At 52.8% G+C, this 120,247-nt stretch overlaps 4 protein-coding genes across 9 annotated transcripts; all 4 read left to right on the plus strand.

Moving 5' to 3' along the window:
* The first annotated feature begins 4,296 nt into the window (after positions 1-4,296).
* Positions 4,297-22,210, plus strand: PRR35 (proline rich 35). Its single transcript, XM_051780389.1, has 3 exons — positions 4,297-5,057; positions 15,643-17,348; positions 18,374-22,210. Exons 2-3 carry the CDS (start codon positions 15,733-15,735, stop codon positions 19,305-19,307), a joined length of 2,550 nt encoding a protein of 849 aa, XP_051636349.1. The 5' UTR covers positions 4,297-5,057; positions 15,643-15,732; the 3' UTR covers positions 19,308-22,210.
* A 9,954-nt stretch (positions 22,211-32,164) lies between these two features.
* On the plus strand, positions 32,165-32,798 carry NHLRC4 (NHL repeat containing 4). The gene has a single exon (XM_051777036.1). It carries the CDS (start codon positions 32,259-32,261, stop codon positions 32,796-32,798), a length of 540 nt encoding a protein of 179 aa, XP_051632996.1. The 5' UTR covers positions 32,165-32,258.
* Positions 32,799-35,014: 2,216 nt separating this feature from the next.
* Positions 35,015-74,957, plus strand: PIGQ (phosphatidylinositol glycan anchor biosynthesis class Q). Of its 5 annotated transcripts, none has more exons than XM_051780918.1 (11): positions 35,015-35,244; positions 39,533-40,224; positions 45,450-45,581; positions 47,010-47,130; positions 53,577-53,703; positions 54,835-54,988; positions 57,597-57,708; positions 59,539-59,619; positions 60,590-60,704; positions 64,963-65,024; positions 69,388-74,957. In XM_051780918.1, the coding sequence occupies exons 2-11, from the start codon at positions 39,560-39,562 to the stop codon at positions 69,538-69,540; spliced, it is 1,722 nt and encodes a 573-aa protein (XP_051636878.1). In that variant the 5' UTR covers positions 35,015-35,244; positions 39,533-39,559; the 3' UTR covers positions 69,541-74,957. The 5 variants fall into 5 exon arrangements, with proteins under 5 accessions (XP_051636878.1, XP_051636869.1, XP_051636860.1 ...); XM_051780894.1 differs by lacking the exon at positions 35,015-35,244 and adding an exon at positions 37,329-38,273 and having other exon boundaries at positions 45,486-45,581; XM_051780886.1 differs by lacking the exon at positions 35,015-35,244 and adding an exon at positions 37,331-38,273.
* Positions 74,958-78,080: 3,123 nt separating this feature from the next.
* RAB40C (RAB40C, member RAS oncogene family) lies at positions 78,081-117,123 on the plus strand. 2 transcript variants are annotated; one of them, XR_007903577.1, is made up of 7 exons: positions 78,081-78,390; positions 97,924-97,984; positions 101,602-101,662; positions 111,367-111,444; positions 112,132-112,354; positions 114,134-115,716; positions 115,828-117,123. XR_007903577.1 is itself a non-coding variant. In XM_051781681.1 (6 exons), the coding sequence occupies exons 1-6, from the start codon at positions 78,249-78,251 to the stop codon at positions 114,412-114,414; spliced, it is 846 nt and encodes a 281-aa protein (XP_051637641.1). In that variant the 5' UTR covers positions 78,081-78,248; the 3' UTR covers positions 114,415-117,123. The 2 variants fall into 2 exon arrangements, 1 of the variants encoding a protein (XP_051637641.1); XM_051781681.1 differs by having other exon boundaries at positions 114,134-117,123.
* Positions 117,124-120,247: the final 3,124 nt, after the last annotated feature.

Genomic DNA, 120,247 nt, shown 5'->3' on the forward strand with positions numbered 1-120,247 from the left:
GTTTTTCCTGGGAAAGGAGGGTAAATCTGATGGCACCATCGGGATCAGGCAGAGCACGAAGAGCTGTCAGGGGCTCAGGAAGTGCCCTGCCCTTGGCTTGGAGCACAGGAAGTAGAGGAGAGGACACCTCACCCCCTCAGTTCCAGGAAGAGGACAGCTGATGGACCTTTGAAAACTCTTCCTGGTGGCAAATGCTCTCAGATTTGTGCCACTGAAATGAGGACAGTGCAAGCCCTCTCCAGCTTTTTTGAGCCCCCTGTGTAGTGCTAAGCCCCCAGAACCCCATTTGTGAGCAGGGCACTGAGCTGCTCCCCCCGTGCACTTGAACCAAGCAAGTCTCAGCCAAATCAGGCAAAGGAGTGGCCAAAAGGGTACCTCTGGGTGCCCCCATCCCAGTGTCACTGGTAAGGCAGGAGGTCCCCAATGCTGTACATGAGTGCCCAGCCAGAGGGAGAAGTAAAGATGTCAGAGATTTTTTCTCCCTTATGGGATCAGATTATCCCTGTCTTCCTCTGCTTTTCTTGTCAGTGTTTTCTCCTCTCCCATCCTTCCCGAATTTCGAATCTGGGACAAATTTCAGGGCAAGCTGAATTTCAGCCAAGATGAAGCCTAAAATCAGCACTTCCTGTTCTCCCAGACCCTGGGCTGATTTCAGTCAGCAGTGCTGGTTTTGGTGAGGGGGACATCAAGAGTATGAAGCATCCACTCCAGCGCCACCCCTTGATGTTCCCACCTCAATGAGCACCATCTGCAAAGAGTTTTACCCCTGCAGTGCCTTATTCTGCTCCAGGGTTTCTTGGTGACACCTACAGCCCCCACACAGAGTGAAGACACTGCCTGTAAGGGACCACCAGCCCTGCTGGGACCAGACCAAGCACAGATCCAGAGCTGAGAGCAGGACCCCTGTCCCTGCTCTCCTGACAGCACCAGGTCTTTTTGGACCTAGAAATGCCTCAACTTGCTCTTTTTGGTCTGGGAGGTGGATTGGCTTGCTCACTTTAGTGTTTGGTTGCCCACCTTGGTCCTGGCCGCCCATCCTGGTACTTGGGCTGTGTCTGTGTTTGCATCAGGCTTCGAATCGTTGTTGCTTGCAATTATCATAATTTCTTATCAGAGGTGTGGGGCTGGTGGGTGGGTTGATGGGCAGAGAGGGCAGAGCTGTTGGTGTTCCATAGATCCTCCTTATGGTCCTGCAGAGCTTGGGAGGAGCATCCTTTGGATCTGGGGAGAAAAGGGACCGACTCCATTTCTCGTGTGCCGTAAGGAGCAAGAGCAAGCCCGGATGGAGCGAGTCATGGACGGGGCAGGGATTGCAGAGGCATCACATCACTCTGTGGCACAGGCTCCTCTTCGGCATCCAGGGTGATTTCCTGGGCACAACATCAGCCACCCCACCCCAAATCCGGGGCAGGCACCGAGCCCGGCACCGGGAGCGCCGGGCAGGGCTGGCAGAGGCAGCAGGGCTGGCACAGCTGTGTGGCTTTCAGAGATACTTGATCGATAGCTCCTTCCTCCCGCTCCCCCCGCTCCCCCAGTCCCCACATGCATTTTTCATGCGAACCCCTCCTGGGCAAAGGCTGTCTGCGCAGGAAAAGAAACTGAAAAAAACGCAAAACACAACAAACCGCAACCAAAACCTACTTTTGTTTCTCTGGCCCCCGGAGATTTTTGTAGTTTAAGGGCCAATCTATAGATTCAGGCTGGGAATATCTTTGCTCTACGAACAAAGAGGGATGAAAAAGCTCCCCAGGGCTTTTCTTAACCCTCTTCATTTGGCCCAGAGTAGGAAAAGGTTCTGTACAGCGAGGGGTCTAATGGTGCAACACCGTCCGGGCAAACTGGGGAGACTGGAAAGGGGAGCTGGGCTCCTCTGCAGCTCTTCCTGGGCTCACAGCCCTCCCGGGATATGCTGGGATGATGTGCAATGGGGGTGTCCCCCTGGGTTCAAAGGGTCTCCAGGGCTCCTCATATGGCTGCAAGTCAACCCATGCCTGTGAGGCTGGGTCCAGGGTGATCCCAGGCCACAGCAGCTGGTAAGGCTGGTGGATCCTTGGGCAGGTCCTGCCTGGCCCCCCACGGAGAGCTCAGATGAAGGTTTGGGTATTTCCCAGAATGAGCAAAAAATCTGCACGGTTTGGGCAAAGGGCAGTTTTCAGGGTGAATTCTTTTTTTTCTCTCCTGTTGTCTGTGAGGGGTGCTCCCTTTTTGCTCCTTGTTTTTGGGTGGCACCAGTAAGACGGAGTGGCATCCCACAGCCCCTGTTGTGCCAGGGCTCCTGTGACTCTCCCTCCCATCACCGGTTCCAGCCCTGCCTGTGCAGGGATGCCAAGAGCACCGGGCAGCTGCCTGCGGGGATGTGTGTGCTGAGGGACCGATCCCAGGTGAGGGCTCAGCGCTTCCCGAGATTCCTCCAGACCCACGCTTCCCACTGCATCCCTGGCACCCCACTCTGGGCACTGCTTCAGCCCCGTTACCTTGGGAGCACGCCAGTGCCCGTCACAACCGGGGCCAGACCCATCTCCTGCGGGTTTTGCAGCAAGATTTCCGCTGCGTCCCCAAATTCCCCCCATTTCCCTGGGAAGCTGATGGCTCCCACGGCTCCGCAGCAGCTTCTCTGGTCCATAACGAGCCCGGGCGGCGTCGGCAGAGTACGGGCAGGCACGGAGCATCCCCCCGCAGCCCTCCTACCCCCCCGGGCCGAGACACCGGAGCCGCACCGAGACGGCGTGTCCGGGGTCCAGGGACGGGAGCGCTCCCCCGCTCCGCCGGCGAAAGGGCACGGGCCAGAAATAGAAGGGGGAGGAGAACGCCGTGACCTTTCCAGCAGCCGGTGACGAATAAAACTTTCCGGCTACCTGTAGGAAGGCGCAGGGCAGGCTCCGTTATCGGCTCATCAAAGGACGACGTCCCCTGCGAGCAGGACAGGCAGAGCCGCCGCGCCCGTGGGGGTTCCTGGAATGAACCTGCCGGTGCCTGGATCCGGCGAGTGTGCGTCCCCACACACGCGGGAGGCTCCAGCCGCGGCCGGGAGCTCTCAGGGTGCTCCCGGAGCTGAGCAGGGAGGGAGGGGAGGATGGCAGTTGCCACCAGCACAGGCAGGAGGGCAGAGAGAGCCACCTCTCTGCTAACAGGCTCCCGGGGGTGATTTGGGCTGCTCCCCTTGGGACAGGGCAGGACGGGATGGGACCTACCGTGCACAGCGCGGGGGGGGGTCGGATCCAAGACACCCCTAAAGACCCACTTTGGCCGGGGTCCCCCTGTGCCCCCGTGCACCCGGGGACACCCAGAGGCAGCAGGGAGTGGGATGCGGCAGCCATCCGGGGGGACCAGGGTGCAGACTGTCCCTATCGGGCTCAGAAAAATGCCCCCAAGCCCCATGGCAGCAGACCCAAGGAGAAATCTGCGTGGAGGCTGCCCCCATCCGCTCCTCTTCCTCCCTCCGGGATGCGGTGGCATCCACTCGATGGAGCGAGGCAGCCGTGCTCCCCCCTCCCCAGTTGTCCCCCTGCTCGCTGACCCGGGCGGGGGGCGCTGGCAGGCGGCTCCCCCGGCCCCCCCTCGCAGATGGCGTGGGCAGCCAGCACAGGTGGCCCTGTGCCACGGCAGATTGGGCCCGGCTGCCTGCGGAGTGCCCGGGCAGCGCTGCGCCCCTGCCGCGGCTCGGGGACAGCAGCAGAGCCACGGCCCCCCCGTGCAGGGGGTGCACAGCCAAGGGGGTCCCCGCACTGCCGTGCCTGGTGCTGGATCCGGCTCTTCAGCACTGGCACCAGAGCCCTGTAAAATAATAAACCAAGGACGGGTGACAGGGAGCTGGTGGCTCAACACGAGGGGGGACACGGGGTCCCCTCACTTGGCCCCGAAGAGATGAGCTGAGCCAGAACATCAGGCGGGTTTGGGAGGGTCCTGTTTTAAGGGATTGCATTAAACAATGCCGTGCAGGGTTAGTACGATGCAGATGTCTGGGCTGGTCCAGCATCCTGAGAGGAGATTCTCAGGATACAGCTCCCCCCGGTCCTTCCAGCCAGAGCCAACACCCGGGGGGCGGGGGGGGGGTGTGCCAGGTACCCCAGCTGGGTGGTGTGAGACTCACTTCTAGGAGAAAAGGACCTGCAAGGGGACAAGGGGAGGCCTCTCTTCGCCGCGATGGTGCTCAGCCCCACACGGGGATTCCAGAGCACGAGCTCCAGGGTGGACACTGCATCAGGAAGATGGCACCAGCTCCAGGATGGGCGCAGAGTGGGGATGATGGTGGGACAGTCCCAGCTCGAGGGGACCCGTCCTGTGACACAAGGGGGGATCTTGAGCTGGAGATGTGGCACAGAAGCTGTCAGGGCAAGGGTGGTGGCTGGAGCAGGTAAATCATTAATGCCGGAGAAAACCAGGCTGGCATCCTGCCCATCACTCGTCGACAGGAAAAGTTGATGTTGGAAGGAGAATTTTCACGTCTAGTCTGCCCCTCCCTCCTCTGCCTCCCCCCCTAGGGACAGGGGGCTGGAGCAGAGAGCCGGCCCGGAGCCACGCACGCACCCAGCCCCAAACCAGCCTCTTGCCGAGCACGTTCGCTTCCAGCCCAGCTGGTTTTGCTCCCAGCCTGCTCCGTCTGTGCACATTAAAGTTTTTTCTAGGTCTGAACTGCTTTTGGCAAGCCAGGCTCCTGTTGGTCCTCACCACCCTCCCCATGGCTGCTCCCCCCGATCCTTTCCCCGTCTGGCTCCCGCTCCCCCTCCCCGGTCGAAGCCCTGCCAGGGACATGGCAAATCAGCGCGAAGCCTGCGGGGCAAATCGGTACAAATGAGACCAAGCAAGAGGGTGGGGAGGGACGGCGAGGGGGGGGATGACTCTTGGGTTGGCGCTTCTGTTGCCGAGTTTGATGTTTCCTGCAAACAACCCTGTAAATGCTCAGGAGCGGCTTCGGACATCACCTGGCCCCTGCCTCGGCGGGTTTTGGGGGCGCTGGGTCCCGGGAGGGGGGACAGCCCTCACCCCGCTCCCACAGCCTCCCCGCAGCCTCCCGGCCCTGAGCAGGGACCCAGCCGGGACGGAAAAGGGACCGAGCTGTAAGTCCTGACATTTCAATCTGTTTTGGGGAGAGATGGGGTGGGCGGAGGGTGGAAGGTGTTGGAGGCAGCACAGGGGTCCCACTGCGGGTCAGGGCAGGAAACAAAACCCACCAAGGACTTGGAGGGGAAAACATTCCCCCTGTTACAAGCTGCCTTCTCCTGTCAGTTTTGCACTCTCCCAGATAGATTCCCAGGCATCTGGTAGTGCCAGGGAAGCCCAGTGCCACACCGAGCTCGGCCAGGAGCGGGAGCTGGTCCCCGGACAGGGGATGTGCGAACCCACTGGGTGCAGGGAGGTGGCTGTTCCCAAGGGATGCTCTTTGATCCTGCTCTCCTGTTTCTTTGCAAGCCGTGTAACTCCTGCTTATTAAAGGCACTCGGCACCGGGGAGGTCATATGGGGCCTTTCTGCTTGGGTTGCTCTCCTAATGACATGTCCGACTGCCTTCGTGAGTCCCTGACAATAGAAAGTTTGTGGAGGATTTTGGATGCTTTCCCCACGGCCGTGTGATGGGTGGCAGAGGTCTGACTGTTCTTCCCACTGAAAAATGAAATGATACGTCGGGAAAAGGGAACCAGCCTGAGAGGACATGGAGGACAGGTTAATTTAAACATATTTACCTCTTCTTGTTTGTGTAATAATCAAGATCAATGGTTTTCTGCAGGTTTGGAGTTATGATGAGTGTTTGTAATCGTAAAAAAGAAATATAAACGAGGTGAAGTTGAAATTTAACAGTAGTACAGTATTATCCATATTATCCATAATTTTTTCTTCCTCTAAATCCTTCTTAATGGAAGTGAAAACTAAACTGAGCCCATGAATTTTCAGAGGAAGTGAGTTATTGAAATGCCTAGTGGTGTCAATTAGAAATATACTTCCTCATGCCAAAGGATGCCTGTTTGTAGGAATTTTGGTAATTAAATCAAAAGGTCACATAACAAGGAACAGTTCACAGCAGTCAGATGCTTCTTACAAAAAGAGGCAAGGAAATCAGGTCAGTAAGGCCCAGCTGTGTATCCAGGTGGTGGCAAACTCTGGGACTGGGATGCGGACAGGTTTTGGGCACCCTCTGGGTGTTGCCTGCATCGTTTCATGGAGCTGCCCTGCTCTCACCCCTCCTCCAAGGGGAGGATTTGGGTTCCCCTCCGTGAAAATTCGCGATGGGAGGTTGTGAATGTGTCATCCCACATTGGTCTTCTCACCCTTTCCTGGAGCCTCCAAGGAATTTCAGAGTCCTGCCCATCCTAGAGGCAGTGGGACGGGGCCCTCCGTTTGAAGGGGGGATGCAGAAATACCCCCCTTCCTGCACAGGCATCTCGGGAACTGTCACAGCATCTCCCCCCGGCTCCTCCGGCGCTGCCGACACCCGGCAATTGCAGGGACGCGGCCGCTCCACACGGTCCTGCGGCACAGCACAGGTTAACGAGCTGCATTCCCGCTTCATGCTCCAGCTAATAACATCCCTGCCTCGTCCCAGTGGCTTTGCCTCGGGCCGTTGTTACTCCTCCTGGTCATCCCTTGGCCAGTGCAGACCTTGCTGGGCGATTTGGTGGCCAAGTGCTACCTGCCCGCTCGGCGTCTCCGCCTCCGGAGTCAGCGCCGTCCCTCGGCTCCCGTCCCGTGCTGCAGCCCGGGCATTGCTCTTCCTGAGGGAGCGAAGGAGCTGGAAGCACAGGGAGGAGGCTACCGCGCCAAAAACCCAACTGAACACCATTCCTGAGGGGCAGGCAGAGAGGTGCCTGCTGCCCACAGCATCACAAACGCTCCTGCCCAAGAATAAATATGCATTTGGAGACTAAATATGTGTTTTGGAGAGAAATCTGCCTGCAAAGCCGCTGCAAAATGACGTGATGTGCTGGCTGGTGTGCTCAGGGTCCCCACAGAGCAGCCTCTTCCCAGGGCTGTGTCCCTCCTGATTCCCTCCTCTCTGCTGGGATTGTGGCATCCCCTAGGAACAAAACAAGTTTCTCTCCTGAAGGGTTTGTGGGTGTCCCTGCCTGCTGGCCCCAAGCCAGAGTATCCCATCCCTGCGAGAGGGCCTCTGCCTGCCTCTGCTCCTCCACCTTCCCTGGAGTCCTTCCCAACCAGCTCTTCTGCTCTGCAATTTCCCTGATGTTCCCAAGCTCTCCCAGCCAGTGTTGAACCATTTCCCCTTTAGTTTTTTAGTGTGTCGAGTTGCTTGTGGTCACCTAAGGATGGGGAGGGAGAAGCAGGGAACATTCCTAACTGGAACCATTTTGAAATGGGTTTTACAATGGGCTGGATTTCATGGATGTGGTCACCAAACTTGTGCCAAATTGGCACATCAAGCCTCTCCGTTTTTTTAGTAGCTTTTACTTTAAATATACTTAGTCCTTTGCAGGTGGCAGTTCTTTGGTGGCTGGTCAGACCTTGTCATGATTTAAATGTCTCCCTTGTGGCTCCATCCTAAAATTGCTGGCTGAATTCAGAGCTGAGAGCTGACAGGCAGGAGCAGGGATAAGCTCATGTCCTCCTGGGTGAGGGCACAGCATTGCCACAGCCCCCCTTTTTCTCTGGGGGTGGTTGAAATCACAGCTCCATCTTAGCCATGTTTTGGCTAAGAAGATACCTCTCCTCTAACAGGAGAGGGAGGGGGGTCTATGGGGATTGCCTTGAGAGCCAGGATCCTGACCAAGAAAAAGAAGGGATGTACTGTGTGTGCACCAAGGTCTGTTCCCTGTGACCTGTGATCCCCTTTCCTGCCCTCCCCTGCCCACCTGGGCTGGCAGGAGGGTCCAAAAGGACACAGGGAAGAAATAAGTGTGTCTGCAAATGGGGCCATGTCCAAAGAATGCGCCAAGGAAGGGTCTTTGGCTGAATGGGGCAATGCCAAATGAGGGCTGGGTGGCTGCAACCAGTGATGCTTTGTTTGGGAAGCCCTTGGAGACACTGACAAGCTCAGAAAGTCCCCAGAGGGCCATCTGTGGGACAATCAAGCAATCCCTGGGCACTGCTGGCTCCAGCCCAGGCTCTGCTGAGATGTGCAGAGGTTCCTGCAGGGAACAGCTCCTGGCTTGAGGTGTACCATGGCACATGTGGCTCAGACACATTAGGGAGCACCTAGAGTGGGCCAGACATGTCTCTGGGACAGCTGTGAGTCCTCCTCGAAGTCCTTTCCATCTTCAGCAATGGTGAGAAGGTGTCAGGGTGAATTTACTGGTGTCAGAGTAGCCTGACTGCTGTACAGAGATGACTCACTGCCTGGGCAGGGGGGGACAGAGGGATGCTGTGTAAGTGACCTCAGCAGGGCCCTGGACAAGGCCTCCTGCAGTATCCTCATGGCCAAACTGGAAATGCAAAGGTGGGTCAAAATCTGGCTGGACTGCCAAGGCTCAATGGGCTGTGCTGAGCCAGGGAAGGTGAAGCTTCCAACTGGAGAAAGGGGCTGACAGGGACCTGCCAGAGCTCTGTGAAGGAAATGGTTACCCTGGGATGGGTAACCCCCTGTAGCAGGGCATGTCCTGGGCCAACAGGCTAAAACACAGCTTTGCAGGAGAGGAGCCACATCCATGACATGAGCAGAGACAGAACATTGCCAGGAACTGGACAGAAGGGAAAGGCCCTGAAGATAGTAGGAAGCATTGAATGTGAACATGGAGACAGGGAAGGGTGAGGGCAATGTTTGTGATGTCCTTGTGTGCAGCTCCTCTCCTGTAGCAAGGGATAACTGAGGACACAGCCATGGACATGTGCAGGAGCAGGAGGGGGCTGGGCTGCAAGGCAGGAGGTGGGCAGGCAGGGAGGGAAGACTCTCTGCTCCTGTCCCCAGAGAAAACCACATGGATTTGAACTGAAAGAAGGTGCATTTTCTGATTGCAAGACGGAGAATGATTTGGTGGTGAAGGACACCTGGGTAGCAAGTACAAGCACAACAGGTACATCGTGGGAGAGAGCTCAGGATGTGAGGAAGGCTGTATCAAGATGGGAACTTTTGGTGACTTTTGGTGTGTCTTAGGAGACGTGAAAAGATCTGGGCTCTGCTAGGCCAGCAAAAGCAAAGCAGAGATCTCCTCCCTTTCTTATCATTCCCATCCCAAGAGGGTTTGAGTGTGAACTGTTCAAGGACAAATGGAAACAAAAATGAGGGGAGGATTTCTAAGTACTGGTGCTGCAGAGGTTTGGGAAGATCATGGAGCTGATGGGGCAGGGGGTGACAAAAAGCACCTTGTTGTGTGACAGAGCTCATCGTTTTGCAGAGGAGGTGGCAGAGGAGGTGGCCATACCCAGCCTGGAGATCTGTGCTCCCAATGGGGCAGAGAGATGATCTAATGTCTGTGTCCACACTGAGGACACTCACAGATGTGCCACCATACCCAAAGTCTTCCAGGTGGAGAGCTGAGAGGGAATCTCCCAGGACAGGTAGTCACAGGCAGTGGGATTCATCCTGGGCTGTCACACCAGGAAGAGGAGAAACCACTAAGTGGGGAAAAGAACTTCAGATGTCATAGAAACTGGAAGAATTTATGGAAACTTTTTCTGGAGACAGGAAAGGCAATGCTTTGAACCTTCACTAGCCCTGCACATCACAGGGATGACCCAGACTTCAGCACAAAGGATAGTTGGACCATACATTCCTATTCCACCTTCACAGACCTCTTAAGCCCCCCCAGTTCTCTCCAGTTGTCCATCCTTTCCCCTGGTAACCATGTCAGCCTGGACACCACCTCCTCTTCATACCTCTGAGTGTCAGCCACACTGTTGACCCTCCTAAGTTTCACACGAGCACCTTCTCCTCTCTCCAGCTGCCCATTTTCATTTGGAGATTGATGTTGTCTTCACAGATTTGGAGGTCAGTTTGCCATCGAGTCACTGACACCATGGTTGGGAGCCTGTGGTCTCCTGGGGCTCCATTACCAGGTAGAGTGGAGGTGGATGAAGATGTAGGAAGCTCCCATTGTGGGGTCTGGGCACAGGCTTGTGGGGGTGGTTGATATAATGTGGAGAGACAGTCTTACATCCTGGTGAGCCAGGACCTGCCTCTTCCCTGAAGGGCTCGGGCAGGAAAGGCTGTGGGAGGAAGGCCGCTTGTGGTGGAGGACCCTCGTGTCTCTGGAGAGTAGCCTGGAGGCTGTGACGGCCTGATCTCATCTCTCAGGGAGCCTGTGAGTTGTGTTGTGAGTGTCACAGGTAGGGGTGGTGACTCCAGCCCATTGCCACTCGGTTGAACGCTTTTCACGCGGTGCCAGCGTTGCCCCAGGGAGCCTTCAGGCTCAGTGAGTTTTAGGGCCAGATAGATGCTTTTTGGGGATAGAGGCTAGAGGAGGAGCATCTTGGGACAGGTCAGAGACATAATAACACTTCCTGAACAAGTGCACAAAAGGGAGAGGATTTTTATTCAACATTAGAGAAGACTTGCACATGTGAAGGTGCTGTGGCTCTGGCACATGGCAGGGAGTAAGTTCATCATCTGACTCAAGGACACCCCAAGGCTCAGCAGGAGACGCCAGACAGCCTGCACTTCCAAAGGCAGCAATGCTCACACAGATGGAGCTACTTCATGTTTGGGATGGGCTTTAGCTCTGCAGGTGGCCCTGACCAAAAGCCCCCTGAGAACTGAGCTTTCCCAACCAGAAACTCCAGATCAACCCATAGGCTGGAAACCCAAAGGTTGGGAACCCAGATATTTTCAGATTTGTAGACCACGACTGACTTCAGCTTGACCCTGGGATGTGAAGCACATGCTTTGGTGACCCCACACATGAAGACACAGAACAGGTGATGAGGAACCCTCCGAGCAGCAGAGCCGCACTGAGCTTGGGGGTGTGGGTCAGAGCCTCTGGCCTTGCATGCGAGGACGTGGTGGGTGGGCAGACACAGAAAGATTGGAGCAGATGGGAAACCCCAGGCCTTTCTGAAGCTATTTTGTGGATTTGGGAAGAGGAGAGATTTTGATGCAACAACTGGCATCAAGCCAGAGGAAGGTACACCTCGAGGTGGGAATAGTTTCAAAGTTGCTGAAGTAGGGACCCCAGAGAGACATGGCAGGATGGCCTGCCACAGTCACTGCCACAGAGGCTGGGGAGGTGCAGAGGTCTCAGCCCCACCAGCCAGGCTTCCCTCTTGCCGAATGCCTCCTGCTTTGCCATGGCCAATTGCCTCCATCCCAGCCTCCGATAAACGCTTAAAAGCTCAAATCACACAACCCCAGGCTGTGGAAATAAAAGGGGACCCGATAGCCGCTAATAGCCGAGCAGCCCCTGCGGCAACAGCGGGTAGTGGAGGGAAAGTGGTTTGCATTGATCAGCGGCTCCCTGTTGCCTCCCGCCCCGCTCTGCCCTGCTCTGCCTGGCTGCTGCAGCCACAGCGCTGGAAAAACGGGATCAAACCCCGCGGGAGGCGCCAGAATCCGGGTAATGGCAGCAATGGTATGGTTTGTAGGGTTGGTGTGAGATCCCATTACAGTGCCATCCTGCTGCTCCCCACTGTCCTGTCCTGGCAGGGTCACCAGGGCAGCGTGTCCCTGGGATGCCGACTGCTGCGGACAAACAGCAGTGCTGGGATCACAGACTGGAGCGAGGCTGAGCCTCTGGAGCATGAGGGACTGGGACAACCCAGAAAGAAGCAGCTGATGGATGTAGGAGCAGGGAAAAGTTGTCCTTTTGTTTGGTGCTGGGAGTGCAGGGCACCACCAATGAATTCCCACCCAGGGTAGGACCAGCTCATGAGAGACCACAGGAGCCCTCGGCTGCAGGACGAGGTGGAGGCAGGTGGTTCATCACAACACTGAGTGGAGAAGAACTTCAGTGCCTTTCTTGAGCCCCTTCCTCCATGCCATGTTCTACAGCCGTCTAGGAAAGGTTGAGGGCAACCAATTTCCTTGGGAGCGCTGTAGCTCCCTGGCAGCCTCCCAAGTCAACCTCACAGGTCAGTGGCAAAAGGAGGACACCAATTTGAGAGATGGGGTCTCTGTTCCAGCCAGAACAGCTCTTGGGTGTCTGTAAAAGCAGATCAGGACATGCCCACCTACGGATGGAGAGGATGGCAGGAACTGTTTGTGTTGGTACAGGACCCATTGGATTGAGCCCCTTCCTGCATGTGGCTGCCACAGACTAGGAGGAGGCTCAGGGAAGGGATGAGGTCTAGAAAGGTTTTGCCCCATGTACAGCTTCATCCTGGAAAGGAGGTGGTGAAGCAGAGATGTGATGATGAACCATGTGGCTGGAGGGTGGACAGGGACCGTGGTTGCTGCTTCCACCGGTCAAAAAATTGGGGGCCATTAAATGAAACTTGTGGGGACAACAGGCTCAGAAAGCTGGAGAATGAAGCTCTGGGCAGTGTGCCAAGAACTCCCTGCTGCAGGATGCTTTGGAGGCTGAACATTTCCACAGCTTCAAGAGAAGCTCCTGGAGATTCAGACTGGGGAGGGCCACTGCCATGTGCTGCATCCAGTGGCACCCAGTCTACTGGGATGGCTGAGGGATTAGGAGAATTGGAGTGGTACTATAGATACTTCTCCTACATCTCAGGAACCTACTTTGACTGTTAGTAGGGACATGATGGCCAGCTGAGGTGATACAGTTCATCTATCCCAATGGTTGGTATGCCCTTCCCTGCATCTCTGTGGCTGGAGACCAGGCTGGGATATTTAAGCACTGGAGCACCGGGGACTCCAGATCTCTTTCCTGGGCATCTCTCCCTTCTTCTTTCCCTTTGTCTCTCCCTCTTTCTTCTCCCCTTGCCGCTCGGCTCCCTCCGCCCGGCGCGCTGCCCTGCCCTGGGCGGTCCCGGGGTGGGGAGCAGGGATGCCGCAATTCCCAGGCACAGGTGCGCGGTCCCTGCCGCGCTGCCCCCGGGCACGGCCCCCCCGCCGCGCCTGGCAGCACACTGGAAATAATGTGTTGTGGCAGAGAGAGACTCAGCAGACCACGAAGATCTGCTGGTGCGGGAACTGCTCAGCAACCAGGAGCCACAACGCCTGTCCCCCAGCTCCGCAGGGCCTGATCCGGCTCTGGGGATGCCTCTGCTCCTCCGGGGCCTGCCCAGATCACACGCAGGGCACCTTCTCACTCTCTCATTCTTTTTCTTTGCTCTTTCCCCTTCTCCTCCCTTGCTGTTCCTCTCTGCATCGTTAAGGAGGTGGAAGCAGCCAAGCTGCCTGTCCCTACACGGGACATCTCCCTGCCGTGCCCCGCACCACCGGGCACAGGAGGGGAACCAACGGCTTTCGCAGCAGCCTTGGAGGAGGAGGATCAGGTGTGCAGGAATGGAACAACCAGTGCCAGTCTTCCAGCAAAGATTTAATCTGCCTCTGGCATATAAACAGCAAATGTTTGTTCAACTGACCTGCAAACAGGGGACGTGAATCGCAGCAGGGCCGAGGCGCCGGCTCCCTGCACTTGGTTCCTTGCCATCCAGCAGGGTGACATGGGGCAGGGAACCAGGGACAACGAGGTCCAGGATGCTCGGGGCACCCCAGGCTCGGTGGCTGGAGCCAGGGAGCGATGCTGGGAGGGACCTCATGCCACCCAGCTGCTGCTGCATCCCTTCTGCTCCCTCGAGCGTGTGCTGAGCTCTCCTGGCTCACGGGCGTGATGCACACACACCGTGTCTGAGGGCTGAAGGACAAGTATGTCCCTGTAGGCTGTCCCTCGCTGCCCTCACCCTGCAGGCAGGAGGCCCCAAGCTCTGCCTGCACATCCCACTGCGATGGGAGAAATCAGCCTTGGCTGCTGCAGGTTCGTTACAAGGGGACGTTTTTGCCTGTTTTCTGCATGACCAGATCTTAACAGCAGGGTCGGCTTCCAGCTCAGCCCACACGTGGGTGTGCAGAGGGCTGTCCCCAAGCCCTGCCTGCAGCTCAGCCTGGTCTGGGGAAAGCCACAGCACGGCTCGTTCCCTGTCCCCGTTGTAGGTGGGAAATATTTCCTGCTGCTTATGATGACCCTCAAAAAGAAATTTGAAAGGGTCCTGCGTAGGACTTTTCTTCCATCATGCAAGCACTCTCACCATGCTCCTGGAGGAAGGTGATGCCCTTTGGTGCCTGTGGTGATGAGATTGGATAACAGACCATGAAGCACCTTCAGCCTGGCACAGCCATCACCTGGGTATGAGGCTGGTGGGATTATCCCCAGGATCACTGGTATTCCTGTTTCAGGGACTGTCAGGTCCTTGAGCCACTGCCTGGACCTGCCCCCAGGCAACTCCTTGTCCCAGCTGCCTAAAGCTGCAGACAGACAGGCTCTTTCCCTTCTCATCCTCCAAATCCTCTCTCCTTCTTCCCGAAAGCCAGGGAGCAGATTATTTCCCTGAATGGCTCCAGCTGCCACATTGGTGGCAATCTGGAGCTGCTCCTGGCCTCCTCCTTCCTGGGTTCTGCGTCCCCACACCAGCCTGATTGCAGCATCTCCTGGGGCCCAGGGACCTGCTGTGTGGGGGAAGGATTTGGCTCTTGAGAAATGAGCCCTAGATACACAGAATGAGCCCTCAAACTCTGTCCCCACCAGGAGAAATGTATTGGTTTTTTTCTGAGAAGTTGGCAAGTCCCTCCAGGGCAAATCTGTGTCTGGAGGGGTGACACAGACCCGTGCATCAGAGTCGGGTGCCCCGTAACTGCTTTGCCATCTGTGGAGGAGCCCAATTTCGTGGCCGTGGAGCCTGTGCTGGTCCAGCTCCTCTGGGGGATGAGGAGTCAGAAGGCTGTGCCCCTCGGCCCACTCCCAGAGCTGGTGGAGTGACCTTGGAGGGACGGGCTGTGGGACAGGTGTGACCCTACTGTCCCCAGGGAGGTTGTGGTGGGAAGCACAGAGCGGACAGCACGGCATCAGGGGCCTGCTGGGGATGTTGCCTGAACATCTTGATCTTGGGGAAGACACCTGGAAGTGGGGAGATGTGGTTTAGCCTGGATTGGTTTGTCGGGCTGGATTACCCCTGTTGTGGCACAGGACAGTATCAGTCCCACGCAGCCAGGGAGGCAGGTCTGCTTTTCCAGCCCTGACACCCAGTTCCAGGCAGTCAGTCCACAGTCTCTCCCACCTAGTCTGTCCATCCAACTGCTCTCTTTGTGCCCGGATCACATGTTCATGTGCAGGCTCACAAGTGTCTGCATTTAGCCCAGTTCTGCACCAGCTTTGGTGCCACAGCTTTGGAACTTCTCCATCAGCTCTGAAATTGCAGTAGCCCGGGAGAGGGCAAAGCCAAAGCCACACAGGTCTGTGCCCAACACAGTGTTTAGGTTTCCATTCTTTTCTCTTTCATTCCCTGCCTTCAGCAGGGAAATGGTCCCTGGGCTGGGCTGGGGCTGCCCCAGGGAGGCTGCAGCTGCGTGCCTCAATGTCAGCTCAAGGTGGTTTAGCTTCAATGCCTTTAATAGTGTTTGTTTTCCTTTTCCTCTGGGGTGGCTTGAGAGAAGAGGGTCAATAATGGAATCAACATGTACAGGAACACGTGTAGGGTTTGGGTAAAAATTCCATCACTGGCCTGGGTTTCAATCCCAAACATGGGAGCTCCAGATTGACGTCCCAGTAGCTCCAGTCTCTAGGTCCAGGAGGTGCCCACGGAGCAGAGCCATCACCCTGGGGAGCTGCAGGCACAGCTCACCACCTCCTTGCTGTCCTTCTTCCAGGGCACACAGCACTTCCCGGAGAGGTGTGGGAAGATTCACACACCCTGCCCCTCTGTTCCCACAAGGAGCCATCTCCAGGCACCCACCACCATGTCCAAGGACGACGTGGGCTGCAAGCTGACTTCGGTCTACAAGCACAAGGAGAGGAAGCCGAAGAAGCCTCACTACATCCCAAGGCCATGGGGCAAACCCTACAACTACAAATGCTTCCAGTGCCCCTTCACCTGCATGGAGAAGTCCCACCTCTACAACCACATGAAGTACAGCCTGTGCAAGAACTCCCTGTCCCTCCTCATCGAGTCCGACTGGCCCTACAAGAAGGGGAACCTGCTGCACCCAGAGCTGCGGCTCCTGCACACGGAGCCCTCCCGGCTGCGCGGGCGGAGGGATGAGCAGGACACCTGTGACTCCTCGGCCACCTCGGTGGGGTCGGGCCGGACCAAGCAGACTCCAGGCAGGGATGGCCATGAGGACAAGTCAGGAGTGGAGATCCTGCCTGCTGAAGGAGCTGGTGAAGAGGGTGGCCAGTTCCAGGAGGAGGAGGAGGACGTCGCAGGCCTGCTGCGGGAGATGGATGCGGGGGAGAAGAAAGAGAAAAGCGAAGAGGCAGGTTGCCAAGGTGACCCAGCTGAACCAGAAGTGAATGCTTTGGTCTTCGGCTTCAAGAACAAGAGGGACAACAAGCCTTGCAAGGAGGTGGAGCCTGACTTCATCATCACGGATGTCTTCTCCCTCAAGAACCATGTCATGAAGAGCAGGGAAATGGCCTCCCCTGACCTAGATGCTAAGCCAAAGCATTGCAAAGTGCCAAAGAAATGCCTGGCCAGCGGTGGGATCCTCATGGAGCAGTGGAAGCTGGTGGCAAACGGGCAAAGGAGGAATACACCTGAGGTCTCCCCACCTTGTACTGACAGCAACATCATCCCGTGCTATCCACCTCCAGCCTACAGTGACTACCATGAACCTCAGGGCCTAAACCTCTCACTGCTGGGTATCAACTACCCATTAAACCCCAGTCTCTTCTCCTACCTGAGCCCCACCATGGCCAACAGCACGACAACACACCCACACTTGGCTCAGCTGCCCTTCCTGGCTTCCACAGCCCAGCTGATGCACCCACATGCCTCCCACTTCCAACCTCTGCAGACCCCCGAGCGCTCAGCCTTCCTTCCCCGCTTCTACTACCCCTTGCTCTTCGAGCACACCTTCGGCTCCACTGACAGCAAGATGTCCTCCAGCAAGCCAGACACCCAGCAGCTGGTGGGCTCAGTCATGCCCACACCACCCCAGGCCAAACCTCCCAGTGAGCCAACCAAACCCGGGCTGCTGAAGGTACCCATCCTGAAGACAGGTTTTCCTTGGTCCAAAGGTGTCCGGGAGGAGCCAGGCTCTGAGCTCAGCCACCCTGCCATGCTGGAGCAGGAAGAAGAAGAGAAATGGCTGTCCCAGGAGAAGGAGGGCAGCCCAGCTTTGGGCCTCACCAACCTGCGCAAAAAGCCAGCCACTGACATCTACCAAACCGTGGTGGGGGTGAAGGATGGTGCTTTCACCCACGGTGGCGTCCGGAAGACAGAGCTGGGAGTGGTGACCTGTCTGGAGGCCAGCAGCCCTCCAGGAAACGCACTGAAGAGGAAGTTCCCAGCCAACGGGCTGGATTTGATAGGACCTGAGAGGATGATGCCTGAAAAACTCAGCTACCTGGGCAGGTAAGTTGCCGGTGATCTCAGCTTCTTCCTGACATCTGGTTGACCTTAAACATCACCTTTGTACCCTGTTGTATTACTGATCCCCCTACTAATCTAATCATCTCTAATGAGATGAGCTCCAGAGGGCTGAGCATCCCCCAGGCTGGTGGTCCACACCAGTGCCCACTCAGAGCAGGACTCTCTGCCCTCCAGGTGTGTCCAAGCACCTGGGCTATGTCACACATGCTGTCACTTGCTTTCCCCTATTCTATATAGAGCCAGAGGTCGTGTGTGTCTGTGTGGTGTAGACCTGTGCTCCTCAGGCTCCAGGAAAGCTCCTCTTGTGTCCCCAGATATCCCAGGTTTGCTGGAACAATCATTGCCTATTTTTAAACACACCCATTTGCATTCCTTTGATTCGCCTTCTGGTTTCAAAGCCCAGAAGGAGGGTCACGTTCCCAAACATTTCCTTTTACCTGGGGCTAGAAATGTGCACAGATCCTTTAAACAGATTTTCGGTTCCTCCCTTGGTTGTGCACGTCCAGCTGTGACTCCAAGAAAAATGTCACAGTAAACCCACCCCTTTGACACCTGGAGGAACTTTCTCTGGAGAAGCTCTCTGTGGTTTTCTGTCTCCACCTGCCCTTTCCCTGCTCTCAGGTGGGATGGAGAGATCCCCTCCAACTGAGCCTTCATTCAGAACTGTAGGATGGTCATTTCCATCAACATTCTCCAGTGCTGCAAGAAGAGGGAGAACCCAGGTTTGGCCAGATGAGGTGGGATCAGCACCATTTCCCCAGGCTGGTCCCTCCCTTGGTTGATGGGTGTCATGAAACAGTGTGTGCCAGGGCCCATCCTCCTCCTAGACGAACGATGCCAGGAGCAGGTCCAGCCAGGGCTCTTCACGCTTTGACCAAAATCCTTCCTGGAAGGGTCCCACACTGGCAGCAGCCAGTGGAGGAACCCCTGCTGTATCTGGCCCTGGACCTGTGCCCAAGGGTTTTCCTGTGATTTTCCCTCTGACTGTATCCGCTTCTTCTCTGCAGCGGTTCAAGGGCCAACGCTGGCCACGTCCCCAAGGTCCTCGACCACTGGCACACAGAGGTCCTCGCAGGGCAGCCTGAGGAACCAGAGAGGGGCAATGACACCGAAGTCTTTCCCTCTGTGGGTGCTGCCCTGGACTACGGTCTCTGCAAGCAGAGCAGACCCCAGGAGACATCTGCCACCATGACAGACCCTGAGGCAACAACTGTGCTCATCGGGGACCTGTCCAAAACCTTGGAGGAGTACCAGGAGGTGGAGAAGAAACTGTCTGATCTGGCAAAGGACGACACCCCTGGGCAAAAAGAGCTGAGGGACCAGCTGGTCAAAATACGAAGGGAGCTCTACCACATCCACCAGGCACTGGAGAAAGCCACCAAACCCCACGAGGGGCCGCTGGACCTGTCGGTGAAGAGATCCTCGGAAGGTCTGGAGAAGGTCCAGCAGGCCAAGAAGGAGCCCTGCAACATGAGCCTGGGAAGTGAGAAGCTCCACGGCAAAGACCAAGGGCCCCTCAGCAAATGTCCGGCCACGGGGGAGGCCGGAGATGGAGAGGGGCTGCCCAGCTGCCTCCTCGAGGCCGAGAACAAAACCATCGACCTGCTGATCAAGATGAGCCGCTCCGAGAGCCTCCGGGCGGCCTCGTCCGAGGGCCCCCTGGGCGCTGTGATCAAGGCCGAGGTGCTGCCGCTCTCAGTGCCCCTGGAGCTGCGGCACGTCATGGAGCCCTACTACAGCCGCACCACCAAGTGTGAGGCCGACTCCAGCGTCCTGCTCTGCTCCGACGGCAGGTCCGGCACCACCCAGGGCCCTCAGCTCCCGGTCCCTGCTGAGGATGGGCCCCTGGGCTGCCGGGCCATGCAGCGCTCCCTGTCCCGTGGCCTTCCCGGCGACACCGACGCCGTGTGTGTCCACAGCCCTCTGCATGCAGACCCCTAAATCCAGCTCGCTCGAAAGCTCCTGGATCTCACTGACCACCTCATGCTTCACCTTGCCAGCGTCCCACCTCTCCACTCCTCCTCTTCCCCATGGATGAAAGCTCAGCCGCTGCCTGGCTGGAGCCACGTTCTGGGGGTCCAGCCAGCTCCCATGGATGACTCCACAAGATGTAAAAATCCAGTCCCTGTCCTCCCTCAGTGTCACAGACAGTGCTGCTGGGCTCTCCATGCTCCTAAGCCACAGCACCCTGCTCCTAGAGCTCCCTTCCAAAGGGAAATCATTAGCAGCAACAACGGACAACTGCTAAAAGCACCAGACTCTCAGCAAAAGGCTCACCCAGCCCTCTCATCAGGGACACTCAGGGACATTTTCAACTCAGCTCCCATAATCTGTGGACAGGGGAGGGACTACAGAGAGCCAAGCCTTGGTCCAGGCTGTGCTCAAAGAGACCGTGGCTGTCACCTTGTGCAGAGCAAAGGCACAGTGGCTTCACCCCACGGAGGCTGGAGGGTCACAGCGGGAAATCGAATGCACAGCTGGACTGACCCAGAGGCCAAGTGCTTTCCACACTCTGGAGACAAGAACATCCTCCCAGTCACAGTGACAAGGTGACATGGCAGCCACCTTGCCAGCTCCACACCTGGGTCCTGAGCTCTCCTCCAGGGGTGTTTGCCATGTGTGGGGAATGCTGGGCTGTGGGGACTTGCTCCTGTCCACTGACCATTCAGGGTCTGGTTCCCCCTTTCGCCTGTACACACAAAGAACCTTCCCTCCCTCTGCCCCTTGGCCTCTGCCCAAGCAGACATGATGCGTGGCCCTGATTCTGCAGAGTTCAGCTCCCAGGTGCCCCTGCCCACTAGTCCTAATCCCCCAAATGATGGCACATGGGACAGCAAAATGGGTGAGATGATGCTGCCATGAACCACACAGCTCAAGGGACAAAGACCCCAAAAATAACTGAAAGGACAAACTTGTCCTGTCTCAAGCTGGAACAAGGCTGAGCAGCCACCCCTGAGCCAGACTGCTGGGGACCCACCCACCCAGTCAGGTGCCTGATGCTTGTGGGATCAGCATCAACCTTCCCAAAAGGCCACCTTTTCCCCATGTTCTTGCCTCTGTTGGGCAGGCTGGGACCCACCACAGGGCAGTCACAGCACCCTGTCCCCTGCCACCCTGCTGAGCAGCATCTGGCTCTGGCTCTGTCTCAGGATGTCACCATGCTTGGGGGCCAAGAATTCTTAGAGTCCCTCCCTCCAGTGCTCTCCTCCTGGAAAAGCCAGGCACCCTTTCTTTCCCATCCACACTCCCTGTTCAGGACATGGTGGGGTGTCCTGGTAGCACCCAGAGCCTTCACCACCTTGACCTGGTGGCTTGTTTTTTGGAATGAGAAACACTGGGATGGGGGGGCAGGAGGGCAGGACAAAGGGGACAGAGGTAAAGCCACAAATAAGGGACCTGCACAGTGCATCCAAGGAGCTTTAGACACTCTGGGCACAAAGTGGATATTCTCACTGCAGTGGCTTAAGAAGGCAACCCTACACATGGGACCTGGGATTCACAAGTACTTTGATGGACCCAGACAACAGGAAGAATTGGCTCTTCTCACTGCTTTGCTCTCTGGACAAAGCTTCCACCTCATCAAAGGAGCTTATTTCTCACTGTAAGACTTTTCCTAAGGCACAGGGGCCTGTGGGGTTGTTGGTCTCTTCTCTCTGAAAGGAAGGAAAAATGATCAGCTCAGCCCTCTCGAGCCAGCTCCAGGTATTCCTGATGGACCATGTCCTGCTCCTTCCCAGCATGGTCCTGGCCCCTCAGGGTCCAAGGGAAGGTCATGAGACTCCACTAGAACAGACCCCAGAGCTTCGGTGCAGGACTCTTGATCCCAGAGACCAGAGGAGCTGATGTTGGGCCTTTCTTTCTAGGTGTGAATAGTGCTGTCATCTCTGAATGCCAGAGCACCATCAGCACAGAAGCCCCCTCTACACCAAGCACCTTGCTCACATCACCCACTCCCACCAGCCTCCCAATCTCTCTTCAGCCTCTTCTGCCACCCTGTGCCCCTTTGTCACCCTGTGCCCCTCTGTCACCCCCTCTCCCCAGCTCCCTCTCTCAGACAGCCCTGGCACCCACTGTCCCCATGCCAGCACCTCCCTGTTCCCATATCTCAGGGCTCCCTAATCCCCCCCCACCTTCTTTGTGCATCCCTTCATCCCTGGACCCTCACCCAGAGCACAGCCAGGAAGATGGAGTCCCATTTTCCCGTGACATCCTTCCCTGCCCTCCCAGCCTTTACCTCCTCTGCGGAACAACAAGACGTGTGGGTCCCTCTGCCCACCTGGGAGCCCCATCTCCTCCCAGCCCCGTTGTTTCAGCAGATCCCTGTCTGAACCCGGGCACCTCGGAGGTCCAGGACACCAGGGGGGTAGCTGAGCTCTGGGACCAGCAGCCCTGACCTTCAGCAGGAGATCCCTGCCCAGACCTCCAGGCAGTGCTGCCTTTCACCCTGTGTTAGCTGAGATGCTGCCTGCACACTGCCACCTCTCCCTCCCCAGCCCCTGACTCCATCCTGCTGCCCTGAGCTGGGATGCTGCCCTGCTCTGTGGTGCCAATGCTGTGAACTGGGCACCTCTCCCACAACCAGAGCTGGTGCCCACAGCCCTCACCACGTCACCCACCATCTCCCTCACCTCCCCAGAAAGCTGGGGACAGGTGAGAGCTGGGGGTCGATCACACAGTATTTATTGTTCACAGTTTTACGAATGTACAAAACAAAAACCAAACCATTAAAGGGAAAACCTCTGAGTGGGAGTTGCTGTTGCCTGCTTTGTTCTCCTTTCTATGGAGCTCTGTCTGCTCCAGCCAGATCCTGCAGCAGTCCCTGGCCATGGTTCTCCAACATGCAGCCTGTGTTTTCAGGGTGCCGGGTTAGCCACCAGACGTGGCCAGGTGTTGGCTCTGGCTGCATGTGGTCAGTATTTACGTGGGTGGGTTTTGATTGTTTTGTTTTGCTGGATCAACACTGGGATACCATTAGCTTGTCCCGTGCTGGGAAGAGGGGCAGCCCATTATGTCTGGCAGCAGATGTCAGGGGAAGAAACCTCCTCACAGGAGCCACGAGGGTCCTAATTCATAGAATCATAGAATTCCAAAACAGTTTGGGTTGGAAGAGACCTTAAAGCTCATCTCATTCCAACCCCCTGCCATGGGCAGGGACACCTCCCACTATCCTTGGTTGTCCAACCCCCATCAACCTGGCCTTGGACACTTCCAGGGATCCAGGGGCAGCCACAGCTTCCCTGGGCAACCTGTGCCAGGGCCTCCATACCCTCACAGGAAAGAATTCCTCCCTAACTAGTACTAAACCTACTTTCTTTCAGTCTGAAGCCGTTCTCCCTTGTCCTATCACTACCCTTCCTCCTGCAGAAGTCCCTGCACACACACACACAGCCTCTTCCTTCCATCTCCATTGACAAATTACCATGGCTAGGCCTTGGGGCTGCAGTGCCAGCCCCTGAGTCCTGGTGCAGGGCAGAGCAAAGAAGGGGTTATAGGGTCATATCCCACATCCCAGTGCCACCCTGTTGCTCAGCCTTTGCACCTTGTCCTCAGGGGTGCTGGTGGCACCCTCACACCATGGCTCCCCTCCATGCACTGGTATGGCTCTCCAAGGCAGCCCCCTGCCCCGGGACTGCTGCTTGCAGAGCGCCAGGGTGGGATTTTCTGGAGGTGGCCAAGCTGGTGGAACCATTCCAGCTGAAAAGATGAAAGCATTTACCTTTACATTTAAATAATGGATGGGAGTTGAACTACCGGGGTGGCTTATCCAGTCTGCAATCTGCACCCCCAGGGCCCTCAGCCCACTCCAGCACAGCGCCCATTACACGGCTATTTGGTCACCCTAAAGGCATCTGATAGGGAGCCATTACCTGCCCTTTACTGCAGGCCCACTGATAGTCATCTTTCCTGGTCAGGGTTGACCAAACTCCCCCTGCTTGTGTGTTCCCCCCATTTTCCTGCCAAGCCAAGAGCAGTCCCAGTCGACAACTGGGGGACCCAGACAAATCCCTCCCCTGCCCTGATGAATCCAGCAGCCCCCCTGCTCCTGGAGTTGGGGGGATGTGGAGTCACAGCAGGTCCCTCAGAGCCCAGTAGCTCCTGGTCAATGGAGCTGCACAACTTTTATGAGTTTCTAACCCCAGGTGGGTACAGCTGCTCCTGCTCAAGTATTCCCTCTACTCTGGGTTCAAGAGCAAAGGAGAGCTCTGGGATTGGGAGGGAGGGAAGTTTCCTAATAAACAAACCCTGAGGGAAGGCTTATCTCGGGCAAGGCAGTGGAAGGAACCAGATTTCAAGGTTCCTTGTAAAAGGGGAGGTTGTTATGCTCCCCATCCCATTGGCACAAGTACGTGGCCCCAGGGAAGCTGAGAGTGGAGGTGGGTTCGCTGCATCCCCAACCAGTTTTCCAGCTGCATTGGTGTGACTGTGAGCTCTGGCTGGATGCCCTGCCAGGGTCAACAGCAAGGGGAGACAGTGCAGGGGCAACCCAGGCACCCTGGGGCACAGGGATGGGGCCAGAGTTTGTAGGGAAGGGTGGCAGGTCACATCATGCTGCTCGTCTTGAGCATGAGGTGGGAACATGCCACAGACCCCATGAAAATGCTGTGTCCCCAAATTTCCCCGGCAAAGGGCCAGTGGTAAACTTTGGGGATGGATCTCATGCTGGAAGAGGACTTTCACTGCAGAGGTACAGTCCCAGGGCTTCATGGGGGACAGCAGGGGCTGTGGTGGGCATCAGCTCCTCCCATTGCACCTCAGCCTGGTGGGGGAAACAACAGTCCAAGGGACGGAGCAGAAAACTCCCTTGGGATTTCTGGGCACTCACTCGTAACAGTGGAACCAGCTGGGGACAAGAAGTGGTTCCTGCCCAGCACAACCAGTTCTCTCTTACCCCAACGTGGGCAGAGCAGAGCTCAGAGCAGTGGAAAGTTACTAAACGTGGACTCAAGAAGGGCCAAGGTCGGGCAGGAGATTTCTGAGACGTGTGAAGCTGCAAAGACAACCTGGAGCAGGATCGCTCCGTCTCGGCAGGAGGGGGGCAATGACCTGCCTTTGCAGCAGTGACAGGGCAACTTCAACAGCGAGTTGAGGGCAGGCAGAGATCTCAGGCTGGAGGACTCTGGAGCTGTGAAGACAAATCAGGAATTGCCCCAGAACGCTTCCCATCACTCCAGGGGGCCTGTCCAAGCCCACCTTGCATTTCCCACCTGGGGAAAGGCTGCCAAGGCTTCCTTTCTGCCAAAGGACTGCACACCCGGGGAGAGTTTCCCCATGACCTTAAGTAAGGAACGGCAGTGCTCTCAGGAGCTCCAAGCAAAGTGTCCTGGAAGACACCTGGAGAACATCATTCCCTTTTTGTCTCTTCCTCAGCCCTCTCCTCAGCCTTGCCCCGCCCTTTGCTTGGAAGCATTTGCACACTAGGAGCAAGCAGGGGAGGATGTGGCTCCCCTCGAGGCAGAAATGTCACCCCCAGGGCTGGTGGCACAGCACGGAAGCAGCACAGATGTGCTGAGAGCTGGCAGGGGCTGATCTGAGAGGGCAATGAGATCGGACAGACAGCCCAGCCACCGGCTCTCACCCAAACTGCAGCTCCTGTGCAGGAACCACAAGCCCTCATCCTCCTGGGAGCCTCTCTGTGGGAGGAATAGGAGCAGAGACAGCCAGAAGGCATCACTCCATACGTTGCCTGTGGCTCATCTTGCATCCTCTGCTCCCAGCTGTTTGTGGAAACAGCACTGCTGCTCCTCACCGCTCTCACCGCTGTGGTGGCATCACCGCCTCCAGCCATCTCACATGCCCTGCTGACTGTCCCCTGGCTCTGACAGGAACACTGCTGGAGTGTTTTGAGTCCAACATGAACTCTTCAACCCCATCGGCCATGAACACTGAGCTGCAGAGCAGTTCCTGGGACAGCAGCTCCAGAGCCGCTCCGGCAGCGCCTGTGTTCTCCATCCCCCCATGGCATGCAGTCAGTGTAGAGGAGCAGCTATCCCATCTCCTCAGCTTTAAATGAGGAAAAACAGTACAAAAAGCTACAAAATCTCCCTGCTGCGTTTTCCCATCTGTTATTGCAATTGGAGGTTTCCTTTCCCTGCTCCTGGATGCCTCCGAATGGATCGTTTCCCTGGGTATTTGCCCAGGGCAGAACCTTTCTGGCTTTGGAGCTGGATCAAAGGCCCACGGAGGGAAGCACTGAGGTTTAAGTACTTAAAAGAGCTGGGGCAGGGAGAGCAGTGCTCTGGCTCTCACAGGGCTGATGCTCCCGGAGGCAGCCAAGCTGAGTGGGGAGAGAGTTTCCCTCAGGCTTCGCAGGCTAAGACAGGGTGAGATCCCAGCTGCTGATGATGTTTGATCAGCTCCTGCCTTCCTGCCCACTTCCCTGCCTGGAAGGGACCTGCACCTGCTGGGACTGAGGCAACATGGGAGATGCCAAGAGGTGCCGAGGCACCAGGGCTGGGTGCTCCCCATGGCTGCCTTGGGGAGCAGGGGAAGATGCTCAGGGTCGAAGGGTTGAGAGAGAAGGAGGAAACAATCCTGCAAAGCAGAAGCTGTCTGAAGACCCAGGAGAACCTGCATGGCCAGGTACAGTGCCTGGGCAGCCCAGGCTCCCCCATCCCAGGCAGCAGCTGCTGTGAAGCCCAAACAGCCACATAATTTTCCCAGATCTGGGGCTCAGAGAGTCAAACCACCCAGCCACTGTTATTTCCTCCCTAAGTTTAGGTGTGGGGTACCCAAGGATGTAGGCAGTTTGTGGTTTGGGTGGGAAGGGGGAGCAGAAAACGCAGGTGCAGGTGCTTCCTTGCCCACTTGTAGGTGGTGCCCAGCAGCAGTGCCAGCCTGCACACCTCCCTGCCAGAGGAAGGGCTGGAGCAACGCTTCCTGGGAGACCAAATGGTCCAGTACCAGCCATAAGAGGAGGTTTCTGGCACACAGCTTTGCTCCAGTAATATCCCTGCTGGAGTTCTGCAGAGCTCCTGGACCTCCAGAGGCCTCCCCAGCAGGCTGAACATGGAGCTGTGTTTGCAGAAAGTTTCTGTTCATTTCCCGCTTCCCACATGGCCTCGGGTTGCTGTTCCCTGCCAGGACAGGAGGATGCTTCACTTTCCTCCCACTGCCCTCCTGGACTAGTGTGGAGAGGCTGCAGGAGCCAGGTCAGGTTGGGATGGAGGGAGCCAGCCTGGTGGGACCACTGCCCAGATCCCATGGCCTTGGTGACAAGCTGGTGCCCAGGGTGGGTGGGGAAGGGGCGGCAATGGGGACACTGCCCCCAGGACAGGCTGGGGCTCATCCAGGGGGCTGCTCGTGGCAGTAAGGGGGCTCTGTGGCAGTGCCCTACTGTGCTTCACAGATTTTGGGCCTTTCTGTCAGGCTCAACAGGGAGCTTGATGTCTCAAAGAGGATTAACTCCCTAATCCTCTTGTGAGCCTTGTGAGAGCAGGAGGCTGCAGAGGAGGAGGGAGAAAGGGAGTAGCCCAGGCATCAGCTCAGCCCTTGTCAGACCCTGGAGAATCTTCTCCATGGGTGTGGTAACCAGCAGTGGGGATTCCAGGATGTCCATGCCAGCCAGAGGACAGGGCCAAGGCAGTTTTAGGGACCAGAGTAGTTACAACTTTCCTTTCTGGAGGGATTTCTGCAATGCCTGAAGAGAAACTGAATTCCTGCTCTCAGCTCCATGGAACCAGTTTCAGGAAGTCCCAACCCCAGTCCCAGCCTGTGTGTGGGATCAACCTCCAAAACCACTGTCCCCAGTGTCCCCCAAGCCCCTGTGTGTCTCCAGCTGGACACTGCAGGCATTTCATGGAGAGTGGGGGAGTGTAGCTGGGATGGGGCTGTGCTCGGGCTGGGAATCATGTTTTCTGTCTGGCTGTGCAGGGGATGTTCTGGCTTCCCACTGAAAGCTCTCGGGCAGTCTTGGGGCACCACTTCCCATTGCACCCACCCAAACACAGACACAGACACACGCAGACACACACAGACACAAAAACACACAGACACCGATACAGACACACACACAAACACACAGACACACACACAGACACCGACACAAACGCACAAACACACGCGGTGCGTTCCAGCTTTTTGATAATTAGTGCCAATCACCCGCGGTTGTTGGACAGACGGAGCCGCCTGGTGTCTGTGCAAAGCAATGACCAGCCCGTGTCCAGCCGGATGCTGCTGCCATCTCACCTCGTCCCCACATCGCCCCTTCAGTCCCTGCAAACCATCACAGCCCTTGGCTGCAACGCCCTTGTGCTGACAGAGGTCTGGAGCAGGCTGGGGATTGCTGGGGCCCTCTGGGATGGAGTGCCGTGACATCCAGCGTGGACCCGGGGGTCCTGGCAGTGGCCAGTCGGCCCTGAGTCAGCAGAGCCCTGGCAGCCAGGAGGGTCATCCTGGGGGCATCAGGCCCAGCATCACCGGCCTGGCCAGGGAGGGGATTGTCCTGCTCTGCCCTGCCCTGGGGAGGCCTTACCTCAACATTGGGGCAGTTTGGGGGCCACAATGGAAGGAAGAGATTGAGCCATTGGAGAGTGTCCAAAGGAGGGCAAAAGAGATGGGGAAGGGTTGATTTGATTTGAAGCCGTGTGAGGACACTGAGGGAACTTGGTGTGTTCAGCTGGAGCAGAGGAGACTGAGGGGAGACCTCACTGCAGTTCCAACTGCCTGGGCAGGGGCAGAGGAGGGGCAGGGACTGAGCTCTGCTCTGGGGGGACCAGGGACAGCACCCAGGGAACGACTGGAGCTGTGCCAGGGCAGGGTTAGGTGGGATCTCAGGAAAAGGTTCTTCCCCCAGAGGGTGGTTGGGCACTGACCAGGCTCCCCAGGGCAGTGGGCACAGCACCAAAGCTGCCAGAGCTCCAGGAGGGTTTGGCTGATCCTCTGGGGCACAGGGTGTGACTCTTGGGATGGTCCTGTGCAGGCCCAGGAGTTGGACTCCATGACCTTTGTGCATCCCTTCCAACTCATCATGTCATTCTGTGACCTGAGCAGGCTGAGGACTGCTGGGACTCAGGGCTGGAGTGCTCCAGTGTCCAGTATGGACCTGAGCCCCAGGAGGGTTTCACTGCACTGTGACAATTAACACTGCACTGACACTGTGGCCATCTGTGTCCCCCCAGTCCTCTCCCCAGCCAAGGAGCTGTGCTCTAGATGGGGAAATATTTTTTCCCCCAAATCTGTGACTTGGTAGCAATGACATTGGCTGCTCCTGTGGGATCTCCCACTGGCTCCCTGCACACATGCACAGTGCCAGGCGGGCACCAAGCATCCCTGGGCACAGAGACTGGCAGAGACCCAGGGCTTGTGTGTTCCCTGTGGACACTCAACCAAGATCTGCTGTCCCTGGGCCAGGGTGGGAAAAGTTGCAAGAGGAGAAGTTCATCACTCATACCTGCAAGGAATGTGCACCAGGAAAGCCTGAACTGAACCCAAACTCTCTTTCCTTTGGTCCATTTCCAGAGCCAGCGGGCTGACCATGCCCTTGTCCTTGAACCCTGTAGCTCCCGGTGCTGGTGTGGGCATGGGCTGTGCCAGGCCCTGCCATGACAAAGGTGTCTTTGGGGGTCCAGGGATGGCTTCTGAACAGGTTGTGACAGAGCCACGGTCCTGGAAAGGTGAACAGGAGCCCCAGGGCCAGGCTGTGTTTGTTTATCCTGGTGATGGAGCTCACAACAGCAAAACAAAAGGTCAGACCCTGTTGCCCTGGGAGATGGTTTTTGAAGCTGCCTCCCGTCCTGCTGGGGCTCGGATGGAGCGGCCGCGGTGCTTGTCGTGTCAAGTTATTTCTGTAATTTTGGCTGGTAATAGGTCTGAGGCAGCTTCCCAGGCACTGTGAGCTTCGGAGTCTGATACAGGACCAGAAGGGCCCTAAACACACGGCAAGAGGAGCACCCAGTCCTGGGGCTTTGGAGGCAGATCTCCATCCCACAGCTCCTGCAGCCAGCTGGACCCCAAACTGCTTCCTGAGCCCTAAGGGCCAGGCACTTGCAGGCCCTCCAAACATCCCAGAGGTGGCTGAGTCTGATCCAAGCTTCACTTACCTTTGGCCCATCTGAGGAATGAATAGATACAAACTTCTTCACATCTTGACCAGGTTTAAGGTGGGTGGTTTGAGCTCACTGCTGGCAAAGGTGGATGGAGCACGAACAGGAATCACTGCCAGGGAGGAAGGGCAGGTTCTGAGCAGCCCCTTGCAGGCTGCTCCTGGCCAACTCTGCTTTTACTCCTGACTCTCTTTGTTGGAGCTGAACTGATAAATGCAACCATCAACTCCAAACATGGATTTGCCCAGCTGAGGGGAGCCTGGTTTGAGCAGCATGGAGATGGAGAGGGGGGCTGTGCCAGGAGTCCTGGCTGATCTGCCTCTTCCTGGAACTTCTCCATCACTGCACCTCAAAGCCTGATGTTGCAAAATTCCCCAGTCTCCTTTTCGCAAGTGGGGAGACTGAGGCACACAGCTTCACAGTGCCCAGGCTGGGGGCACACGGGGAGGCAGCGACACAGCCACGAGACCAGGCAGGAGCCCTGATCTGCAGTCAGGGTCCCTGTCCCACCCCAGCAGCTGCCAAGGGTGACGTGCAGCAAATCAGCCCCTTTGCCTCTCCTTAAAAGCCCCAAATCATCCCTGCAGCTGGGCACCTTGGAGCACAGACCGATCCTGTGGGAAAGGCACCTTGTCTCTGGCAGGAGACCAGCAGGGAATAAAAAAACCACGCAGATAAGCCCTCGTGTCGCTGCTTCTGGTTGTCAGCACAAGGAGTTTTTGTGTTTACCCAGACCCGAGGGCAATCGCCCGTCACTAACAACACAAGGTCCCCTGGTCCTGCTCCCTGAGCCCGGCAGGACGACTCCTGCTCCTGAGGCAGCAGGACAGAGCTGGTGGGACAGAGCAGGACAGAGCCGGTGGGAGGGCAGCACTGCCAGGGAAGGACAGGCAGCTCCCCAGACAGCAGGACTGAGGTACAAGGTCTGTTGAGCTGGGCTCGTGGTCATTTCCCTGAGTTGTGCGGGGGACAGGTCAGAGACCTCTTTTTGGGGTTAGACCCCTGAATGAGCAGCTCAGGCTTGGCTCAGGACACACCATCAAGGGTCTGAGGGCAGCTTTGAGTGCCCAGCACCTGAGAAGGGAGGTGGATGCTCGTGGTGAGGGGGGTGTGGTGGCTGGCATGGCAGTGGCTCAGTTTCCCATCTGTAAAATCCAGTGGTTTGGATTTCGGACTCTGTCCAGCGCTGAAGGAGGACCCCGACATGCAGTTCTGGGTGGGGGTGGGGGGCTTATTTCCACCAAGCATGTCTCTGCTGCTGGAGACAAAGCACAACCACTTTGGGGAAGAAACAGCTGTTCCCAGGCCCCAAATCCAGCAGAAATTGGATTCCATCTCTATTCATCCCCACCATCACGAATTTGTGTTTGGTAGCTCTGCAAGTATTCAGGGGATGGGGTTTAGATAATTGTGGGATTTGCACATGGAAAGGACTGTTTGGCAGAGTATGCCTTAGCTTCCTTCAGCTGTGGTTTGGGGAAATGTCCCTTTTGCAGGCAGCACAGAGCACATGATCCAGGCAATCATGGCACATGGGGCGATAAAAGTGGAGTGACAGCCTGCAAACAACTCAAAACAGCCAAGTGTGCCCATTATAATATTAATTATAATCACATTTAAAACAAAGTGAACTTCTGCCTCCCCAGGAGCTTTAATGAGGCCACATTTCCCTAGCCAGCTACAAGCTGTGCTCCAGCCAGGCCCTGGGAACACAGTAGAGCCGGGCTCCCATCACTGCTTAGTGTGTCTGTGCAGGGCCAGGAGTTGGATTTAATGATCCATGTGAGTCCCTTCCAGTTCAGAATATTCAGTGATTCTGTGAATGAACATGGTTTGGAGAGATGAGGCTCACAGAAAATAGGGTTAAGAGGTGTTAAAGACCTGAGAGAAGCCACTAATCTGAGGAATCAGAGAGGTGGAGATGCCATTCAATGTGCTCACACATGACTCACCTTTACACAAAAATCCTTAGGCCACATCTGACACCAGCTGAGCTGTTGTTGAAGCCAATAGACCTTTCTGGCTGTTCCTCCAGCTGCAGATCCAGCTTGATGACTCTTTCATTTTCATGCCAATGTCCTTGTTTGTCTTTATGTCCCGAGCACATAATTAGCTGGCACTACAGTGATGTGGTTTCTTTGGCACTGAAGTTAATCCAGACCAGTGTCTACACCTTGACCCTGGGTAGGCAGCAAACGCCTTAGTGTATCCCCAGGGATGGCAACAGGCAGGGACAGTCATGGTCCTCCTGCTTCCCCCAAACAGGGACAAGAGATTTGTCATGGACTACACACTGGAGACCAGCCAGCTAAAGGAGAAGCTGCTGAAAACCATCTACAGCCTCCAGCTGAAGTCATTTGCCACTCTCCAGACAGCCAGCCCACTGCTGAGCAGCCAGCCCAGCGTGGGCATGGTGACACAGCACCAAGTCCACCAGCTGGAAGATAAGGCCAAAAGTCTGTGTGGAGATCTGGACAACATCAAGAACCTCCTCCACTATTGCCAGGATAACCTGGTCCGGCAGATCCCCAACCCCACCGGCAGCCGCTATGGGGGTGTCCGTGGAATCCACTGCTCCCCGGACGGCTCCATCTACCTGACAGCCGAGAATGCTCCCTGGGTCCACGTCCTCTCCAGCACAGGCCACACGCTGCAGGCCCTGCCCTGCCAGCAAAGGGGAAAGGGCACTTTCTTGCCAGAAGATGTGACTGTGACTCGCACGGGAATGGTGGCTGTGGCCGACATGGTGAATGAAGCCATCTGGGCCTTCAACCCTCACACCAGCCTCTCCAAGAGGGAATGGATAAAGATCAGAAAGGTTGGTTCCCCCAGGGGCATTGGAGTCGACTCCATGGGCAAGATCTTGGTAGCAGACTATGCCCAAGGCCAAGTGCACAGCTTTGCTCTGGACCATGCCTTCAAGACACTCCAGGTCCACTCAGTCCCTGACCTGCAGGGGCCTTGCTACGTCAGCCCAGCACCCAACGGGGGCTTTGTGGTGAGTGAGGAATGTGGGGACGCCAAGGTCTTCACGAGCAGCCACAAGCTCCTCTGCTCCCTCAGCAGCAAATATGGACACCAGTTTGGCAACCCCGCTGGGGTGTGTGTGGATAGGGATGGCAGCATCCTGGTGGCAGACGAGCAGCGCCGGACAGTCCACTTGTTCCCAGAGCATGGGGCTCCCATCTGCCTGGTGTCCATGGGGCTGCGCAGGCCTGCTGGCATGGCTTGCTCCCCCTTTGGGCACCTCTTTGTGGCAGACACGGGGGAGAACTGTGTCAAAGTCTTTAAGTACTGTGTGAGACCCCCTTACAATCCCACCAACCCTGGTGGTCACCCCAACCAAACACCCAGGAGGGGAGGGAGGATGGCTCCACTGCAGCCCAGCTGAGCTGTGGGTCTAGTGGTGGCTGTGAGCTCCATCTCCTTCACACAGAATCATATCATAGAATCATGGAATGTTTTGGCTTGGAAGGGACCTTAAAGCTCATCTTGTTCCAACCCCTCTGACATGGGCAGGGACACCTGCCACTAGACCAGGTTGCTCCAAGTTCCTGGCCTTGAACGCTTCCACGGATGCAGAGCATTGCCCCAGACCTGACCTCCTGACGGCTCCCAGCTCCTCCAGATGGCAGAATCAAGGACTAGACCAACTCTGGAGCAGCTTAACCAGCACCAGAATAGCTAAAGGATGACCAGGCTACTCAGAATTGGCCACGAGTTGGTGCCTTTGCAAATTTACCACCACACTCTTGAATCCTTGTGTGTTTTTGCAAAGCTAATATGAATATTTTTCTTCCCCACACACTGTTTTGATGTACCATGGTTCCACCTTCCTGATGCCAGAGTATGACCAGAGTGGTAAGGCCAGAGCTGGCAGCCGTGGCCTGCCAGAGAATCATGGAATCACAGAATGGTTTGGTTTGGGAGAGACCTTAAAGGCCATCTCATTCCACCCCCTGCCAGGGGCAGGGACACCTTCCACTAGACCAGGTTGCTCCAAGCCCTGTCCAGCCTTGCATGGTTGAGACAACTGGTCTGTACTAACTCATCCCCAGGATATTAGGAAAAGTTTTGGAATCACAGAATGGCAGGCTGGGTCTGTAACAGACTTCAGGAGAAGGGTAGGATGAAGGGAACTCCTTCTGTGCTGCATTCCTGACCTCTACAGGGAAGCAACAACCACTGCACAGAGTAAATTCCATATGGGAACGTGGAACTGCTCGCACTGCCCCCTGTCCCGGGGCTGAGCCAGGTTGGGCTGTCTGTTATCCCCTGTGGAGGAGAGCTCGGAGCCACTGCCCTTATCGGCAGAGACCAGGGAGAGGCAGGCAGGGTGTGGTGGCACAGGGAAGGGCGTTTTCCTCTCCCGTCTGCAGCCCTCAGTTTGGACATGGTGCTGAACGGCTCCTTGGCCTCTGCTGATGTCTGAGACCTGAGTCCAGTCACCACCTCTCACCCCAAACGATCCCTGGAGAGGGCCTGGCTCCTTCCTGGCCTTGGAACAAGCACTGAAGATGTTGAAGATGTTGCCCTCCCAGACTCCTCTCCCTGTAGAACGAGGTAGTCCCAGAGCAAACCCAGCAATAGGGAAGGGGCCTGTCTGTGTGGTCTGCAGGTATGGAGATGAGCCTGTCCCATCCCAGGGAGCTGAGCTCCCAGAAAACCAAACCTTCCCCCACCTTATTTCCAATTCTGTGGCACTCAACAACAAAAATAAACCCCCAAAACCTCTTCTCTAGCTCACCTCCACCTCCACACCCACTTTCCCTTTTCATGTGAGACCTCCTTACATTGCCCAGAGTCTTCCCAAGCTCGCTGGCCCCAACCCACCGCTGGGTCACAGGAGGGAAGCTCCCAGGCACCCATCTGCACTCACGGGCCTCTGCCAGGCCAGGGAGCTGCTGAGGTGCTGGGGGTGGGAGTCAAGGGGTCCTGTCAGGACAGCCCCTGGCCTGTGGGGGAGGAGGATAATAGAGTCCCATGGGGACGGACAAGTCCCTGACCTTTGGGATGAGGGACAACAGGGTTCCTGAGGAAAGGCAAGTCCTTGGACTTTGGGGATGAGGGTGAACGGGGTCCCGCTTGGCAAGGCGAGTCCCTGGCCTTTGAGGATGAGAGACAAGGGGGTCCCATGGGGACAGGCAAACCTCTGGCCTCTGGGGACATGGGACAACATGGTCCTGTGGGGACAGGTGAGTCCCTGGCCTCTGGGGATGGTGGACATCAGGGTCCCACATTAGAAAGGGACGTCCCTCACCTGTGGGATGGAGACAACAGGATCCCATGAGGACAGGAGAACCCTGTGGGATGGGGGGCATTGGGGTCTCGTGAGGACAGGTGAGTCCCTGGACTTTTGGAACAGAGGATGACGGGGTCCTGTGAGGACAGGTGAGCCTCTGGCATGTGGGAATGGGGGACAACTGGGTTCTATGAGGACAGCCGAGCCTCTGGCCGGGGAGGATGGAGGACGACAGGGTCTGGTGAGGACAGGTGAGTCCCTGGGCTGTGGGATCGGGGGCAGGGGGGTCCCATGAGGACATGCGAGCCCCTGGCCTCGCTCCAGGGGAGGACGGGCACGCTGACTGCCCTTATCGCCCTTCCCAGGCGGCCCCGCCGCTCCCCGGCCCGGGAAAGGCGCCGGGAGGAGCGCGGGGAGCGGGCACAGGGAGCGGAGCGGGCACAGCCGGGCCCTCACGGGCAGCGGGCACAGCCGGGCCCCGAGAGCCCCGGAACGCGGGCGGCGGGTGGCGGCGGCGGCCGGGCCCTCCCTGCGGGGCCCCGCGGCTCGCGCGTCTCCGGGCAACGCGGGCGGAAGCGGCGGCGCCGGGCGGGCGGTAGGAGCGGGGCGGGCCGGCCGGGCCGGGGGCTGCGGGGGGAGCCGGGGGAGCCGTGGGCGGGGGGCACTGCCGGGCCCCTCACGGCAGGAGAGACACTGGGGGGCTGGAGCGTGTCCAGAGAAGCGAACGGAGCTGGGGAAGGGGCTGGAGCAGCAGGAGCAGCTGAGGGAGCTGGGGGGGCTCAGCCTGGAGAAAAGGAGGCTCAGGGGGGACCTTCTGGCTCTGCAACTCCCTGACAGGAGGGGGGAGCCGGGGGGGGTCGGGCTCTGCTCCCAGGGAACAAGGGACAGGAGGAGAGGGAATGGCCTCAAGATGTGCCAGGGGAGGTTTAGATTGAATATTGGAGAAATTTCTTCATGGAAGGGGTTGTCCAGCCCTGGCACAGCTGCCCAGGGCAGAGGTGGAGTCCCCATCCCTGGAGGGATTTAAGAGCCGTATGGATGTGACACCTGAGGACATGGGTTAGTGGTGGCCTTGGCAGTGCTGGGGGATGGTTGGATTCGATGGTCTTGGAGGGCTTTCCAACCTTTATGTTTCTATGATTGTGTATCTCCTGGCCTGCTCTCCCTCACCCCCTGGAAGGACCTTGGAGTGCTCAGGTGTGGGTTTGACCCAGGGTCAGCACCCCTTGGCTCTGCTGGTGGCCACAGGATAGCTCATGTGGTGACACCTGGGCCACATTCCACTGTTCACCTTTGCTTTTCTGACAAAAGTTCTGAAATTAATTCATCCTGGGGTCCTGTCTTTATTTTTTGGTCACCTTAACACATTTTAGGTGGTGTCCAGTTTTTGTTTTGGTCGCCTGAGATCGTTTGCTGATGCTCTGCGGCATCTCAGGGAAGGGCTGGAGGTTCCCAGCAGGAATGGGTGGATCTGGGAGATTTTAGGCACTTTATGAACAGGGACTAAGCACATTGGTAGGATTTTTCTGCTCAAATTAGCAGCAGTGAAAACAATTGACTGTGATGACACTTAAGAGGTGAACTTTATATTTCAGTCTATTGAAATGAATGAGGTGGGATACATAGCCAGTTGTGGATTTGGGAATACAAACCACAGTAACGTAAGAATAGTTGATCAGCTGGTTTTCAGCTATCAAGATATTTTGTACAGCCTGAAAATTGTATCAGAATCTTCTCTGCAGCAGCCAAAGGGCAGATGATGTGTTTAGGGTATGATTTGACCTGAGCTATAGCCAGATTAGTTGGGTGCATAAAATGATATTAATTTAAAAAGTTGGGAAAGGTGTAAGAGGAAAAACTCCCAAAATAGAGAAGATAAGGATAAGTGTTTCTGCTCCATGAGAAGTTTTCCCAGATGACTGTGGCCATCTTAAAAAAAAATTCTCAGTGAAAAGTAAATGTTTGTATTGAGTGTCAGTAGATAATTCCTCTTCCAAATGTCCAATGGATGGACAAAGCTTTAAGGTCGGCTGTGCAGAGACACTGGAAGTCTCTTGTAGGGATACACTCAAACACCTCTGACATCTCTTGAAGTAAAAGAACAATTAAAAAATCAACTTTAAAAGCTTACCTCTCCAATATTACTGATATAAGTACTGAAAACCCCCTTCAAGTACTTATTCTTTTAATTTTTCTATTTTTTCTTTCAAAAATGGAACTCAATTTCAGTTTTTAGAGTATTCAGCTATGGGCAACTTCACTTAGAAGGTTTTGGTACTGTGATATAACTAGAATGTTATCACTAGCTAAATTTATATTATTTTAAGTAGTGTCTGAGCATATGTGTGTATGTACATTCCTGACACATTCAATCTGTTGTTTTGCCTTTCAGACCCCCTGTATTTACATAATTTATTTCCTTTTTCCTGGGAGTATGTCTGTGGGTCTTAGGGGAAAAGAATTAGAATCCTTTTGCAAATCTAAAGCAAAACATCATCTCACCTGACAATGTTTCCTTAACAGCCTGAGTTAAGCAAGAAGGCATGAGAGGTGGTGAAAGGAGCACTACTTTGGCCAGTATTCCTGGACAAACCAGGGATACTGAAGGGAAGGAAGGCAAAATATAGGGGACAGGTTTTATTTCAAACTGTTTTAAGGACTAATCTAATTAATTGTGTCTGTTTCACCACTTCTGGATAGGACGTGTGTCCTTTGACGTCTCCATGGTCCTCCAGAAAAATAACACCAAAAATACCTCTTTCCGTAGAAGCTATTCCCTATATTTCCAGAGAAGTGAAAAATAAGCTTGGAAGTCTTGTTTTTCAGTCCATTTGGGTGTGATAGTCACGAGGCTTTGGTGAAAGATGCCATTTTTAGGTTGTGCTGCAGGTCTCTGTCCTGCCCAGGCCTGGTGTGCTGCACCCCGACAGCCTCGGGGCGTCACAGCTGCCACTTCTGCCCTCCCTCACACAGCTCTCTGCTTCCCTTCCCTCCTGCTGGAGGCTTGAAACCCTTTGGGAAAACACATAATAGTTGAGGTTCTATCACTTGCCCAGAGAAGCTGTGGCTGCCCCATCCCTGGAAGTGTTGGATGGGGCTTGGAGCAACCTGGTCTGGTGGAAGGTGTCCTCACTCATGGCAGGGGGTGGAACAAGATGGGCCTTAAATTCCCTTCCAACCCAAACCATTCCATGATTCTATGATTCTTTTGAGATCCTGCTTCCTCACAGACTCCAGGTCTCCAAGGTTATCCCTCTGTGGCCTCCAGATCTCACCAGGGGCTGGAGGGTCTGTGGGGCAGCAAGGGATGGTGCTGGGTGCCCTCAGCACCTACCAACACTGTGCTTCCAGCACCACGCTCCAATAAAATCCCTCAGGAGCACCCCTATGTCTGCTTGAGGGAAGTTTTAGGGGTGCTTTGCTGTTTTGCAGTAAAAGGGAAAATTCAGTCCAAGGAAGAACAACATTACTCCTTGCAAAGGCAGCTGTGGTGCTTTTCCCATCGGAGGACCGTGCTGTGCACCAAGGGAACCTCACCTTGTTGCTCAAGGAGCTGAGAACTTCTACATTTCCAAGTGCTGTACTGGGGCTGGGGGACTGGAGGAATCGTAAAATCCCAGAGTGGTAAGTTTGGAAGGGACCTTAAAACCCATCTCATTCCACCCCTGCCGTGGGCAGGGACACCTGCCACTATCCCAGGTTGCTCCAACCTCGTCCAACCGGCCTTGGACACTTCCAGGGATGGGGCAGCTGCAGCTCCCCAAATTACCCTTCTCTGAGTTTTAACCCCAGAGGTTAATCACTCTCCTTTGCTGCTCCCCATCCCTCCACACCGTAGCAAATTCCCAGGTGCTGAGATTTACTGACTCCCTTGTCCTGCATTAACGGCGAGGAAAACAAAGCCATCCGGGCCTCCCCTGCGCATCCTCTGTCCGTGTTATAAATACCCTCTGTGTTCCCTTTCCGACTGACTGGGTCCCTGCAGAGGAGGCAGCCTCGGGGCCCTGCGGAGTTTTCACATCCCTAACAAAGCACTGAAGGACGGCAAAGGACAACGGGCGCCGGGTGCGACTGTTCTGCACCAGCGCCCTCCTTACTGCAATTACAGCTCTGTTAGAAACCTCCACCTTATTTAAAGAGACACTGTCAACTGCCTCAAAGCTCCTTTTGGGAAGAGTCTCCCAAAGCCACTGAGATGCGTTCTTAATGATGGGGAGAAAAACACCGGAGATAAAGAGCACTGATAAAGTGAAGAGGCTTCTCCATTTTTAGGCTCTTGTGTCTAATGAATTAAAACTGCTGCACAAACTTCAATTAATCACTGTAGTCCCTTTTGATAAAATTGTTGTTGCAGTTTCCAGATGAGGTGAGTGAGGCAAGAGGAGCTGAGTGATCTGACTAAGGTTGCTCAGTGAGTTTTTGCAGAGCACAGCTCTGGGTTCTGAGGTGATAAAAGAGGGTCTGAAATTATCTGGCTTTATGGCATGGATCAATATTTGATTGTTGGTAATAGCAGGAAATACTCCCCTGAGACACCATGGTGCACTCTAGAAGTGCTCCAGCACATCCAGTTGGGGATCTAAGATCCGAGGCTGAATGAATTCCTGATCTTTTCTGGTCCAATGCGCTGTGCTTATCAGCGAAAGACCTTTCCAGGACTCAGAAAAGGTGACTCCAGGCTCACCTTTCCTCACTTCAAAGACTGCAGATCATCAGGAGCCTCCTGAATGTGTGTGTGTCTGATGGCTGTCACTGTTCTTACACAAGTGGTTGGGCGCAGTGTTTTCAAACCTGCTTGGTTCTCCTCCCTGGTGACTTTGGCCAGCTCAGATTTTCTTGCATTTACTCACCATTCTCAGCTTTTATTTTTGTGTTTGTTGCAGGTGTCCCGTCCCTCCAGGGTCCCTGCCATGGTACTCAAGGTGTTCTTCCCATCGTGCTGCTCCTCGGCAGACAGCGGCATCCTGATCGGCCGCTGGCTGTCGGAGCAGAGCTCTGCCGTTGTGCTGGCCGTGGTGCACTTCCCCTTCATCCCTGTGCAGGTGAAGCAGTACCTCGGGGAAGTTCAGCACCTGACCAAAGTCAGCCTTTCTGTGCTCGGCTCCTGGAGCAACAGCAAACAGGAGAAAGAGGAGGGTCTGAGTGAGTTCTTGGAAGACCTTGGGACCATATTCTCCCATGAACCTTGGATTCAGATAAGCAAAGAGGGAGACAGCAAGTTTTGGAGCTGCTCTACCCTTCAGAAACACTCCAGCAGCCCTAAGGAGGAGGAAGTCATCTTGGTGTACTATGACCAGCGCAAAGTTATGCTCTCCCATCTGCACCCCCCTCTGGACACAGGTGATGGGAGGGCAGAGGATGCCTCCAAGCTCTCTGCCATCTTCGACACCGTGGCCAGGAGCAGGGTGCTGTTCATGACCGACAGGTACGACGAGGGGCCCATCAAGCTGACCCACTGGCAGTCGGAGGGGGTCGAGGCCAGCATCATCGTGGAGCTGCTCAAACAGACCTCTGTGCCTGCCTGCATGCTCCTCACATTCCTGCTCTCACTGGTCTCTGGGATCTGCAGGAGCAGGTAAGTGATGTGATATCAGCCAGCTTGTTTTGTGTGGAAGTGTAATTTAGGCATTTACAGGATTTCTGCTCAGCCCCAGTGAGAAATATGGTTGATACAAAAGGTTCTGTTGGAAGCAGGCTGCTGTTGGAGTTTGGGGAGCCCCACTGAAATCATAAGGCCAAAGGCTCCCTCAGGTAGGACTCTTCATGGAACTGGGAGGGTTTCTGGGGAGGCATTTGCAGCAGCCCCACTTCACTTTCATCACAACTGGGCCAGTGGATTTCCAGCTATTCCATGGCTGACAGAATGCTGTGAGCCTCTCCTTAATGGTTTCACAGCTGGGACTCCCTCCTCCCTGTTTGCTGTGAATCCCTCCACAGCTGTCAAACGTCAGCAAATAGTATTTCTAAATCCATTGTCCTCCAAGAGACTGTGGTGCTGCAGCCTTGGTGCCTTATAGCAGGTCACAGGGATTGCTGCTGTGCATGAATCCTTGGTGAAATCCTGTTCTCACAACCAGGAGACTGACTAGGATGATCCACATGTAGTATGTGGCAAGTGCTTGCACTGATGAGGAATTCTGAGCAGATTTGAAGGGGAGAAGTTTAGAACCATGGAATCATTTAGGTTGGAAATATCATGGAGTCCAACCATTAACCCAGCACTGCCAAGGCCACCACTAACCCATGTCCCCCCGTGCCACATCTACGTGCTTTTTGAACACTTCCAGGGATGGTGATTCCACCACTGCCCCGGTCAGCCTGCCTGGAGAGGCTGTGGAGAGGGAGGAGAGTGGAGTTCTGGTTCCAAGCTGCAAGGGGACACTTTAATTGATGAAATTTGGATAACAGCTACTACTGTATTCATGGATAAATCTTCTCAAGTGCAGCCTAAGGGCAGGAGGAAGGGAAGCTTTTAACAGTTTCCAATTGTGTGATACTGTTGTGAAAGAATTACAGTGAAACTCTTCCCATGCAAAGACTTTCTGAACAGTAGGGTTACCTATTTTGGTACATAAAGGGGAAACTGTCTGGTTTTGGACTATTCTATTGGAAGAGATTTAGGATCAGGCCAAAACCTGATATAATCAAGGACACTGGTTCCTGGGGCTGCCCTGTAGATGCTGACTCTGTGTTAGTGGCTGTTAATGGTGACTAAGTCACAACTTTGTGGTTGGGCAGAAGATTGGGAGTCAGCTCAGAAGGTCCTTTTTCTGGCTGTCCATGGGCTGTGCCACCACCAACAAACAGGATGATCCTTTTCTTTGTCTTAAAAGGTCCTGACTTGATCAGTCAGGCTTAGAGTCAGGTTAACCCAAGGCTCACAGGTCCCCAGAAGGCCACAGTCTAGCTCAGGAACTCAAGCTCAGTCTGGTTGGGCCTGGATAGCTGCTACCCAGCTTCTCAGGAATTCTGACTTCAGCTTTTCCTAAGCCCAGGATGGATGTTTTGAGGCACAGCAGCAGCCAGCTGTACCTGCCAGCAGGCAGAATTTGGGGCTGGCTGTGCCCAAACCTGGGCTGAACTTGTTCTTGGGCTTGGGAGACAGATACAGCTTGTTCTCTTCTCTGTTTGATTCACCCGTAGGATCAGCATTATACTCACTTATCTTACAAAGCATCAGTCTTAGAGAACAGAGATTAGTACCTGGCTTTATAACAAACCTCCTGCTCACCTTTCTAAGTCATTTAAAGGAATTTGGTTCCACTCAGCACGTGGTGTGTGCTACAACCTCCCTTGTGCCAGCATCCTCAAGGCAGGGAGGGTTCAAGGTGTCACGGGCAGGTGTCCTTCCAGTCCCCTCCTCCCCGTGCTGGGACAGGATGTCCCATAAAATAAGATTTACAAGGTTTTTGCTCCTTCAGGTCACAGGACTTCATTCTTTCCCTGGTTTTTGTCATGTCAGCTTTGAAAAGCTAAAGAAAGAGATCAGCAATGTCCTCTGGGGCTGCAGACCTTTTGTATATGCCCTGTTGTGTATTTGCACAGGAGAAGCAGGGCAGCAGCTGGAAATCTCGGGAAGTGAGTTGCTGACAGCCGTCCAAGCTCACCCAGTGCTCCCTTGTCTTGAGTTAAGCCATTTCTTCAGCACCACCGTGTGCTGAGGGGTGGCCATTGCAATTCTGCTTCAGAGGGACTTGGGGGCAGGATTCCCATTATCCCTGAAGGTCTCTGTACTCTTGGGGACATCAGGATGATTTTGTCTTGGGACAATAAGTTCTGTGTGCTCCTTGTGAAAAAAGTCTGTTTATAAACACCTCATCCAAAGGGAGGCACTGTTCCTGCAGTTTCTGGGAGTTCTGGTTAATGGAGCTTAATATTTGCATGTGATCTAGATTTGGAAAGATTACTTTTCATCTGTTATCTGAAAAATCCCCTCTCACTCCTGGGAAAAAACTAAATTGGAAAATCAAGACTTACTCATGGAGGCTGTGCTAATTTATTGCTAAAATTCCTTCTATTTGGAAATACCCCAAAGATCTCCTGCTGCTTAAATAATGCAATGACACAACGTCACTGGCTTTCTGTTGGGTTTTTCAATCTGGTTGGTTTTCCATTGAAGTTCTGAAAATCATTCTATATAGTGGGTGGTAAACAAGTGGGAGCATTTCTGGCAATGTGCAAAGGGGTAGGAGACCACGCAGGGAATATTTCTGGCTTTCTTCCTCAGCCCTCCTAGAGATGAGAGTTCCCGTAGCACATCCTGCAGCTGCTCTGTTGAGCTTTTTGCAGTATGTTTGTGTTTTTATTTCAATAAGGATGTGTATTTCCTTTGCAAAGAAGGTGTGTGAGTGGAGTAGAGGTTGTCCTTGTGGTGTTGGGTGAAAAGAAAAGAGAGTCAGTTGTAGCACAGACAAGCACATCCATCTGGTGTGTCTGTTGCTTGAGGAGCAGCCCTGGATGTGGGAGACACCCAGTGCTGGGAGAGGATGTGGGACTGTCACTGTGAGTGTGTGGCACAGGGCCCTGGATCTGCTGCTTTCTGCTTCAGCTGAGAGGGTCTGGCAGCTGAGGTTTGACTGGTAATTCCTCACCTTCAGCCATCTGGACATAATCCCACAGGTAGAGTGTTTCTCCTTCCCCCTCCTTTGCATTTCAAGTGCAATTCTCTGCTCTAGTCAAGTTTTGCAACAGCAGAATTTGTAACTGCTGGGCTGGGGCATAATTGGAAGAGAAAGCTCGTCTGCTCTTGTGTCTCTGTGAATCTGTGAGCCCAGGTCTTTGCATCAGTGACCCCCCCTCTCCCGCCCCTGCACGGAGCTCTTTCCTCCACCCCTCCTCTGACAAGGCTGCTGAGGAGCAGTGCTTTCATTTGTCTCCAAGGTGGGAGGCTGTAGCGAAGAGCTGAGTAACTTGGAGACCTCAAATTAAGAATGATTCACAGAACACTGCGTGTGTTTCAAAGCCAATGTGTCTGAAATCTGAATGGGGAGGGAGGGGGAAGGGGGCACTTCAGCACTTGGGTTTTCAAGCTGACAAACCCTGCACGAAGGGTGGGTGGAAGGGCTCAGGGGGATGTGAGAAGGAGGGGATAGCAGCCATGGGGAGCTGAGTGGGGTTTGGAGGGGCCATACCCTTGTGATTTGTGTGGACTGTATAAATAGTCTGTCCATCCCAGACTGTCCTGAGGGCACTCTGCTGCTGGGCGTGGGCTGATGTCCTCTGGTGAGATCCGTGGAAGGCAAACACACTTTGCAGGGACACACATCTCCAGGTCATGCTCAGTAATGATCCAAGCAGCTCTACAATTTCAAAAGCAAAGCAGGATACAAGGAATAATGTTGGCGTGTGGAATGACGTGAACTGCAGGACCGTGACAAAGCAGTCCAGGAGAGTAGGTGGAGTGACTAAAAGTGAATGTAGATCCCTGGACCCTAAACAGAAAACAGTGAAACACTGTGAAAATAGTGCAACAACAACTGTGTACAGGAGAGAAGTGATTCAAATCATGTCCACATCAGAGTTTAGCCCCCAAAGCAAACCTGGTGCTCTGTGTTGCTGTGGCTTCTGCACCCAGTACTGTGTCATTTTAACCTACACAAAGCACTATCAGTCCTTGCTTTGTAGGTTGTGTGGCAATAAAAGTAACTCCCCAAAATAATTGAGCATCATTTAGTACTTTTCTTCTGAGTCATAAGAAAAGAACCGTGTGACTGTTTCCTCCCCTACAAGCCTCATGTGAATGTTAACTTTGAAACCTAATTAAGTGCCAAGTGTCGTGTTATCTGCATAATGCTGGTCACTGTGAGGCTGTGGAGAGAGGGTAGAAATGAAGACCCTGAGAAAGGAATTTGAAAGTAATAAAGAAAAAAAGAAAAAAGGATCAATTGGAAGAAAAAAGAAAAGAGGGGGGGAAAGGGACAGAAACTGCACAGAGAGCATTGCTCTTTGTTATTCCAAGCTCACACAAAACAGAGACTGGTGATCCCCTCTCCTGTGAGGAAAGGCTGGGACAGTTGGAGTTGTTCAGCCCAGAGAAGAGAAGGCTCCAGGGAGACCTGAGAGCCCCTTCCAGGGCCTAAAGGGGCTCCAGGAGAGCTGGAGGGGAACTTGGGACAAGGGCCTGGAGGGGCAGGGCAAGGGGGAATGACTTCCCACTGCCAGAGGGAAGGGTTAGATGGGATATTGGGAAGGAATTGTTGTCTGTGAGGGTGGTGAGGCCCTGGCACAGGTTGCCCAGAGAAGCTGTGGCTGCCCCATCCCTGGAAGTGTCCAAGGCCAGGTTGGACGGGGCTTGGAGCAACCTGGGCTAGTGGAAGGTGTCCCTGCCCATGGCAGGGGATTGAGATGAGATGAGCTTTGAGGTCCCTTCCAACCCAAACCATTCAGTGATTCTATGATTGGTAATACTGGGATTTGTGCAGCAGTTACACCATGTTGTGTTTTTTGCCCTGCACACAGAACTGCTTTGGCTCCTCTCTGCTGGAGGCTCAGGGCATTGTGCAAGCCCAGTGATGTATCCCAAAGCACAGGCTGGAATCAGGATTGCCTTGTGGCTTCCTTGGAAGAGCAAGGCACGTGGTTTGACAGAGTGGAAATGGGAGGTTGGCTTGTCTGCTTTAGATGTCTTGGTCTGGCAAGGCTCCTTAATTCTGTTAACCTTTCAGAGAGTCCTTAACCTCTAATCATCGTCTCTGCTTGCACAGCCTTAACTGTGCACTGACTGTTTTGCATGGATTTGGGATGCTGGCCTGCCTGCTGCATGGCAAAGGCAAAAGGGGACATTCCCATGTGTTTCTGCAGGGTGCTGAAGTTTTGGCCTTTGTCTTTCTTATGGAGCAAACTCTCAACTTGTGAGCAGCTGGGACATCGCCTGCAGCACCTCCAGGTCATCAGCAGCAACAAGAAGGCTCAAACCCAGACTCAGCTGATGAGGTATGGGGTACATGGAAAGTCATGTGTGTCTTTGCTCTGTTCCTGTCTCCCTTGGGGAGCCCAAACCATGGATCCCATGCTCACACAGCACTATGGGGTCATCACTGCACCCCTTGCTCTACTCCTTTTTCCCAACCCTTGGAAAGGCAACTGGGATATTGCCCCCCAAAAGCTTGTCCTGCACCCATATGTGAGTGCTTTGCTCTCACAACTCCCACAAACTCATTGCTTTCCTGTGTGCTGCTGTTAACCAAAAACTGCCATCAGTGTTCAGTGGTACTTTCCATAAGAGCAGAAAGGTCTAAATGTTCCTTTCTTTCACCCACTCTTTTGGGGAACCTTTTCTTGCAAAAACTCTGACGGCAGTAACAAAGTCAGTGTAAGAGAAAAAGCAAACATGCAGCACAGTGAGTGGAACAGAGCAGAGATCTGAGACAGATATTGAATGCCCTGCGGCCCTTCCACAGCCAGTCTTGTTCTGTGTGCTTCTCTGATCCTGCAGTAATAGACTCCCAGGGAACACTTAAAATAGATTAGCAGATTTGAAGGCCAAAAGTAACTGCGATTGTTTAATCTGATTTCCTGAATAACTCACATCATAAAATTTCATTCAGAAACTCCATCAGGGAAGGGGGAACTCAGCAGTCCTTCTGGGTTTGTGTATGAACCCAGAAACACTATTTATTACCTTGAGTTGGGAAACCATCTGATCTCAACGTGGTTGCTCCAAGTGCTGGTGCCCTCAGGGCTGGTAATTGGTAAATGCCCCTGAGTACATCTCTACCTTTCAGTCTAACATTCCTCTTTGTAGCTTCAATCCAGTCTTTGCTCCCTACTAAAAAAGGTTTTGTGGTGTGGCAGACTCTGAGTGGCTCCATGTTTAGAATCACAGAATCCCAGACTATCCTGAATTGGAAGGGCCCCACAGGGATCATCCATCCAACTCCTGGCCCTGCACAGACACCCCAACAATCCCACCCTGGCCCTGGGAGCATTGTCCTTGAGCTCTGGCAGCCTTGAGGCCATGCCCGCTGCCATGGGGAGCCTGGTCAGTGCCCAGCCACCCTCTGGGGGAAGAACCTTTTCCTGAGATCCAACCTGAGCCTGCCCTGACACAGCTCCAGCTGTTCCCTGGGTGCTGTCCCTGGTCACAGAGCAGAGATCGGAGCTGCCCCTCCACTGCCCCTCATGAAGAAGGTGCAGACTGCCATGAGGTCTCCCCTCAGTCTTCCTTCTCCTGGCTGAACACAGAAGGAACAGCACAGCAGGGAAGGTCAAAAGGCCCTACAGTGTTCCTCTTCACTGGGTTGTCCTGTTGTCCCTGGGACATTAGAGATGCAATGTAAGCAAAGCCAGCAGTTGTCTTTGAAACATTAAACACTGTCCTTCCTTTTTCTCTAACACTGTTTCTCGTTCTCCTGCATGCAGGAAAGCCAACATCTTTGTCTCTCTGCTGATTGATGTGGCCCTGGGGATCCTGCTGATGTCCTGGCTCTACAGGAAGAACCGAATTGGTCACCTTGCTGACACTCTCATCCCCGTGGCTGACGTAAGTCTGGCCAAGGTTGTTCCTCTTTCACCTGCTCTGGGTGCTGAGCAGCTCTCGATGCCTGGGGTAGTTGGAAGGAGGCAGTGCCTCCCACACAAGGGTTTCAGAGAGTCCTGTCTGAAGTCATGCAAATTAGGTCTCCTCAAGAACAGTGAAATCTTCAATCAAGCCTGTTGGGGCTGCTCAAAAAGAACACAGTTCTGCTTTGCATGTGCTGTGCATGGTAATTAGGTGTTTACTGGAGGGCTGCTCCAGGTCCTGAAGGAACAATTATGGCTTGGACAGCTCTGCAGCTGCAGGTTGAGTGGTTATGGAATCACAGTACTTTTATTTTGTTCTTGAGTCAACAGAAAGTGTCCTCAGATTGTTTGGGGGGAAACAAAGCTGTAACTTGGGCTGAATCTGATAAACTGCTGAAAAGTCAGACTTGATAAGCAGTGCAGCTGTGCTTGTGAAAGGAGTTTCATGGGGAAGTCCAAAGGCTTTGGCTGGTCAGGGTACAAACACCTGAAATCCTGCCTAAGAGCTTTGGGATACAGAGGCTAAACTAGGAAAACTTGCTGTGTCTTGTGATTCTGTCAAACATAACTCCTCTTGCCCACGAAGATCTCTCAGCATCAGCAGAAATTCATGAGGAGCAAGTCTGACTCACACTGTCCTGCTCATTTTAGGTGCAGAGCTCCAATATATCTGTTTAGTGGCAATAAGGAACATATAATGTACTTCAGAAGCTGGAGACCAGACCACTAATCTGAGGTCAGCTCTGTCTTAAGAGCTTCTGTGTCTTGGGAATACAAGTGCAGCCAATTTTGAGCCCTGCCATGCAGCTGCACAGCCTAATCCTTTCTCTGCCCACTTTTCTTTCATTTCTGAGTGGATCTTTCCATTGGTTTCTTTCTAGCAGCTGGAGAACATCTTCTCTCTGCTCTTTCTCCAGCTTCTTGATTCTGATTAGAGAATTCCAGCAGCAGTTTATCTTTCCTACTTATGCTGCATTTCCTGAGAAGGGCTCCCATTTCCCTTGATGATGATCTGCTTGGTCTGTGTCTAACCCTTTAATTGTTGCATGCCATCAATCTCTGATCATGACATGCTGTGCTTCCACGAAGCGTGTATGGAGTGTCCAGCATAGCTGTGGATCACGATTATTGCTATTCTTCTTATCTTCCATAGGCAAACTGTCAAGGATAGCATGTTTTAAGGATTGCTGCAGCCACTGTTCACCAGCAGTGGTGGGTAGAAAGGACCACATTTCCTGCAGGAGCTATACCCTACAAATATTTTTCTAAGCCTTATTGCTAAGTCTTTTCCTTACAACTGGAGAAGTTTTGGTTCCCTAGAGCTCTCTCTATGCGATTATTGTAAGTGCCCAGCTCTCAGAAATCTGATTTCTTAACAAGTCTGCAGGGAAGTGGCTTTGGCTGCGTTCCTGGTGGCACAGGAGGCTCCAGGAGGGATTCCATCTGCCCAGTGTCTTTGGCAGATGGACACTCTCTGTGCTCAAGGTATGTCCAACCCCAGCACCTGTCCTGGACAGGCTGGCTTGTGAGGTTGCTTGTTTGTTCCTCTCTCAGTAATTTAGCTCACCTGTCACTCAGCTCATGCATCAGTGTCAGTTATCTCCACAGGCCTCCTACGTGTGTGGACTTGGTTACCTGGCTATCACCAGGAGCTGTTTGCTTTCCTTCCTGGAAGTGCTGACTCCTCCATGTGTGGGGGGCCCTGATAGCCAGTCAGTGCCTTTCTTCCCTCTTTATCCAGGCTTATCAGTTCGGGCCACTCACAACTCTCCTTACTTCCCAGCCTTACTTTCTTCTTTCAGGCATATTAGGCTGTGGACACAAAATCATTTGGAGTCCTTTTACTGCCTTTGCTGGGCATTGATTTATATGCATATTCTGCAGGCCTTAAAAATGCAGATCTGAGTGATCCCAAAATATACCGATGACTTCAGCATGTGCTGTGCAAGCCAGCTCCGCTTCTTTTCCAGTATGACAGCAAAATCTCCCCTTAGCCATTCAGCAGTAGGTTTCCTCTGTGCTGCTGAGTGTCCATCTGGAATGCATTATTCCCATCACTGGGGCTTTCTCAAGTGCTTGTGTTTTGCCAAGTTCAGTAACAGAGCTCCTGTTCCTTCCCTAAAGCTCCTTCTCTTCTGCTTTTGAGCTGTGCCCCAGATCTGCTGATGGCATTGGCCTTACACTTCTGTGTGTTAGTAAATAGAATATTGGATATATCATTTGCCCCAGAGGGTGGTGGGGCACTGAACAGGCTCCCCAGGACAGTGGGCACAGCACCAAGGCTGACAGAGCTCCAGGAGTGTTGGGACAACACTCTCAGGGACAGGGTGGGATTGTTGGGTTGTCCCATGCAAGGCAGGGTCCCTGTTGGTCCCTTCCCGCTCGGGGTATTCCCTGATTCTATTATAATATGATTATTTTGTACTGTAATATATTATAAATCATACATAACCTTATTTTAACCTCACTGATTTTCCTATTGACAAACTAACCTTATATAACATATAACCTCATTGGTTTGATTGATTGATTTTAATATTGACAAAATTACAGCTGTGTGGAGCCTGGATAAACTGCTCATTTTTTTTGCCTAGCAGACATCTCTCTGGAAGGAGGGAGGTCCAGGTGGGGTATTTTGACTCTCAGCACAGGTCACACAGTCAGCTGCTGCCAGGAGGCTCAATCCCTGTTCCCTGGCCATCATTCCTCATCCCCTGATGAAATGGTTCTCAAATCAGCACTTAGCTGGCAATTGTTGATGCTGCACAAGGCATCCCACTCTCACAGCTTGAGGAGCTGTGCTGTGCTGGCTGTAATAACAAGTTGCTTTTGTCAGGCAGTGAGGCAGATGTGATTCACAGACACCCAGGGAGCCACTGGCAAGGAGCTGTGTGCTGTACCAAGGACTGATTTTGGAGCAGGCTTTCAAATCCAAGAATGGAAAATGGGAATAATCTTCTCTCTGTAGGTGCCCACACAACTCCTACCTTCCTCCTTCCCCTTGATCCCACCAGGCTTGCCAGTGGTTGTCCCTTTTCCACGACAGCCTTTTTTCAGAAATACCTGACTCAAAGCATTACACTCGCTTATAAACTATCTTCTGTTTCTTTTTTACCTCCTTCATCTCTTTGATCCTCGCCGATGTCTCTTTTTCTAAAGCTGTAATCTCTTTGAAACAGTTAAATATTTATCATGGCTCGTGCCTCCAAAAGCCTTACTGGGGCTTGGAGATAATTGGATGTACATTCCTACTCAGCCTTCTTCCGCTGATGCATAAACAAAGCAAGCAGAGAGAACACTTCCTGGAAAATATTTATAGATGGTAACTTGTAAAATAGTGTGTCTTAGAGCCCCAAACACCTGCAGCAGACACAGGCAGGGGTGTCTGGCAGCAAGAACTTTGGCTCTGTGTGCTCCAACCTGCACCAGATAGAGCCATTAAGGCTTCAAGCTCATCAAATCCCACAATCAACCAGCACCACCACTGTGTTCAGCACTAGAGCACGTCCTCAAGTGCCACATCCACATGCTTTTTGAACACTTCCAGGGATGGGGACTCCACCACTGCTCTGGGCAGCTGTGTCAGGGCCTGACCACCCTTTCCATGAGGAAATTTTCCCAATACCCAAGCTAAACCTCCCCTGGCATAGCTTGAGGCTGTTTCCTCTTGTCCTGTCCCTTGTTCCCTGGGAGCAGAGCCCACCCCCCCCCCCAACTCCCCCCTCCTGTCAGGGAGTTGTGAGAATGAGAAGGTCCCCCCTGAGCCTCCTTTTCTCCAGGCTGAGCCCCTCCAGATCCCTCAGCTGCTCCTGCTGCTCCAGCCCCTTCCCCAGCTCTGTTCCCTTCCCTGAAGCATCAGTGGGTTTCCTGGTGCCCTGTGTGCCCTTATCCATGTCACATCACCATCAGTCCCTCTGCATATGGAAACAAGAAGGAGAATGACAGTAAAGGGAATATTTCCACAGTGAGCTCATCTAACCCTTGTTAGCTTCAGTCTCTCTCCAGTTTGGTCGTGTCCCTGCACCCTGTTATGAAACACTTCAACCCACTGTGTGTGATTTATTAATACTGCCCACATTCAGTATTCATGACTGCAGGAGGAGAATTGGCCTCCCAGTCACCTTTTCTGATTCTCCTGGCTATCGATCAATCCTAAAATATCTGTTTGGAAAACAATCTCCAAGGTTATGCCTTGGGACTATGCTTTGGGAAGGCTTGCCCAGGTAAATAACAGCAAGATAGGGCACCTTCCCAGGGCTACGTGCCCCTGTCAGGGTTTAGCAGCACCTCTGGGACTGGCAGCCTCCAGAAATACTGCCTGCTGAAAACCAGCCTTGCTGAAGGACTGCTTTCAAGCATTTAAATATTTCATTAAAATCCCCAAATGCTTTTTCTAAGTTACCAGTCCAACACTTTAAATATTAAACCCAGTCTATTTATAAAGCAGCAAACGCTTCCCAGCCACAGAGGTGAGCTCCATGGGATCCAATCAGTCCTGACTTGCAGTGAGACAGAGGAAAAATGGAGGGAACAGAAAGACAGTCTTTTGGAGAAGTTAGAGATGGAGCCATTAATTTTGCCACTGCACTGAAAGTAAATATTTACAAACTCATTTTGCCAGGATCTTGATTGGTTGGTTAATAAAGAAAATGGAATTGTTCCTTGGAAACAATTTCCTTGTAGGGAAATTGTTCATATGAATGATGGGGAAAGTAGGCTGCAGTACTTGAGGGAGTGTGGTTTGGTGGTTCTACATGTGGACAGTTTTCAGTGCCCTTCACTTGCATGGACTTAACTGTCAGTGGGATTTTTGGAGGTAGAAGGCTTTTCCTCACGATCTGTTTGTGTGGGACAATGTCAGAGGTCCCTTCTTCCAGGTATGTTCCCCAGCTCCTTGCTGAAGGTTACCACTCTCAGCTACCTCAGTTCACAGCCTGTAAATGAAGTTCACCTCTGGTTTCAGCTCAGGGGAGTAGGGCAGGTGAGAAGCACCAAGCAGCAGAGCCACTGCAAGGGGAGTGTGGAGTAGTGGGGTGGAGAGAGAAAATCGATAAATAACATCAGCCTGGGATGAAATCACCAGAAATTGTGAGTCAAAGTCCCCCGTGAAGGGTCTGGAGCACAAGTTTGAGGTAAGGAATAACAATCCCAGAGCTGTGTTTTGGTTTGTTCTGCTGCATTGAAGTGGCAGCACACAGGGCAGGGGGGAACATGTTCTGGAGCTCAGCACCAGAGTCCCTTGGGAGCTGCACCTCCAGTCCTGGGACAGTGTTGGTCCCTCAGAACAAGAAAGCCATGGAGGGTCTGGAGCATGTCCAGGGAAGGGAACGGAGCTGGGAAGGGGCTGGAGCAGCAGGAGCAGCTGAGGGAGCTGGGGGGGCTCAGCCTGGAGAAAAGGAGGCTCGGGGGGGACCTTCTGGCTCTGCAACCCCCTGACAGGAGGGGGGAGCCGGGGGGGGTGGGCTGTGCTCCCAGGGAACAAGGGACAGGAGGAGAGGAAACGGCCTCACGTTGTGCCAGGAGAGGTTTAAATTGGATATTGGGAAAACTTTTTCACGGAAAGGGTGGGCAGGCCCTGGCACAGCTGCCCAGGGCAGTGGTGGAGTCCTCATTCCTGGAGGGACTTAAAAGATGTGGATGTGGCACTTGGGGATGTGGATTAGTGGTGGCCTTGGCCTTATTAGGTTAATGGTTGGACTTGTTGATCTTAGAGGTCTTTTCCAACTATAATGGTCTCTGATTCTGTGATTTGGGGACAAGCTCCATTAGTGTTTTTCATCAGTGATTCAGAGGCTGCTTTGTTTCAGGAATGCCATAGGTACCTCTCCATGGAGCCTCCAGAGAGACACAAGAGTGATAGGCAAGAGCAGTGCTATAAGCAGGGCTAATTTTGCCTAGTACACCACAGAGTATCAAGAAATTTTGTGTATGAAATACATTTATATAATCATGTTTTCTACCCTGCACTAAACGCATAAAGGTTGTTTGTAAAAATTCACTGCACTACCATCTTCCCCCCATTTACAATCCTGGCAGCCTTCCCCAAGCTCAGCTCTGACTTTTTAGTTGACTGTCTCCAGAAGTCCATTTGTGCACCAGCATTTGCCATCTATTTCCAGAACTCTCATTTGACACTGTGCAAGTCTACCAGAGGTGACACAGTTTCATGTTCCCAGCACTGAGACCATGGAAGCAGTTCAGGTTCCTCTCAGCTGTTGTGTTTGAGTCAGTAAGGAGTCAGTGAAGGTGCAGTTCTGATTTGACTGGTCGGCTGTAAAGTAGTTGCTTGGATTTGTTTGGATTTTTTTCCATGAGTTTGAAGGTTGTGGTAAGAATCCTTTGAGGGGGCAGCACTAACAGTGCACAGTTCCTGTTTGGTGTGGTAGCACTGTTTTATCTCCAGTCCCTACTTCCCTGTGTTTGCAGCATGTAGCTGAGGAGCTCCAGGACCTGCTCCAGTGGCTGATGGGAGCCCCAGCTGGACTGAAAATGAACCGAGCTCTGGATCAGGTTCTGGGCCGCTTCTTCCTCTACCACATCCATCTCTGGATTAGTAAGTGCAGTTGTTTAACTTCCCAGCCTCCCTTTTCATCTCTTTCCTCTGAGTGTTTAATGTTTGCCTGGAGGTGAGTAATGAATCAAAATGCTCTTCTGCAAGTACAGACTTGTCTTTGAGTCTTCCTGCTGTGGGAACTGAAGCCAAAGTTGGATTCCCACACAAGGAAATCATGCACATTAAGCAAAGTGCTGGTATTGATGCTCTGCAAGAAGTGCAGATCACCGTGGAGCTTTCTTGGTGTCACTGGTGGTGGGTGTCCAAGGGAAGGCACCTCTACAAGGTCTGACACAGCATTTACATGGCCTTTGCCATATGGAATAAAGCTGATGGGGTAGGGATGAGGAATGTGCAGGGATGCAAACACCAGCCCTGTTCTATTCCCAACTTGAGCTTAGTGCAATTTCATTTCAGGTTCCCCCTTGAAATAACACCCCCCTTCTGTCCTTGGTGGAGGAGTACAGTCATGATGGACATGAACCCCATAGTTATTATACTGCTTTACTTTGCTCACCAATCAAGTATGGTCTTGTTTGTGTGACTTTGCCCCACTTTAGTGATGAGACTGTTTCTCCACACTGTTTTGTTTTATAAAAGCCATATGGGGTGGCTTTTGTGGGAAGGGCAGGAAAATAGAAATGGTTGCAGTAAATGATGATGTGTGCAGTTAAAAATGTACTTGAGAACCCAGACACAGGTGTAGAAAATCAAATGTTCCATCCCTGGAAGTGTTCAAGACCAGGTTGGATGGGGCTTGGAGCAACCTGGTCTAGTGGAAGGTGTCCCTGCCCATGGCAGGGGATGGAACAAGATGGGCTTTAAGGTCCCTTCTGACCCAAACCATGCCATGCTGATTCTGTGAATCACATGTGGAGCAAGTGGCTGCTCTGTTCAAGGTAAGTGTATCCTCCCCTTCCTCACAGAGCTGCCACACCTCGACAGAAACCTGGGCTGAAAGAGAGTTTTAGTTGGCCCTCCTAAAAAGGAGGTGACATCTAAAGGAGCTTTCCAGCTTCACTTCCATGTTTTCATGGCTCTGGTTTCCGGAGCAGTGTTCTAGAGTAGGGGGAATCAGACTTTTGAGAGTGCCAGGAGGATGTGACACTGACCCTCTGCCGTGTCCACCAGGCTACATCCACCTGCTGTCGCCCTTCATCGAGATGATCCTGTGGTACGTGGGGCTGTCAGCCTGCCTGGGCCTCACCGTGGCTCTGAGCATCCTCTCCGACATCATCGCGCTCCTCACCTTCCACATCTACTGCTTCTACGTCTACGGGGCCCGGTGAGTCCTTCCCTCCTCGCTTCGGGTGGGGACAAGGGCCACAGAGCCCTCAGGCCTACCTTCAGCTGCTGGAGCATTCAGTCCTGGTGGAGTGCTTTTCAATTCACAGTTTAACCAGCAATTAATTTATTAGTTCTTTTATGCTGGTAGAAATGGTGGCCACAGTAGTACAAGCAACCTGTCTTTCAGTTATCCTGTGTTTAAATATTTATTTATCGTGGTAGTGACCTGGAAAAATAGAACTACATGACAGGCAGAGGACAGGAAAGCTGTTCTCCCCATCCCTTTGATTCAGCCTTATAGTGCTCTCCTCAGTTGCACCCTGCCCAGTGATTTGGAGGGGAACTGGAGGAGAGGAGGAGGAGAGGGGAACTCTCGTAGCTCTGGAGAAGCCCCAGAGTCCCTGTCTCTTCACTGCTGCAGAGGTTCTTGTGGAGCACAGTTGCCAGGTTTGGGGTTACAGCATGGCTGTGACACCATCCTGGTGTCATTGTCTGGACCTCCTGGAGAGCCCTGGGCCCTGAGAGCTGGGGGAGTGCAGGGGGCTTTGGGGCACATCTAGGGCATGTTGAGGTTCCTGTGCAAGGAGTGCCCATCACTGTACTCTGTTCCTGCCTCCTTAGCATGTGCTGCACCAAGGAGTCACTCAGGCCGTGGGACAACAGCTGAGCCTGACAAGGAGGTGGGATACAATAAATAAAGGACCTTTAGGCTTATAAGTTACAGAATGGTCATTGTCCCTCCCCACGCTTTACACTGCAAACAACAGAAGAAATAGTAAGTCTTTAGATGAGTAGTTTAGGGAATGGTTGGAAATACTGAGACATGATTTATGAGTCAGGTCTGTTGTGAGCACAGGGCTTACACTCAAAATCATGTCAGTGATGGGGGGTCTCTTCCCAACACCTCTAACTACTGGAATCTCTGTGCTGGTCTGTGAGGACTGGCCTTGCTTCTCCTAATTGTGTAGAGTGTGGAAGTAGGAAAAGCATTTTCTCAGCTGATTGCTCTTCCCTCGAGCTGCAGGGAGCCAGCCAACCCACCTCGTGTTTGTCAGGAGTACAGAGAGCTCTGTGTTACCTTGGCACTGGCACTGAGCTGCCTTGCTGAGCCAGGTGCCCCCATGGAGAGCCAGGAAGGGACAGCAGTCACCCACAGCCACCACAGCACCTTGAGTTCCCACAGCTGCTGGAAGAATTTGCTGGTTCAGGTGCCGATGAAGCCCAAGATCCCCTTGTGAAGCAAACCAGAGAGTGAAAGGAGAGCAGGCAAGTGTGTGCAGGCAGCCAGGGCAGGTGGGGCAGGTGCCACCACAGCAACACCCGCTTGGTGTCAACGTCAGGGTGTGCAGAGAGTGCGTGGCCTCAGTCAGAGCCACGGGCAGGTGTGTCCCAGAACCTGGAGGAGCCTTCCTGGGCACCCTCCTGCCCGGGCAACAGTGCAGGGAGCTGTGCCTGCGGTCTGGGGGCACCCTGCCAGTTCTGGAAGCAGCTGGTGTTCCTCAATCCTAGAGATTCCTCTCTCAGATGAGACTCCTTACCTCTGCTTTCACAAAGCTGATGTGAAATCTGAACAGCCTCCATGCCTTAGCTACTCTGGTTTACCAGTCTGGCTTTTGTGGCTCAGGCTTTCTCAGGCTCAGTTTTGCCCCACAGGTTGGCTGTGTCCCCTTTCTTTACGTCCCTGTATGTTGGCACTTCTGCCCAGGGCTCTTTGTGCCTCTTCTCCATCCCAGAAGCCCTTTATTCCTTGATGTTATTCCATAGAGGGATGTCTTTCACATCCCTTGCCATGCCAAGTTTCCCTCCTCATTGCCATTTTTCTGGGAGGGAAGTAGCTCCAAGTGTCATAGCACCAAGTTCATGAATCCTAAGGAGGGGATGCAGTAGGGGCCACCAGCCATCTCCTTGATCTCTTCCCCCTCTTCAGGATGTTTGGAGCTGTGGGTTACTAGAGGAGGCACAGGGGATCCAGTCCTCTCTCTTGTCTCTGTGCTGCAGAGGCAAAATTGCATTGCATTGACTCAAGGAGGGGGGTCAGACTTGGCCAGCCCTGCCATGGGAGGGTGTGAAGAAATGAGGGGAAGGGACAGATCTGAACTGGGGACACACAGATGAGCCTGGGGGAATGAGCTTGCTACTTCTTTTCATAGAATCATGGCCTGGTTTGGGTTGGGAGGGACCTTAAAGACCATCCAGTTCTACCCCCCTGCCACGGGCAGGGACACCTTCCACTAGCCCAGGTTGCTCCAAACCCCATCCAACCTGGCCTTGGACACTTCCAGGGATGGGGCAGCCACAGCTTCTCTGGGCAACCTCAGGGCCTCACCACCATTTGCTGCCAGGATGGTGGTGCCATGGTGCTGGCAATTGCTGCAGCCCCAGGACGTGGCCTGGCCTTTGCCCTCCAGTGGCCCAGAGCTGGCTGCAGTAGCCCTGTGCCAGGGCCAGCCCAAGTACACTGACTGAGCCATTTGTCTGTGCCATTCTCAGCTGATCCCTTTTGCCACCCCATGTGGGTGGCTGGGTGGGCACAGGGCTGTGAGGCTGTTTGGGGCTGGGGCTCAGGAGCTCCCAGCTCTGATGCCCACAGTGTTCTCTCTGCTCAGGCTCTACTGCCTCAAGATCTATGGCCTGTCATCCCTGTGGCGCCTGTTCCGGGGGAAGAAGTGGAACGTGCTCCGGCAGCGGGTGGACTCCTGCTCCTATGACCTGGACCAGGTAGTGCTGCAGCCCTGGGCTCACTGCAGGACCCTGCCCACGGGCCGTGTGACCCTGTCCTGCTTCATCCAACACTGAGGCAGAAGCCACAGTAGGCTTTGTGGTGCTTGGAACAAGGACATGCCCCAACACTGCATCCATGGCTCTTCTGCTGCCCTGCAGCTGCCCTTCCCTTCCCCTTCCCCAACCTTCCCAAACCTTCCCTTCATTCCCAGAGGGCTGAATCCCCCTGAGCCCCTGCCCGGGCCCGCGGTGGTGCTGCAGCTCCCGGCGGTCCGGGAGCCTGGAGCGGGAACGGGGAGGGCTGGAGGCCGTTCCCGATGCGGTGCCCGGCGGTGTTGCCACAGTAACAGCCGTGGCAGCGTTTCTATTAAAAGGCCCGGTTTCATTCACGTCGTGCTGGAGCGGGGCCCACTCGCTCTCACTCAGGCAGAGGTAGCTTTTGGTCGAGCGCTGGAAGCTCTTTTTAATTCTGAAATGCCACACAAACATCCAGCAGAGCCTGAACTGCTCCTTCTCTGGTAGCTGCAACATCACTGAAATCATACAATAATATCTGGGGGCTCCCAGGGTTGGTGCTTCCTGCCTTTACAACAGATAACCGTGAGCTTCTTGCACAACTGCTGGGCTGGTTTTGTTTCTTTGGAGAGTAAAAGCCTCCGTGCCAGCTTTGCATCAGGGCTCGGTCCCTGTGTACTTTGAGGAGAATTGGGTTGGCACTTCAGGCTTCATTCTGCTGCTCTGGAGACCAGTGGGAATTGTGTCGTTGGCTGGGGAGGAAGAGACGTTTAAAGCAGACCTTAAAAGACTTTTGGAGGTTTAAGTAACTGCAGTGGAGTGACAGAGGAGGGGAGAAACAACTGCTGTGAGGAGAATGGGTTGGATTGTGATCTATTCTTGGTTGTGAGCCTAAAGCTGGGGTGCTGATCCACCTCTGTGATGTGGCTGGTGGGTTCTTTTTTTTCATATCCCACAGCCATGATCTCTTTTTGCAAAAGTGGCAGTGCCCTGTGCTCCTGGGGCTTCTCTGTTCTGGAAGTGGTGACTGAAACTTAAAGAATCAGGTCCCTATTTGTCATAAATGTGCATTTCTCCCAGTTGGAATTAGTTAGACTTACACCAGCTGGGCTGACCCAGAATAAAAATAACTTTTTGTGTGGGCAGTGGAGCCAATGACACCTGCTTTCCATGGATTTTTTTTCTCCTTCATCCACTGAATATTGCTTCCCCCACCCCAGTAACTCCAGCTTCTTCCTTTCTCCCAGTTTCCCACTGAGCAAGAGGCAGAATTCCTGTGGCTGATGCCTCAGGGAATGTTTATCAGCCAAATTCTGACAGCTTTTAACCAGGTGCCCGTTCTGCTAAAACAAGGAGGAACAAAAGTACTGCTCAATTCTCTACAAAATTTCCATCCAAATTTCCTCTTCTTTGTTCCTTTCCACAGTTTTCTGCTGAAAACTGATCAATGGTTCTAAAACTTTTGTGGATATGGTGGGAACAAATGGCAAGATCATGTAAGTCTTGTTTCCTAAGGAAGCTGGGCTGAAATAGGAAATCTTGAGTGTTGTCTATAAAGGAAAAGTGCTGTCAGGATCCAGCTTTTATTTATCTTCTCAAACATACTCCTAAAATAGGGAGCCTTCTAAGAAGGCCCAATGAGAGGAGGAATACTGAAAGTATCCCAGGTAGCATCATTATTCACATAGGCAGTAAAAAAACACATTAAGGGGTCCTGCAAACTTCTGCTGCCTCACAGCCTCCTGGTTTTTATTTGTAATGTGTTTTATTTTGCCATTGCTCTGCTCATGACTGTGTTTCCTTTTTCCCTAGTTATTTATTGGCACTTTGCTGTTCACCATCCTGCTGTTCCTCCTGCCTACAACTGCACTGTATTATTTGGTGTTTACCCTGGTAAGATTTAACCCTTGAAACAAGTCATATACTCTCTTCTGAGAGAGTAAAAATTGGTTTCCTAGACATTTACTGTCATCCATAAAGAAAATATAAATTTTGGGTGTCCTAGGAAGGATTCTCACACAGCTCAAGTGGAATTCAGGATGTACGTTTGTGTTTCTCCAAAGGGAATTCCCAGCAAATCCAGGCCAGCAGGACAAACTGTTTCCCTATGTCTCTCAGAAGCTGTTTTTCTGTCTTTCCATCCCATGTCTGAGGTGACAGCCCCTGTGGTTTGATCCAGAACCTTTTTTCAGGGAATAACTTGCTGTGTTAAATGCTCTCAGCCAGGCTTTGCTCAGACGCTGCGACTGCTTTTTCTTTTCTTCCCCCAACATGACCAGTCTCTCCCCAGAGCCAAATTTTCCACAGACAGTGACAATCACATGCTTTCAGCATCTTTTTTGAGCCTTCTCTTTTCAGATGAGCTTGGCAGCAAAAAATAACTGCAGTGTGACAAAAGGAGGTGCTTTAATCAGGGACAGAAATCATGGAGCAGGGAGCTCATTCCTGACTGCTCTGCTCTTGCTTAGACTCTGTGTGGGGCAGAAATAAGCTACTTCAGCTCCCTTTTGGAGAGGGAAAAGTTGACACTCAGTGGTACACAGTGCTGGAGTTGACTAGAAATGGGAGAATTTGGGCTTCCTTTTCAACTGTGGCTGTCGAAAGTGGAATAGGTCCCACGTCCTTGCAGGACCGCAGCCATAGGAGCTTCATTCCAGTTACACCTGAAAGCTCAGATTGCCAAGGATCCTCACACAGGGTTTGGATGCTCAGCACTTCTGGACATCAAACCCACTTTGGGAGGCTTTAGCTCAGCACACCAGACTTTGGCTTAGCCCACAGCAATGTCAGATCCCAGCTCAGCTCATGAATTTCCAAGTGTTTCATCTCCTGTTTGCTATTTTCTGTTACACTGTGTTTGTAGCTCCGATTGCTGGTGGTGATTGTGCAAGGCCTCATACACTTGCTCGTTGACCTGATTGACTCTCTGCCCCTTTATTCCCTGATCCTTCGGCTCTGCAGATCCTACAGGCTCGCAGGTAAGTCCCTCAGCTCTGCCCCTAAAGCAGCTCAAGGATTTTGCATTTTACATTTAATTTTGATGCCCTGGGTCACTCGTGAATAATAAGATGCAGTGGGGGCAGGAAAGAACCTGAGGCTTGAGTCATGCAGATGTCCCCACTGTTAACCCTGCAAGGAGCAGGGTGAGGATGTCAATGGAAAGAAATCTGATGCTGAAGCAAAATCACGAGCACCTTTATTCAGTCCAATCCTGTGGCAGCTAAAAGTGACATCCAAACAAGCACCATAAACGAGTTCATCTTTTGTTCCAGTTCTAGAGAACCAGGTCAGATAAACTTCAGAGAGTTACACATGGCATGAAGCTGTGTCAGGGGAGGTTTAGGCTGGATATCAGGAAAAGGTTCTTCCCCCAGAGGGTGGTGGGGCAATGGCACCCCAAGGCTGCCAGAGCTCCAGGAGTGTTTGGACAACGCTCTTGGGAAGGGATGGGATTGTTGGGATGTCTGTGCAGGGCCAGGGGTTGGATTTGATGATCCTTGTGTGTCCCTTCCCACTCAGGATATTCCGTGATTCTATGAAACAAGCCGATAACTTTGGCAGTTTGGGCTCTGAAAAAAGCCAAATCACAAAAATACTTGGAATATTGGCTGTTCCAAAGGGCTGGATCTATAGTGGCTGTGAATCAATGGAGCTGTTTCAGCTCTGTGCTGACCTGACCGACTGAAGTCCTGAGCTGAGAAGTTTGGATTAAATTCAAAGCTCTGGGCAGAGTTCAGATCATCATTGTCTTTTTGAGACTAATCTGTCACCATTTTGAACTAGTCATTGTTTGCACTTTGGGTAACCATAAACCATGGCTGGCACCAGAGTAAGGCTCATTTTGGAATGGGTTTGGCTGTCGTCAGCTATGGTTGATCTAGTTACAGTCAAGCACATCTAAATTATTATCTCCTATCCATTTAAAGAGCATGCAGCAGGAATTTAACATGGGAGAAAGAGCTTGATCATCACTAAACCAAGGCTAGTCACCAAAGTCAGGAGGAGCTTGAGGCAACCTCAGCTTTGCTTGTTGGAGCAGTGCCACGCTCAGTTTTGGGAAGGTAGAGCTGAGCCATGTTACCAACTCTGCCTGCAGCAGGTTCCTATGAATTTCCTGGCAGAAACTTCTTAATCCTTCAGGGCTGTCTTTGGGGAGATGCTGCTGAAGAAAACCGAGCCAGTAAACAGCAGGTCAGGGAGCAGAGGGAAGTCTCACTGCCGCTGAGAGGTGTATCCCTGATTTATCCCTAGAAGTGTTCAGGACACAACTGGATGTGGCACTCAGTGCTATGGTTTAGTTGACATGGTGTTGTTCAGTAAAGGGTTGATCTTGATGATCTTGGAGGTCTTTTCCAACCTCTTCTGTGTAAGGCCACATATTCCCGTCAGTCTTGGAATGCTTCTCATTCTTGCTCAGCCAGGTACCTGCTGCAGGGTAACAAGCCTCCACCCAGGCACAGGGTTGTCTTCCCAGATGAGTTTCTTTACTGATCCTGCAATGCCATGTTGTCTGTGAGATGAAGAGGCAGCTCTGAGCATTTCTGCAGCCTGTGTTCCTGCCCCAGCACAAAGATATGGCATTGCAACAGGAACAGATGGAGCAGTTGAATCCAATTCAAAGGACTTCAGAGAGTACACATCTCCTGGTGTCCTCACTGCTTAGGTTCTGCCTCCCTTTTCAGACCCAGAACTTGAATAAGACACCCTCTGGCATGTGTTACCGCAGCTGATTTTACATCAAGATGGTTCTACCAACATGAATGGATAGTTTTTCCTGGTGGGAAAGGTTTAGTGTCATGTTTAAGTTGAGCTCAGTTCACTCATGGCATCTGGCCTCCAAGTTCTTTACTTGAGGGGGCTTGCAAAGAAGGCTGGAGAGGGACTTTTTGCAAGGGCAAGCAATGACAGGACAAGGGGGAATGGCCTTAAGCTGAAAGAGGGTACATTTAGATGGGATATTGGGAAGAATATGTTCCCTGTGAGGGTGGGGAGGCCCTGGCACAGGTTGGCCAGAGAAGCTGTGGCTGCCCCATCCCTGGAAGTGTCCAAGGCCAGGCTGGATGGGGCTTGGAGCAACCTGGGCTAGTGGAAGGTGTCCCTGCCCATGGCAAGGGTGGGAAACTGGATGAGCTTTAAGGTCCCTTCCAACCCAAACCACTCCATGATTCAATGACTCAGTGAATTGACAAAATACCCCACTGATGAAGCCTGGGCTAGGGTAGGTGAATGATCCATCCACACACCAGAAACTAAGCCCATATTTGCTTTCCACACATCCAAAGTGAAATATTTGTGACTTTAAAAAGCCTTTTGTGCATCCATCAGCTGTTGTCCTCTGTACAAGAGTTGTGTCCACCCAGTGTCAGCTCAAGGGGTGCCATCTTGGTTGGGATGTGGATTCATAGGGTGAAGTAAGGCATAACAGTGAGTTTGGGGGTCTCAAGAGCTCTGCCCACACACAGGTTACCAACATGCTGTTTGATTGTGAACAGGCCAGTTCATTTTCTCTGTGCTTCTCTGTCCCAGTATTCCCATCCCAAAGGTTGGGACAGGTTTTGTCGTGGTTCTGTAGGACCTGTCGTGCTGCTGTCTCCATGATCAGTGGGATACAAACAGGCAGTGAGCTCACTTTAGTGTGCTGTCCTGTGAAACAAAGCAAATGAGTTCATGTCCTGGTCTCTCTTGTGCCACTGATGGTGCCTTTGTACAGAAGAAGCAGAACCCTGAGCTCTGGAGTTGGCTGGAAATCATGGAATAGTTCAGGGTTCTTCTCTGCTGGAGTGACCTGCAGGAGACTGAGCCTTCCTGCTCTCCTGGGAAGTGCTCAGACTTCTGAGCACTGTAGGAATCTGTAGGTCATTCTAAAATAAATTTATGGCCTTTTCCTGCATATATTTTCTTAGAAGTTTCAGTCTCTTGAGCAATTAAATAATCTAATTAAGAGGTGGTTGGCTTGCAGCTGTAGAAGGGAGGTGTGTGGCCATGACCTACAGAACCAGCTTTTGCTGCTCTGGTGGGCTGTTGTATCATAAGGCTCCAGAGTGCTCGACCCTGTACCTGAACCTTCACTGCCTATTGTTTCTGACTCTCTCTGACAAATTCTGCCTGAAAATAGTTCCTGGAATGGCTCAGACACTTCTTCTTAGCCACAGCTCTGTGATCACATTGAACACACTTGGTCATCCAGCACATTTGCTTGTTGAGGCCCAGGGTACTCAAACATCTGTTTGAAGCCACTGGAGGAGCCCATGTTTCAATATAATCCAGCAAAATGCAGATAAACCCCTCCTGTCCTGGACAGGAAAGGTGTTAGGATTTGGGCAGAGAGTTTGAACCAGACCTCTGTGCTAGAGGAGAGTTCTGTCTCAGGAGTGTACTATATAATTTTAATTAATTCAAAGCTTGAGGAAAAAGAGGAAACATTTTGGTTTTTAAATGTGCAGGAGTCATAGAGATACTGTAGTGATGGGGTTTACGCAGGTTTTATTTCTGTTTGTACTCCTGAGGCAGTGTTTGATCTGTGGCAGATCATTTTTGTTAATCTTGTCTCATCTTACCTGCAGAAAGGAATAACAGGGACACACTTGGATGGGATAGGTTTATCCAAGAGGAAATAGAAAAGTGGCAGGTTTGATGGGGTTAGTAGCCTGTTAAAAACATCGGGATGCTGGGATTAATGGGCAGGGATTGCTCCAAAATGTTTTCATGCCTCTAGTCAGCCACTTCCTTCCCTCGGTCTGAAAGAGGGAGAGATTTGCACATGTGCTGGATCCACATGAGCACAAGTTAAAGGTGAGCTCTCTGTCTGCTCTAAACATGGAGTGCCCATTCTGATGGAAGTTTGGGGAAAGAAAAAGGTTTTCCCAGTCCCTTTGTCATCATCGGGTCTGGCTGGCTGATTTCTGGTCTTTGTGCTTGCTTTAGGGCTGTGTTCTCGAGCTGGAAGTCAGAGGAGCTGCTTTTAATGGAGCTGAGGGAAACATATCATTTGTAATTAGCCTTAAACCACTATGAGAGAATCCTGTTGAAAAAGTGGGGAGGTTCCCAAATCCAGAAAGGTTTAAGACAGTTTCTAGGGAATCAGTGCTCAGACAACAGCACTGGGCAACAAATGGCGTGGAACTGTAGAATATCCTGAGTGGGAAAGGATCCACAGGGATCAAGTCCAGCTCCTGGCCCTGCACAGAACAGTCCCAAGAATCCCACCATGGATTTCCTTGTTTTGTGTCTTTGCAGCTGGAGTGAAGTTCAGAGTCCTTGAGCAGCAGGATGGAAAACCTCTGCGGCTCCTTATGCAGGTAAGGCCCTGGTGCCCTCTGTGACAGTTCTGCCACTCCCCTCAGAGTGACCTCAGGCACAGGGTGGGGATGGGCCTGTGCAGGGCCAAGAGTTGGACTTGATCCTGCTGGGGCCCTTCCAACTCAGCATGTTCTGTGATTCTGTGACCCCACAGTCCTTCCCTCTCCTGTAGCTGCTCCCACTGAAAGGCTCCACTTAAAATACATCAGCTGTAAAACACCAAAATGAAGGAAATCATTTCCTGTTGCCATGGCTGGCTGTGCTCTCTGTGTTTTTGATGCCCTGCTTGAGTCCTCTGGAGAAAATGTAGTGCCCTGCATGGTGGGAAGTGAAATGCAGGAGAAGGGAAGGCAGGAGAAACACGGAGCCGTGACACTTCTGGGATTGAGACCTGACATCATTGTCACCTCCTGGCTCTGGCAGCTTCCCCTTGGTAATTGCTGAACACTGAGAGGAGCAAAAGGAGGCAGTTAAACCATCCAGAATGAAGCATCAGGAAAGGTCCTCCCCTCCAGCTGTGGGAAAAAGCCTTGGCTGCTCCACAATGCCGACAGGATGAGAACCTGAGCCTGGAGAAAGGGAAGGGCCTCCTCTTTCCCCTGAATTCCTCTGGGAAGGTGCATAGGCAGAGCTCACCTGTGCTTCTGTAACCCTGCATTTCTGACATCACAGATACTGAAGGAAATTAGTTTCTGAAAAGCAATGAGGTGATGGTAGCAGGGAAGTTCTCCTTATGGTTCAGGAGTGAATTTTCCATTTCCTGACCCAGCAGGAATACAGCCATATCCCAGGGTGACTTTGCTTACTCTCTGCATCCTAAGAGGAGAGGCTGCAAGTAGCAAAGCACTTATAAAACACTTGGACACTGGGGGAGTGTGTGGGAAGGAATTAACTGCAGCTTCCCAGTTCTTTTGCTTTTTCCATCTTGGGTCCAGCCCTGTTTCAAAAGGTCAGCCTAGCAGGGAACAGCATAGCAGCTAGCAGCAATTCCAGAGGGAATCCCTTCAACAGATGTCTTCCAGGGCAAATCTAGCATTCCCTGAACATGCTGTATTCCCAGTTCCTGTCTTTCAGTAGGATAGTGGTGTAGGAACCAAAATCCATCATCCTCCATGGCCAGAGACCTCCCTAAAAAAGAACCCAGAGACCAGAGATGAGGCACAGGAGCTTTGGCATCAGCCTGTGTGTGGATGAGCTGGATGGGCTCTCCAGAGGGAGAGGTGGAAGTGCTGCAGTGGATGTCTGTCCCAGCCTTCTGTTCAAATAATAATGAGCAGAGAGTCAGGAAAGGCACTTTTTTCACTCTCTTTGTGCTGGTGGAAATGAAAAATGGGCTTGTGTTAGAAATCCTGCTGAATATCCCACTTTCTGATAGGCCTTTGGAGAGGACGATCTAAAAAGCTTATTTTTAAAGACATGTTAAAATTCTTATTTATTGTGCAAGGTGATGTGCCTTTCTAGAATTTTCACAGTGGCTTTGCCCTCTCTCCCTGTATCTCTCTTGGAGCTCTACTTGATGGAAATAAGGCTGTTTGCATGGAGCTATGCTCAAAATAATTGAAGCTGTAGGTGAGTGATACATTCAGAGCTGTCCTTTGGGACACTGGTAATGGATTAGGAATCAATAATTCTGGGTCTGAGCATTCCCATCCAGCTCGTGGTTCAGCCAAGTGATTATTTTTGATTTTTAAGATAGTGCCACTGGAATGCAAAGTCCAGACACAGGGGGGATGGAGGGCAGGGAATGATATTTCCATTCCAAATACTACTTAATATTCTCCAAGAATTCTTACATAGGTCAGTGTTTTCATTAGTATTTAAAATAATTTCTTTTGGATGCATAAGAAGAAATAATTCTGGCAGTGTGGCTCAGCTGAACTGATAGCCCAGGGAAAGACTGGCCTTAAGCTGAAGGAGGGCAGGTTTGGATGGGATATTGGGAAGAAATTCTCCCCTGTGAGGGTGGTGAGAGAAGCCCAGAGAGGTGGTTTCCCAGAGAAGCTGTGGCTGCCCCAGCCCTCTAAGTGTCCAAGGCCAGGTTGGACAGGGCTTGGAGCAACCTGGGCTAGTGGAAGGTGTCCCTGCCCATGGCAGGGGGAGGAATTGGATGAGTGTTAAGGTCCCTTCCCACCCAAACCAGTCTTGAATTCTCTGATTTTATGATTCTAGGACATGATGAGTTTGATCCATCCTGCTGCTGGAAGTGTCACCTTTCTCAGCAATTGCTTTGAAAAGGGTTAAGCAGAAGAGGAAGGGAAAGGGAACAGCTCCATTATGAGAGGAGGGATGGATATTCCAGCAGGGAATACCATAGCTTTGAACTGCAGGATTTGCATAAGGGGAACTCATGTTGGCACCTCACTTATGCATGGGGTTTGCCTCATGTTTCCATTTTTAACAGGACAGGCAGGGAATGTATTGCTCTGGGTGTAGCCCCATCCCTGGATATGTTTTAGTAGGGAAGTGTTGGTATCCACACTCTGCCTGGAGATGCTTCTTAACAAGAAATGTTGTGTCCAAACCTTCCAGCCCACGGAGCCAATAGTCAAAGGAACACACACTGTGTCTGTCCCTTGCAGAGCAGCAGTTCCTGTCCTCCCCCAGCATGTTTGCACTTAGAACAGACTGGTTTGCCTATAGGGAGGGAATGGGCAGAAACTACTCAGGTTTTACTGCTGTTTGTTCTGGGAGCAGGTTTCTTTGGCTTTTTTTTTCTTTTTTTTTTCTTTTTTTCTTTTTTTTTCCCCCTGCAAGCTGCAGCCCTGGCCTTTTTCCTAAACTTCCTAGGGATGCTTCTGTGTACTAGCATTTTCCCCTTCTGCTTCAGCCATGTTGTACTTTGAAACTAATTTGACAAAGGTCTCCAGGATTAATTCTAATGAACCTTTTGCTCAACCACCCTTTCCCAGAGCTCCATCCCTGTAGTTCACTCCCTTGCTCTGTGAGCACCAGAAAGCTGAAGCAAGCTGGTGGTACAGGCACAGTCCCAGAAAATTGGGTACTTCTCAGTGGAAATATTCACCTTTTGACCAAGTGGTGACTCTCTGTGTGGTTTTTGCTGTCTCTCTTTCCTTTTTGTGGCTGGATTTTCTGCTGTGAATGAGAGTCCTCTTTCATGGAGCTGCTTGGTTGGTTCCAGCAGAGCTGGACCCTTTCACTAGAGGATGTCCTTCCACTTCTCCCCAGTGTCCAAGCTTCCTCTAACTTTGTAAGTCCCTTCCCTTGGCATCTCTCATGATCTGTTTTCTGAGCCCCACCATTTCTGTGCAAGCTTTTTGCTCTTTTGGAGACAACCTATTGCTGTGCAGCCTTTAGATGTGTCAGATCTTGGCTGCATTGGATCCATCCCATGGACTTCACCTGTCTCCTGCCCTGAAAGCAGTGGAATGAGCTTTTCCAAGGTCTGATGTACTTCTGTCACCCCTCATCCAGCTAAAGCCTCTGTCTGCCCTCCTTTCCAAAAAGTCAATACAGCAACTTGTGACCATAATCAGAGCTTTTGTAGGCACGGGTTAGGATGGTGATTGAAATCAAATTTAAAAAGATGAACTCAGCCAAGGAGATTTAATTGAAAATGGTAATTTCCAATAGGTAAAATTGGGGAAAGTGGGGAAAATAGTAGTGGTAATTATTTTGGAGTGTGATGCTGTCCTGGGCTCAGTTCCAGGTTTAACTTAAAGCACAGCTGTAGGCTGAGGGCTCATGTAAGGTATGGCTTCACTGGCCCATTCCAGAAGAGTTCCTGAGAGACCCAGTGCATCCCTCATCCATGGGGGGTATAATTAGGTAAGTTTAGATTAGATATTAAGGAAAATTTCTTCTCTAAAAGGCTGGTCAGGCCCTGGCACAGCTACCCAGGGCAGTGGTGGAGTCCCCATCCCTGGAGGGATTTAAAGGCTGTGTGGATGTGGCACTTGGGGACAGGGGTTAGTGGTGGCCTGGGCAGTGCTGGGTTAAGGGTTGGACTCAATGACCTTAAAGATCTTTTCCAACCTAAACAATTCCATGCCTCTGTGATTCTATCACTGTCTCTGCAGCCACTGCCACCCCATCACACAGGAGGGGACAGTCCCAACCTGTGTGTGATATGTGTAACTGTCACTGCACCAGCACTTGTGCTGCCTCTCTGCTTGGAGAAGAGTTCAATGACATCCCTTACCAAGCTCCATTTGGTCACGTTTGGGGATGTTGTGGAAGGACAAACAGCCTTACCAAGGCAGGGAGGGATTCTGATGCTTTGTGAGCAGCAGGACTGATGTTTTAGCAGAGGCTGGTGCTGTGCAGAAGCTGCACTTGCCCTCCTCAGCTGCCTGAGCCTCTCACTACATGTTTTCCTTTCTCCTGCCCCTCTTTCTCCCACAGATCAACCCTCTCTCCTATGGTGCTGTTGTACAGACATACAGGCTGCCCACCTACAGCTGTTACCCCAAGGACTCCTGGGCATCTCTCTGCAAGAAGCTGTTCCTTGGAGAGCTGATCTACCCTTGGAAACACAAAGGAGAGAAGCAGGACTAAATACAGTGAAAGAGCTGGAGATCTTGGCCAGAAGAACATACAGAATCCTAATGCTTTAGGACCAAAGGCTTCTCAGAGCCAGCAACTGCCACATCCCTTTAAATAGATTTTGGTAACGTGAGAGGGGCTGAATTTTTAAAGGCAAGTGTTTTTAAGCATTATTTTTCCACTTTCCTCTTCCCTTACACTGTGTTTGTATAACATGCTAATGATTATTTTGGAAGCTAAAGGTGAAACCCATCAGTGCCTCACTAAACCAGCCCTCCATGTCACCAAGGAAGCAGCTCTTGAATGGTTTGGGGGTGAATGTCTCCTTCTGTGCTGGCTCACAGGGCCAGCCCCTGAGGAGGTTCAGAGGCACAATGCTGAGGTGCGTTTGGCTAAAGGGTGTTTTGGACTTTTTGTGCTTCAGCCTTCAAGCTGATCAAACACAAAGTGGAGGATTGTCTTGTAAAGTCACGCACTGAAAACTGAGCAGCAGCTTGTCTGGGTTCAGAGGATATTTGTTCTTTTCCCTTTGGGAGAGCTTGGATTCAGCCCCACTGCAGCACCAGAGGAGGTGTTCAGCACAGAAACAGGGTGCTTGTGCGGTCTCATCTACATTGTTTTCCAAAGCAAACAGTGCCCTGTGTGGGCATTCACGAAGGAGTTGGACTCCCATGATCCTCGTGGGTCCTTCCAGCTCGAGTATCCTGTGACTCTGGGACTGCTCAGGTTGTGTGGCTGTGAGCCCGGGGACAGAGAGCTCTGGGCTCTGCCAAGGCTCAGGGCTCTCCAGTCCCAGTGTGAGGCTCCCACAGCTCTGCTGAGTCCAGCTCTGGCCAGAGCTCTGCTGGGGGTGTTCAGCCCAGCTCCTTGCCCAGCTCAGTGAGCTCAGGGCAGCCTGTGCTGCACCCCCTGACAGGGCCCATACACCCCCTGTTTCCAGGGCTCTGGTGAGACCCTCGTCAAGGGGTCCCTCATTTTGCACTTCCTAGCAGTCAGGGAGCTTTTAAAGTCTTGGCTGTGAGGCATTTAAAGCCACTTCTTTCCCTGAAACTATAGGTCTAGTGGAAGGTGTCCCTGCCCATGGCAGGGGGTGGAACGAGATGAGCTTTAAGGTCCCTTCCAACCCAAACCGTTCTGTGATTCCATGATTTCTCTTAGGGGAGATTTCCTGCTTTGAGTACACCTCCACAGTGCAGCAGTGCTCTGTTTTTCGTGTCCTGGTCTCATTTTGATGTGTCTCCTGTTCCCTGTCTTGGAAAGAGTGCCTCTGTGCATGGGAGGGTTGTGTCCCTCTGGATACTCTGTGGTTGTGTAGGCATTTACACACAGCCCTTACCCAAAATATCCTTCCTCCAGCTCTGCTGGCTCCTGTGGCCCAGCTCAAACAAGGGTGCAGTGTCTCCCTGTACCCTGCTTTGCACACCCAAAGTGGCTGTGTTAACTGGCAGGTGAGGGGTGTGCTGGACCTGCCCCCATTTCCTCTGGCTGTCCAAGGAACCCAGGATGGAGGAGGAGGATGTGCTGTGACTCAGCCCTTCCTTGGAGGGCTGCCTGTGTATCCCAGTGGGAGTTATGGAGGCAAGGCAAGGTGCTGTGGGCTTTGGGAGCCTTCACTCAGCACTTCCAGGGGCAGGATAAGAGTTTCCTACCCCATGTGCTGGAGGCTGTCACAGAAGAGAAGGGTTATGGCCCCCCTGCCTTAAGACATCCCTGGCCAGATATATTTGGGTTGTCTGGAGCTGCTAAAAGCCTGTCATGGTGCAGCCACTGCCTCTCCAGTCACAGCCTGATCAGGAGGAAAGGAAGCTCTGCAGGCAGGTGCCTGGTCCAGACATTCCTTAGCAGGCAAATCTCCAAGGCCTTCCAGGTTTCTTAGGGACATCATGAAGAGAGGAAGGGCTGTATAGACCCTGCTCCCAAAGGATGTCCTGTTACCTCATCAAGGGAAGAAGGGCACCTCACTGAAGAAAGCCAGCATGGCAAAAGCCCCCCATCAGCATCTGCCACTGCAGGCTCTGGGTGGGACATCCCTGTCTGCAGAAACTGGAGAGATCTGGTTCCTCCTTGATGATCCCTGCTGAAAACTCCTGTACAAATACAGCATCTTCTTCTCTTGGAATACCACTGCCCAGGTATTTCTCACTGCAGGTGGGAATAACTCCAGGCAGTGATGCCTTTAGTGGATGAATGGTCTGAGTAATGTTTCTCACTTCAGCTGAAGTCAGTCCTGCAGTCCCATCCTCACCTGGCTCTCAGCACAGCAGGTTTACACGTTACCCCTCTCTCATCTTTCCACTGGAGCTACTAAATGATATCCCTGGTTCCTCCCAGGCCTGCACAGTTCAGCTCACTCACTGCTGTGAGAAACTTTATTATTTTTGGTCTTATGAAAATAATGTTCCTGGCTTTTAAAATCTTCCTGTGAGACCAGACAGTTCATGATGGTCTTAGTTGTGATTGTCCTTTGGGATCAAGTGACCTGAAATCCCCAGAGACAGCACAGAGCCATGAAGACCAGCAAATGTGACCTTCCTTTTGGGAACCTGCCAGATGTGTTTGATGTTCCAGTGTTGGGTTTGTTTACTAAAGGCTGATACTGAGTGTGGGGATGGGGAAATACTAAACTGAGAGAAAGCTCCTCAAACCTGAGATCCTGAATCTTCTGAGACACAGAGAACCCTGAGCAGCCCAGCTGGGCAGTGGCAGCTCCTTGTGGGTGCAGTTCTCCTGTGTCACCCAGAGCTGGTGCCCCAGCTGTCCCACTGCTCCTCCCCCTGGGTGCTCTCCTCTCCCGTGGTGGTATCTGAGCATCTGAGTTCCTTGTGCTGGATCTTTGCCATGTCTCTCCTCTTCCTTTCCAGTCCCTGCTGTGAAACAAGTCTTCCCCCACCCTTTTCCGACTCTGTGCACAGACATTACAACAACTCAGCAGACATCCTGCTCAGGAACACTTGACCTTATGTCATCCCTCTAATTAGAAGTTGGGATCAGCATCATCTTCCACAGCAGCACAGACTGGCCCAGCGCTGGCATTTCCTCAGGGAAGAGGTTGCTGGTGAGGTTCTGGCTCTGATTTTTCCTCAGATCCATATTTTCCATGTCAGCCCTTGGATGAGAAGTAGTTAAAGGTTTCAGATCTCCCATTCCTACCACACACCCCTTAGAGCAGGCACAAGGAGGCTCTAATCTTGCAGATTTTTTTTTAATACTGCATTTTCTAATTATTATTTCTCCCACCCTATGGTTCCCAGTGCTGGCACAAACTCCCTCTTTACTTAGGCGGGCGGTTTGTGAGGGAAAACGTGATTCATTGTGTGCAAAACTCCATCCTAGATAGAAATTCTGCCTTGGAGAAATCCTTTCCTCACCAGCACAGCATGTGACGATGCTGAAAGGAAACCTCAGTAATTACACTGCACTGAAGGCTCTGGTTATGGGTTTGGGAGTTTTCCCTGATCCTGCAGCTGGACTGGGCCCCGTTCAGGCCTACACAAAGAGGGTTCCATGAGTGTATAACCCTTAGGTTGACTTTCAGGAGTGTAAGGCAGGGAATCTTCTGCATGGTCATCCTGCAGACAACCAGCTGCTTTCCTTCTGGCCTGCACTGCCTCATCCTGCTGCCCCACACCATCTTCTTGCTTAACTCAAGCCCTCAGGGATTTACTCTTTGTCCTTAGACCTGCTGGTTGCAGCAACCACTGGTGGGGGTTGGAAGGGGCCTCAGGATCATCTGGTCCAGCCCTGCTGCTCATGCAGGGCCACCCAAGGCTGGTTGCCCAGGACTGTGTCCACATGCCCTTGGGATATCTCCGAGGATGGCGACTCCACCACCTCCCTGGACAACCCGTGCAGTGCTTGGTCACCCTCAGAGTGAAAAGCTCTTCAGCCAGGGTTTGATGTGTTTCAGTTCACGCCCATTGCCTTTTGTCCTGTTGTGCCAAGCTTGGAGACACCATAACTCAGATCTCTTCAGTGACTGAGAACATTTGCAGCCCTGTGCTGCCTCTGTTCCTGTTCCCCCTGTTCAGGGACTGCCCAGCAGCCCCTTTGCCTTTGGGGAGTGTCTGAGCCCTCTGGTTTTGGGGTGCCTGTGCACTGACTCATGTATCTGACCTGCTCCTCGCCAGCTGCTCTGCGCTGAGAGCACGTGCTGTGCAGCCACACTGCTGCTGTGCTGAGCACAGAGGGGCAGCTCTGGGGGCTGGGGAGCAGAGCCCCAGCCTGGCAGTGCCCATGTGTTGGGAACAGCTCTGTGTGCAGCCCTGAGGCTCTGCAGGGTGAGTGTGCTCTGAACACAGATGGGATGGGTCTGGATCCCCCACATGACAGGAGGCCATGGGGCTTTCCAGCTGGCTCAGGAGCTTTTGAGTGCAGGATAAACACGTTCAGAGCAATCCAAACCTCACATGGGCAGCTGATTTTTGTTCCTGGATGAGAACAGTGTGCCCATCACCTTTGCATCTGGCTCACCATTTTCCATTAGCAGTTGCTGCAAAAGTCTGTTGCCTTTGACTCCCAGCTGGCACCTACAGCCCTTACCCACGCCAAGGCCTCAAACCAGGAATGCTCTAACTCCCCATTTACTGTCTCAGCAAGCCAAATACAAGAGGATCCCTGTGCTGCTGGATGCTGGAGGTGACAGAATATACTCCCTGCATTCCCGGGGCAGGGGAGGTGCTGGTTGTGCTGCTCGGGGGGAGCAGCAGAGCTGGGGCCCTGCTCTGTGCTCACTCGGGGCAGGGAGAAGCAGCAGCACCTCTCCCATCCACAGTGTTATTTAACCTCTGGCACTGGGGAAATTCGTGAGAACTTCACAACTTGGAATCAATCCTCCTCCTTACAGTGTTTTCTGGTTTAAAGTAAAGTGTTACAAAAGAGCACTGAATGACTGACAGTTTCATTGAAACTGTGTATTTGTGAGTGAAGTTTGAGAGGAAGTTTGATCACTGCTTAAAAACCACTGGTACATTTTCTCCTTCTCTCACATGAACGTTCAACAGGAGCAAAGTGTGACACAGTGTTTGCTTTAAATGTCACCACTAACCCCAGCTAAGGTGACTTCCTTCCCACCACAGCCCTGATGTGAAACGCAGCCTGATGATGTGAAACACTGGCCAGGAACAAGCCCTGCCTTAGGAATCAGACTGGCTTTAGGCTCATGACAGCTCTGTTTCTGCAGGCAGAAGTGCTGGGCAGAGCAATGGCAATGCCAGCAGGATGATGGCAATGCCAGTGGCAGCAGTGCCAGTGGCAGCAGGTCCCTGCACAGGTGGGACCAGGGATGCTCTGCACATACCAGGTACAGGTGCTTCTGTGGGAGAGTTTAGGGATGGAGAGCTCTGTTCTGCTGACAGGTGTGGGGTTTTTGGGTTAGTTAAACCTTTTAATCAGAACTTAAATGGATTTTGATTACACTATAATAAAGATGTTGGGAGAAAAATCGAGCTCTTCCCTCTTGTTTAACAAGCACTGTGTGGCTGCCACAGCACAGGGACAGGCAGGGGGGCTGCTGTAGGCTCAGCTTACCCAGGCAGGCAGCTCATCCCCCTCCTGAGGCCTGGCTGGGCAGTTGCTCATCCTCTGCTCTCCCACACAGAGGGATTTCACCTCTGGTCCAGCTCTAATTGTTCTGCCAAGGCCGTGAAGCCCATGGAAGGAGGAGCCCCGACCCAGCTGATCCCACCTCAGGCCTTGGACATGGTTGAGGTGATGCTCCTCCAGCTGTGGGATTTCCTACAAGTCAGTGAGGGTTTCCCCTGAGCCTGTTCCTATGGTGTGGTGCTGTTTGGTGTGAGGCAGGATGGGGAGGACAAACCTCTGCAGCACTGCCCAATCTGAGCAGGAGCCCAAACTGGGATGGGAATGATGGGGCCTTGTGACCACTCCTCCTCACCCCAGAGCACTCCTTCCATTCCTTTCTCCTTTCATACAGCTGAGTGCACAGCCATGGCAAAGTACCCACAGACCACCTGCCAAGATCCCCCCTCTGCCAGGATCCTCTGCCAGGATCACCCCTCTAGCTCTGCCTCACACCCTCTTGCCATGATTCCCATTGGTCTGAGCTCCAGTTTGGTTTCCACTATCCCAGAGAGGTGAGAAATCCCTTGACTGAGCCATGAACAGGGTCCTCTGGAGTGGCAGGACTGAGAACCAGAGGCTGAAAAAAGAAATAAAATCAAGGAGGTTCCTGCCCATCCTCCTCCTCTCCACTTCCACTGCTTTGGAGCCAATGGGCTGATGGACAGAAATGAGGAGTGGCTTTTCTCTCCTCCTGGGGAATCCAGGCATGCACAGGTCCCCCCTCTCTGCTTCCCCTGCTCCACCTGCCAGGGCTGAGCCCTGGAGCGAGAGTTTCCCTGCAGGCTTCACCTTCCAAGCCCCTGCTCCCTGGGGAACACCATCAGCAGAGGCTGGGAGTGGCAGAGACTCCAGCAGGACATCTGCTATTTCCATGAACTCTATCTGCTATTTTGGTTTGCTTTATCTGCCATTTCGTTTCGCTTTAGCAGTGGCTGTGGGAGCTGGGCTGTTTGGGAGGTGGGTGGGGGGATGGAGGGGGCTGTGTTTGGCCCCTGCCACGTACAGAAGCCAAACTGAGCAGTGCTGAGTGTGAGCATCCCCTCAGCCCACGGAGATACAAACCCCTCACCAGAACACCCCCAAAGGAGTTCACACCACGTGGCTCCAAGGCAGCACATGAGCTCAAGCCCTCAGGCTGTGGGAGAGGAGGGGGAGCCAGGCCGGCACCACTAAAGGGGGGCACAGCCCCCACCCCAGAGCTCTGCCATCTCCCCTCACCCAGTGAGCACAAGGGAAGGCCTCTGGAACGAGTCCAGAGGAGGCCATGAAGATGCTCTGAGGGCTGGAGCCCCTCTGCTCTAGAGCCAGGCTGGGAGAGCTGGGGGGGTTCACCTGGAGAAGAGAAGGCTCCAGGGAGAGCTGAGAGCCCCTTCCAGGGCCTAAAGGGGCTCCAGGAGAGCTGGAGAGGGACTTGGGACAAGGGCCTGGAGGGACAGGACAAGGGGGAATGGCTTCCCACTGCCCGAGGGCAGGGTTGGATGGGATATTGGGAAGGAATTGTTGGCTGTGAGGGTGGTGAGGCCCTGGCACAGGTTGCCCAGAGAAGCTGTGGCTGCCCCATCCCTGGAAGTGTCCAAGGCCAGGCTGGACAGGGCTTGGATTCACCTGGGCTAGTGGAAGGTGTCCCTGCCCATGGCAGGGGGTTGGATTAAGATGGTATTAAGGTCCTTTCCAACTGAAACATGTCTGTGATTCCATGTCCTGCCCTCCCCAGGCTGGGCAGGTTCAGAGCCCCTGAGGAGCAGGGATGGGGCACAGGAGGAGCCCTTGTCCCCAGAGCTGTGGGGCACTGGGGTCCTGCCATGCTGTGGGTGCTCAGATGGGCATCCTGGTGCCCACAGCTGTGTCTCAGCCAGCTGAGGACTGATGGATTCACTGCTGCCCAGGCCCTGCATGTTTCCAGTCCATCACACTGAGGGTGGGCCGTACCCTTGGCTGACTGGCCAGGCTGGTGGAGCCCCTTGGCCTTTGCCAGCTGCCCTTTGCCTGCTCTCAGCCCACCCCACTCCAGCCCATTTTACAGATCCTCCATTGCCAGCCCCACTTTTGGGGGATCTTTGCCAGAGGAGTCACTGATGGGGGGTACCCAACACCCTTGGCACTGCTGTCCTGGGATTTGGACGGAGCAAGGCCAGGAATGGTTACTGGTGTCACAGCCCTTCCTGGGGACAGGCTCAGCCTGGCACCCCATGGCTGGCACCATCCCTGGGGACACGCTGGATGTCACCTGCCCAGGCCAGCCCTCACTGAGTGCCCCCTGCCCCCCCAGCAGTGGGGTGCACACACCTCCAACCCCCCCAAACCCCACACCCGGGCCCTCTTCATACCTGGGTGCTCCCAACACCCGGGTGCCCCCCTAGATGCCCACCCCGAACCTGGATGCCCCCCATAAGTGGATGCCCACCCACCTGGATGCCTCCCCACAGCTGGGTGCTCCCACACACATCTGGATGCCAGCCCTTCCCGGATGACCCTTGGATGCCCCCCAATCCCTGCATCCCCCAGTTCCCCCTCTCCCCCCACCGTGCGCTGCCCCCGCCCGTCCCATCATGCCCCGCTCGCCGCAGTGCACGCCGGGAGTTGTAGTCCGCCGCCGCCCGCCCCTGCTGGCCCCGCCCCTCCTGAGCCCTCCAGGAGCGTCGGGGCGGGGCCAGCCGTGACTGACGCGTGTCTGAGCCTATGGGAGCGGAGACATCTGAGCGGGGGCGGGGCACATCCTGACTGACGCGTGTCTGGTCCAATGGGCGCGGCGGGCGGGGGCCGTGCGGCGGGGGCGGCCCGGCCCGGCCCGGCTCAGGTGGGCGGCGGGGCCGGCGCGGGGCTGACCCGGCGCGGGGCTGGGCCCGGCGGGGCGGGGCGGGCTCGGGCCGCGGGGCCCGGCGGGGCGGCGGCGCTTTGTGCGGGCGGGAGGGAGGGCGGAGCGGGGCCGTGTCAGCGGCGGGGGCGCTGCGGGGCCGGGCCAGGCCCTTCCTCCGCCTCCTCGTCCTCCTCCTCCTCGTCCTCCTCCTCCTCCGCCGCAGGTCCCAGCGCGGCCCCGGCGGAAGATGCGCGGCCGGCGGTGAGCGGCGCGGGGCAGAGGCCGCAGCCCAGGCCGGCGGGCGGAGGATGCGGGCCGGGCCGCGCCGGCCCTGAGAGGCAGGATGGGCACCCAGGGCAGCCCCGTGAAGAGCTACGATTACCTGCTCAAGTTCCTGCTCGTGGGCGACAGCGACGTGGGCAAGGGCGAGATCCTGGAGAGCCTGCAGGACGGCGCCTCCGAGTCCCCGTACGCCTACAGCAACGGTGAGGGGGCTGGGGGGCCGCGGGACCCCCGCCGCTGTCACCCGCTGTCGCTGTCACCCCTCCTCGCTGTCACCCCCACCGCTGTCACCCCCACCCCGCCCGCTGTACCCCCTCCCCGGGGCCGTGCCCCCGCCGGGCTGACAGACAGGCAGGGAGGGGTTGTTTTGCTTTTTTCCTTTGTTTTTTTTTTTTTCTTCACGCGCGTAGCGAGCAGCGGGGAGGCCTCGGCAGCTCCTTAAAACGCCCCGAATCTGGAGGGGGACGTGGGCAGAGGGGCCGGGGGTGATGTAATCCCTGGATGCGCAGCCGGACCCTTCCCCAGGGGAGCGCTGCCCGCGCCCTCCCGGTGCCCACACGGGCCGAGCCGTTCCCAGGGGAAGCAGGAGCTGTAACAAAAGAACAGGAGCCGATTCCTGCCCGGAGCCGCTCCGGCTCGGTGGCCGTGCCGGCAGGGCTGGGTTGGCCGATCCGCCTCCTGCCAGCGTCGAGGCTCCCGATGGAGCCCATGACAGACCATTAACTACGGTGTCACAAGACCGTCATTAAGAGCCAAGGAGTGCCGCGGTTTCCTGCGGTCCCGGCGGAGCTCGGCCTGGCGGGGTGCGGGTCCTGCCGGCGGGTTCAATCTGTCATCCTTTCCCCGCTCCGTGCGCAGTGACCTCCCCGAGGGCTCAGACCCTGCATCAGGAGCAGGTGGTGCTGAGGTTTGCCCGGAGCAGGAATCCGAGGGAATCGGGAGCTCCCGATGCTCCGCTTCGGCCGAATTCGGAGCCGCTCCTCGGAGCCACCGCCGGTCCCCAGGAGCTGATGCAAACACGCACCTGCTCCACGGAGATTCACGGGGAGCTGGTGACTCAGGAGTCGGGCTGCCTGTGAAATGGGAGCAGCAGTTCTGGAAGGAGAGGGCTGCGGGATTGTTCATCTCCTCGGGTGTCTGCCTGGGCTGGTGTGGTTTGCCTTCGAGGAGGTGCTGGGAGCTGTAGAGCTTCCCTGAAGAGAGTTTGTGCCTCAGCTGGGAGCTGTGGAGCTGCTCTGTGGGGTTGGGGTTTGCCAAGCAGAGTGTAACAGAGGGGTTGTTTTACGTGAAGTGTCACAGTTGGAAATTGTCTCCTGATAGAACTGGGCTTGAAGCAGGAGTAAGGAGTGAGCAAAGTGAGTGTGTGGTGGGGTGTCTGGTATATACATACACTCCAAAGAACAGGGATTGTGGCTGTGCCTATCAAAGCTTTGTCTCGGAACCTGCTATTTTATAACAGCAAAATACCAACATCTTTTTGCTGGAAAAAGAAATCTCAGTGATCTAATATTTTCACCCTCCGTGGGCAATTGAGCCCATTCCTAATTAGAGAATTAGGTCACATACTGTTGTTTCACAGTAATATGTGCTCTGATAGTCTCTGCCTCTGTTGCTCCTGGGAAGCGACGCACCTTTAGGATAATCAGCTGGAGTGGCTTTGATATCCCAGTGAATTTGATGTGCTGATGCTGCTGACAAGCCCTGGCAGTGGAAGCCCCCGTGTGTCTGGCACAGCTGGGATGTGCTGACAGGGCATGCTGCTCCTCTGCCCTGACAGAGACCGTCCCTGAGCCGAGGCTCTGGGATTTTGGGAACAGCTCGTGCCTGGCCTCGTCTTTGACACGTGCCTAATGCTGCCCCAAAACTGCAGCAGTTTTATGTGATGTAGAGGTTCTGTTTTCCCAAATCTTCGTTCGCGAAGCCCAGCCACGATGAGAGGTTCTGTTTGTAAATCTGCTTGCAAACACGTGCTCTTCCTCATCCCCTCCCAGAGCCCACATCCCAATTTAAAACAAGTGTTGTATCATCTACAACTTGTTTGGTCAGTCCAGAAAGCACAATTTGCTGGTGCTGGTGTGAAATGGAGGGTGTTTTGGGCTGCTCTTGTGATGGGGACACCTCATGTGGAGCTCAGGTCCCTGACCTTAGTGGGGAGGGAGCCCTTGGCCCTCTCTGTCTTGTTGAGCTGCTTTTACTCTGCTGTGTGGAAGCAGTTGTAACCAGCCAGTTTTTTTGGGATGAGTGTGAAATGCATTGTCCTTCCAGCTCTGGGAAGGCACACCCTTAGGAGAAAAGCTCTCTAAATGAAGCTCTGTAGTTTTGCTGCTCTTACCCAGCCTCTAGAAAAGGGACTGGAGGGATTCCTCTCTTCTCCATGGGCATCTGGCTGTTGGACCAGCACAGAACTGAGAGGTGTAAAGCTCTTTTTCTATGGGCTTTTGTGAGCTGTAAGCAGCCTCTGCCTGCTCTCTGGTATCTGAGAGCCTTGGATGCAGTAGGAGCTGTGTCTGTCTTAAAGCATTATAAATGCTTCTGTCCATCTTTTTCCAGGATCCCTGAGCAGAAGGGTCACTTCTCAGCACAGCCTTGGAGCTTGGCACCTTGTTCTAAATTGGGCACATCTTGAATTAGCCCCTGCAGTTCCTGTGGTGCATAGCAAGGCCTCAGCAATGTCCTTTCTTTAAATTGCTGGGAAAATAAACCTGCTCCGTGGGAGCAGAGGTGGTTGTTACTCCCTGTTGCAGGAAGAGGAGTGAGCAATGCCCCGATGCTGCACAGAGCTGTGAGGGCACTGGGTATGGAACTTACAGTGACAGAAAAATGGCATTTGGAGGAGAAATGTGAGGTCCAGGTGTCACCTGTGTTCCTTCCTATGTTTGTGCTGTAGCTATGGAGTGTATCAGTCTCCAGGAGCATCAGCCAAGCGTTCCCTGTGAAAAGCAGGGAGTGTTGTTTGTGTCCTGTGGCTGGATATTGTAACTGGGCTGGACTTACCTTTTGCTACTTCCTGGCCATCCACAAAAGACCCTGAGTTAAGCCTTCCTACCAGTATTTTGGCAGGGAGAATGCTCTTCTGGGCTTCCAGTGTTGTCCTCCTTCCCAGCTTTCACCCCTCCCCAAATCTCTAGTTGTGGAGGGAGGATGCCTTTCTTGGAGCCTCACAGCTGCTCTGGACAGCTGGAGGACCTCACCTAGGAACCAAAAATCCTGCTTTTTCCCTGAATGCCCTCTGCTCTCAGCATTGGCTCTTTCTCCCAGGTTCAGGGAGGGGCTGCTCCGGTCCCTGTGCTGTGAGCCCTGGTGTTACACCAGAGTCAGAGCAAAACGCTGCTTTTCTCACGGGTACGAGTCCACTTTTCACTTGGGTGCTTAAATGGCTCGCCTGGGGTCTGTCCTCATCCTTCCCCAAGTACTGAAGCAGGACAGCAGTGTCTGTGGTCACAGGGTGGTTTTGGACACGGAGTGTGGTGGAGCTGCACATGAAAGCAGAGGCAGTCTGTGTGCCCTGCGTGGGGGAGAGGGGTACTCCTCACCTGGGGGCCCCGTGGCTTTGTCACCACTGTGTCACGCATCACCCTGGAATGCCTGGTTGTCCATGTGCTGAAATGGCCTTGCCCAGCTGGTTTGTTGGCTTGCTGGAGCAGCCTGGGGTGAGTCAGGGCAGGACTCGGAGCAGCCACGAGTGCCATCCCTGCCGGTGCCCCCGGAACTGGCTGGGCTGGGCTCAGCATGCAGATGTGAGGGGATGTGCTCCCTCCTCACCTGAGGGAGGGCTTGTTCTGTGGCTGCCTTCCCCCTCACCTGCTGCTGTTCCCACAGGAAAGGAGAAACATGTTAGGGAGAGCGTAGAGCGTGTTTGGGAGCAGATGGTTTGGACTGGAAGGGGGGGTGGATTTTTATTTTTATTTTTCCCTGTCCTCAGCTTGTATTGAGAAAGTTATGAGGATGCAGCCAATGTCCTCACTCTGATCTCCTTGCAAAAAGCACATAAAAGCTGAAATGAGAACCCTACCCTGGGCAGGGTTGGTACTGAGACCAGCCCTAATGCATTGAGCCCCAGTGCCATCTTTCAACCTGTCCCTTGGCTGGGGTTTGGTGCCTTTATTTGAGCACCATCCTTAGGTGCCCTGTTATGCCCCTGCTATCCAAGACTGAAAGACATGTTAGGGAAAAGGGAACTGGAGTGCTCAGTGCAGTAGCTACTGACAGGTTTTATGGTTCAGATTAAAACTGGATTTTTCCCCCATTGCAGAAGTGCAGAAATTCAGCTCCTGGGTGGGGGCTGTTAGCCCACCGTGGCTGGGGTTCCATGCCAGGGAGGGGTAGTGCAGCTTGGTGCCCTGTCCTTGGCTGGGAGGGTGGAACAGGCAGCTGAAGGCACTGCCCAGCCCTCAGAGGTAGTTGATCCCCTCCAGCCATTACAGTTTGCCTGGGGGCTGCTGTTAATCACCAGGTTGTTTATTGGAGTGACCCACATCTTTGGATGTCTTTTCCCTCTGGTTGTCTTTGTGCAGCTGTCTAAATCTGGAAGTTCCTAAACTGTCCTTGCAAGTCCTTACAGTAATTCCTCTCTCAGCATGTCCTGTGACCCCTCAGGCACCAGTGTGCCTCCAAAACCTCCCCCTGTAAACTCTGCTTTGCTTTGCCACAGTCCCCAAGTTAGTTCTGTGCCAACTAGGAGATTACCTGTCCACAACAGTGCGTGCAGGGGTGGAGAGAAGGGGACACCTTGTCTCATCCTCCTCACTGCCATGGAGGGAGGGCCTGCAAGGGGATGTTTCTCGATGCATCTGCCCCTTGCCTGTCAAATTTCCAAGGCTGAGCAGGGAGATAGTCTCTTGCTTCTCATCCACAACCTCTCTTTGCTGCCATGTGTGGTTTCAGGTCCTGCCACGCTGGTTGGCTTTTCCCAAACCTTAACAAAGCATGGAGCTGAGCACCTCTGCCCTAAACTTGAAGTTGTGCAAGGCCAGGACCTCTCTCAATACCTGACTGCACCTTCCTGAGCACACCAGAGTTTTTGGGTGTCCCCACGGGCAGTGAAACCTCAGGCAGGGCCAGCACCGATGTGGTGGCACCTTCTGGGCATGGACTGCAGGTGTTGAGCCCAGGCTTCAGATGGCAGCTGAGTGCTCTTCCTGGTGCTGCTGCACTGTTCCAGGGCTTGGCATCAGCAGGGAAGGAGGCATTGATCCTGCTGCTGCTTTGCACCTCACCCTCCTCTTCCTCACCTGGCTTTGTCCCACCAAATGTGTCCTGCTGTCCACCCTTGTCCCTGTTGGTGGTGAACAGAAGCTGGCTGGGCTGCCCCCTGCTTCAGCAGCTGCACACCACTGGAAACTGCTGTTTGTGTTCTGGCATGACTGTATTCTCTGGAATAATGTTTGGAATAATGTTTGAGTTTGAGGTTTAACGTGAGGAGGAGTGAGGCAGAGTGTTCCAAGTGCAGCCCTGCCATCACGTTCCCGAAGTGGCAGTGGGAACGTTTCAGCTGGACCATGCTGGTTGTGCTGCTGGAAAACTCTTTGGATGACTTGCAGAGTGGAGAGTGGCTGTTGCAGCAATTCCTGGTGTCAGCCAGCACTTGCATCAGTGTCCTTCAGGGATGTTTGCTCCCCTGTCATCAGGGATGCAAAGCTGATCTCATCAGAGCAGGCAAACTCAGAAACAGCTCCAGCATCTCGTATTTCTCCATTGTTTACTCCAGAATCTTTGTGTAAAAATAATTCCAAATGCACTGTGCTGAACCTCCAGCTCTGCTTGATGTGGAACAACCAGCTGCGGCTTAAACTTAAACAAACCCCAAACCAAAGCCAACAAACTCCCCATCAAACCGACACCCAACCCCCAAAGGCAGTGCCTGGCAGGTTTGTGGCTCTCCCAAGTCAGGATTAGGGAGGCACAGCAGCACAGGCTGTTGCGCGTGCAGAACTTTTGAGGAGAGTTGTGTTTTTGCTGGTGTTTTATAAAGCTGGGGACTTACTCTGCAGAGTTCTGGGTTGCACTGGGCAGTTCTCACCACCTCTAATCCCTCTGTAAAAGCTTTGCTTTTATGGCTGTTACTGTGTTCCTGAGCCCTGAGTGCACAAAGGTGATGTGAGCCGAGCAGTACAAAGCTGAAATGGGTGGAACGTTCTTTTAATAACTGGGATTAAAAGTTCCTCTGTGGTTTTTGTTTGTAAAAAGCAAGCAGGTTTTGCTCTCTGCAGGTCCCACGATGGCATTGCCCCCCTCTCCTGCTGTGGGGGTTTGCTTGGTTGTTTTGGTGTATGAGCTGCATAGGAAAGCCCATGGAAAATGTCTCCTCCTCCTCCTTCAGCTTTTGTTTCCAGCTGTTCCCTGGCATGTTTTCCTCCCTCTCCCGGAACAGCAGAGCATCTTTCCATTGCACTTGAGAACAGCTCTGCTCTGAGCTGAGCTTTGGAGCTGAGCTTTTATAACGTTGCAGTTTAAAATCTCGTTTTCTTTCCCTTTGCCCCTCGCTGTCCCTAGCAGCCCCAGCTCAGCTCAGAGCACTCCAGGAGCATTCTGTCCTACAGGTTCCCGTGGGATTGCAGGCACAGGAGGAGGAAGGAAGCTCCAGTGTGAAAACCTTCGGCTCTGTTTTGCCAAAGGCTTTGCTGTGAGATGGGACTCACCTGAAAGAGAATTCCCTGGGGCACAGAGGGTGATGGCTCAGGGCTCCCCATCAAAGAGGTCTGTTTGCTTCTGCAAAAGTTGTAGTAATAGTAAGGTTGCAACATCAGCTCAGAGATTGTTCCTCAGAGATTGTTTGTTCCTATAGAGGTTCTCTTTGCTGAGAGCATTTCTACGTAGCCACAGCTTTTTAGATTTTCTTCCTCTTTTCTATCTCATCTTTGTCTCATTTCCACCACCCCATTCTACACCATAGTAGATAATTTTAAAACTTTGACACCTGTTCTCTGATAAATACAGCCCCTGAAGTGCTTGATATCCTGTGTGTGCTGTGCAGTATCAGCCATTGAATTTGGACAAAAATCCTCATGCAACTCAAACAAAATATTTGCTGTTTAAACCAAGGAGACAGGCAAAAAGGGGACACTGAAAGGCTTTACTTAACTGGAAGTTTAATAGAAGGTTCTGTGCATCTCTAGGATAATCTTATTTTAAAGAAAATGCAGGGTTTTTAAAAATTTCTTTTTTACTCAACTTGTTTCCAGTCCAGCTTCTGAGTTCCCTGGCCCATTTGGAGGTTTTATTGTGACACTTCCTTCTCTGTGCAGATGATTGCTCCTGCTCACCCCCCGTCCTGTTCACAGGAATTACCCTGTCTTGCTTCCTTCAGTACCAGCTGTAACAGCACCAGGCTGGAGTCTCTTTTGCCTGTGGTTCTGGAGGCTGACTGGACTGGAGACCAAACTAGATGGAAAAAACCCAACCAAACAATGAGCAAACAAAGAAAACCCAACAAAAAACCCACTATTTTGCCTATTGTTCACTTAATCTTAAATCCTCTCTTGTCCCAAGAGTTATTTTTCTTACATTGTCAAACTACCTGAGTTACTCGATGGTAAAATCCATCCAGGAAACTGTGCAGGACGTGAAACACAAGCACATGACACTCTGCAGGGGTTGATCTTAGCCCAGAGCCCTCCCTGTGCTGCTCACCATGCCAGCAAATATGTTTGCTGTGGAATACCTCGGTAGGTTCAGACATGCTTGTGCTCTTGCAGGTGTGATCTGTATTACAGGGCTGAAATTCAATACTTTTTTCTATTTTCAAAATGCCAAGTGCTGGCTTTTTCCTTTGCTGTGCTCCAGAGAGGCTGCCAGGGTAGCTGGAGTGAGATCTTTGTCCTGCGGGTCAGGAGGGGACTTGGGAGGCTCCAGTTTGGGCTTTGAAAACACGATTTCAGGCAGGTGAGAGCTCTGTGAGGCAGCACAGTTTGTCCAGGTGTGTCAGGGGTGCTGTGCCAGCAGGGCCAGTCCATCCTCTAGGAACAAGGAGGGAGCACTGAGCACGCCAGCCATGCTCAGTATGAAGATCTGTTGTCACTGGAAACAGCACATGGAAATGTGAGAGCAATGTTTGCAGCCATCCCGGTGCTTCCAGCAGGGAGCAGTCCCTTCCCAGTGTGGGGCTGGTGGTCAGTGCAGCAAGACCAGACTCAGGAGCCAGAGGAATTCATGGTGAGTGGTGTCTCACCACGGAGAGAGAGGTTTTTATGGAGCTCTGGAAGTGCCTGTGCTCAGCAGGCACATGGTGCATCTACACCCAGCTAAAGGGCTGCAGCTTTCTCTGGTTGTTTGGGTGTAGAGCATCGGCCTGGAGACACTGTGGCATTGTCAGCCAAGCCTGGAGGTGCCAGCTGGGCTGTGGATGGGTGGCCAGGCATCCTGCACATCCTGAGCCTCTGCAGCATCCCTGAGCAGGTGGGCAGGTGAGCCTGGCGTGCGCCAGGAGCAGGTCCAATGCCGAGAAAGCTTGATGTTGTAGAGCAACATTTCCCTGCACAGTGTCCAGAAACATCCTGGAGGGCCAGGATATTGAAGGTATTTAGTACAAATACTTGGGTATTTTTGAGTGTTGGTTAGTGGGGTTTTTTTGTCTCCAAGCATATCTTGGTGTTTGTATGGTCATCCAGCAACAATGCAGACTGTTTTGGTGCCCTCTGATTTCCCTCACAGGCTGCCTTTGTTTCTGCATGCAGCTGTATAGTTTTTATGGAGATCTGAACTGCAAAGCATGAAGAAACTCTTTTGTTTGTTGTCACTTCTCTGCATAAAATCATTCTTGATTTTCTTCTAAAGCACAAATCCACTTCACATCCCCAATTCTGGACTGACTTTGAACTGTTTCTGGAGCTTCCCGCGTGCCCACTGAAATTGTTGGAGCTTTAGGAACAGATTTGCTCCTGGCTTTGAGTGCTGTTTTCAGATGCACTTGTCACCCTTAGCTGAGCCCAGAACAGAGCTCCTCTGTGTGAGGGCCACGTCGCTGCTGGGCTGGGAGCAGGCAGTGGACAAGTGAGCTCTTCTGCAAATCTGGGCTTCTTAGAGGTCTCCAAATAAGTGTTTTGCTTTTGGCTGGTTACAAAATCAACCAAGCAATTATTTGCCTGAGATCCCCTCCTCGGAGCCCTCAGCTGGAGATGAAGATGCCTGGGAACAAACTGATATGAGCAGAACTTCCAGGCTAAATGGAAATCCCTCAGTCGAAATGAGGCGGATATGAATGGAAGATGGAGTATGTTTTTTCTGGAGAAAACCCACCAATTTGGGTAACTAGAGATAATTGCAAGGCGTTTGTTCTCTCTGTTTCTACATGTGTCTCAGTACGAGGTGCTTGGCAGGGTGGTGGATGTATCATCCAGAGCTGCCAAGAGCCGTGGCAGCTCCCTGGAGCTGGCAGAGCTCCGTGCTGGGACGTGGGGCTGGGCTGCTCTGCTCAAACCAACCACACTCCTCTGCTGCACACCAGAACAAGGAGAACTCCTTGTGGCCTGCCCCTGAGCAGAGCAGTGAGGGTGGGGTGTGTGTGCTGCTGGGGGCAGGAGATGGGGGCTGGAGCAGGGGCTCCCATCTCCAGCAGTGCTGGTCTCCCACGCACCCCAGAACAACTGAGACCCCTCAGTCCTTTTCCCAGGGCTCAGCTACAAGGCAGAGCAGGAGCACAGAGGTGGCATCATGTGCTTGCTGACCTTCAACCCTGCAGGGAGGAACAGGGGTTATTCTGCAGTGGTGCTGTTTGGGAACTTTTACCTGAACTTTTCACCCTGCTCGAAACCAAGGAGTGATACTGGGGGGTAAAAGCACAGACCTGGGACGAATCCACCTTTGTTTGGCTGACCCCTGTTGTTGGTGAAGATAATTTGTTGTTTCTCTATCTAAAGAGTAGGTAATTGAATGCATGACTCAAACTGATGAGCTCATGTGTTATTGGGAAGGGATTTTTCCCGTGGCTCCCAGCTCTGAGCTGACTGGTTAAATTGCTGCTGTTAATGTGCTGCTGTACACACTTTTTAAGGTCGTGTGACTTCATCAGTTGTTATTTGAATAGCTTGAATTCACTTTTTTCGTCTGTTAGTGTTGATACCCTCATACCACATTTTTTCTGAATGATTTAGTATTACTTACAGATGACAGAGAAAGTAACTACTCCTCTAAGTGCACAGTAGGAGCAGGTGGTGTCTTCTACATACAGATGCTGCTGCCTGTTTTTAAATTACTCATAGAATCGGAGGATCTGAGATCCTCTGTCCAGAGACCTGTGTCTCTGGGTGCACACCTTACCTGTGCCCCAGCAGCTGCCTTCTGCCTGGGAGTGGGTTTGGTGTTGGATTAGTACATTTGGTTAAACCTGTTTGCTCTGGACGTGCTCTCAACAGCTCCTGGCTACCTGTGATTTCCATGCCCATCTGCCTCGTTTGACTGGAAATGAAGCAATAAGTCTTTCCCTATCAGCTTTTACCCACAATCAAACAAGTCTGATAGGTGAATTCTGCTTTTTTATTCACAGGTTGGTGAAGGCTTGAAAAAAGACCCAAAATAAGACATTCTGAACTACACCATAATGCATCCTAGCTTCATATTCTGCTCTTGCAGCAACTTGGCTTCTGGACCCAGTTGCTGTAGGTTGGCATTCATGACCATCCCCACCATAAGCAGTTGTTAAATGGAAAGGTGCAGAATGTGGGGTGCAGTGAGAGGGAGAATGTGAACATGGTGATGGGAGTGTAGTTACTGTTGTTGTCTTGTGGAACATGGTTCTGCCAGAGAACGAGTCCCAGGAGGCCAGTGCCCACCTCGGTCTGGGGGAGAGCCTGTGGAGAAGCCAGGAGTGTGTATGTCACAGGGATGTGCTGTGGAGCTGCTCTGGGCCTCACCTTGTGTCATGTTCCCAGTACCCCCCCAAAGCTGGGCTCTGCAGAGCTGCTGCTGGGAGTGCTGCCTGTGGGCAGCACCCTGTGGGTGGGGGGATTTCACCCTCAAATAACCTCCCAGGGAGGGTCTCTGTTCAGGGCTGCTGTGAGCTGCTGTGCCAGTGTCCCTGCTGTCCAAATTCCTGCTGTGAGCTGCTCTGCCAGTGTCCCTGCTGTGCACATTCTTTCTGTGAGCCCCAAGAGCGAGTGTTGGTTTGGTTGTGGGGGTGGTCTGTAGGGTTTTGCCTTGGTTTTGGGGTGAGGTTTTTGCATGCTGAGACCTGGAAGTAGGAATGAAGCTCTTATTCTGGAGCTGGCCTTCTGTCATGGCCCAGTGCAGACCTGGAGCTTTTTGCTTTTGGCCTCAGTTTTGTGACCTCCTTTTTGTGACCACCCACCTTTTGGCCTCAGTTTTGTGACCTCCCAGCACTTCTCTTCCCTCTGTTCTCTTGGGCTGGTTGGTGAGGATGGGACTTGGCTGGGTGTTGCTGCATCTGCCTTTTCTCTGTGCTCAGCAGGGATGGGGCATCTGGCCCCTGGCTGCTCTCCCCCACAGTGGCTCCAGCTTTCCAAAGTTGCTGGGCAACCCCACGTGGTGCCTGGGCTGCACACACAGGGGCAAGGCTTTCCCTTCTAAACCCCAGCCACCTCAGGCATGGCTTGGAAAGGTCTAGTAACATCTGTGACACCCAGGGACTTGGTAGAGTAAACAAGTCACCTTTGGACACTGCTCAGATATTGCTGGCATTTGGGATAAATTAATTTCTGCACTAATGGCTTTAGGCTGGACTTAGCAGAGCACAGAAGGGCTTCAGTTCCAAAGTCTGTGGCACAGGCAGAGGAGCAGCCACAGTGATGGGTTTTGCACAGTTTATTTGTTTGGTTCTAACTCTTCTAATCCAGCTGGCAGGTTGGCACAGGCCCTTTGGTGGGAGAGGGAGGGACCTTTCAGCAGCTTGTGTCTTGTGGACACAGCAGTAAGATGACAACTGGCTTGTGTGACAAAAGACATGTCCCCAGAGGTGTGCCAGGGGACTGGGGGGGTCGCCTTGAGTGACAGCCAGCCAGGCTCTGCCAGCCCTGCAAGAGGGTCTCAGAGGAAGGGACACCCTGGAGAGCCTGGCCTGGAGAGCCTGACTGCTAGGGAGGGGAAAGGGCTTTCTGCATAGTTTATGTTCTCACAAAAATTCGTAGTTGTCGTGGTGTTCTTGGCATCCACAGCATTGTCTGACCTGGTGATGAAGGTTTTATACCAAATTTACCCATCTCTGTTTAGCCCCAGCTCCGGGAGTCCTCGGTGCTGAGAAGCTTCACCAGAGATTCATTCTTAATGTTTTCAGTTTGCAAAAGCAAATTAAAAAGGATTTACAGTCTGTTGACCCACTCTAAAGTGTTTCTGGGTGCTTATCTTACATCTGTGGCAGTGAAAACACTCATTTAAGACCAGCTGCACACTGGGTGATTGTGGCTTCCCTGTGCAGAAGGAAGGATTGTCACAACACAGGTTACAAATTCAAGGCAGAGTTGGCTGGATGCTCTTGACAGTGTTTGCCTGTTTTATAATCATGGCATGTCTTTAATTTTTCAGTTCTTTGCTCTCCCATCCCTCCATCCCTTTCTCCTCTCCAATGCCATGCAGCACAACCAGCTCTTCACAGCTGGTTACTCCCGTTCACTGGGAAATCTCAACAAGTTAAATATTTGATGTGTGTTCTCTGTGTTTTCATTCCAGCCCCGTGCTCTCCCCTCTTCCCAGCAGCCACTGGTCAGTGTGGCACTAACCCCACAAACCTCTAGGAAGGCCTTCTGTACTGGGCAGAGCTGATGACCTGTGGGCAAACAGAAGAGCCTGGGGGTGTCTGGGAGAAAATCCAACATTTTCAGTTAGCCCCTGGTGGCGTGGTGGCTTCAGCTGTGCTAATGACAGTCACCAGTCAAAGTCCATCTCCAGGCTTGCTGGGTGAGGCACTGTGGTGGCACTGTGAGCGTATCCTGGTGGCTTGTGAGCAAGAGTCCCTTCTCCCTGCCCCCAGCAATGAGGTGAGGTGGTACAGAATAACCTCAGTGTCCTGGCCATGCCCCTCCTGGCTACTGCAAAAATTAACAGTCTTTTGGCCAGAACCAGGGCATTCTCCCCCCCTTATTCTATACCATCTGTGTCATACCCAGATCCTACACCTTCCCACTATATGTATATACATAAGAGCATATATATATTTTTATATATATACATATATATGTATATACACACATAAGGTATCATTTCCATAGTCAGTGACCATCCCCCCAGGGTGTCTGTTGAGTTCATTTAGTCCATGGTTGTGGGTCCTCTCCATCCTGGATGTCTCCCAGGGCAGGAGGGCTGGTGTGCTGTCAGCTGGTTCCAGCTGCATCAGGAGCTCAGGACTGGTGTATCTGGAGCAGTCCATCCTCACTGTCCCTGGCAGTTCTGGCACACAGTGGCAGTGTCATTCAGCAACCAGTATCATACAACTGAACATAGACTGTTCTCACCCAAAAATCACATCTCCTTGAGGGGCACATCATGTTTCCCTGTCCCTCTGCATCAGCCACCAAGTGCACCCAGTGCTTGGGTGAAACCAATCCCACGGGTGGTTTTGCCTTTGCTCGAGGCAGGACTGGTCCAAACTATCTTCCCTCACACATTCCTCACATGCATAATGGGGACTTTATCCTCTTCTACAGTATGGGGAGGTTTGGATTGGAAAGGCAGTGAACCAGTGCTGGGACTTCCCAGTGGAGCAGAGCATTTCTGTAGGGGTGTGACAGAGTCCCCTCGATTGATCTTATTTATATAGTGCATTGAATGAAGGATTGGCCTTGGCTCATCGTCATTGCAAACCTCCAGTTTTGCCTGTTGACCTTATATATCACTTTGCCAGTGGATTGGTTGTCTTCTTTTGAACTATAAATAAATGAAACCCAATTTAATTTAAAAAATGGAGGAAAAAAGCTGAGGTGGCATTATACAGCACACATCTGTCAGCTGGGGGAACTGATTATATTTTTAATGAAGTTCAAGTAATGTGCACTGGTTTTTGTTGTGGGTGGACTAACAGAGTGAGGTGGTGGATTCTGAGCTCCCACAAGCAGAAAACAGTCATGTAAGAAATGAGGTGGCAAAAGCATCTTTGGTCAGTCTGACTCATGCAAACTGGAAATGACTTTAAGTGTCAAAGTGGAAATGACTTTGGGCGTCTCTGAGAAGAAAAGCAAGTGCCTTCAAACTGTATCAATGTCTCACTTGAGCACATTGATTTATTTTTATTATTTTTAAAATTTTTTTCCTTTGGAAAGAGGTTTTTGAGCCTCACCTGGAATGTCTTTTACCCTAGATTTGTGAATAAATTATGTTCTTCTGAGAGACACTGTGGATGCAGACTGGGGGTGTTGCTGCCCAGCCTTCGAGGGAGGTCTCAGGAAAACCTGCTGATGTCTGGTTTAAAGTGGGATGGGTCCCTTCATCCCTCTGTTATGGGGTGAGTCCTGGTTGTACCTTTGTGGTGTTTGTGGAGGTGCAATGGAGCTGTTGGCAGCTGGATCGTTAGAGAGGACACTTCATTTGGACCAATCACCTGAAATGCAGTATTGGCTCTGGCATCACCCCGAGGGCTGGGATCGTTCTCGCCCCAGCACTGAGTGAGGATCCCCTTGGAAAGCTAAAGCAGGAGAAAGGCACATGCTGCTCTCAGGTTTTGCTCAAATCTGCCTTTTTAAGGGGAGGTGACCCTTCTGGTCCCCCACCCAGGCGTTAGGGCACCTCGGGAGTCTGCAACAGCAAAACCTGTCTCCTTTTCTCTGAAACAAAGACCCACACAGAGCCCAGAGGCCACTGTGTTTCAGCAGTAAATATTTACAGAGCCTTGTTCATTTGAGCTATTTAAAGCAATTTTCCTGAGACATCAATCTGTTTAAAGAGAGAGCAGGAAATGCACATCTCCCTTGTCTTTCTGCCTTTTCCAGTGGGACTTCCAGATCTAGGTACCTGCTTTCCTGCTGCCTCCTCCATTGTGTTTCCCAGGCTCGTGCAGGTGCAGTTCAGGGGCTTGGCTGAATGGAGGTAGCCCTGTCTCTAAGCCATGAATTCCCAAGGGGAAAGGGAATGACAGAAAACTGTCATTTCTCTTGGAGGGGTTTTACTTTTCCTACTCACATCAGGTGTCATCTTTTGGGTGAAAGCTTGAACTAAGCTCAGGTTGGGTGTGGGGTTTCCAGGTGATATCAATGCAAAGTGTGTTGTGCACTGCATGAGTAATCTGGAAGAGGTCAGAGTTTCCCATAACAAATCCTGTGTATTCCCATGGGAAAATGGCTTTGCTTTCTTAGGTTTTCCTTAGACCAGTTGGCAGTAGAAGGAAAGGTTTGGAATTCCCTGGAGCCTTGCCCAGGAGTGTGAAACCCGGCTCTGCAGAGGAGAATGGGGTGTCTGACATCAGACTTGGTGACAGCAGATCCCTTTGCACAGTGCCCTGTGCCAGGTCTGCTCCAGGAACGGGGCTGGGATGGCGTCAGCAGGAGTCTAAAGCAGGGCTGGAAAATTAGCAGTGGAGTCGGCCCAAGTGCTAAATCTGAGAGAACAGCCCAGACTTGTTCCCCAAGCCTCATTCACTGTGTTGCATCATGCTCGATATTGGTCCAGGAGGAGATCAGTTGATATAAAATAAGCTTTGAACAAGAGTGGTTTCTTTGCCCCGGCGCCGCTCCCTGAGGGCCGGGCAGGGCTGGTTCGTCACCGCGTGGGGTTGGTGGGGTTTGAGCAGCACGGCCCTGCTGAGGCATCAGGGCTGGAACTGGAATGTCTGTGCCTGGCTGCCAGCAGAGGGGATGCTCAGCTGGGGGAAACCTGTCAACACCACAGTGTCAGAAAGATATAAGCTCTTAGGGAGTGTCCAAAGGAGGGCAAGGAAGATGGGGAAGGGCCTTGATTTGAAGCCGTGTGAGGACACTGAGGGTACTTGGTGTGTTCAGCTGGAGGAGACTGAGGGGAGACCTCACTGCAGTTCCAACTGCCTGGGCAGGGGCAGAGGAGGGGCAGGGACTGAGCTCTGCTCTGGGGGGACCAGGGACAGCACCCAGGGAATGGCTGGAGCTGTGTCAGGGCAGGGTCAGGTTGGATCTCAGGAAAAGGTTCTTTCCCCAGAGGGTGGTTGGGCACTGCCCAGGCTCCCCAGGGCAGTGGGCACAGCCCCAAGGCTGCCAGAGCTCCAGGAGGGTTTGGCTGATCCTCTGGGGCACAGGGGGTGACTCTTGGGATGGTCCTGTGCAGGGCCAGGGTTGGACTTGATGACCCTTGTGGGTCCCTTCCGACTCAGCGCATTCTCTGATTCTGTGAACTACAAAAAGGAAACTTTAAAAACTGCCCTTGAGCTGCCTGAAGTGCAGAGGCAGAGCAGCAGCCCTGGCGTGGCCATGGCCATGCACTGTCTCCCTGCCCTCAGCCTCTGCACAGAGGTGGCATCTAGTGGCTGCTGTGGCCCTCTGTCCCCATGTCCCTGGGGTGAGGGAGGAGCCAAGGCTGAGCTTGAGCTGTAGGCTGGGCCTAGGAAAGCGAGCTGGACTGCTGTCTTAGTTTAACAAGATTACAACTTAGAAATAAGGAGACTTCAGGTGGAAGTGTGGAAAGGGAAAAAGAAACAGCTTTTTATTAACAAAATCTGAATAAACAACAAATGGTGCAATTAAAAACTTTCAGAAGAAAACAAAGCAAAGTCCCAAATCCCCAGGTGGAGGAGGAGAAACCCGTGGCAGCCTGGGGAGGGGATGGGGGGAATCGGGGGGAGGCAACGTTGGGGAAAAATTCCAACATCTACATTATGTAGATTTTGTGGCACCAGTGAACCAGGGTCATCCTGCACAGCTGTGGGAGAGCTGTGAGCTGTGTCCTGCCTGGGATGCTAACCAGCTGGGAAAAATAACATACCAAAAGGAAGTCCCTTTGAGCTGTCCTGATGCTCTGAGTGTTTCTGGAAGAGGGAGGCTGAAATCTTCTCCAAAACATCAGTTGTACAGATTTTGGTCCTTATCAATGAGCTTGTGGGCAGAGTTTGCTCCAAAACCTTTTGTAAATGCAGTCCCTAGTGCCAGTTTGGGTGTGTGCAAGTTAAAAAGTACAGCACTTTCCTGCACCCCATTGACCACATACTGCTCTGCCTCAACTCAGGTGTGTGTGACCATCTCAGAGCAGTGTCCCAGCAGTGCCACGGGGGTGATCCTCAGAAAGGCCTCCCCCCTCCACCTCCAGTGCTCCGATGCCAAGGAGAGAAGTTCTGCCCAAACACACAGACTGCCCTGAGCCAGGCAACAAAACCACTTGGCTGGAATTCCAGCTGCCTGGAACTGGGAAGGGGTAGGTTTGGTACTTTTTTTTTCACTGAGCTTTTGCACTTGGCATGAAGTGTGGGGGGCAGCAGGAACCTGGAGACCCTGCTAGAACCATCCATCGTGGGGAGCTCTGGGAATTCCCCCAGGAGCTCTGGGCTGCCAATCCTGCCTGACTCCTGGGAAGGGAGATCTGCAGGTACAAAGACAACCTCGTGCTTCCTCCCCCCATCTCACACACCTTCTCTGTGTGTGACATCACTGTGAAGGACATGAAGGGCTTTTGCTTTGCCTGTTTGTTCTTTCCCTGGGGAAAGAAACTTCCCCCAGGAAGTTTTCCAGTGCATTTTTTACTGGTTTTCTGCTTTGGTCATGGCTGTATTATTGATATTTTATATATATTTATATATATATACATATATATATACATGAAACAACCAAAGACTGGTGTCACTCTGGTTTAAGGTATGTGATGTAGTTTCAGATGAACACAGAGTATTTAAAGCCTTTCTCTGGTGACTGAGTCATGAATATTTGGGACAGGGAGCCCATGTTCCCCATGTTGGGGATGTAGGATGGACACTTTGTGGGTGTGGAGCCTAATGAAGACATTTGTGTGTTTGACATTTACATTAATGAGCTTTCTTTTCTTCCCAGTCAAGCTGAGCCTCTCTTAAGGGCTCATAATCAAGTGATTTGTTTCACCTCACCAGTGGCAGTTTTGGAAATGTGGTTTCTGTGCCCTGAAAACTGCCTCTGTTCCCCCTCCTTGGTGCTTTCCTGCAGCTGCTCCATCTGTGTGCCTGCACTGCTGAGCGAGGGCTCCTGCCTGCAAGGAGCTCCTGTGCCTGAGGAGGAGGTTCTGCGTGGGGCAGAGTCTCTGAAACAGCACACTGGGCTTAATTAGCCCCTTCCCAACAGCCCATCAGAGCCTGGGTCAGGAACTGGCAGGAGAAGATGTCTGGATACTCCCTCCTTGCTGGGGAAAGATGTCTGAATACTCCCTCCTTGCTCCCACTGCTCCTCGCCATCCCTGGGGATGAAGGAGATTTATACCCGCCTGAAAATAAATACAGATCAGTCACTTGTCTCTGGAGGAAGATAAAATGTAAACTGTCTGTTTTCTGTGATAAAGCTCTGGAAATAGTTGGGATTTAAGATAATTATCTTTATTGCTTTTTATAGCACCCTGTGAAGGCTGAAATCTAATTTGTTTTTCACTAACAGGGAACTCCTGCAGATGACTCAGAAAAATCCATTTGCTTTATTGACAAACTTGTCTGTTTGGTTGTCAGGGCAGTGTTCTCCTTGCAGGGAAAGGGAAATGCAGGTCGGGTTTTAATACAGATTCAAAGTCTGATATCTGTTGGCAAGAGGAAAAAATAAAGTTGATCTAATCAGAGTGAAGAGACTCTGCTTTATTAAAGAGGGCTGTAAATTAGTTGATGCTTCAGTGGGTGTGCAGTGGTGGTGCTTCGTGCTTTTGTTTAAGCAACTTCACTTGAAGCTTATTAACTAGAGCCTGCAGAGAAGCTGCTTTTCCTGGGCACCTGGATTTCGGGAAGGAGGTGGGAGGTGCAGCTGTGACTCTACCCCTGTGCCTGGGGCTGTGGGGAGGGTTGAGTTTTGCATCATTTGAACCTGTTGCTTGCAAGTGGAGTTGCCCATTTTAAACTTCTTGGTCTGACTGTGAGGCAGGCTCCCCCTGTTAACAAACTCCTCGTGTGACTGAAGATGTTGGACACCCCTTGTGTGAATGAGTTGTGTGCCAGCACAGCTGGGTGTTGTGGTTTGGGGGGGGTTCTGGTGCTGTGTGTGAAAAGCAGATGATGTCTGTGCTGCCTTCTCAGCCCTTCATAAGGGGGAGTGTGTCCTGCCTTGCCTCTGGGATCCACACCCCAGGGCTGCTCAGAAGAAGAAACAGCATTCCCTGGGCAGATTTTCTGTATCAGCCACCTCTCAGAATGTCCTGTGACTGCAGGCAGGGATGTTTGAGATGCTGGGACTGCAGGCTCAGGTAGTGGAGATGCTTATAAAACGAGTGTGTCTCACCCCCCAAAAGTCTAAATTATCAGTCATATGGGATAATGCTGCAAACCACTGAATCTCACATAGTCACAGAATGGTTTAGGTTGGAAGGGACCTTAAAGCCCATCTCATTCCACCCCCTGCCATGGGCAGAGACACCTTCCAGTAGACCAGGTTGCTCCAAACCCCATCCAGCCTCTCCTGACAGGTTTTATCCAGCAATGGACAAATTGTAAGAAACAATGGGGTTAACTGCATTTTCAGGGAGGAGGGATAGAGCTCCAGCAGAGCAGTCTTTGCCTTGAAGCAGAAGCCTATTTCTATCAAGTCTCTATTGTCCTCCACAAAGAGGCAGCAGAGCAGAGGGGAGAGAACATCCCTTTCAGTAAACATGAGGTGACAGATCCGGGTGGGCAGAGCAGGGTTCCTGTGTGTCTCTGAAGACCTTCCCAGTGTTTGCTCAGCTTTTCCTTGCTTTTCTTTCAGGAATTGACTACAAGACCACTACTATCCTGTTGGATGGGAGAAGGGTCAAGCTGGAACTCTGGTGAGTGTTTGTGAGTGTGATGCAGGGGGAGGGGAGAGCAGGGGCAGGGGGCTCTGGGAGTGCTGGGGGGCTGCTGGACCCCAGAGCACGGAGCATCCCTGGCCATGGTGAGGCTCCTGCCTGTTCTTCCCAGTGAGTTCCTGTGGCAAACCAGATACCTTTCTGTCAGTGGAGTAGCACAAACACCATGCTGCTCTGTGCTGGAATAGTCTGATTTCTGCCTTTCTCCATCATGCCTGACCATTTCTGCCACTACTCTGCACTTGTGAGACCCCCCTGCAGTTCTGGGTCTGGGTCTGGGGTCCTCAGCACAAGAAAGACATGGACATGAACAGGTCCAGAGGAGGTCACAGATGCTCTGAGGGCTGAAGCCCCTCTGCTCTGGGGCCAGGCTGGGAGAGCTGGGGTTGTTCACCTGAAGATGATCTCACTGGTCTTTCCCAACCCATCTGATTCTATGATTCTGTGATTCTCAAGTCCAGCCCTTTATCCAGCCCCGCCGTGGTTCCCAGGTCCTGATGCCACATCCAGTCTCACCTTAAACACCTCCAGGGACAGAGAATCCACCACTTCCCTGGGCAGCCCATTCCAATGCCTGATCAGCCTCTCTGGAAAGCATTTCTTCCTGATATCCAGCCTAAACCTCCCCTGGCACAGCTGAAGACCCAGCCCTCTTGTCCTACTGCTGGTTCCTGGGAGAAGAGCCCGACCCCCCCCTGGCTCCCCCCTCCTGTCAGGGAGTTGCAGAGAGTGGTGAGATCTCCCCTGAGCCTCCTCTTCTCCAGGCTGAGCCCCCCCAGCTCCCTCAGCCTCTCCTCACAGCACTTGTGCTCCAGTCCCTTCCCCAGCCTCGTTGCTCTTCTCTGGAGCTGCTCCAGCCCCTCCATGTCCTTCCTGAGCTGAGGGCCCAGAACTGGACACAGCACTCCAGGGGTGGCCTCACCAGTGCTGAGTCCAGGGCAAGAATCACTTCCCTGCTCCTGCTGTCACACTGTTCCTGAGCCAGCCCAGGATCCATTGCCCTTCTTGGCCACCTGGGCAAACGCTGGCTCATGTCCAGGGAGACCTGAGAGCCCCTTCCAGTGCCTAAAGGGGCTCCAGGAGAGCTGGAGAGGGACTTGGGACAAGGGATGGAGGGACAGGCCAAGGGCGAATGGCTTCCCACTGCCAGAGGGCAGGGATAGATGGGATATTGGGAAGGAATTGTTGGCTGTGAGGGTGGGGAGGCCCTGGCACAGGTTGCCCAGAGAAGCTGTGGCTGCTCCATCCCTGGAAGTGTCCAAGGCCAGGTTGGATGAGGCTTGGATTCACCTGGGCTAGTGGAAGGTGTCCCTGCCCGTGGCAGGAGGGTGGAATGAGATGGTCTTTAAGGTGCTTCCAGCCCAAACCATTGTATGCTTCTATGTTCCTGTACAGCTGTTGATCATTGAGGGAACAGTACTATTTTGGAAGCAATACTGGATTTTCCTGAGATCCAAGGAAGAGAAATACAGACAGAATAGGAAAGGAGAAGACAAAAATAGGTGAAGCCCTTAGTCCCTCAGGAGCTGGATATTTCTCAATGACTAGAGGAGAAAATTAAATTAAAACAAGAGCAGTTAATAGACCTCAGAGTGTCAGAGTCTGGTGAACCCCTGGAGAACAGGACTGACTGGAGTGACTGGACACTGGGATGGAGATGGGAGAACATTCCATGGGAGGGGTAACTCCTGCCTTGTCTGCCAGCACTGCAGGGAGAGCTGGAGTCCTGGCTGAGCTGGGTCTGAGGTTTAACCTGCTGAGGAGCTGGCACAGCAATCCTGGAGATGAGAGAGGAGGGATAGGATAGGATAGGATAGGATAGGATAGGATAGGATAGGATAGGATAGGATAGGATAGGATAGGATAGGATAGGATAGGATAGCATTAGGGTGAGATAGGATGGGGAAGGATAGAATAGCTTTAGGATGTGATGGGATAGGATAGAGTAGGATGGTGTTTGGGTAGGATAGCTTTAGGATGGGATAGGATAGGATAGGATAGGATAGGATAGGATAGGATAGGATAGGATAGGATAGGATAGGATAGGATAGGATAGGATAGGATAGGATAGGATAGGATAGGATAGATAGTCTGCCCATATTCTGGGTTTTACATGGGTCTTGTGGGGAATGACACAGGCCCTAAAACATGGAGTTAAATAGCCCCTACCAACTATTGAGTCAAGTAACAGGAATATTAGTAACCTGTGTGAATTGTTAATTAGGAATGAACTCCATGTTCTCAGCCTCAGTGAGTGACTCTGGCAGTGTGGAGTTTGGTGGTTTAATTACACCCTGCTCTCTGAAGCTGAATGTCCTCATTTTTCTTACAAAAAGAACAGAAGCAGCTCATTTATCTCTTCTAGCCTGTGTGTTTATATGTGCCACTTGCATTCTTGCCTCTCTCTCATAAGATGCCTGTTGGAACATTTCAGCCCCAAGTGTGTAGTAACTTAGTGCTTCCCTCTTGAAACCATCTTCTTTTTATGCTGCAATTCTTGAGCTGGAGAACAGCACAGGAGCTGAAAAGCTGATAACAATGGTTTATGATGCCTTAGTGTAATCTTTCACCATTACTTACCCACTGTTTGATTGTCAAGGGAGAAGGGTATGTAAGCACAGGCTGTTAGATTGATGTCCAGGGCCTATAATATGATCCCTGGAAGCTTTAAGCTTTAGATCTGAAGGAGTGACTGTCCTGAACTTGAGGTCAGTGCCTTTCTCGTGGAGCTGATGCACATCTGGGGCTGAGGGGGCAAATCATCAGTCTTTTCAGTGGTCATTAATGTCTTTTATTCTGGCCCAGGGAATAGATTTGGCAAACATGATAATGTATCTGATTACCCTGGTGCATCTAAGTCTGTACTGGTTAAACTGGTGTGCTGGGCTCTGGCTTTTTGTCCCAGATGTTCCCACAGGCACTGGAGTGCTGGTAATGCTGTCAAACTTAGTTACACCCTGCTAAGACAGTAAAAACGAAGAGGCCCTTATTGTCCCAGTGGGATAGAAACACTGTTCCCTAGTCCTGCTCTTTAGCTCTCCATAGGGTGAGATCGACCAGGTCTGTCAGGAATCTAAGAGAATTCCCTTTATTTTCAATTTTTAAAACTTGTTTGAAAAAATAAGTGAAGCCAGACAGTGCAAGATAATTTCTCCTCCCTGGAGTGGTTACATTCATCTTATGGCAGGTCAGATGTTCTCCATGCCAGGGAGAGCTCTGCAGACTCACTCTGACTCTGAACTCCGTGGGCTGCAGGGAACCAAGACAGAAGATCCTTTGCTCAGGGGAATAAAATGACTTGCACCCTCATACATCATCAGACAGTACTGAAGCCAAGTGGTTCGGGTTGGTATTTTCTCCATGGGAAGCACAATGACAGTGGCAACCTCTTGAGTGTCTGTGTCCAAATGTGGTGTTGTACCCACTGATTCTTCCCAAAAAACCCACTATGGGGAGCACTTTGGGTACCATGTGTGTTCTAAAGATCTGACAGGATCAACACTGATTTTTATTCTGGTGTTTTGGGTCCAGCAGGAGATGTGCAGTATGGGAGTCAACTCTCCACATTTCACAGCTGTAACTTTTCTGTGTTTCAGGGACACTTCAGGGCAAGGGAGATTTTGCACCATTTTCAGATCCTACTCCAGAGGAGCCCAGGTAAGTGCTGCTCTCAGGGCTTTGAAGAGATGCATTTGCTTTTCCTTTAGGCTGTAGGAATCTTTTCTGCTGTAGTAAAGAGCTCTGAAGAGGAAGGCATTGATCAGCAAAAGGATCTACGGAGATACCAAGAGGCATCTTGTTGCCTGGGATTCTGTTCTTATGAAATGGTGGAAGAAAGGGGAGGGAATGACAGACTTTGCTAAACTCCTACAGAAAAGGTCTGTACAGGCTATGTTCAGTATTAATTTCTAGAGGTGGGGTTAGAGAGGACGAGGCAATTCTCGCTTTAGATGTGCCTTAAGCTTTGATGTGGGAGCTCCTACTTTCTGAGGTTTCCCAAATTTGTTTAAATATGACACTGGCTTTCCCAGTGGAGCTCTTCCAGGCTGTGTTGCCTTCAAGTCAGTTCCAAAAATAGGGGTGGCTCCTACTTGTGTGTCTGAGGCAAACTTGGAACTAGAGCAGCTCAGTTGGATTGTAAAGTGCTTGTGTTCCTTAAAACTTGAGGCAGAGCCTTACAGTTTGAGTTTCTCCTCTGGGGCCTGCTCCAGAATAGCATCAAGATCCTCAACAGCACAAAAATCCTTGTGCTCCTCTGGAAAATTGCTTTTAGTGTTTTCTCACGGTTCTGTTGTTGTCCTTGTAATAACATGACAGAGGCTCTCCAAGGTAAAGTCTCCCTGAGTTTAATGAGCTACTGTATTTACCTTATTGTTTCCAAATTGGAAAACTTTGGAGAAAATTCCTCCTCTCTTAGACACCTGGAGTCAGAAGCTGCCTATCAGCCTCCTGACTGTGCTGGTATCCTGGCAGATTCCCAGCCTTTGGGAAACTTTGCCACTTTCATTTAAGCTCTTGCCACTCTTGGCTTTTTGCTCCTCGTAGGACCTTTGCTTTTGAAACTGGGAAAATCCATCTTGCTCTCTTTCCCTAAGACTTCCTGCAAATTCCCTTGTGCCACAGACATGGGAACACCTCACCTGGGATGTGAGGTTGAGATCTCTGGTGTCCTGTTCATTCATGTTTGTGCACATCTCTGGTGGTCTGGATGCTTTGAGGCAGCTCCTTTGAAGCAGAGGCCAATTTCCTGGTGCTTGCAGAAGTGCAGGGCAAGGAGTGTTGGAATTCTGCAGTGGGAGAGCCCAGGATCTCCCATTCACATGCTGAGTCCCGTGTCTGAGTTTATCTTTAAGCTTTCCTCTGCCCTTACACATTTCAGAAAAGTCTGGAGCTCTGATCACAGAATCACGGAACAGTTTGGGTTGGAAAGGACCTTAAAGCTCATCCCGTCCCACCCCTGCCACAGGCAGGGACACCTTCCACTAGCCCAGGTTGCTCCAAGCCCCGTCCAACCTGGCCTTGGACACTTCCAGGGATGGGGAGTCCACAACCTCCTAATGGAACCTGTGGGCTTGAGGCCACATCACTTCCCTCAGCAGTTATAAATGACCAGAGCCTGGTCAGTGTGGTTTGCTGGTGACTGTGAAGCTTAGCTTTGATCAGGCTTTTTTCTGAGACCTCGCTGTGTCAGATTCCCAGAATAAACTGGGAATAGAAAGCAGCAACTAATATGTCCAGAAATACCGTTTGAGAGCTTTTACCCCTGTCTGCAGCCACTGTGCAGAATCTCCCTTCAGTGTAGCCTGTGAGCTGCTCAGAGCAAGTGCTGTGTCTCCACAGGGCTGCACCCACACAGCAGAACTTGTACCTGCTGCTGCCACCAAGGGAACTGGGGCAGAGGGGGGAGGTGAAATAAGGAATGATGAGGAATTGGATGGAGAGACAGGTCTAGAAGCTGTGAGGCCTGGAGCTGTGAGGTACTGGCACAGCACATCTATGGGTTCCTGCAGCCTGGATACGACATTTGGGTGCCATAAGGTATCTGGCTGACCTGACCTCAAGCTTGAAATGGAGTGATTTTCTCTTCCTTCCTCAAAATGAAGTTCTTGACCTTCTTTGCTTTGGAGGCAATGTCCTACCCTTGTGCTGTGCTTATCAGCTTTGCTGGAGGGACTCTCACCTGAGGTTTGCCTCCTCCATCTTGCTGCCTGCCCCTCCCAAGGAGTGAGGCTGAGACAATGAACCTCATCAGCCAGGCAGGGGGCCCTTCAGGGTGAATACTTCATCAAATCATGGAATCCTTCAGGTTGGAAAAGCCCTCTGAGATCATCGAGCCCACCCATTAGCCCAGCCAAGTGACTGCCAAGGCCATCACTAAACCATGTCTCTGAGCACCACATTCTGCAGGGGGTTCGTGAACACTTCCAGGGATGGTGATTCCACCACTGCCCTGGGCAGCCTGTGACCACCAGTGGTCTGACCAGCCTTTCAGGGAAGAAATTTCCCCAGTATCCAACCTAAACTTCCCCTGGCACAACTTGAGGCTCTTTCCTCTTGCCCTTGTTACCTTGGAGAAGAGACCAAACCCCCAGCTGGCTCCCACCTCCCTTCAGGCAGCAAACCAGCCCTAAGGAGTGAGTCTGCCCAGGAGGAGGAGGAGTTCCCAAGGGAAGTGAAACACAGTGGAAAGCCTCTTGAAGACTAGTGACTGCAGTCCTTGTACTGTCTGCTTCAGGTAGCTTGGAGGAAAACTCAGATTGTTTTCAGCATGAAGTGGTTGGCTCCCATGTGGTGATACACTGATACTCCTGTATTAACAGGAATACAGGTACTGTCTCTCTTAAATAACTCCCCACATCTTTCAGTGGAAGGGGAAAGCATCTAAATTTATACTCTGAATGGTTAACCAAAGCAAGAGGACTGTTTGTTTTGAATAACAAATGCCTGTGTGATTGCAAGGATGGACTTCCAACACCTCCAGTTATTTTCAGTATGCAGAAGCTGACTCCTCTTGGCATGGCTTGAGCACAAACACAACCTGACCATTGTGGTCTTGGCAGCGAAAGAGATAAAATGCTCCTGAGTCGCCTGATTTAGAACCATGGAATGGTTTGGGTTGGAAGGGACCTTAAACCTCATTCCACCCTCCTGTCCAACCTGGCCTTGGACACTCCCAGGGGTGGGGCACACAGTTTCTCTGGGCAACCTGTGCCAGGGCCTCACCACCCTCACAGCCAACAATTCCTTCCCAATATCCCATCTAACCCTGACCTCTGGCAGTGGGAAGCCATTCCCCTTGTCCTGTGACTCCATCCCTTGTCCCAAGTCCCTCTTCAGCTCTCCTGCAACCCCTTTAGGCCCTGGAAGGGGCTCTCAGGGCTCTCTCTCTCTCTCTCAGGCTTCTCTTCTCCAGGTGAACCCCCCCAGCTCTCCCAGCCTGGCTCCAGAGCAGAGGGGCTCCAGCCCTTGGAGCATGTCCGTGGGCTCCTCTGGACCTGCTCTAACATGTCCACATCCTTCTGATGTTGGAGGCCCCAGAGCTGGATACAGTACTCCAGGTGGGGTCTCCAGGATTTGTTCAGGCCTGTGTGCTGTACTGGCTTCAGCTGTTTGCTTCCCTCTCTGCTGTCCTGGAATCATCAGGCTCCAAGACTTCTGCCGTGAGAAGGCTGATGCAAATCCCATCAGAGGCAAGAGAAGCAGCTTTTTTAACCTAAAAGCCAAAAGCTTAGGAAGAACAAATCCAGCAGAGAACAGAGATACCAGGGTGGGAAAAGCTCTGTTTGCAGTGCAGTGTGATAATTGTACCAGAACAGCTTGGTGTAAACTGGTCATGAGCAGCTTCACACTGAGAATTAGCAGAAGGTTCTTGCAGGGTAGAGGACTGAGGAGCACGAGGGGACCTTGAAGAATGAGGTTTCAGAGAGGATTTTGACAGGTTAGCTGTGAGAACTGGAGGCTGGCTCAGCAAGTTGGCAGCCCTTACCACGGTCTGAATAGCCAGTGCTTAAGAGAATACTTGGTATGAAAAGTGCTTCCAAGCCAGGGAAGCACACTGCACTTTCCCACACACTCCTTCTTGTTTTTTGAGCATAGCAGTAAGAATTGAATCTTCTAAAGTAAACCCTGGAGCGGTTGCAACGTGGAAAAACGGTCTCCAGATAGCAGTAGACCTTGGGAGTTCTCCTTTCCTCCGCAGCACAACCCTCAGACTGAACTTCAGGCTGGTTCCTCCCCAGGGGGAGGACTTGGGTACCTTGATGCCTTCTCCAGTTTCAACTCCACTTGCCTGGGTCCATACATGTGGCTTTCATGTTCAGCAGGAACCTCTTCCTCTGGAAAACATCTGCAGTAAAACAGCTTCACTGCCCTGATGAGCTAGCTCTGAACAAGGACCAGCCCCTTCCTCCAGCTGAGGCACACCAGCCGTGTTTGCCCCAGGGTTTGCTGTGAGGATCACAGAGCTCTTGCCTTCCTCCCTGTCCTGCCCAGCAGATGTGATCTCATTAGGGACACAACGAGCTCTTGGGCTCGAGGTGGAGGCTTGTGGGGGCTGCTGTGCCTGGGACCCCCCCTCCTTTTCTCTGGCTTCTCTGGGGATTGAGTTTCCACTTCATCCCTTCCCTCTTGGAGTCTGCAGGGCCAGCAGGGCCATCACTTCAGGGTCTCATTTTGGAGCAAAAGAGGAGCGTTTGTATTTGGGATAGCCAAGCGTTGGCCTCTGGGCACAGAGAGAGTGTGCAGGCCATGTCATGGAGACAGCAGGGCCAGGTAGAGATGGAAACCCAGTGGTGTTGCATGTGCAGAACCAACCCAGGGAGTCTGGAGCTTGCTGTGCTGCAGAAGGATTTTTATGTTAATTGTCACAGCTCAGGGTATGGTGAAAGGTATTTAGTGATGCTTAAAGGTGCTGCAGAAATCTTTTTTGCTCTTGGACTTGTGCTCCTTTTGAGCTTGGCTTCAGGGTTTCAATATTCCAACAGCAGAGCTGGCACGCTGATCTCGGCTGTTGGGAGCAGCTGTGGCTCTTCTGGCTGCTGTGAGCAGATGCAAACTATTCCAAGAATCATCAGAGAGGGGAAGAAGACTTGTGGTGGTGCTTCCTGATCCAGCCAGGAAGAAGCAGTGCTAGGATCATTCCTGATGTCCTCATATGCCAGCGATTTAAACTGTTCCTGAAAGTGTGGCTTGCCAAACTCTTCCCAGACAGTGTGAAAAATGCTCCCATCTTACAGCAAAGCTGCAGCCCTAAAGGAATGATGAATATTGTTGAGTTCTGCTTAGGCAGGTGTTTTGAGGAGCTGCTGTTAAGGGCTTCTTAGTATGCAGGAAGGTGGTGGATTTTTGGCAGCTCAGCAGACTCAGGTGTAGGCTCTGCTTTCTTGGTTGCAGCAAATACCTTACCTGCCTTGGGTCATTCAGATGGGGTTGTCTAGCTGTTGGAGAAGTCTGCCCTGCCTGCCAAAATATTTATCAAAAGCACAGGGATAAATAACCCCCCAGTGTGCTGTGGTGTTGGGAAATGGCCTGGCAGCAGGATGTAACTGCCCACGAGCCAAGGCCCGAGGTGCCAGCTGGAAAGCCATGACCAAATGGAGCTCCAAAAGAGCAGGAGGGACAGAGTGTTCTGGTTCCTGTCAGCACTGGATCTTCTGTTCATGGTTTGCTTCATCCTGTGGACCAGAGAAATCCAGTCTGGGGGGTCTTCAGGCTTCTTTCCATCACAGCTTTTTTCCATCAGTGGAGAATAGCAGTGAGTGACACTTCCCTGGCCACCCTGTCACCTGCCTGCACTGGGCTGAGGCCTTTGGCAGTCATGGGAGTGCTCCCAGCAGTTCCTTGTGAGATCCAGCTCCTAAAGCATCTGGAAAGTGTTTCTGGACAAGCCTGACTTGCACCAACAGTGAACACGCTGATTTCCACTCGCCTTTCAAAGCTTATTGCTGATAAACCTGGTCCAAACCTGCTGCAAGCAGGCAGAGATGGTACTTCCTCACCACCACTGTGGTTATGTGGACAGATCTGTGTGTCAGCTCCTGCTGGAAACAAATTTGGCTTTTGGCAGAGTAAGTGTCCACATGTGCTGCTGGATACAATGACTGGTGATCTCTCTATGTTCCTTGTTCACTCATGTGGAAATTACTGTCAGTGCTATGCTGAGGGTTGTGCCAATCCCAGTAGTGTGGAACAAAACCAGAATGGGAATGAACTCTGAAAATCAACTGTGAAAAGACCTGAGATGGATCTGGGGATGAGTCCAGTCCTCTTCCACCTCACACAGAAGCTGTAGGCAGGTTGGGGAGGGAAGGAAGAAAGGCTGTCGTGAGGGGTCCAGGATACCCTTGATCTGAGAAAGCTGAGTGTGGAGCTTTTACTGCATGCTGTGGGAACCTGGGGTACATAATGCTCACAAAAGGGCTTTGTGAAGCTAAAAATGGAGAGCCATGGAGAGAATACAGTGTTGACAGCCATCTAGGCACTTAGAGAGCAAATTAGGCTGCAAATGGGAAACTGTTCATTTGTCGAGTGGAGGAAATTAAAATTCTGTGCACGTTATTCCAAAGCAGACTTTAAAAAAACCTGACAGATCTTACTTGGAACTGTCTGCAGAGATGGAGCCAGCTCTCTCTGTGTGCATGGCTGAGTGCTATTCTCTCTGGGGGAGAGATGGTAATGACAGAGTGGATTTGGGATGTGTGCTCTGGAAACGTGGAGTCTGGAGCATGCCAGCACCACTTGGAAACAGTACAAGGTTATCTGGCAGCACCAGGAGCTGGCCAGAGGTTTAGAAGGCTGTGTCCTCCCTCTGCTGAGCTACAGCACAGCTGGGTTGGGCAGGATGGGGACAGAGCAGGGCACAGGCAGCTTGGCCTCGGTGTCTTCTGAACTTTCCTGGACAGTCTTCCCTATAAATGTGTGTGCTGGAGCTGTGGCGTGGCCTGGAGACCCAGCTGGCAGACAGAGTGTCATCTCCTGCTTTTAGAAATTGTGGGCTTGACCTTCCACCCTGCTGAGAACGCGGGGCTGCATTTCTGCTGATGTTTTATCCTTATTCCTATTTAAAGAAGATCCAGGCGGAAGCTGCCAGCAAAGCTCTCTCCTCCTAAAGCATATTCCTGGCAAGAGCAGTCAGCACAGACTAGGTCTTGGGTCTGTTTCTCTTGGCTAAAGGAACTTGTCAATCCAGAGATGAAGGAAGTAGACTTTATTTATCCTGCTGGCCGTTTGTCTTGGAAGGGGGTCATCAAACTCTTTGCTTCGTTGTTTCCTGCCTCTCATTCATTCTCACGCGCGGCCTTGGAAGATGGAAATCAAAACAAATAGAGGAAAAATTAAAAGAAAGCTCAGAGTCTTTTTTTTTTTCAATATGCACTTAAAATGTGATGTATCCTGCTAGTAAGTATTTCTAGATGGGGCTCTTGAAAAGCAGCGTCTTTGGGTTTGTGGGATGTTTTTAATTATGGAAAATCATTACTTCCTTCTAATTTTTCCTCTCTAAGTGTGGAAGAAACTGACCCTTTTCTCCTCCAAAACAAAAACAACCTCCAGTTCTTTCTGAGTGTGACATTTTTGGGCTGTTCTAGAAATGGCACTGCAAAAAAAATTACAAACTCTAGGCATGAGCTCCAGATTTTCTTTGGAGGACACTGAAGATGCTTCTCCCATCCCACAGATACTTCTGCCATTATGAAAATGGCAGGTGCCTCAGAACAACCTGAAACCCACCCTTGGAAGGGCTCACTCTTCATGTTGGGCTGTCAAACACAAAAGCCAACCCACTACACCTGACTTGCCTTTTGTGCCCCCTCCCCTTCTGTTTTTGTACATTTGAGCCTCTGTGCAGAAGGTGCAGATGTGGAGATGTGGGTGGGACAGGGAGGGCAGAAACAGCAAGTGTTGCCTTGGGAGGACCTACCCTGGGGTGGAAGCACCATGCAGTGAGGTTGGGACTAAAGCTGAAAAATCAGAATTTTCTAGAGTAAGGAATCTGAATTGTTCTAAAATTATAAAATTGGTCAGGCTTTGAGAGCTGCTTGTTCTGAAAGAGCTGAGAGAAAGACAGACAAGGTCAAGGCACACGCAGTGCACTGGGGGAAGGCTGCTGTTCCTGTGGGGCAGCAGTGCCAGCTGCAGATGTGACTTCACTGGGAGGGAGGATTCAGGTGCCTTCGTGGTTCAGATGCCAGTTTATCACTCCTGTGTGCTCCACATCTCACGTTGCTGATTATTTTTTCATAAATTTGAAGTGTATCAGATACAGGCTGTACAGGCTGCCCCTCACGGGCTTTGGCAGCAGCAGGGATTTTGGGAGGACTGGATAGCTGGTGTTTCCCATCTGTGTAGCACATCTTCCATTTCAGGGAATGAAGGAGCAACTCCACAGATAGGTGAGGGTGCTTTGGGGTACCAGGACAGATGATGGGCAGTTTGTCAGCTCCCTCCTTCCCTGGGCTGAATCCAGGCACCTCAAGGACCAGGCTGCCAGCTGAGCCCTTCCTTTGCCAGTTTAAGCTTGTGCTGGGGCCTCACTGGAGGGACAGCTGTTCCTCAGGATACCCCTGATTCAGGGAGGACTGGTTTGCTGAGCTTGCTGCTCAGTGATCTGGTTTGTTTTGCCCTTAGCTTGTCTTGCTGCTCCTGGGTTCCCTTTCATCCAGTGCTGCCTTCCCAGCTGGATTGTCTCCTCTCTCAGCACGAGATCATCTGCTCCTCCCTAGTTCCCATTTCAGGGCATCTTCAACTGCAATTCTGCCAAGTCAGCTTGGAGTGCCTGTTGTCACTTGGAATGTCCTTGATTGCAAAGAAGAGAGTGACAAGAAGTCAGAAAAATAAGAGGGGGGCTGGAGAAATGCTGCTGCTGAGGACAATTCCCTAAATGCTGTGTGTGCCTAGCCGGTCCCGAGCGCTGCCTCGTGTGCCTGCAGGGCCAGCACTGCCCTCATGTCTGTCCTCAGCAATGCTCTGCATCGAGCAGAGCTCCTTGCTGGGAGATGCTGTGGACCCGAGTGGTGGCCACCAGTCTGGCCATGCTCCTGGGTCCTGCTAACCAGGCTCAGGGTGAGGTGGAGACTCCAAGGAGCTGCTCCTGCCTTGGGTTGTGCCAGTCCTGGGCCAGCACCACTGTGCTGCACCTCCAGAGGTGACTGGGAAGCGAGTCATGGATGTGGGTGGTGTTCAGGGACAATGGAGGTGGGCCTGAGGATGCTGTAGGTACCTCTTGGCAGAAGAAAGGGTTGTTCTGTCAGTGTGCCAGTGACAGTGGGAGACACCTTCAGCAAAGCCCGGGTGGATCCCAGTCCTGAGAGCTCAGTCCTGCAGAGATGCTGTGGGGCTTACTGGCATCATTCAGCTTCTTCCTTGTCAGCACAGGGCTGACAATGAAACTGTTCTGTAGAGGGAAAACACTCTGAAGAGGGGTGTGCTTGATTAACTCTGTCCTGCCCTGCTGCCTCTCTGCCACTGACTGCAGCTCTTCTGTGTAAGGGGAAAGAAAAAGACTGTTTCTGCCTCAGTGAGCTTGTATCAAATTTGAGACAGGAGAAGGGTGTTTTGCTCCTCCAGATACACAGTCACCAAGGCAGTTCCTGCTCCTGTGTAGAGTCTGCAGCTTTGGAAATGATTTGGAGGATGCCAAAGCCAAAACAAGAGTAAAACCTTCCCTAATGACTTGGGAGTGCATTAGCACAGTCCTGTTGTCTCGATTTTTGCCCTATCAGCACACAAATGGTGCAGCTGGAGCAACGTTCTGTCCCTTGCCCTCTTGGTTTCTGCACTTGGAGATGGTCTTTTCAGGTATGTCCCCCCCTTTTCATGTTGCCTACTATGAAACCTCCTGATTGCTTCTGATTTTCTTCCACCAGGGAATTCTCTTGGTGTACGACATCACCAATCGCTGGTCCTTCGATGGGATAGACCGATGGATAAAGGAAATAGATGAGGTAAGGGAATGGAAGAACATATGCAGGGATCTATAGCAGAAATTTGGGGAGGTATCACCTGAGGTGTCACCTCTGATATGGGGACAGGAATGGCTCTGCTATGGAGGGGACACGATGGCAGTGCAGTACTGAGCAGAGCAAAGTGATAAGTGCCTGCCCTCCACCTCTGTGTAAATCTGGAGTAGTAGGAAAGGGCTTGGGAATGGTCAAGAAAGGTAGGGAAGTTCCCTCTAAAATCACAGGATCACAGAATGTGCTGAGTTGGAAGGGACCTACAAGGGTCATCAAGTCCAACCCTGGCCCTGCACAAGAGTCACCCCCTGTGCCCCAGAGGATCAGCCAAACCCTCCTGGAGCTCTGGCAGCCTTGGTGCTGTGCCCACTGCCCTGGGGAGCCTGGTCAGTGCCCAACCACCCTCTGGGGAAAGAACCTTTTCCTGAGATCCAACCTGACCCTGCCCTGACACAGCTCCAGCCATTCCCTGGGTCCTGTCCCTGGTCCCCCCAGAGCAGAGCTCAGTCCCTGCCCCTCCTCTGCCCCTGCCCAGGCAGTTGAACTGCAGTGAGGTCTCCCCTCAGTCTCCTCTTCTCCAGCTGAACACACCAAGTGCCCTCAGTGTCCTCACACAGCTTCCCCTCCAGGCCCTTCACGAGAGCCATGATTTCTCCACTCCTTTCCCTGTTGCAGCACGCCCCGGGTGTCCCTCGGATCCTGGTGGGGAACAGGCTCCACCTGGCCTTCAAGCGGCAGGTGCCGACGGAGCAGGCGCGGGCCTACGCCGAGAAGAACTGCATGACCTTCTTCGAGGTGAGCCCCCTCTGCAACTTCAACGTCATCGAGTCCTTCACGGAGCTGTCCCGCATCGTCCTCATGCGGCACGGCATGGAGAAGATCTGGAGACCCAACCGAGGTGAGCAAGGAGGCTGCTCCTGTGGGGAAGGCTGGGCTCACGTGGAGGGATGGGGCTACCTGGAGGGGGGGGTGTTCCTGAGGAACTGTGGGAGCTGAATCCACCTGACAGGGAGAAGTGCCTTGGGCCAGACAAGCTGAAGCTGAGCCACAAGCTGCCTGGACTGGCGCAGGGCTGGGCAGCTCCACAGGGCAGTTCAGCATGTCTGGGATCTGCAGTGCTCTGGGGCATCCTCTACCTTCCCACTCACTCTGCAGGAGGCTCAGGGTAATTATCTCCCTGCTTGAAAGTACTTCAGTCAGATGGCTGTGTGGGACAAATCCAAGCATAAGCACCTCGGTCCGTGCCCTTGCCTGAGCCTGTCCCCCCGTTCCAGAGGGAAGCAGAGCAAGCCTAAGGAGCTGAAAGGGACTAAACCTCCTCCCTGCCTTCAGCAGGCAGCAGTGGGCTGGGGGATTCCATGTATCCAGGCACATGGGCTGCAGTGAGGCAAACCACAAGCAGACTTCATGTTATGTCTCAGCCTGTTGGCTTTGATGAAAAATAATCCCAGTTCCCACGTTATTCCTGGCTGGAAGTGTCCCACTGCAGTCTGAGCAGCAGGAGATCTGTGCTCCTGGGGTGACCTACCCTCCCATGGATCTTCAGCTCCTGCTCACCAGGGAGGGGGAATCCTGTTTGCCGTCCCCAGTCCCCAGATGTTCTGCCTGGGCTCCTGTCCCCGACTGTGGCACACTTGGCTGCCGTACCACAGTCTCCAGGTCACCGAGGGATGGTGGGCAGGGAATGTGCTGCATTCACGGACCTTTCCTGAACCTCTTCCAGAGGTTTTGTAACTGTGGGCTGCCTGCTTGGGAACAGATAGGGCAAAAGGAAATGACCTCAAGTTGTACCAGAGGAAGTTTAAATTGGATACTGGGAAAATGTCTTCCCTGAAAGGGTGGTGGTCAGGCCCTGGTACAGCTGCCCAGTGCAGGGTTGGGGTCACCGACCCTGGAGGTGTTCAAAAGAGGTGTAGATGTGGCACTTGGGGAAGTGGGTTAGTGGTGACCTTGGCAGTGCTGGGGAACGGTTGGAGTGGATAGTCTTAGAGGGCTTTTCCAACCTGAATGATTCTGTTTCTATGAATGGGAATCTGCCTGCTCGGGAACAGCAGCGTGGCGCTGGCGGGCGGGAGGAGGATAACGCGTGCCCTCTTGTGGCCGCTGAATGGGAATTCCCCTCCAAGGAGAGGGACTTCCCAAGGCGGGCTCACATGGTGCAGGCTGAGCTAAGAGGCTGCTGGGAAACGGGGAAGAGCGGAGTGGTGTTCTGGCTTGGTGGGGTCTCTGTGCCTGGGGGGTTCTGCAGAGAGCTGCTGCTCCCCGAGGAGGTCCCAAGGGACACTGTCCTGTTTCAGGACTTACTGACCCTGTTGCCTCTTCCCTGGGCATGCCCTAGTTGCCAGAGGATGTGCTGAGAAGCCAAGTGTCTGTCAGGAATGTGAGCCAGGCCCTGCCACCCCGGGCACTGAGCAGGGGAGGGCTGGCAGTGCCTAACCCTGTGTTGACACCAAAGCTGGTGTCTGGCAAAGCAAAAACCTCCAACAGCAAAGCTCACCTTGATTGCCCAAGCTTTTTTCCTAACCAACCTGCTCCCTAATAAAAGCTCCTATGCAGTAATTCTTGGCATATCTCCCTGAGGAGCTGGAGCTGTGCAGCGTAAGGAGGGAATAGCTGTGGGATGAGGGCAGCCCAGGAAATCTCTTGGCCCTTGACTGTGTGGTCCTTTCTCCCGCAGTGTTCAGCTTGCAGGACCTGTGCTGCCGAGCCATTGTGTCCTGCACCCCAGTCCACCTCATCGACAAGCTGCCCTTGCCTGTCACCATCAAGAGCCACCTGAAGTCCTTCTCCATGGCCAACGGGATGAACGCGGTGATGATGCACGGCCGGTCGTATTCCCTGGCCAGCAGTGGGGGCGGGAGCAGCAGCAAAGGGAACAGCTTGAAGAGATCCAAATCCATCCGGCCACCCCAGAGCCCCCCACAGAACTGCTCACGCAACAACTGCAAGATCTCTTAGCAGGATGGGCACCGGGAGCTTCTGTCGGATCCGCACCCACCCACCGATGTACAGCTGTTTGCACACCCAGCCCTTTCCCACTGGATCCTTTCGGAGGGGTTGCTTTTCCAATGGCACGCACGAGCGTTAGGAATGTGCTCACGTTCTGGCTTGGCATAGGAAGAAGCGTGGTGCCGGCTGGATCCCGCAGCGCTGCCGGAGAGAGGATCTGCCAAGTGACCCTCCAAGAATGCTTTGGGCTTTGCCTCTCGGCCTGGGGTGGAAAATTCAGCAGCTGCCAGGCTGGGGAGGGGGGAAGGGGAAAAAAAGCTCATCAAGTCTCAATGGAGCAATGGATTTAATGGAAGATTGAGAGGCTTAAGGGAGTAGGCAAGGAGAGTCCGTGCTGCAACTTTAACTCTTGGCCTCCTGAACAGATTGCTGGTGCAATAGTGATCCTTGGATGTAGACAATAAGAAACAGGGACAGGGGAATAATGACAGTTTTCACCGGGATGTTCACCTGCTGTTGCCAAAAAAAACCAGAAAACAAGGCAAGAGTTGGCCAATTGGAAAGGGGAAGGCAGCGCTCGCTGCCTTCGCTTATTTATGTAAATATTATACATATATATATATCACTTGTTTTTTAAGGGTTTTTTTAAGAAGCTGTCAGGGAAAATTTTATGCAGCCATGTAAATACAAGCACTGGATGGACTTTCCCAGTGTCAGCAAAGGGGAGAAGTGGAGGATTTTCTGATGAAAACACATAAATGCTTTAAGAGACTTTCCCTCACCCCTGGGCTCGTGGTGGCGTTTTTAAATACTATGTGTGCAGAAGGAAAGGACAATTCATGTGGAACTTGTCCCAAGCTGCTTTATTCCAATCACTCCCTAAAACTTGTGAGTGCTGATGCAGGGTGGGATGGGAGTGGATAGAGGGGCAGAGTGGAGAGGCCAGGGTCCTGGGGGCTGGGGTTTTTTGGCAGGCAGGAGGAAGAGGCAGCTCTGGGGTTAGACCGATGCCTTGCTCGCTTTGAGCCTTCTGGTTGGGGATTTGGGAGCAGGGGGTGGAAGCATTGTACCTAAAGCAGGGAAAAATGCTGAATTTTGTCCCTTATTGCTGCAAAACTTTGGCTGTTGCTTCCAGTGCCCTCCATCCAGGACACTACCCCATGTGACAGCCCCTGGATTCTGGCTGCTTCCAACTTTGCTTTCCCAAAGATGCTGCCTGAGGTTGCACTGCTGTGGCTCCTCCTGGATGAAAGTGGGAAAGGGCAGAAGTGGCCTTTCCCACTGGAGCGTGAAGGAGCAGGGACTAGGAAGGTGAGAGGTTGGGGTGGGGAAACAGCAATCCCCAGGTCCCTTAGTGGCAAAGTCACTCAGTTCTTGGGGTAGTCCCAGAAGATCAGGAGAGCAAACTGCTTTGCTCCATAGGACAGCTCCTGGATTTTGAAGGGACAAGAGCTTGGGATGGATCTTCTGTCAAGCGAGTGCACCTGCTTTCCTGGCTTCATCCCACGGCTGATCTGTGCTGGGAATTCACCTGGAAGCTGAGAAATAATGCCCAGCCCTTACCCCAGAAGCTCAGGGGGTTGGCAGTGGGGCTGAGCCGTGGTGGCAGATTCTCGTGGGTGGCCGGGGTGTGTGGACTGTGAGTACCACGGTAGGAAGTGAAGTGTACAGTGCTGCCATCCTGCCCCTGGGATCAGCAGCTCCTCAAGGCCTGGGCTGGCTCCGCTCCCCCTCCCCAAGCCGCTCCTTGCACTGTGTGGGCAGGATGAAGCCGCAGCAGCTCCTGTGCGGCCGACAGACCCGCCAGACCCGCCGTGTCCGGGCTGGACACGTCCCCCCGCGGGGACATTGCCTTCCCCCGCTCCTGAGCCCACCTGGGAGGTGCTGGAGCCTTCCCCCTCCCCTCTGCAGAACACAACAGGGGCAGGTCTCTTGGCTCAGCTTTATCTCTGCTTTATCACCCAGCTCAAGTGAGCGGGGAGAGAATTAAACCCCAGGCAGGCGGAGGGGGAGAAGAATCCTTTGTAGTGGTGCTTTGGCTCGAGAGCAAAGCCGGGGCCGGGCCCGGCGCGGTGGCACAAGGCCGGGGGATTTGGAGAACCTGTCTGGGCTGGCTGGCACCTGTTTCCCATCACTTAACACACAGCAGAAGACAATCGCTGGCTCAGCAGCCCGGGGATATACGGCCAACAGGTGACGGGCACCAAAACTGACGGCTTCTCCCGGGAAACACCGCCCGGGCACTGCAGGGCCCCGGCTGCTCCCGGCACCGGTGTGTGGGGCAAAGAGGGATGGAGGGCTCCTTCCTGACACCACCAAGCTGCTGCATGTCTCAAAACTGGCTGTACCTCTGCTTTGGTTTGGCTGTGCCACGTGTGCCACCTCCCCACACCGTTTCCCTGTGGTTGGTTTGGGTTTTGCCACCCTGTAAAGTCTCACGGATCCTGTCTGGAGTGAGGATGGATGATTTCCCTGGAGTGATTGCCCAGCAACAAACTTTTTTTATTTTTTAATTTAAAAGGAAAAGATGCTTGCATCTGATGTCAACACTAGTCTGTAGCTGCTCTCCAACACTTGTACCATTCCTGAGTTGGTTTTTTTGGACTATCCTTTTATTTTTTTATTCCTTTGTACAGTCAGTGTTGTTCAACTGATTCTACATGGTTTTGTTTTGTATAAATTAAAGTCTTTTTGTTTGTTTTGATCTACCAATTGAAAGGTGGAGAAGTTGTATCTAGTTTTGTGTGGGCTGGGAAGAGTTTGAAGGGAAAAGGTGGCAGTTTGCCCGTACCTGGGGATTTGGGGCTGCTTCTAGTGCAGAGGTGTATTGCCACTTCCAGGTCATCCACAAAATAACTCAAATTACATTTTCTGGGGAGTCTTCACAATCATGATTCCTGGCTGTGGTGGCTTTTTCCCTTTTCTGTACATGCAGAGGCTAAATCTGTTCTTGATTCTCACAGATCTGGGATAGTGAGCTCTAAGAAAACACAGAATCATTTCCAACACAGTTGGTCCCGTAGGTGGCTGGAGAAAACCAGCCTCCCCAGCAGCTTGCCAGGAACTGTGCTCATCCCTGCTCCACAGGGACAGGTTTGCAAGTAGTCAAAGCCTTAAATCCCTTCTTTGGGTCCAGGTGATCCTGGGGGAGCCGTCACCCATCCTGCCCAGACTGGAGCAAGCTGGAGGCCATCCTGGGATAAATGTGACTGAAACGGAGAGGATGCAGCACCAGTGTCACATCAGGGTGGCCCTCGGAGGCACTGGGAGCCCCAAAGAAAGGGGATTTGCTCCTGGGGTTGAGGGAGACTTCTTGTCTGATCCTTTTTTCCCAGCCCACCTCCCCTTGACCTCCCTTTTCCCCTGCCTTCTCACTTCCCTAGGATCAGATTTTCCACTTCGTACCAGACTGGCCACGCTTGTTTTAACGGCTTAAGTAGTAATTGCCGGGGCTGGGAGGGGGCAGGGGGAAATGAGATCGTGTCTGCAGCCTGGAAAACCCTGGAGCTAAGGTGAAGGCCTGGTCAGGGAAGAACCTTTTTTTTTCCCCTTTTTTCAGGGGGTTCTGGAAGTGTCTGTTGCCTCTTGCAGGGCTGAAACAAAGGCTGTGTGTGGTTTCAGGTGGGGCAGGGACAGCCGGAGCCCATTACGCCGGAGCAGCGGGGGCTGCCTGGGCCACAGCTGTCTGCCTGGGAAGGGCAGGGCAGGAAAACACTGCACAGCCTCAACGTGGTGGGAAGGCTGGGAGAGCTTCAGGGCTCCGTGGAGAAGGAGGAGGGAGCAGGTTCCTCTGGGGTGATTCAGGTCTTTCCTCACTGAGTGTGTTTCTCCACAAACACCTTCCCCAGTTGAGGTGTCTTGGGTTGGTCCCACTGTCCCTCCCAGGCTGGGAAGAGGTGGTGACCTCCATCTGACTGCAAAATGCTTGAAAATGTGGGTGTGTGTCCCCACGGGTGTGTTAGAGGGGCAGGAGTCCCCTGGGTGCAGGCGTCATTGGAGGGGGACACATGGCACTGCACCCTTCCTCCGGGACACAGTGCTGAGCTGCTCTCTTGTCTCGAAGAGAGAAGATGAACCATAACCTGGGATGAGCTCAGTTGGTTAAAACTTGGTCCTAATAATGTCAAAGTCATGGGTTCAATCTCTGTAATGGGTCATTCACTTAAGGGTTGGACTTGATGATCCTTGTGGGTCACTTCCAACTCATAATATTCTGTGATAAAACTCACATCTGTGTCTGGGATCTTTGACAGGGACACCAAAAATCCTGGTTTTGGGTGCCATGGGTGCTTGGACATTTGGAAGTGAACAGTTTAGGGGAGACTGAAGTTACAGCTGCTTCAAGCCTTGAGATGGTGAAAGTATCGTGGGCTTGGTCAGGTTTGGGAGAGTCACTTTGTCCTTCATCTTCAGCTGAAGAATCGCTATAAGAGGCTAGGTGGGTGTGAGGGTCCCAAGCTGGGTGGGGGTCCCCAGGGGTGGGTGAGGCTCTCAAGTAACTGGGAGCTGCATTTCCAACCACGCAGCACTGGCATCTCTCTGTCCAGTGCTGCACCACTGGGGTGAAGGTTCCCTGCCACTGCTTGTCCGGCCTCACGGCCTTTGGTCTCGGTGACACAGGGATTAGATGTCTTGGGCTCTGGTGTGAAACACGTGCCACCCTCAGGGCTGCTCCTCTGGCTCTGGAGAGGGGCCGTGGGGCAGGAGCTGACCCAGACCCCGGCACCATCATTGTGCTGTGACCACACAGAGCCCAGCCTGTGGGTGGGTGAAAGCTGGGCTCAGCTTTGCTGTTCCCTCCTGCACCAGCACCCTCGGGGGGACTCTGGGGCACCCCAAAGTGGCTCTGTAGCCCTGGGCTGCATCACCAGGGAGCAAGGGGCCCTGCAGCTGCCACACTGCTTCCCAGCTGGAGCAAGGTGGGTTTGTGGGTCAGGGATCTCCAGGCCTGGTGGCTGGTGTGGGTTGGGTGGGTCTGGGGGTCTCCGGGCTACCAGGGTATGCAGGGTATAGCCCCCAGCAGCTCCTAGCTGGGCTATCCTGATGCGATTCCCTGTTTGCTAAACATCAGCCTTCCTGAAAGTGTCCCGGGGCAGCAGAACCTCCCCTTGGCAACCATGGCTGGAGGGACCCTTGGGTGGCTGCTGGGCTGTGAAACTGGGGATCCCAGGCACAGCTATGGGACACACTCCAGCCCTCCAGGTGTGGTTGTGGCCAGCTGGTGACAGACCTGACTGTGTTTTGGGGGGTTTTGGGCCCCAGGGAGCCCCAGCATTGCCCTGGGCAGCCGAGAGCCCCCGGCAGCACAGCCAATGATGAGCCCGGGCAGGGAGGTGGCAGCGCTGGCAGGTCACTGTGCCAGGGCACTGCAGCTACACCCTGCTCACACCAGCGTGGGGGTGTCAAGGGCCCCCCCAAATTGTCTGGTCTGGGGCAAAAGGGGTTCCCCGAGGAGCTGCACACCGGGGGGAGCACCAAACCATTACATGCAAAAGCCCCTCAGGGGTGTGGGTGGGTTGGATTCCCCGCCAAAACAAAAACTGAACAAGAAAGGGCTCCCCTCCTTTTTTATGTCCCCTCCACCACCTGCCCCCCAAGAGGAGAGGCTGGAGGTCTTGAGCTGCTCCCCCGGGGCAACATCCCCTCGGGTTTGCTGTTTCGTAGGGGCTGCAGACCCCCCTCGGCTCTGAGGCTCTCGCCAGAGCCGGAAGAGTTAATGCTCCCAAAATGCCATGAAATGTTCCTGCTGCAGGTCAGTCTCCAGCGGGGATTAGGGGGATCTGGCCGGGGAGCCGAGGCCGGCTCCTGGCAGCTCAGGGCCGGTGCGGGACGTGCTGGTTGA

This window comes from Manacus candei, unplaced genomic scaffold, assembly GCF_025592945.1.
Source record: "Manacus candei isolate 608988 ecotype Guabito, Panama unplaced genomic scaffold, ASM2559294v1 h1tg000002l, whole genome shotgun sequence".
Classification (NCBI taxonomy): Eukaryota; Metazoa; Chordata; class Aves; order Passeriformes; family Pipridae; genus Manacus; species Manacus candei.

Excerpts from the sequence above, each read along its gene's own strand:
- PRR35 (XM_051780389.1), top strand. The coding sequence starts at position 15,733 with ATGTCCAAGGACGACGTGGGCTGCAAGCTGACTTCGGTCTACAAGCAC. Across the intron at positions 17,349-18,373 it reads AAACTCAGCTACCTGGGCAG|CGGTTCAAGGGCCAACGCTG; the intron begins GTAAGTTGCCGG and ends TCTTCTCTGCAG.
- NHLRC4 (XM_051777036.1), top strand. The coding sequence starts at position 32,259 with ATGGGCAAGATCTTGGTAGCAGACTATGCCCAAGGCCAAGTGCACAGC.
- PIGQ (XM_051780918.1), top strand. The coding sequence starts at position 39,560 with ATGGTACTCAAGGTGTTCTTCCCATCGTGCTGCTCCTCGGCAGACAGC. Across the intron at positions 54,989-57,596 it reads TTCTACGTCTACGGGGCCCG|GCTCTACTGCCTCAAGATCT; the intron begins GTGAGTCCTTCC and ends CTCTCTGCTCAG. Across the intron at positions 65,025-69,387 it reads CTCTGCGGCTCCTTATGCAG|ATCAACCCTCTCTCCTATGG; the intron begins GTAAGGCCCTGG and ends TTTCTCCCACAG.
- RAB40C (XM_051781681.1), top strand. The coding sequence starts at position 78,249 with ATGGGCACCCAGGGCAGCCCCGTGAAGAGCTACGATTACCTGCTCAAG. Across the intron at positions 78,391-97,923 it reads CCCGTACGCCTACAGCAACG|GAATTGACTACAAGACCACT; the intron begins GTGAGGGGGCTG and ends CTTTTCTTTCAG. Across the intron at positions 101,663-111,366 it reads CCTACTCCAGAGGAGCCCAG|GGAATTCTCTTGGTGTACGA; the intron begins GTAAGTGCTGCT and ends TTCTTCCACCAG.